Source organism: Lipophrys pholis (assembly GCF_963383615.2).
Source record: "Lipophrys pholis genome assembly, chromosome: 19".
NCBI lineage: Eukaryota > Metazoa > Chordata > Actinopteri > Blenniiformes > Blenniidae > Lipophrys > Lipophrys pholis.
The window spans coordinates 17,360,535-17,482,430 of record NC_137647.1 but is presented as its reverse complement, the minus strand read 5'-3'; the positions used below and the strand labels follow the sequence as shown (position 1 = coordinate 17,482,430).

At 41.6% G+C, this 121,896-nt stretch overlaps 5 protein-coding genes across 6 annotated transcripts; 3 read left to right on the top strand and 2 right to left on the bottom strand.

The window, feature by feature from the left end:
* Positions 1-7,235: 7,235 nt before the first annotated feature.
* On the top strand, positions 7,236-10,976 carry LOC308124328 (dynein regulatory complex subunit 4-like; the record flags this gene model as incomplete). Its single annotated transcript, XM_080487247.1, has 10 exons — positions 7,236-7,259; positions 7,802-7,891; positions 8,584-8,781; positions 8,904-9,110; positions 9,240-9,294; positions 9,793-9,983; positions 10,094-10,252; positions 10,469-10,534; positions 10,625-10,769; positions 10,939-10,976. 10 exons carry the CDS (start codon positions 7,236-7,238, stop codon positions 10,974-10,976), a joined length of 1,173 nt encoding a protein of 390 aa, XP_080343373.1.
* Positions 10,977-13,806: 2,830 nt separating this feature from the next.
* On the bottom strand, positions 13,807-36,910 carry ttyh3a (tweety family member 3a). Its single transcript, XM_080488368.1, has 15 exons — positions 36,615-36,910; positions 35,816-36,001; positions 33,117-33,286; positions 30,446-30,557; positions 30,065-30,285; positions 28,923-29,018; positions 28,299-28,371; positions 27,485-27,560; positions 24,320-24,375; positions 23,595-23,687; positions 22,068-22,160; positions 21,266-21,402; positions 19,891-20,064; positions 19,382-19,457; positions 13,807-15,608 (listed from the first exon to the last, which is right to left on the bottom strand). Exons 2-15 carry the CDS (start codon positions 35,939-35,941, stop codon positions 15,537-15,539), a joined length of 1,575 nt encoding a protein of 524 aa, XP_080344494.1. The 5' UTR covers positions 35,942-36,001; positions 36,615-36,910; the 3' UTR covers positions 13,807-15,536.
* Positions 36,911-38,046: 1,136 nt separating this feature from the next.
* On the top strand, positions 38,047-48,515 carry snx8a (sorting nexin 8a). Of its 2 annotated transcripts, none has more exons than XM_080487875.1 (13): positions 38,047-38,375; positions 39,030-39,157; positions 39,826-39,955; positions 40,659-40,849; positions 41,309-41,429; positions 42,673-42,809; positions 42,959-43,039; positions 43,123-43,283; positions 43,464-43,593; positions 43,688-43,756; positions 43,969-44,118; positions 46,388-46,537; positions 47,354-48,514. In XM_080487875.1, the coding sequence occupies exons 1-13, from the start codon at positions 38,354-38,356 to the stop codon at positions 47,432-47,434; spliced, it is 1,551 nt and encodes a 516-aa protein (XP_080344001.1). In that variant the 5' UTR covers positions 38,047-38,353; the 3' UTR covers positions 47,435-48,514. The 2 variants fall into 2 exon arrangements, with proteins under 2 accessions (XP_080344001.1, XP_080344000.1); XM_080487874.1 differs by having other exon boundaries at positions 38,255-38,375; positions 40,656-40,849; positions 47,354-48,515.
* nudt1 (nudix (nucleoside diphosphate linked moiety X)-type motif 1) lies at positions 48,345-54,658 on the bottom strand. The gene is made up of 4 exons (XM_080487877.1): positions 54,598-54,658; positions 53,605-53,765; positions 51,451-51,596; positions 48,345-48,810 (listed from the first exon to the last, which is right to left on the bottom strand). Exons 2-4 carry the CDS (start codon positions 53,754-53,756, stop codon positions 48,638-48,640), a joined length of 471 nt encoding a protein of 156 aa, XP_080344003.1. The 5' UTR covers positions 53,757-53,765; positions 54,598-54,658; the 3' UTR covers positions 48,345-48,637.
* On the top strand, positions 54,418-57,914 carry mrm2 (mitochondrial rRNA methyltransferase 2). The gene is made up of 2 exons (XM_080487876.1): positions 54,418-54,751; positions 56,700-57,914. Exons 1-2 carry the CDS (start codon positions 54,469-54,471, stop codon positions 57,128-57,130), a joined length of 714 nt encoding a protein of 237 aa, XP_080344002.1. The 5' UTR covers positions 54,418-54,468; the 3' UTR covers positions 57,131-57,914.
* The last annotated feature ends 63,982 nt before the right edge of the window (positions 57,915-121,896 follow it).

Genomic DNA, 121,896 nt, shown 5'->3' with positions numbered 1-121,896 from the left:
ATTTGTAATTTTTTTTTAACACCAGCGGGATATGAGCGGATGATTTGTGAGATTCCATGACTGTTGGAGCAGCTGCCCCCGGTAGCTTCAAGTGTATACGAGGTGTACATGTGAGGTTTGTCATTTTTATTATTTTTTTAACGCGGATCTTCAACAAGCAGGATGGATATAAATCCCCAATTATCAGAGTGAAACTGAGCTGCTAAAGTGATTAAAAAAAAAAGAAGAAAAAAACTAGGCTGCTCTCTTTCATACAAAGTAGAAATAAACTTTCCAATTCTTTTTCTTTGTAAAGCGTCTCCACAAGATTTCATTATATATATATTTTAGATATTGGATTTCACTTCCTGTTCAAAGTGTTCTCTTTTTTCCGCCCACAGATTTTATTTTCACTTTTGTGTGTACATAAAACACATAACACGTAACACTGAAATAACAATCATTCAACTGAAGGTAGGGCCTGTGGGGTAGTCAGGACAGCGTTTCGAATGAAATCGTTTTTGCGTTCTCGTTTCAGAAAGGTTTTGCGTTTACGCGGCAACATTTTGACAACTACGCCTGTTTACATGGCAACAGCAGAAACACTGAAAATGATGTAGTTTTTATGTAGGGCCACTAGTGGGTGCTGCAGTTTGTTTCTGTAATGAAACCACACCAACTATTGCCATTGACAATGGTGAGTACACGGACATTTTATGGACAGACGACAAAGTTGGATTGCTATTACGACTGACTTTCAAAACTACTAAGTCCCAGTAGAATATGGACTGGGAGTCATGACACTCTGGGGGCAAACAGTTGTTGTTATTGTCCATCTACTCGTGCATGTGCAGGAGAGCTATTAGGCCATGGTACGCATGTGCAGTAGCCGCGCTTCTGCCAGCTACAAGGAGACAGAGCATTTTCAAAAAGTTGTGTTTTCACCCGTTTACACCACAACGGAGTTGGACCGTTTTCAAAAAGTTCCACCAGGAAAATTTTTTTCTAAAAACTTTTCAGTTACTTGAGCACTGCTGTCGTAAAACGCATCTTTGTGATGGATTTCTTTACTGCTGCCAAGAGAATCTATATTGTTAATATGTGTGTGTGGTTTGGCATTTTGTTTGCACTTAATACAGGGTGTAATAAAGTATCAGATCTGATTATTGCAAATAAATTCTACCCATTTTTGTGACTGCGTTGTAGTTTGCTGGTTTTCATATTGGATTTTTATTTCAGGGGACCGTCACACAAGTTGGTTAATCTGATAACAAGAGGGGTGGGCTCTTGAACCAAGAAATACTAATTAAAAGCAGTGGAATGATCCAAGTCCTGCTGTTTTTGCATATGTAGTATGTGTCCACAGGTAGAGCGAGTATCTATCAGACGAAAACAAAACACACAAACGGACTAGGAAAGTACTAGTACAGACAATTTTATAGAAAAGTTAATCAGGAAACGATGTAAAATAGCTAAATGGCATATTATCAGCACAAACAGATGCAAAGCAAACAAAGCGAGATACAAAATAACCACAAACTATATATAATTGCTTGACTTTGTATCAGATGTCACCGCTATCTTAGAAGCAGAAAGCAAATAAGCTTATTGAGTGAAAGCAGTTAAATGAGTCGGCTCGTGCTGCTTTGCATATATATTATAGATAACAGGTGTGAGGTCTCGAAACTAAATATCTAACTGCAGACACACCGCACACTGCTGTCAGTGAAACATGACTGGAGGCTGCTCCTCAATGATAAAGGACCCTCTATGCAAAATGTCGGCCCGCCCTCTGTTTACAAAACATAAGAAGCCCGCATGACTTGCGTCTGCCTCCGTTTGAGTCATACTTTACAAGAAATGATCCTTCGTGTCTTTTTCACCCTCTGGGGGAGAAAACCAAATACAAATACATGGAGAGTCAGTCAGCCGTGCAACAAGTCGCCGCTCTGGGTTCAGTTGTTCAGTTGTTGGACTGAAAAAACCCAACACATGTTGTTGGCAAAACATGAAGTTTTGCATCTCAGGAATTTGGAAACAGCAACAACAACAACGCAAAAATTAAAACTCACAAGTTCAAGTTTATTGTTACTCGGTGTACTCCAATCTCAAATATACACAGAAGGTGATCAATATATAAAAACAACCAGAAATGAACATAAACCAAATGCAGTGAAGATGCACAACAACTTATAGGTTTACAAAATTCAATGGAAAAGGATCTTAGGAAACTACAAACAACAACAAACCAATATGTCTACAAAAATAGTTCATGTGAGTGACACAGACAGGAACATATTAATTTATGCACCTTTGATTTGGCTTCATCTACTTGAGGGTTATGGGGGCTGGAGGTGATCCCAGCTGACAAGGGGGGAAGGCAGGGTTCATACTGGACAGGTAAATTGTGTATTTGACAAATATCCGATTCCGCTGTCATGTAAACAAGGGAAGATGTGTGTCGATGGTGGAAACGCCTGTACTGCTTATGCACAGTGCGATTAGATGGACAATCGATGGTGGCCTCCAGAGTGACTTGTCCATATTGTCCTGGGACTCGGTAGTTTTAAGGCCCGGAATTACCCGTTATAACAATCCAACTTGGTCGTCTGAAACGCTGTCATGTAAATGGGGCCTGAATGAAGCAAGACAAGACACACACAAAAAATTAATACTTACATTGTATGACTCTAAACACACAAATTCAAGTCAGTGTGATAAAAAAAAAAAAATTAGAAACACGAGAGGAAGAAGTGCAAACCTGAAACAAGTATTGCAAACATCCACACAAGCAGCAGAAAAGAGACACACGTGTTGAAACGAAAACTTAACCACAACTTGACGACTTCCTCGACGTGTCTTCAGCTTAGTGTATCCATAACTTCAACAACGTGGATTTCTCTCCCTTTGACGCGACATTCACAAAGCAGATAAGAGGACCTACCAGATCTGGGCCGTGTTCACGCTGAGCGACAGGAAACCATAAACGGCCTGTTTACAGTCAGTCTATTTGAAACACAAACACCTGGGTGTGCTTTCTTTCACCTCTTATCAGCACTCAAGAGTGCAAAATGTGAAATTTCACAACTCTGAAAAGCCGAGAGCAAACAGCAGCTGTAACTGTCAGAGACGTTAAAAAAAAAAGAAGAAAAAAAAAAGAAAAGGGAAACCTCTTGGAGGAGGAGGTGTTGGAGTAGATGTGGTGAAGTGTGGCCCGCTGCCACGCGGGGGGAATTCCTCACAGCACAGGGGTTAGGATTACAGAGACGCTGGCCGATCGCACATTGTCTTCATGACTCTCCTTTGCTATATCAGTCAGTCTCCAATTAACAGGCCGCATTGTCTGCAGGATTAGGAGCGGCGGGACCAGCCCCGCTGCAGCGCCCAGAGATCTCGCAGCAACTGGTGCGGGCCTTAATCCTGCTCTGCATGTGCGCCAAAGGCCGAGCAAGTGGGAGTTTACCATAATCCAGGTATCACATATCCTGCAGCGGGAGGGACTTGAATTTTAGTGAGCTGCACTTGAGTGGAGGACTTGAGGAATGTGGAGGAAGACGAGCTTAACTCTGGGATTTCGTATTGACTCAACTGAGAGATGCATTGAGAGAAGTGTTTGTTTCTTTTCATTTCCTTATTTTATAAATTAAGAAAAAACGCCCACATGTATCTGTTATTTAAACTTTGACAAGTAATTATTAACAACAGCAATAGTTTAATTGTTTTCTTAATGTTAGAATCACTGCACAAAAATGAACAAGTTTAGTTTTTTGATTTTCTATTTTGTTTTTATTATCTTTTTACACTTTGGCTCATTCTGGAAACAACCGTATGATTAAAGAGGCCCTTTGTAAAATCTGAGTCACACTTCTGATATACCTTGGTTGACAGTTTTCAGGCACTTTAGCCATCGTCTGTTCTTGTTCTCGCCCAGACTGGACCGCATGAGTCTAGTAGCAAAGAGCTTCAGCCATTGTTGTGTTAATGATTCTTCCAGCTGTTTCTTTGGGTGACTCTATACACCACCCTGTGGCAAAAACTAGTAATGCAAGACTAAGACCCCGTTTACACAACAATGTTTTCGAGTGAAAATGGAAAACTTTCAATGCGCTTTGGGGGAACCGTTTACATGACAATGGTGCTCGGAGCCACTGAAAGCAACTTTTAGAACTTTTTCTCTGAAGAAACTGGGAAAACACAACTTTTCTGAAACGCTGCTACTGCGAATACGTGCCACGGCCGTAGGAAATAGCTTTTCTGCACATGCGCGAGTGTCATGACTACCAGTCCATAGTCTCCTGGAAATGGGTTGTTTTATATTTGAGAGTCACTCCTAATAATGATCCAACTTGGTCGTCTGTCTGTATGAATATCTGTGTACTCACCATTGTTAATGTTTGAAGTGTGTGCATGTGTGTGTGATTTCATTTCAAATCCAATGGCCTAAGTCAATTATTCCGCTCAGTTTGTTTTCATTGGATTATTAAGGATATATTTTATTTGACTGGCACTTTTTCCACATAACACAATGGTACTTTGATGATGTTAGTTGAGTAAATTTTATGATTTCAAGTATCATGAGGCAGGGCCAAGTTTCCTCCTCTGCGTGGAAGTCATATGTGATCATCAGATCGTGACGCTCAGATAATTTATGATCATCCTACATTAACAATATCTCTTATTGTGAACGCAGGAAGTCTGCAACATGTGATCTTGTGTTGAATCAGGTGGTAATCACAATCAATCTCTGAGATAGTAAGACTCTTTATTTAGATTTCATGGTGCATTTATCAGATTATGTTGTCCCATCTGCTGGTGAAGTGTCTTAATCTTTCATCACTATGATCTCCCTTCATCCCTCCAGCTTATCACACCCTGCAAATATCCTGAAAGGGAAAGATAGCATCTTGTATTGTCTAAAAAAAACCTTTAATCTAAGAGATATGGAGACAGATATTTACATCTGGACGCTGGTCTTCAGCTCATTTGTTACTGCCCCCAGTTGGTCTTTACTTGTGTTACGATAATAATAATAATAATAATAATAATAATAATAATAATAATAATAATAATAATAATAATAATAATAATAATAATAATAATAATTAAAAAAAAAACATTCAAAAGTCTCATGAGCAAATATATCTTCGACATCAAAATCTCTGCACCGGCGTTGAGGATTGAAACAGTCTGATAACCGTCAGAAATGGTTCACGGTTCCAGACAGCCTCATAAAACTCATTGGCATCAACGTACAATGACGGCGTCATGGTGGGTTTTTTTCTCAATGCAAATGAGGACACAAATAGTTTACAAGCTTCACCACTGACAGTTCGTTACAGCTCAGAGGAAAGTTGACGTTTCTGGTCGAACCACTGCGACTTATTGCACCCTAAAAGAGAAAAACTCTCCACAAGCAACTAAAAAAATGTAATTATATCCCCATAATGCTCAAAAACAAAACCGCTACAGGACATTTTGGTTTTGTCTGAATGCAATAACGTCTCCTCTTCGCTCACATAAGTGTTTTTTTTTTTTGCATGTTTGGCGTAGGGACACTTTACTGGCCTGGCTGTGAGCTGAGATGATGTGGTTGAAGCCGTCATGTGGCTCATTCTGGCGGTGAACCGCTGGATCTTGTTGAATTCCTCGCTCAGAAGATGACTTTAAAAGAACAGGAGGAAGAGGAGAAGGGGGCTCTGAGGAAGGCTGCGAAGCATGTCAAAGAGCAGGGGTTGAAAACTCCTTGTGTGAGACGCTGGTGCCTCTCTAGGAAAACAAGACGATCCAGGCAGCCTGTTGTCTGCCTGAGTTTGTAGGGTTTGTAGGGACACTGGTTTAGTGGTTTGCACACTTGTAGAAAGAAAGTCTCCAGTTTGAATCAAGTGTCAAAGAACCCAAACCGACTGTGATAAGTTCATACAGTAAAGTCAGTATTTAAAGTGGGGGCAGAGGCGGCAAATATTTTTAGTTCAATCACAAAATATTCGAAAGCCACAAAAGTTTGACGAAAAGTAGAAAATTAAAGATATGAGCTGCCATTGAATTATCATAAAATCTTTGGGAAAAGTGTAATCCTCATGTTAATCATACATCTTTCATAATCCATAGCTTAAAATGTAGATGAAGTGGAAAGCTTTCTCATCTCGTCTTATTGACACATGTCATTTAATCTGTATATCAGTGTAATGAGTCATTTGAAACAAACATCCCATAAATGTTCCTGTTATTACTTCATACACAGACTTTGAAAACCTTGCAGAAGCAAGGCTGATTTAAATTTGTAAAACAACAAATTCTTTTCACATTTCCTATAACAAACAGGGTGAAAGGAGGAATTACCACATATGGTCTGTACTTTTGTGCAATAAATGAATGAAGGAATAAATCATGTTTTATATTTCTATTGCTGCAGACCTGCATCTGACTGAGTCATTTATACTAAACTATCCTCACATGCATGTTTTTGGACTGTCAGAGGGGAACCACACACGAAGGACATGCAAACTCCACACGGAGCGGCCCAGCAAGGACTTAAACCCACAACCCTCCTGCTATGAGGCCAAAGCACTGAGCGTCACACCAACGTGCAGGAGACACAAACATACATGGAAACATATGAATATATATAAGGTGACATATCGAGTTTTAAATATGTCTGTTGAAAGTATAGAAGTACTGCGGTGTCTATATGTCCAACTAAAAAGTCAATGTGTCTACTTGTGTGTCTTGAAAGTGCTATATAAACAAATGTATTATTATTATATCATTAATATATAACGTTTTGATCTACTAATATATGTCTATCCTTATATGTCACTCTGCTCTCCCCGATACTGTATGTCGACTTATCTATAAATATATCTATCGAGATACGTTTGCTTATCTACATAAATTTGTCTATATATGTTTATACGAATAAATACCTATATCAATGTATGGCTATGTGTGTACTATATGTTTACATCTGCTAACATGCCACTCCATGTATGTCAATGTGTCTACTTCAGTATGTCCACATATCTACTAGTGTATGTCAATCTATATATGTTTGTGTCTATACTTATATATGTCTACTTATATAGTGTGTACTATACCCAGATTTCCTAATCTATTTATATCTATATAAGAAAAACTAACTAAGCGAATCATGGTTTATTAATCCCCTTGCAAAAATTCCTTTGCCTGTATTCCCCATTCCTACTTCTTGGATGCTTTGGGCAGCAACATGAGGGGCTCCTGGTAGCTGATAGGGGTCAATGGTCCAGCTCAGGGACTCAAGGGTGACCTCTCCACAGGGGGATATATGTTTTTCCATCTACTTATATATGTCCACTAATATATGTCTGTCTATCTATATATGTCAATGTTTCTACTTATATATATTTACATATCTACATATCCATGTCTGTCTGTCTATTTATATGTCAATGAATGAACATATAAGTCCACCTATCTGCTAATGTATGTCTATTCATACATGTCGATGTGTTTAGTTACGTACATACGTATCTGCAAACATATGTCTTTGTTTCTACTTAAACGTCTACATATCTACTAATATGCCTATGAGTTACTTATACAGTTATTCTCATCTACAAACATATGTCTATGTAAAAATGTCCCAGCACGTGGATCACGTGACTACATTGCTATGGCAACCTCTCTTGTTTGCGGACATTACTCCCGAGCAGGCTTGCGGCGAATATGGTGGGTAAGCTCCGAGTTTAACTGCCGGTGATTCAGCATTTTAACTTCATTGTCTCAGTGTGGCGGAGTCGTTTCTGGTCAGCGGTCTGCCGCTGAGCTTTCTCTGTGTGTCCAGCCTCCGAAGCAGAGAAGAAGCAAGGCGAGCTCCCGGTCCTCTGCTGCGGTGGTGGACGGAGTGTCCACCAAGGACATGTCCAAGGACCAGGTGAGGACTTCCCTCCATCACTGTGACACACCAGAATAATAATAATAATAATAATAATAATAATAATAATAATAATAATAATAATAATAATAATAATAATAATAATAATAATGGCTGCTCAAATGATCCATATAGAAAATGTAAAGAATGAAAAACTAATAACATGGTGTGAAAATGTGTCTCACATTTCTCTTCAAAAAGATATTTGATATTTCCATCTAACTCTGCCTCCGGCTTCATGGTCTCAGTGTGACTGAACCTCTGGTTTGCATCACATTCAGAGTCAATCAGAAGCAGGCTGGGGCGAGAAGGAGAAGCTTTTTACTTTTTAGATTCACTTTCAGTCGCGGTTTGATTCCACAGGAGAGGAAAAGAATAAAAGTTGTGTCTTTGTTTAGTTACTGAAGAGTGTTGCTGAACGAGGCGAACAAGGTGTGTTTGCAACCTTTATGTCCAAAAGAGCCCTTTTCATGATTAACAACCCAATAAAATTTGTCTGGAGCCACAAAACATGTACATTTTCTGAAACAAAGAAAAAACATCTTTAAAAAAATGTTTATACAAACAAAAATGTAGTTTGCACCCATAACGTGTCATAGGAACTATTTAGAGTTTATTCCAGTTCCAATGCAACTGCCGCTGGTGGCTCTGGCCCCTCTGGAGCTGGAGCTCATGCTGCCTGTGCTCTACAGCTGTGGGAGCAGGCCATCCTGCTGCAGGAGGAGCTGGCCCGAGTCCGCGAGGAGAAGACCAACTTCAAGCTGGAGCGCGATAAGAACCTGTCCCTCTGGGAGATCTCCCAGAAGAGTTTAAAGGAGGTGGAGGCCCAGCTGCGGAGCAGGCGATGGGAGAAGGAGGAGGCCAAGGAGCGCCACCGCGGGGAGATCTCAGTGAGCCGCCGTCGCATTTAAGAGCAAACTTGAACTGGTTGTAAACCAGAAGTCAGAACTGGTCGCGTTGTAACACGATCGGATGCTGAACGGTGACCTCAGCCCGACCGCTCTGCTTTCAGAGCTACGAGCTGAAGCTGAAGCACGTTCAGTTGGAGCAGCACGACGCCGTAACCGGGCTGAAGCTGGACGCCGTGACGGCGGCCTCTGAGGTCCAGGATGGACACACCCAGTCGGTGCTGGAGCTCCACAGGCGTATTCAAGACCTGAAGGCCGACCGCCGGGAGAAGATAGCTTACAATGAGAGGCGCCTGAAGCAGCTGAAGCTGGTGAGACGTTCACAATCGTGCGATTCACCGACATTCGACAAAACGTTTGCCGTCACCCTTAAATAAAACCTGAGAGCGTCTTTGACTGATGAAGCTTTCAGTCGCTTTGTGACTCTTCATCATTCACAGGAACAACAGATGGAAATAATGGAGCTGAACAAAGATTATAAGAGCAGGATGCAAGGTAAACAAATCACCTGTAAACTCCCTCTGAATCAGCTCCTCATGCTGCTCCTTAACCCTCCTCATGCTGCTCCTCAACCCTCCTCATGCTGCTCCTTTACCCTCCTCATGCTGCTCCTCAACCCTCCTCATGATGTTCCTTAACCCTCCTCATTATGTTCCTCAACCCTCCTCATGCTGCTCCTTTACCCTCCTCATGCTGCTCCTCAACCCTCCTCATGATGTTCCTTAACCCTCCTCATTATGTTCCTCAACCCTCCTCATGATGCTCCTCAACCCTCCTCATGATGCTCCTTAACCCTCCTCATTATGTTCCTCAACCCTCCTCATAATGCTCCTCAACCCTCCTCATGTTGCTCCTCAACCCTCCTCATAATGCTCCTCAACCCTCCTCATGTTGCTCCTCAACCCTCCTCATGTTGCTCCTCAACCCTCCTCATGTTGCTCCTCAACCCTCCTCATGATGCTCCTCAACCCTCCTCATGCTGCTCCCCTTCAGAGATGGGGAAGATAGACAACGAGAAGATGTGTTCTCTGATTGCGACGGAGGATAAGAAGACGAGGGAGGAGCTGGAGGAGGTGGATGAGCGCATGAGGCTTCATTTGTTGGAGGTGGAGAAGAAGAACGAGCAGAAGCTGCAGGACGCCTCTGAATATCAGCCCATTCTGCTGAAAGTCTCCCGGCTGCAGGTGAGACGTCGCTGAGTCAGCAGGGCGAGAGTTCCTGACGGCGTGAGCTGTGTGCAGTGTTTGGCCAGGTCTCGTTGTTCTCCGTCATGGTGGTGTGGCGTGTGGTGCAGGAAGAGGAGCAGCAGGTGCAGGAGGAGAACGAGGGATTAGACAGGAAGCTGAGTGCTGCGAAGGAGGAGCACGATCGTCTGACTCAACGTGTGAGAGACATTCAACTCAAAGGCCCCGAGCTGCAGAAACATCTGCAACGACTCCAGGATGCAGAAGCTGTGAGTGAAATGCACACACGCACACACACACACACACACACACACACACACACACACACACACACACACACACACACACACACACACACACACACACACACACACACACACACACACACACACACACACACACACACACACACACACACACACACACACACACACACACACACACACTAACGCTGTGTGTCCCAGAGGAATCGAACTTGTGGAAAGTCGATCGACAAGGAGATCAGAGATCAGACGGTGAAAGACGAACTGCTGCAGCAGGCCGTCGAAAAGGTGTGTGTGTTGGTACCTTCTGTTAATCTGTGTGTCTATTGTGTGTGTGTGTGGGTGTGTGTTCTTACCTACTGTGTGTGTGTGTTGCAGGTGCAGCTGGAGTGCGTTGAGCTGCTCAAGTCTCACCAGTCTCAGATGTTAGAGCTGCAGGAGCGTCAGAGCCCGAAGGAGACGCTGCTTCACAAGAAAATGGCCGCCCTGACACACACACTGCAGCGGCCACAGCTGGAGCTGAGTGTGTACACACACACACACACACACACACACACACACACACACACACACACACACACACACACACACACACACACACACACACACACACACACACACACACACACACACACACACACACACACTCTAAGTGTCCAGGTCAGGGTTTGATTCTTCTGTGTGACCTGCAGGAGGAGCAACGGGAGGAGCAGTTCCAGAGACTCTTTAGGCCACCAACTCGTTCTACATTCACTGCGCCTGTTGGAGTGTGGCTCATGTCGAAGTGCCCCAGTGGATGGACTCCATTGGTGTGTGAATGAAATCAACTGTAACACACACACACACACACACACACACACACACACACACACACACACACACACACACACACACACACACACACACACACACACACACACACACACACACACACACACACACACACACACACACACACACACACACACAATAAAGCATTAAACCTGTTTTAATATCCAGAGTGATTTCTAACCAACAGTAATTGAGGAGTATTTCTAAAGATCATGGGAGTGATGACAAACTGAAAGACCATCAGCTAACGACAACATTTCATTACATTCCCCTTTTCACTGAACATGTGTGTGATAAATGAAGGAAAAAAAAAATGCAAGACAGTGATTTAATATATCTCACTCTCACCCAAGAGGGGAGAACTCCACATTGTTGAGGTTGGCTTATTTAATCTGAAGGCGATCTGGAGCTCATCCCAGCAGACTACGATCACCCGTCATTCTAACAATCACACATTCATCTCTCGGGACAAGAGAGAGAAATCGCCTCAAACACAAGTGCAGAGCTCAGATTTGTTTGTTCCTTCACTGGGACGATGGGATGTTGGAGTCGCAGCTGTATGAAGACTGAAAATAGGACGGTGAGCTTTACAGTTTTGGTTTACCGCCACCGCTCCCATTGTGCCTCTGTCAGCAGCGGACGACCGTTTCCAGTGAAGCTTGAGGAAGCGTCAGAACCAAACCCTGCTCAGCATTAAACACACCAGGTTAAAGAAGGGAACGATGGACGAGGTGGTGCCGAGAGAGATGGAAAACAAAACTCGAAATAATAGATATTAGAGTGAAATTCCTAACATTGGACACAAACGTTACTCTAGATGACAGGTAGTGTTGCTTTATGGCTGCTGGCTTTTTTTTTTTAAATACGTATGAGAACAGAAACCTTAGAGTAGGAGGAAGGACGTGGGTCAGAGTTAAACCAAGCCTTTGCTTCTCTCTGAAATGAAGATGCATTTCTGGGTTCAACATCTCAACTTAATTACATCATTCTCTTCGGCGTTAAGCGATATCAGTCATTACTTCGTGTAACATTTATTTATTTTATTTTCTTACAGTAAAAATGGAAGCTGAGTCCAACACGTTGTGTTGAAATCATTTGTTTGGGTTTTCTTTACTTCCTATAACACAATGACTGGTGACAACTTCAATGCAGGCAGGGCGGTCTGCTCTGCCCCCGTGTGTCTGGAGAGCGTTGACAGTCTGTCGCCACTGGAGCCTAAAGGAAAAAGAAAAAAAAAAAGAATGAGCCAGTTTTGATGTTGAACGGCCATATGAAGTTTGGGTTTTCCAGTCATGCACTCATGAATGGAAACTACGTGCAGAGTATGATCCAAATATTTACGGCATGCTTTGGAAACTGTAACAGATACGAGTTGCTGCTGATCCATCACTTCCTTTCAGTGTTTGGGCAGCAGCATGAGCCACAGAGGTCTCCGTCAGAGGGCCCGGGGTCGCCTCCGCACTCTGATTTGAGATGATTTCCAAAAAAAAAAGAAAAAAAAAGAAAAAAGTCTTTAAATTGCATGGTGACAATGAACCATCCTCTGTGTGTGTGTGTGTGTGTGTTAGTCATGATGCAGCTGCTTGGCATTGAGAAGAAGGGGAGCCGTGGTCCCAGCAGCTGGCAGAGGGCCCGGCCACACTCAGGAAGTGTCTGAGGGGAGGAGGTGCAGCCTCTTCCTCCCTCCATCCTCCCTTCATCCTCCCTTCATCCCTCCTCCTCCATTCAGCTCCTCACCTCAAAGCATTAGTGCTGCATTCCTCCAGACCAGCAACGAGCCGGCTGATTCAATTTCCTCGACAGCGAGAGCGTGTGAACTTTCGTCTCTGGGTCTGTGTGTGAGACGGCCTGTAAAAAAAAAAGAAAAAGAAAAAAGAAACCCTGGGTGCGTCATGCTGTTTGTTTACGGCTTTGTTTACTTCAGCCCTCACAACAAACAGGACCGAGTCCAAGGAGATGATGTCATCTCCAAGAAGAGCAGTCACTCCTCCCAAAAAATATGGTTAGATTATGATTATTATTTTTTTTAATAATACCCTCAACGGATCTACACACACACACACACCTTGAAATTTAATTATAAAATGCACAATGAGTGGATGTTAAACTCAATTAAACTGAAGATTATCTAATGTTAAATCACAAAATCAGCCATTGTGCAAAACCAGAAGTATAACGGGTACAAATAATTAAAGAATTTAGTTGTTTTTTTTTATCCGTTACCACTTGGACGGTGACTGGAATGAATCGATAGGAATATGGGAGGGAAAAAAGAAAAGGGGGTTATGTGGTCCCACTTGCAGAGTCCACTCTCAGGTGAAAGGGTGGAGCAGCACTGCCCCCTGTGGCTGATCATCAGACTTCACCCAGAAAACACCGCTCCCTGTAGCGTCCGCTCACATCTAGACTCTGGCTATTTAAGTATCATTTTAACAAATGACGTGTAAAAGCATAATCTAAGCCATGAAACCAAGAAATGTGTTTTAATGAGTTTCACGCTTAACATTTGCCTGAAACGTCTCCGTTTGGTGTTTTACTGTTGCATGAAGGAGGGCGTCATTTGATGTAGACCACAGGAGTAGACGCCCCCATCGTCCCTGGGATTAACAGTTAAATTGAGCTTTTTTGTGTTGATTATATTGTTTTTGTTTGAGGCGAAAAACGTCATAAGTAAGAAGTTACCCCAAAAGCATTACAAGACTCATTGAAGCAAAAACCTCCTGCGCTTACAGTTAAGGTATTTTTTTTAATTGTAAAACAGCATTCAAGCTCGACATAATCACAATTTAACATTGTACACATTTTAGAGATTGAAAAAAAAAAAAGTAGAAAATAAAAAACAAACATGACATCTACAGTTGTTTCCATACAAAAAGAAAAATCAACACATTTTTTAATCTATTTACCATATTCACATTAACGAAGCACTATGCCGTGCTCCCTATGAATCTAAATTGAGATTTGAAAGAAATTCTACAAGCAAATCAAACAGGAAAAATGTTTAAAAAGGTGAAACAGGCTTTGAAAAGGAATAAAATGTCAAGTTTTCTTTTTTTTTCTTCTTCATTTTGAATATAACCTTTACAATAGCATTGCTTTACACGCCACCAAGAGAATATTACCACTACTGTAAAAACAAAAGACTGCGTCAGTGTGATGTCGGAATTCGTCCGGCTCATTTGAAGACATTGAATAAAAAGATACCGAGAGGGTGAGAGAGGTTGCGCCTGGCTTGTTGGCACCGTCTCAGAGGAGCCGGCCGAGGCAGCACGAGTCCAAACCTCTCACCATTCACCATTCAGCGAGGAAGAGTTGGCTTTGGACAGCTGCCGGGGCTACACACACCGTCCCCTTCAGAGTCCACTCACCCGTCTATACGTTTCCTGATAAATGCTAAAACACATTTGTGAGACAACTGCAGGACAATCCCCCGCTCTGTGGTGGGAGATGAGGCTTCACTCAACAGGAACATGGAGAGCATATCAAGAGGTTAAGTGGACACGGCTCACTGCAAAGTATCTCAAGCAAGGAAATAAAAATCCTCTTCTGTTAATTAAAAGAAAAAAAAAAAAGTTTCCTGCTTCCAGTAGTATAAAAAGTTTCTTCATCAAACCCAGTTTCATTCTTACTCCTTCCCCCTCGCTGCTCGTCTTCGTTCTAAACTCAATCGTGTGCCACAATCACAGCTTGACGGGGCGACAGTCACCGCTGCAGAGCCGGGGCTGATCGCAGTCAAAAAGAAGCCAAACTTACGGACGCAGCCCCGAAAAGAAGGAAAAAAACGTTTCTTAAGAATGGCTGTAAGACGTGCAAGACTGCAGGGAAAACTGGTCCAAGACTTCAGGTTGAAGAGATGAAAAAACAACAATGAACCCACAGTCAGAGGAGTCCGTGTGTGTGTATGTGTGTGTGTGTGTGTGATATACAGTAAGTCAACATGAAGATGCATTTCTAGATCTAAGAGTCCTGAAAACGTGAAAAATGTATCTATTCTACCAAAGTGTGTGTGTGTGTGTGTGTGTGTGTGTGTGTGTGTGTGTGTGTGTGTGTGTGTGTGTGTGTGTGTGTGTGTGTGTGTGTGTGTGTGTGTGTGTGTGTGTGTGCCTCCTGCAGTAATGGGGGAAAGTGGTACAGTACACAACAACCAGTAGTAAACAATGTTAGTGTGCGAGCAGCTCCTGAGTCCTCAGCACTGTGTGGTGGTGTGTGACAGTGTGTTTGAATATGGCGAGAAGAAGAAGAAGAAGAAGAAGAAGAAGAAAGAGGAAGCGGACCGTCAAAGTCAATGGATCCAGGCTCTGTTGTGTCCGAGCTGCTCTGGAGTCCTGGCATCAGCCATGATTGGTCCTGAAAAGTGTCCTCGGCCGTCCGGCGGAGCAGGTTTGGTTTTGGACAGCGAGGCGGTGGAAGGTGTGGTGATGATGAGCGGAGTGAACTGGGAGCGCTGCAGACTGGATTCCTAATGGGCCGGTGGGTTGGCGGGTTCCGGTCGACTGTTGGCCAGGTACTTCGCCCGCATGCTGGAGGTGTACTGGGAGGAGAGACAGAGCGTGCACAGATGAGAGTCAGACTTCACAGCTGGTAGGATCACGCTTACAAACTCCATGTAGGATTTTCTCTGCGTTACTGGACTGAAATGGAAATATCCAGGTTTAAAAAACAAAACAAAAAGGAAACATGGATCCTGTTCAATTCCTTCAGCTGAAGGAGAAAATACCGCCTGGTCGTGCTTATCACAATCCTACGAAGGAGCTCAGAGAAAACCCCACACAGGTTACCTTCACACGAGTTCGTCCGCAGAACTGGAGTCTAACAGGGAATCGAACCACTGAGACGTCACAGAAGGCTCTAGAGGACAAACGGCTTCGCTTCCTGCTGTCAAACCGCGGTGCATGTTGCCAGAGCCGGGGCGGCCGTGTACACTCAGGACATGCATCGCTTTCTTTAGAGTGAAGGTGGAACAAGCGCAAGAAGGCTGCATTTCACATTCCTGCCCGGACATCCACATCAACCGCTTCTCTTTCTGGAGTTTGATCAGAACAATTTGAACGGCCTGCCGAGGATGTGAGCAATGAAAACAACAAACGAGGAATTTTACAGCAAAAGGTGACGATGAGTTGAAAAGAAAGTCGGCTTTTCATTTTCAGCCTGATGCTGCCGACGTTTTCCCGTCCTGCACCAATGTTGCTTCAATAGCTTTTAGCAGCGTCAGATTCCGCAAAAGAAAAAAACTCCTTACAATCACATCAATGGAACAGTATTGCTTAAATATCAACACAACCATCAGTAAATACACAAACGTGACAGATAAGATCAGTCCATCCGTACAAAAACAATCACAGGTTTCATAGGATGACAGAATCCAAATGCATCCAGAGACTTTTGATATGAATCAAGTCTGTGTGGAGAACGACATCCACAGATATCAGCTTAAATATTAATAATCCATGTTGTCTAATCTACTTAAACGGATTTGACTGTGTGTTCAGGGAGAAACAAATAATATAATAATCACAAACAGACTTTATTTCTATTTGTGTGTGAAGTTCCATGTTGTCATTAACATTATGAAAACAACGCTGAATAGAATTTCACTGCTTCGTTCCAACATAAAATAACCTTCAAAACAGTAAATTTATTTGTGACAACTGCTAAGTTTCTCACTGATCTTTAAATGTACCATCATGTTTTCTTTGATTCTCTGAGAGAAGTTTGAGAACGGACAGTGTCAGAAAAGTTCTGGAGTCAACATTTCTTCACAAGACAGTGACAGTATTTGACTAAAGCAGGAAATAGATGAGAAATCTTTCGGTCATTCATTTACATGAATTGAGACTTGACTCAAACATCTCCCGCCACTGTGCTTCAGATCAAACACAAAACAACGGATGGATTTGTCAGTAAAAACATCAAGTGGCAGGAGGGAAAACGCCACAAAACAATATTGAATAAATAAAGAAATGCCCACATTAAGGAGCCACAAACTGGCTCCTACAGGCTTTCAAAATGCACCTTTCTCCACTTGTAACCTCCGTGAGTTCACCTTCAAACCCAGGAGTCAAAAGAGCCGATTGAAACATGATATCCTTTGACTCTGAGGTCACGGTGAGCTCCCGACACACCCGAGGTGCAGGGGGGGAGACAGACATGCAGCCCGGGTCCACAGGAAACAAAGATTGGGTGAGACACTGAGCAGGAGCGAGGAGTGGGAGGGGGAGGGGGAAGGGGAGTGGGGTCCATCAGCCCCGGGTGGAGCTACACAAAAGGGGAGCGGAGCCGGGAGTTCGGGAGGTGCGAGAGAGGAGGAACAGGCCAGCGGGTGGAGGAGGCGGGGCGTGTTGTGTACCTGTCAGCACAGCGGAGGAAGTTACCAAAACGATCTTGAACTCTCCGAAGGCTTTAACTGCCAGCAGTGACCGCTGTTACTGTCCGCAGCGGTCAAATACAACTGGATGGAGTGGTGGGGGAAGAAAACGACAAGAAGAGAGTATAGAGAAGATTCACAAAGCAGTGGCGAGGCACACACACACACACACACACACACACACACACACACACACACACACACACACACACACACACACACACACACACACACACACACACACACACACACACACACACACACACACACACACACACACACACACACACACACACACACACACACACACACACACACACACACACACACACACACACACACACACACACACGGGGGGGAGCAGGGTCTCTGATGGAGGTTGAGGTCAGACGGGAGCGCCGGGGAACAACATGTCGGCGTAGTTCAACAACTCTTCACTTTCAGGAAACACAAATTGAGTTTCAGTCCTACGATCTTTAAAGGGAGACGGGTGATATGTGAACAACAGATCCGGATCCGGACACACACGACATCCACACCACTGACAACTTTAAACCCGCACAGTTGACACACCGGGAAGGGGCTGAAGCCCTCTTCTGCCCCGCCGGGGTAAATCCCCTTCTTAGTTCAGAACCTCGCCATCCACAGCAGCACCAAGACTTCACACAGTAAATACTTTTTCTGCACACGAGTGAGGAGACGGACAACAACAACAATGGCATGTGCGGTTTCATTTCAGAAAACACCAACAGCGCCCACTGGTGGCCCGACAACTACATCGTTTTCTGCAGTGTAAACGTGAAACTTTTCTGAAACCAAAACGCAAAAATGAAGCGGTTTGACTTAAAATGTTGTCATGTAAACAGACACTATGGTGGGTTTAATATCATTTAAAGCTGCAATATGTAACATTCATATGGCGTCTTTTGTTTGTTGGTTAGTTTGGCTCGTTTGAATGTTGGTGCGTTTTCTTTGTTCCAATTACTATTTATCAGGAGCTGCAGCAAATCGTGAAGGTTATTAGATCGGTCAGTTTTCTTCTTGAAGTGTTTACTAGATTCAGAATATTACTCACTTTACCTTTAAATGCTCCGTCACATAACCACCTTTATTATTTCAATAACACAAGCTTTTCCTTAAACGACTTGTGTATTTATTCTTCCACAGGACAAACCACTGGAACAACTAAAAGTGATGATTTCTGTCTCGCTGTATGTGAACGTCACAGACGCTGCGTTCGCTGATGTTCCACAAAACAAGATGGAAAAATAAAGTGTGCACAACCAAACTGAGCTTTAACGGATCAGTGAGAAAAGGCTGACGAGGCGGGAGGAGAACCTGGTGAGAAATTGCTGGTAGTTTTGTGCTCGAGAAGAAATAAAACACACAGGATAAGTTATTGCGGCTAAAGCTGCTCGGGGGTTTTCTATCTTCCGGTACTACATTTTATCAGTCAATATCACAGCTCACTTTGCTTTTCCTAAACAATTAAATCTACTTTTCTGTTCATTCCAGGCTCTAGTTTGATGAAAACAATATAAAAGGGTCACAGATTGATGCTGCTTTGCATTCGCCTCCAACTCCAGGTTTTTGGCTTTTTTAATTAACTTTTCCGTGCAGCTCTGTTACTGCATTGCCTGCATTCCTTTAATCACATTGTTCTTGAGGATGAAATGCAGTAATTATTTGTTCTTTTACTAAACAAAAACAATAAAACAAGCTAAAACCCCCCACAACAACTTTAATGAACTTGGCCCATATTGTGTTGCTACAACCTTTTGTCCTTCCAAGTTAATCATTCTGAACAGAAAGCAGCACCAAGTCTGACTTAATGGACTTTTGGTTCCTTTAAAATTTAAGTTTTGGGTCAAAAAGGGCTAAAAGTCAGTCCGTCAACAAAAAGCTGCTCCTCCAGGTCTCTTTTCTTCACATTTACTTACCGAGGGCGGCGGAGACTCTCGTCCTATCAGGGGCGTATTTTCACAGCGAGAGTTTGGGAAGTTGGCGTTCTGCGCCCTGTCGAGGAAAACACACAGCGAGATCAAAAACTCAGTGCAAGTGTACAGCGTCAGAGTGTCCACGCTGTTTTGCAGATATCAAACAATATGTGGAATGCATGAAACCCTGCAAGTCCATGAACAAAGCTTTACAATGTGGAGCCAAAAACTTGAGGCGGGGGGGTGGAGGGGGGGGCACCCTACCCCAGTGTGTCTGAGCTTCAGAGCTTTGGGTTTCACAGGCGTCACAGCTGGAGAGCAACAGCTGCATCTGCTGCACAACATGACTCTCTATAGAATTGAGCTTCTCTCTGGGGACACGTAAACTCGCTCCTGACTACCTCACATATCTGAGATCAGCTCAGGCCGTGTTGTGAAAATAAATGATCTGCCACTCCGGCCTTACACTCAGTGAGTCCTTCAACTTCAACTGACGGTAAGAGAAGTCTTACATGTATTCTGTGACCGGTGCGTTGCTGACAGTGTGGGCCGCGGCGGGGATGGAGGTCTCGCTGCCATAGCTGCTGCCACAGCTGTACAGGCTGGGCATGTGGACCCGGTACAGGTTGTCGTGGTTCTGCCTTCCTCCGTGGCTCAGAGACTCGTCCTCGCTGTCCTCGTCACCCCTGCGAACAACACACAGCGCCGTTAAACCGCCACCAGAGGGACCCCCAGTCTCACATCAGGGATGACAAAGGAGCGTGAAACATGCCACGTGTTCACGTTTTTTCTTTTATTCTCAGTCACGTTTTAATTCAATTCCTTCGCTGCCTCAGGGTGAAAACACAGGACGGATTCTCTGCTGATTGAAGGAAAAGAGGATGCACTTTTCCACCGACCTTTAGGGAACAAAAACCACACAAACTGACTCATATAACTATTTCAGCTGCCACAACGGATCCCTCAATTCTCATGAGCAGTTAACATTTTACAGTTGGAGTCAAAAACCATCTGATTTCATGTGCATCACTTCAAATGAAGCTTAAGAGACAAGACAGAAATGGTCTGTAAACACATCAACAATGAAGCCGACATCATGGATCTTGTCTCCCTCTAGTGTTCATAACACTACATGTCATCGTGCATGTCTACAGAATAAGATCATACTATTACATTTAGTTCTTAATACATTTCTTAAGGTGAAAAAACTCCAGACAAAAATACATTTCAATCTAAATTAAATCTTAATAGTAACTTCAAATTGGGCAACAAAATTATCTTGTACTCATCAATACAAGATCAAAACAGAAGCGGCTTAGCAGGTAGCGCTGAGAGAAGCAGCCTGGCTTTACCAGCGGAAGCTCCAGCTGAGATCAAACTGATGAACATACCCCCCGATGATAAGAAGGGATCAGTTCATTATGTGGAGCAGCTGAGCCGACGGCTGTGCCTGGGAAACCACTTTTCTCATTGCCATCCTGCAAAAACCTTATCTGTTGTTAATAGGACAAAAGAAATGCGAGGGATTTCACTCTTCTGCCGTGGAAAGCAACACGAGCTCAGAGGGTAGTTATGATAGATTTAGGCCAGTCCTGCACGATTAAGGAGGATAACGGGAAGTAATCTATTTGAGAAAGCAGCTGGAACCTTCTGGACTTGTACCAGTGGTAAACACAGCCGGCCTTTGAACAAACAAACAAACAAAAAAAAAAGCTCAACCGCCCTTCAATCACATCAGAACAAAAGGGTTTGAAATGTTATAGTCATGACTAATTAATGGGCCTTTTCTGCTAAATTATTTCTCTCTTTGTACCCACAATCCTAAAAAGTCAGCTTGAAAGCTCTGGAGCTGCTTCCTGGGAGGCACAGGGTGTGTACAGGCCTTACCGTTTGCCCCGCCAGGTGTGAGGCACGCTGCAGACAATGGAGCTGAACATGAGAGCGGTGACGAAGGAGAACAGGACGAGGTAGATGAGGCCTTCCAGTCCATCGTAACACAGGCCGGTCATGGCCTGGACGTAGTCCTGCAACAACACCAGGTACCAGCGCTGTTGTCAACACTTTACATCAAACATTATTGGACTGAGTTGACATGAAAGGTAAAGGAAAAAGGATTAAAATTCATTCACTGTGATTTAAGTAGGTCAAACCAATGAGATCACAGCTGGAGAACAAGAGGAAGGCAGTGAAAACCACTGCATAGCGGCTCAGTGTTCGTATGACCAGGACTCTCATCTACATGCAGGAGAAAAAACGTTCAGTCTTTTGCAGTAGATACCCTAATTTTCAGGGACTAACTGTGCGGTGGCGGTTGAGAGAAGGCGAAACAAAAAGCAGCCAGTGAGTGCATGTGTGCACTTGAAATTTGGAAGCCTCTGAGGAACAATCCTCCCAAGCACAGCGATAGCCAAGTACTTGTCATTCAGCCAGCTTCATGAACGCTACACAGCCAGCATTAGCTGGACAAGCAACTTGCACACGGGAAGGCAAATGTTATTTATGCTGACAGGTGTAGTCAGCTGCACGAGCAGAAGAGACGGGCTTCTTTATACAACTGAGCTGCACTGCATAGATGTCACAACAAATCAGATTCCAGGCCTTCAATTATTTATTTATTTAGTAAACTCAGACACTAAGAAACCCTGCAGTAACATTGTCTTGGTTTGTAAGTCTTCTCCTCGCTGCTTACCATGTGCAGGCTGCGACAGTCCACCAGCGCAGTGAGCTGATGCAGGTTGATCTCTGTGGTGTTCAGGATCCCCTGGATCTCCTCCAAAGTTCCCTGGAAATTAAAAAAGAAATGAACGGTGGAAAAAAGGAACAACTGTTCTGGCATCTTTTAACGCTTAGACTTCATGACGTCCTCCATCCGCCCCGGGGGGGGGGGGGGGGGGTAAACTTATTTTAGTTCAGGGGGCACGTACAACTCCATTTCATCTTGAGTGGACCAGACCGGTAAAATAGTTTATATTTAAGCTTGAAACTTTTTCATTGCTGTGTTGCAGATTATACATGATAAAAATCTCTACATTTGTATAAAACCAAACAATTGCTACCAAAATGGCGACAATCTCAACATAAAGCCAATTTTAATGAACCTTTCTGGTGTAAAACAGTGAAATGTCCCACAAACTCACCCTGACATGAATTACACCGAGGCTAATGCTAGTTTGAGATCCAAGCTGAGATATCAGTGATGCCGCCATGATCAGTGTTATGTCTGCTATTTGTAAGAAATTTGTTTAAAAAACAAATCAACACGTTCTTTACAACTGAAGAAGCCGGATTAGAGCCTCATCTGGGCCAGTTTCGACCCGCAGGCCTCATGACACCCCTGCTATGCACTCCGCCCAAAATATCATTAGTATTTGCAAAGACCTGACTTTTTCACGTTGCACATAAAACAGTCATTCATTCTCTGACCGTTATTGTGACTCTTGATTAATGGGAAGAAATGCAGAACACATCAAATATGGTCGAAAGGGCGAAGATGGTTTAAGACAATTAAATTAGACTAGTTTTGTCCAGATTTACAACATTGAGTGCCTGGAAAGCCCCCCACATACAAAATAGGTTATCATCTCTATTACAAAGACATTGTAGAACTAAAATCATCGTAACAGCAAGGATGTTACTTTTGACTTGTGACGACTTAACACTGACGATTGACTGGAAAATAGAAATGAAAAAAAGAAACATTCTTTCCGTTAAAAAAAACAACTCAAAAAAACCCAAGGTGATTAAATCACGGCCTATTTGGGACTGTGTCTTTCATCAACAGCTGCGGCTGAAACAGCAGATTTTTATGCACGATACATTTTAATGGGGCGTCTCCTTTTTAGCTCTAGTTCCCATTTCAGCTCGAGTTGGAAAAAACGTCCGATTGCCCATGATAAAAAAAAAAAAAAAAGTTTCGCCAACCTCAGCAAATTTCTCCAGTGTGGGTATGTGAAGTGAAATATCCCTCTCTGTGTTTCCAGTGTCAGCTCTCATTTATGCTTTTGTCAACACGGAGCAAGGACCCGCGCTGGACAATACCGCTCTTGTATTGACAAGGCCCAGTGAAAGCCTCGTGCGGCTAAATGGACATAATGCGGCTCCCAGGTGGGCTGTCAGCAGAGCTTTATGCGGACAGGTGCACTTAGTTTCTTTGCGGGTCGGCCGGGTCCCATTCACCGAGAGATCTCTGCCGTCGCACCGAGGCCTGGAAACGTACCTTACTCTGTTTGTACTCTCTGGTGGCAGAGCGCAGCAGTTCAGACACGTCGTCCTGCATCTCCACTAATGCTTTGTGGCTCCCAGAAAGCTTCTGAAAAGGAAAAAAAAAGAAAAAGAGGGAGACTGTAGCAAACCTCACATGTTTTTCCATTTTTCAAGTCATTACCACAAGCCTTCAGTCGCCGTCTTCTCTTTGTAGTTGGAAGGCTTGTTGTGAAATCGTCCTGACAGTTTATAGTTAAAAACTGGGAGGGAGAGAGCTTCCTTTTCTTTACATTTGTACTAATAATAGACGCCTGGACTACAGGCACTCAAAACCTTTCATTTATTCATGTGGCTTGAAAGACAAAATGTAGATAAACCATTAAAGGAAAGTATAGATTCACTTTAAAAGTGACATTCCAGTTCAGTGCAACATCTTTTATAGCGCTTATATGCTTTGAAGCAGACACATGTTAGAGACATAATCCCAAAAAAAACTGCCTGCTTCTCTGTTCATGCTGGCAGAATGGAAAGTATTGTACTACTGCATGAGGAGGAAAAGAAAAAAAAACCTTCTCTCTGGCTGTGGAGTGACTCATTGTGCCCACTTGCATTCTTACAAATTACAAGGTCAAACATCATGTGGAGTGTGTGTTGCGTCTACGGAGACATGAGTATTATGAACATTAAATTGAATGATTAACGACTCGGACATGCAAAGATGTAAAACGTGTAACAAACCTGCTGGAAGGGGTTGGTTTGCTCCACGCTGCAACTAAGGTAGTACTTCAGGATTTCTGCGGGTCAGGAAGAGCAGAAGAGAGGCTGTTAGAGCCAATAATGTTCTGAGATGTTATTAATATTTATTTATCACAAACTATTTATTTACGATTTCCTGCCTGTAATGGATTCAAAGTCTATAGGACGACACACCCGTATAAAAGGTCAACATCCCATACAATCTGGGTAACTGAGGAAATCCCACTACGAATATAGAACCTGAGTTAGTCATGTATAAGTTGGTTGACTATTATGGTTACAAAAGAAGTGGTGACTCATTTTCTATAGAGAAAAGAAGCAAATGACTGTTTTAAATAGCCCACCAACACAACAGACAAGCTGAAAAAAGCATTTATATTTGGAAACGTTTGTTAATTTGGAAATTTGAAACATAAAAGCCTTCAAAAATTCCCCAAAATCTAACTTTAACACTCGAGTGCTGCACGGCTGCTTATGGACCACAAAAGGCTCCACCTCGTTTACCAGTGAACTTCACTTTATTATAGGAATTAGAATGATCACAGGCCCTTCTTCTAGTACCTCAATCTCCTGCCTGCCCCAAGACAGTGGTTAGCGCCACTGGTAAGTGTGATTGAGTTTTGTTGGCATCTTCTTAGTTCTCCCAATGCAACCGAGCATGAGCTTACACTTTAACACATAAACAACGACAGAGATCGTTATGAAGAACCTGTCTCGCAGCCTCCTGGAAAACACCACGAGTTTTTACATAATCCCTTCAGTTATTGTTAACACAACGTGACCAAACTTGCACGCCGCTCACAGCACACCACAAATCAGAGAAGACTGTAATCAAGGTTTTAGACTGTCACTTGTCATTATTATCCACTGCAGTTACATCAAGCCGGCGGCAGTCAGGAGTCGTCTGTGAGAAATCCTTCCTGCGCGAGCGTGCGATTTAAAAAAGAGATGCAATCCCCCACAAATACAAGCTGTGAGAACAGCGCTGCCGCCCTGACGCATGGTGCCCGTGACGTTCAAACTCGTTACTGTGTCAGGAGCTTTTTTATCCACAGACACACACATAAAGCTGAAAAGGACATCCAAAGCAAGCCAGCACAGACACATACACCCACACATTAAAGTCAGGAAGAGCAGATATCCTGAAGTATGGGGATGGGGATACTGATGCTCTGTCATGGGGCTACAATTGGCTGTGACACGACTGGCAAAAAGGAGTATTTCAAAAGAAGGGTTCAATTACAACATAAATCACAGGGTTTTGAATATTTGAGGGAGTGAAGAGCTGGGAAAGAAGCTTCCCCTCATCCGCATTTAGTACACAGCAGAATTTACTGAAACTATAAGAAGCAAGTTACATCATACTGTTCACAAATTTGCTTGAAGACAAACTTATTTTTTTGTTTAAGTTTTGTCTTCAGGTATTTTGTTGGTGTTTCACTCTAGTAACGCTGTGAAACTTCTGTAAAGTTACAGAGGCTTTTGATCTTCATTAGTTACAAGTCACTTGCATTTTTTTTTTTTTTACTTTATTAATCCCTGAGGGATTATTTCATAAAGTGTTTCTATTCATGTGCCGATATGGTTTTGAGCCTAAGCTGTATGGTTGTGTTTTAGCACTCTCGCTTCCCGGCAAAAATATCCCAGGATCGTGCTTATTGGCTTTTCTGTACCAGGTTGTGTGGCCTTTCTCCAGGTACTCCGGTTTCAGTCCAAAAACATGTGTTTGAGGTCCATTAGTGATGATAAAAAAAATTGCTTGTCGGTGCCAATTAGTCTCTCTCTGTTTGATGGATTGTTGACCTGTCCAGGGTGTATCCTTCCTTCACACAGTCAGCCGAGATCGACTACATTAACAAACACATTTTAGTTTAGAGTACACATACAGCCCAATTCCACCTTGAGTAGGCCGGACTGGTAGAATAGTGCCATACAACTTTTTCTTTGCCCACAGATGAAGAAATGCTGGTAATTTTTATCTTTGCCATGGAGCTCCTCACTGTCACTCTTGCCAACATCACAGTGATCAAGAAATACAGTACTTTCCCTCTCTGGTTGGGATTCAAGTGCAATACATAACTGCGCAGGAGGATGAAAAACAACACTGTGGGTATTTGAAATGATGCATGTCCAAGTAAATACAACGGCCATCCAGGGAAGGGAAGTAATAAATCCAATGTTGAAATAACACATTTGCTGCTATCCAGAGATTTCAGCTGCTGCAAATTTCACACAAAAGCTTTGGAAGGTTAAGTTTTGAAGTTTAAAGGCTGATGCGGTGAAAAGCATTTATGACCTAAAGGTATATGACAATATTGTCTATTGGTTCTTCACTGTGCGCTGCGTTTGAAATAATTAGCTAAATTAAACACGGTGGCGATGTATTTAAAGCATGGGTTAGAATAAATAGACTTCTTTGAACAGTTGAGCGGCTAACATGTGCTCAAGCGGGGGAAAAAACAGAGCAGAAAACCCCCACACTGCAGGAATCAGCCTTGAGGGAAGCTGCGGCACAATGCGGCTCAGTGCGTACAGTAAGTCGGCGCTCATTGTTCACATACAGCAGTATGTTCACAGCCCATGTCCTGATTTCCGCCTCAGAGCCAAAGCTCGCTGCTGTTCAGCAGATCATCAGATGTTAGAAAAGAGAAGAGAAAGGGAGGTTTTTGTAGAGTTGATCAGCAACATCGTGAAGGCCCACAGTCTTCAGTAAGGTTTTTATTTCTAATCACCATCTTCCCATTTTTGCTCCAAGGACTGATGTGATATGCAGGAAATGTACAGGCCCTCTGATCCGCCGCTTCACTGCTCTTATCTCCCTCTAACACACATACACATGGTTTCTCTCTCTCACACACCCGAGGCACTCTACACCCCCCCCCCCCCCCCCATCTGTAGTGCATCCACATCATGGGACAGATTGGACAATTACTGAAATGAGACGTGTTGGAGAAGCTCCTGTGCTGCTTTAAAAGGCAGCCGTTGCCCTGTCCACCCTGCTGCAGATGTAGCAGTCAATCCAGACCCACAACAATGTCATCTTACTGCCGCTAGGTAATCCGAACATTGAGATGAGGAGGGCAGAGGAAAGTCAGGGTTTAACATGACTAATGGTTCATCAGTTTTAAAGAATTATATGCATCATACCTTGGTTGACGACTCTGTACTGGTCCGCCACTTTGGTGACAAACGTATCAGGAGCGACACAAAAGTCACTGGAAGTCTAGAAAAGCAAAATACACAGTTGAATCACTGACAGAAATGTGACAGTAAATGCATCGTCATCCTTGATGCAACAGGCAAGTAACTGACTGAAGCTTAAAAAAAATAAACAGTTAAATGTCAGCGGAAAGGAGCGACACACAGAAAAAATTAAGCACATTTAGGTGTGAACAGTGCGATTCATCTGCAGGGGAGGAAATCCTCCACATGGATATTTAATTTGCATAAATAAAGATTAGCATTCATCTTCATTTTTCATCCTGCTGGATAACAGACTAAAAGATGCCTGTTTGAATTAACTGAAAAGGAGAACAAAATGCTGCGTGAAGAAGCCAAATTTGTCTTGTTGTGAGGAATAACAGCAATTTTACAGCTGCAGTAACTAATCCCAGCTATTTTGCTTGTGATCACAGGTCTTAATCACCATCTTTACTCTTGAAGTTACTTGGGGGAAAAAAAGAACATGAAAACAAATACACTTGTGCATATGTAACAAGAAGTCTTGAGGGTGTCTACAGAATGTGTTCATTGTATTATTCTGCGTCGCACTTTATCGTGCCTAAATCACTCAGCGCTTCACCTCAAATGACTCCTAACTTCTGAGTGAAACAGAACCTTCCTCCTCAGACAGACTCTGCAGACGGTGAGTGTGCGCAAGAACTCACAGCATCCAATTCTAAGCAGTGACCTGTGCAGCTCTACCTGCAAAACAAGATCACGTCCTGATGAAAACACTCACCGCAGAGACCGCCAGCTCCATCCCCAGGGAGACCCAGCTGATTACGAGAGCCACCACGCCAAACAAGCAGACCCTGGGGGGGAGAGAACAACGTCGTCACCAACACCGCCAGCAGGGACGTTCGTACGTGCAACTCTGGGCAAGAGTTATACTTCAGGTGATTACGTTAATCATTTAGAGCCGTGGTTTTCAAACGCCAAGATTGAAGATCTTGAGCTGTGCTACTTGATGGGTGTTTTCCAAATCACATTTCTCACCCAGGAATACTCAGATTGCATTGGTACCCAGAAGAGTGATCAATGAATGTAGTTATTTCAGCATGAGATTGACAACAGATCACACATATTGAGCCTGAGCAACAAAAGAGAAACGGCTATTTGACGTAAATCTGTCACCAAAGCATCAAACAATCACTAAAACACAGATTTGTTCAAGATGTGAAGTATGAGAGAGAGAGCTGGAATTGTATTGGCGTGAATTAATCCTGACTGAAGTACATTGACATGGTGTCTGTGATGAGTTGAGGGCTTCAGATACCGTAGCTATCACTCAGCTGATAGGATTTGAGGGCAGAATCATCCTGCATTAAGTGTTCTTGTGCTCTGAACTTGTCATCACACTCACCCGACGAGGGTTCCCTTGGAGTTGCGAATCAGGCCAAACAGGACCAGAAGGCAAATGAGGACGTCGAACAGTAGAAGGGATATGTAGCCCAGCCACCTGGGAGGATAGAAGTAATTAATAAAACAAAACAGTATCGAGTAACTGAGTGCGCAAAGTGTCTGCAAAAAAATAAAGAAATCTAGGCAGGTGTGATATAATGCTATTTATCCATCATGTAAAATGAGCTGGAAAGCAACTGATTGGCTCCAAATTTATTCTGCAGCAGAAGGAAATTATTCCCAAGCATATGGACTGTTTATTCAGAAATACCTGAAGCATTACCAACAGGATTGAATCATATTACATCCACAGAAGATCTCAATGATGTTTGAGAACAATCTTCACGTGGGCTGAAAAGACCTGAAGCTGCCTTGAAGGCAGAAGATGCTCACACCAGATACTCCAATCTTCCCTGTTACAGTTCATAACGTTTGCATACTGAAGCCATCTTTACTTCACATATCGATTCCAACCATGAATGAATCCCAGTGTGCATCCTAAATAAGTGAAGGGAGGCAAAAACCAAAACTGTGATAAAGGAAAATATCTTTGGCAGTTACTTCGACTCAGTTTTTAATGGAGCAACTTGTAAATTGTGTTCAGCACTCCAGTTGACATAATATTCCCTCAATTAACTGATGCATTCCAATACTTCCATTCTCAGCCACTTCTTCAAACACAGTGAACCATTTGATCTGTGGTCTCACTTGCATATTTATGAATGTGTTCAAAGATATATGCAAACTCAGAGGGAGCAGTCGGTTCAGCATTCTATATTTTCTAGCAAACTTGACACTCGGATCAAGTTGGTGTGCTGAAAAAGAGACAGTCCTTAATGTCTGTGCTGACCTTTACTTTCTGCTTTTTATCTACTAATACATTCTAGAGGTCAAGCGCAGCAGAAAAAGGTAAAACCATCTCACTGAGGAAGTAATCAAGTAACTTTCAATGCTTTTGTTTTTAAAGAACAGGCAGCCAAATCCTGATGAGACTGTTGGATGATATTCCAGCTCATCTGTGCTGCTGCCTCTCAGCTCATATCCGTGTTAATGCTGCGTCTCCCTTTACTGTGATTAGTTTCTAAACTCATACTCAAGTCTTACCTATACCAGTCATACAGCTCGATCTTGACGGCCAGCTCTTCCAGGGAGATGCTTGCGTTATCCCAGAAGGGAATCACCACCATCTGTCTGACCAACTCATCCAGCTGGCCCTGCAGCTTTTGGATGATGGACAGGTAGTCTGCATGCTGCGCGTACTGGCCCTCAAGCTGTTGCAGATTGTCCTCTACTGTCTGGTTCAACGAGGACGTACTGTCGTGTACCTACAGTTGAGGCCGAGAGACACAGGGCGAGGATGGAGTTCAAAGCAGGAAAAAAAAACGTTGAGGAGGGGGTTTGCTTCAGAGCTCTAATGAATCTGCTCATGGCAGAAGGACGATGAATTATTAAACACGTTGGAATAATTTGTGCTGGTGGTCTTACCAGTTTCTGCACTCCGGTTATTGTGCGGTTAGCATGGCGGAGGGAATATGTCATTCGATTCACTCCATCACAAGTCTCGCCGTTCCCATAGAAACCGACAGCAATGCCAGCACTGAGGGGAGACAAAAGCGAGGGTGGGGGGCGGTGGGGGGGATTAGCTAAAAAAGACACAGAGAGGAGACAGAGAAGCGAGCGAGCGAGGGAGCGAGGGGGACAGCGAGGCAGGGAGTGAGGCGTGTGAACTCTCTATTAACCCCGTCGGTTCAGGCCCCAGTCAACAGGCTCCTTTCAGCCGCGGCAGAAAGACTCCAAACAGAACCATGGAAACACAGAGGAATGGACCAGCTATGCCCCAAACTCCACACCACAGCTGACAAAGGCCACACTGAGGCTGGAGATCAACACTCATTCGCACAGACAGGACTCAGCTCTCAACTATGCGTGTGCAACGCTTGCTAAAAAAGAGACATCAACGCATTTGTTTACAATTAAGAGCAATTAAACCCAAATTCCCGGTGATGTGGCTTCAGACACTCTAAAGATAAACTTCCATTCTGTGCTCTAAGAAAGGCTGAGCTCTGATATCACATCCTGTCCACCACGCCAGAACAAAAGTTATCAAGTGGAATATTGACAAGAAGATGACTTTGAGCTCAGTGCTCAGACAGCAGCACTCAGTGGGTTCCCCTTCCATCCTGAAAGGCTGCTAATCTCTTCCTCTCTCACACTCCGCAGTGTGAAAAAGGTGAACGGGAAGGCGATTCACAGCGAACAAACAGACCCCCTGCTGTGCTATGAACCTCAACAAACCCTACACGACTATTTCATTTATTGGGAAAAACATCACCTTGTAAAAATAAGCCAGGACAACGTATGGAAAAATTCTAAAATCATCCTATTATCTTTAACATGGCGGAGTTCTTTATGTAGTGACGTCAAGCTCGGAAGTGAAACAAAAACAAAGAAAGGAAACATGTGATCTGCCCAGCGCTCACTAAAACAGTTGCGCGCAGCTACAGGCTCAAACAGATACTGTGATTGTAATGCAGTGCTTGTGCTCTTCAGGTCCCTGAGCTCTTTGTGCTGCTCTGAATCGACTGCGATGGCTCTCCAGTGGCCCATCAAGAGGAGGAGGAGGAAAACAGGAAACAAATGCTGCGTTCAAGGACAGAAAGCACCTCCAGATGGTACATCCTCACTCTGTTTATACGTCGGAACAGAAAACTAAAACCAATCTGTATATTGTGCACACACAGTACGCTTTACATATGCAGACATGCAAATATAAATGCCTGAATCACTGCTGTGTATTCCCAGATGAAGCTGATCTATAGACTCCATCGGAGCACCTGAGTCTGCAGAAGTTTACTTTAATTCAATGATGCACTTGAAACTTTTCCACTCATCTGTGCACTTACATTTGGAGGCTGCGAGTCTGGCTCAGAGCACTAAACTAGACGCTCAACTTGGATTTCTACTCCTTCAGGGAGGGTCAGCGTCAAAATCTCATTGAACTGTGTGTGAAATGCTCATAATTTCAACTAACTGGCAGAACTTGATCACTCACTGAGTTTGACACCTTCAGTAGATGTGCAGCGATCGTCCACTGCTTTTATACATTTTGAATCATATTTTACCGTTTGCATGCAACTCCAGTGCAACTTCCCATAAAAAAACAACTAATAAATAATAAATAACAAAAGCAGAGGAGTTGTGCTTAACACAGCAAGTACCCCAGAATTTAACCTGAAACAGAGGGATCCTTAGTGTTCATGGACTTCACCTGGACTACAACACCTCCCACCAGGTGAGGAAGGTGCAGCAGAGACTGGAATTCTTCTGGAAGCTGGAACAAGCTCACCTCATCTCCTGATGCTTCATTTCTATTTGTATTTTCTGAACTCGTGTAAACCAGGAAGAACCTGCACCGGGTGATCATGAACACAAACAGACCACTACGCTCCCTCATGGCCGCTACACACAGAGCGACTTTAACAACCTTCAACGGCCACAGCGAGCTACACTCTACGACGTTAATCTAAAACTTTGGGCACAACATGAAGTTTACTGTGTGTTGATTGGACGATGAAAATGCAAGCTGAGTAGCAGCCTCCCATGGATGTGACAGGACTTGATTGCGCAAGAATAAAACGCCATAAGTGTGTGGCATCCATTCACAAAAAAGAAACCAGCTGAACATGAAGGAGCCCTCGTGGCATTTATGTGTTTGGAAAACTTTTTGTTGACACCCCACATACTTTTTTGCCGCGTTTTGCCTTTGTGGCCGCAAAGTATCTATTTGCGCAAAAATGGCGCAGTGTGTAGCGGGCATTAAAGACCGTGAGACTGAGAAAGAGGCTGCACAGTGTTGCCGTGGTCAGCGCTCTCATGCCCAGTGGCCTTTCTGTGGCGAGTGAAACCTACTTCCTCCAGGTACATTTTACTTGACGTGGGATTTATGGTATGCTGCCATGCTTTCAGAAGATCTGGTTGCATTACCTGTTGATCAGCAGCAATACTGTAAATTTACACTCTCTCTTACATATGGATGTGTGCAATGGTCAAATGTGACTTCAGAAGATGATATCCTTATTGTGACTGTGTTACATAAAAATGCAACTGTGCTTGAGCCTCTGAGTCACCGCTGCTGCGTTCGTGTGCTCGTACTCACCTACAGACGAGCGTTGCGATGATGACGCACCAGGCTGTGCAGCAGCAGTCGGCGTTTTGCCGCTCGTCGTTTTTGTCCCGCCGGCAGCACAGCCAGATGGAGTAGAAGAGCAGGAAGAGGAGGTCCAGAGCCAGACAGGCAAGCGCCACACCTCCCAACAACAGGATGGACTGACGGGCAGAAGAACACGAGTTATGGAACTTTCTCAACTGTTGAAGCTTTTACATCAATAACAACCAGACTAATGGAACTCAAAGTGTTCCACAGAGGAAAAAACCACGCAGTCCGTCTGAACAACACAACAGTGCTGCAGTCTTATCGACATGTCGGATTACAGCTTCACAACTAATTGTGTGAATTTTGGCGGATTTGTGTACACTACATAAACAAATGCCACAATCATAATACTAAAATCAGTGCGATTGTCCGGGAGAAAGCACTACTATCATCAGAAACCATCCTTACAATGACATGCACTGAGTCCTTGCCATTCGATAACAAAAAAGATGCTCTCAGCCACTATCAAGAACAAAACAGTCAGTACATTTACATATCGATATTCCTATCTCATTGCCACTCACTCAGTATTTAGCATGAGTAGTTTTCTTAATCAAAACTCCTTGAACCAGGGGGTCAAACATATAGTTCAGAGGCCACATACAGCACAATTTCATATTGGGCTAGCCAAACTGGTTAAATAGTGTCATATTAACTTTTAAATTTACACTTTATTGTTTTGGGGGTTTTTTCGTGACCGGGAGAATACGTGATAAAAGTGTATATATTTTCACAATACAAAAAATTACTCCTAAAAATGACAAAAATTTCAACATAAAGTCAATTTTAATGAAACCTTCTTGTGCAAAATAGAGTGAAATATCCAAAAAGGTGGTTTGGCGGGCCGGATTGCAGCTTCATGTGGACCAGTTTCCAAGCCTTATGTTTGACAACCTTGTTCTAGACTGTTTATCTCTAGAAAATTACAAAAACCACGCAGCAACACTCGCATATTTAAAGTTGAGGAAAAACTGGTGCGAGCACTGACGCATTGTCCATTTTTGACAGGTCCACAACCATAAAGTCAACATAAATCCCGTGTCCCAGTCATGAATGTCGGAGACAATAAAAATCCTTGTCAATCCATGTCAGAGTTTTACGTGACAGACTGCACAGCGCCAGCATAAAGTGATACTTAAAGCTCTCCGTTAGAGACGGCACCTCATATGTAGGTCAGACACAAGGCCTGCGTCTTAACCTCGTACTCCTGAGGATTCCGGTCTGGGCCACATCTCCAGTCACTTTTGTTTTGCTGCTCCATTGGTTGGGCTTTCTCATGATGCGCCTCAGTGAACGACACGCCCTGGTGACCCTCGTGTTGCAGAGAGTGAACTCGACAAAAGAGCAGGCCCACAACACCGCTGTGACCGGCCAATCGCACGCGAGCGCAGCTGAACAACTTTGCCAAGAGTGCAAACTATCATTTTAATACAAGCTAATTCGGCATGTTGCTTCCATAACATCTGTGTGAGATGCGTGGGTGACCCGAGTCTGGGGCCCGCTGGGTTGCATCATGAAGATGTAGTCCCACAATAAGAAGCACTGACAGTACAGCCATCTGGACAAGTTAAAAAAACGTCCCTTAACTGGGAGCGCTGCATTGATATTAACTCCCAGGCTGTCATCACTGTACAAAGTATGGTTTGTGGACCACTGATTACTTGGTTTCCTTGTAATAATTATAAATCAGTGATTTTAAAGCCTTATACCTGAATTGGCTGTGTCGTTCAAGTAAATAGGCATGACTGTGTTCAGTGTTCATTAAATATCTTCACTCCATGAGAACTGCTGTTTATATTGACTTTCTAGCGGCACACACTGGGTGCCAACTTTGTACAGCTGCAAGCGTTATCACGCCAACGAGCACTTCCTGCATCTGAGCAGGAAAAGGCCATAAGAGGGCAAAGAGCTGGACTGAAACCAGCACAAATGTGCATTTTGTTTGAAAGGGAGTCCTTTCTTCACATTAAAGCAGGAACGAGGTAAAGAAACCAGGAACTTTCTCCAGTCACTGCACTGTGACTCAAAACATCCAGCCAACTTACCCAATCGTTGACTTCTGTACAGAATTATTAAATGTGGTTTTTCCCTCTGCCCACAGACAATTGCAAATTATGTCCTACACAGCCCACGGGAGACATTTGAAAACCACAACGCAACAGAAGAAAAGTCATCGTGCTCCCTTGACATATTTAATTTAACCGAGTAGGATTTAATATCAACTCTGTGAAGAAATGCTGCTCTCCCCTCCCCCAGTCTGCAGACTCCATCCTGCCCTTTGCCACCAGTCTGACCCCACTTATGTGAGTGGGCTTTAGGCCCCTCAAAAGGCACTACTCCTAACATTTATGATAAGATCTCAAACTAAATAATATGTGGGGAAACGAGAGGCAGCCAAGCTGACTTGAACAGACTGCAAAGTGCCAGCTGGCCGGAGTCTGGGGAAGGTCAGGACATGGATATAGAAGCTGCACACAGATGGTGACATGGATCACAAGGTGAGGGGGGGAGGGACAGGTGCAAAGAGGTCATCTGTTGGTAGGAACGTGGACAAAAAAAATAAATATATATACACAAGGTTTAATGAGATCCTATTGATCGTTATGCACTTTACTCAAGAGGACATCAGATCGCAATTGTACCTGTTGATACGTCCAGTCGTCGGGTCGGAAGTCACTGCTGGTTTGCTCGAACCTGAAGTTGAAATGGGGGAGTCTGTGCAGCAGCGTCACCCACCATGGGGGGGTGAAGCTAACCACCGCTGCCATGGCGAGGAGACGTCAATGAGATCCACTCAGCAGACAGGCAGCGGGCGAGGATGCTCCAAACTGTAAACAAGCAGGGGAAGTCCACCTCTTCATCCGGGATGAGACACAGAAGCGTCGGCAGCAGCTAGCTAGGCTCACACACTAACAACTAACCCGAGTTACACTCCAGTTAGCAAACACATTAACCGCTTAAATGGCAACTAACACGCAACTTTAAAGCTGCTGATTCTGCAATGTATCTTTAAAAACGAAGCACGACGAGAAAGCAGCACATAACTTGATGACAAGAGAGTACGACCGTAACTAGTCGCTCTAACACCGGTGTTTCGGATTAACTGGTTTTTCCGTTAACTGGTGACCCACTTCCTTTAGTCGTTGCTGCTCGTAAGAGCAGATGTTGAAATAAGACTCGCAAAAGGCACGGAACTTTAACGTAAATGCGGTTAAACAATGCTCTCCGCGATAGCTACGGATATTTGCCCGTTTTTTAACAACTAGCAGCGACAATGGACGTTACAGAAAGTCGGTCACCAGTTAACAGGGAAACAAGTTAATCCGAAACACCGGACCTATAAAGCTTAGCCCAGCTTGTTAACCTGTTAACTAAAACTCAACAAGAAACGTTTAAATCGAGTCAAAACGAAGCCAACTTGAAACACAAGGCTGGTTATACCCGAAATGTAGGTTAAATGGCGGTTTAGCTGCCGGTTAGTTGAGTGAGCGGAGTGTTGAAGGCGGATAACGAGTCTCTTTTGTTCCACTTGACATTCTGCTCAGCGGCTCGTCACATCCTCCCGAAGCCGCTCCTCACTTCAGCTCCAACAACCCGAAGCAGCCGCTCCGACACGCACATCCATCCAGTGGTTATCAGCGGAATGCTGGAGCCCGATACGGCGGCTCCTCACGACATTCCCCCAGCTGGCAGCCGACACTGCCCCGGCAGAACTCAGCTCAGCGCACCGGGACACTGAGGAGCTCAAGGCGACTCGGCAGCGCCACCACGAGGCCGGCGCGAGGCCGCGCAGTGCCAACCTCATGGCACGTTCAAGTGCTGTTGGAAATCATACTACTACTGAAAATTGCAGGAAGACAGTTTACTTTTCTTTTGAGGGGCTCTGGAATTCCACACTTTTTCAAATCTATGTTTCTTTTAAGCACACCCCCCTTCTTTGGTTTTACGTTTATATTTATATTATATAAATACGATATGTATTATTCTTTACTTATATTTTGTCAGCACAGTAGTTGCTTTTATCTAATTTATTATGAATATAAAATACATTTCATGTCACATTTACGCTTGTAGTACTCAAGACTGGTCTTGGTCTTGAGACCATATTTTCAAAGTCTTGACTGTTACTTGGTCTCGGCCCCTTAAAGTATCTGTTGGATGCTCTGTTCTTGGTCTTGACCCACCCTTGTGTTTTGTGGTCATAACTATAAAACTACTTTTAGGACAATATCTACAACAATAGTAATCATCATCATCATCATCATCATCATCATCATCATCATCATCATCATCATCACTTCATGTGCATAAAACATTTCAAAACCTAGAATCCAAAACAAAGAACATTTTAACTTGAAAAAAGAACCATTAAGGACAAACTCAAATATAAATATGCAAACTTTCCAACAAACTGAAAACAATGTAAGTGAAAGCTGTCATAAAGAGTCAGTGCAGCACTGGAACATAAAGTATGTTGCATGTAACAAATTATTGATATTGCATGATCATTTAAAGGTTCTCATCGAATCTCATGGGCCCTTTAATATTTTTTTCTCCCACACAAAATGTTTTCTTCTTTTAATAAGACTGTACTGTTGAAAACTGGGAGTAACTGAGTACTAGAGTTGAACTGGCCGGAATCTTCTGAGACATAATACGTTTTAAAACACAAAAACAAAAACAACAAAAAACCATGGCACATAATGTTCACGCCCTTTCGCCCCCTTATTATGTCTATGCAACACATTTTCAAAACTTAATGACCAAATATCCGAGGAGCTCCTGAACGCATCTTTATTTACGCTGGCAGATTTTTAGAATGAGGAACAGAAAATAAAACAAATGTGTTTGCTCAAGATCAACGAGGAAACACACAGCTTTAAATAATCTGTTTGATGTGTGGATGTGTGAAGTGTAGACGACATCATGTGACAGCTTTATCGAAGTCAGGAGCGACTGACATAAAACACACCCTGAAATAAATACAGATATAAAGTTTTAATCACCCTTTAAAAATGTTTTGCTCCCACAACAATCTTGATTGCCACTTTATATTGCCCTGCTCCGATGTTGGACTTTAACCAGCACTTACTACAACTTTAAGAAATAAATGACTTGTTTTTTCGCTCCTGCAGGAAATCACATGGAGGTGCTCTTGTGCTCACATGACAGGCTGAACCATGGCAGGAGAGATCAATGAAGGTACAGTGCCAAAACTTCCTATTTTCCAACTCTGTCGCCAGACCGTTTCCCGCTAGGCTACATTTGCGTGTGTTGTTAGTTTGTTTGTCTTCGTGAGGAAAGCCATGTGTGAGATGTGTTTGAGTGTGAGACGAACGCTCCTGGCCGTGGGAACCGCAGTGAGCTGACCAGAGAGAACTTTTGGGTACATTGTGATCGGAATGAAGTTGGCCCATCCTGAAAGGCTTAGTCAGCGGTTTTCATCTCACTTTCACCCACCTGTTGATGGATTTTGACTGTCTCTGTGCACAGTTAATACTGATCGCTTCTGTTAAAGCTGAAGCTGTTGTTGCCTTTTTTTTTTTTTTTTTTTTTTTTTAACCCTTTTTTTTCTTTGCATGTAGAAAACTGTCACTTGAAGGCTTGAGCAAGCCTGCAGAGATCTCACCTGTCATATCTTCTAATCTGCCGCACGCTTCTATAAAGGTTGTTGACGTCTTGAATTTCTACGATTTGTCTTACAGCTTTCAATTTTTAAATGCTCAAAAATGCTCATAGTACGATCTTTATAGGTGTAAATGATCTATCACCCGAAAAAACGGATGACGCCTCTGTAAAGTCCTGATCAGACATCGCCTATGTGTTGATGCTATGGAGGTGTTGTCCCCCTCCTAGGTTCAGTTCCTGCCTACTACAGGGAAGTATACGAGGCAATCCACTGCAGGACAGATGAGCGAGTACCACGTGAGGTTTTTCAGCGGCTGCTTCTGAGAACTGATCTCTCCAAGACGGTTTTGACCCAGGTGAGGGAGACGTGTCAGTATGCAGCAGCCAGAGACGCTAGAAAGCTCTTTTTTTTCTAACACTACAGCTTTACATACGTTTATTCTATTATGAAGTGCAATCCAGTCTCTCTGCCACACTGATCTATGAATGTGATGCTGTGTTTTCTGTCACCGATGCCTGCTTTGTACTCCCATCGTTCACATACTGTTGATTTATTACCAGAAATGTGGCTGAAATCTGAAAAATAAACTGTGTCATCAATTTCAATGATTTTTTTTTTAATCAAAAAGATGAACTCGAAAGCTGAAATAACATTGTGTGTCGTGATTGACTACTCAGAATAAAGATCTAGTGGTCAGAAAAGTAAGCAGAAGTTAGGCAGAAGATGGACTAACCAGCTGAAATAATGTGTGAAATGACTGATTAGTGGTCCGTCAGCTGTTTTCCTAACCATTCTTGCAGATATGTAGTCGCTGATTGGTACAATAGACCAACGTTATGAAATGACTCTTGAATGTGTAACATCTTCGCCCTATTCCCGAGCCAGCTCACCATTCAGTTGGATTTTCTTATTCCCTGACTTGGCATTTGTTTCCAGCAAGCTTTTTGTTTTTTATCTTTCATATGTCCGAGGAATTCAAACCGGAGTTGATGTTAGATCTCAGCTTGTCTTTGTCTCTGTCAGATTGCCGAGCAGGTCGACTCCTCGGACGGATTCCTGAGCAAGTTGTCCCTCTATAAAGCGTTGGCTCTGATTGCCCTGGCTCAGCAGGGAAAGCAGCCCAGCCCCAAACTCCTAGAGAACTGCATACAAGGTAGGTGACAGTGTTACAGAGCTGTAAAGTCTTTTCTTAATGAGTAGCTTGGTGATTCCGCGGTAGCCTCAGCAGTACTTTTAAAGTGAGGGCATTTCAATCACACAGGGGAAATGTCAATTTTTTTTTTTTTTAACTGCCTTTTAAAGATGCAAAGCTTCAGTTTCGGTCATGTGTTGTGTACTGCACTGCGTGGCTATTTGTGGAAGAGTGAAAAGAGAAGCTCGCGCTCAGCTCCTTTAGTTAAATGTTGCTTCATACGATGTGGGCAGAGAAGCCAGCTTTCGGTTGCATGTCCCACAGTCGGAAGATGACAGGGGGGGGAAGTCTTCTGGTTTTCATTGAGGTGCCCATTACGCTGGCTCGATTTATCCCCGAACTTCTGCGACTATTTAAGGCTCCCTCCTTGTTATTTCAGGTGTGGTCAGCATGGCAGCTTGTCGCCGCCCACTTCCCCGCCAGAACCAGTTTTCATTTGTCGCAGTGAAAATCACATTCAATTCATGCCCTTCTTGGAATGTTCTGGACTAACAGATCGCGTGAATGCTCAGCACAATACTGTGCCGGCAGAAGACAAACAGAGCTTTTCTGAATAGCGGTTGTTAACGTTGACTTTGCTCACAGTTGGGAAACTCGTGTCAGCCTATTGAGCCGGTCACAGAAAGCAAATATCAGATGTGGGTTCTGGTTGTGTGGCCAGCAGAGTTACCCAAACCTCAGCTCGGGGATCCGAGAGACCTGAGCACATTGAGGATGCAGCCGGCTCAGGACGACGTGCTGACCATGTCGCAGACGCTGGACAAGCTCCTGACCAGAGACACGGTGCAGGTGGAGCTCATACCCGAGAAGAAGGGATTGTTCCTCAAACATGTGGAGTACCAGGTCACCAGCCAGGTGAGGCTCGGCACAAAACCCGCCTACAGGAAACACTGCAGCTTGTGTTTGTACCAGAGTGGGCAAATAGGATCAGGTTCTCCCCCAGTTCTTGCATCTCGGGCAGAATTTTAACTGCTCTTGCACCGTCTTATTGTGCTGATGTGTTAAATCCTCTTGTGTCGAACGATTCTGGGAACTCTGGTCAAAGCAATGTTGTGAAACCGCCTACCTGTTGAGATGTGACAGGCCAGTTCTGTGGAAGTCTTTAAAGCCTTGCTGAAGATTCTTAAATTCTGTTCACATTCATGATATTTGATTTGTTTTAAATGCAAGAATATTATTATTATTATTATTATTATTATTGTTGTTACTTATACTTGTAATTTGGTAAGAACTAACGGGAGGCTAAAAACTGTATAGATGTGAGCGACAACGCCTCAGTCTATGTTAAAGTGTTTTTATTTTCTGTATTTCTAGCGTTACAAAATATCGGTTTACCGGCGATACAGTGATTTTGACGTCTTCCATGAGGTCTTGCTTCAGAGATTCGCCTACAGAGTGGTGCCCGCTTTACCGCCTAAAAGGATGCTAAAGGGAGGTGGGTGACTCTGCTGCTTGAAACGACAGCGTGCGACTGACAGCGTGCACAAAACAAAAACACCCGAGAGCGACGACCTGAGTATTTCAATCAGAAATAGTGCTTCATTTCACACTGCACCATTTTTGTTAATAAGTGTTTGGTTTTGTGAAAATGTAGACATTTTCATCACGTGTATGGTTCACCACATAAAAGGAAACCTCTGAAGTTTAAATTCATTGAATAATTATAGGTTATTATGGCACTATTTTACCGGTCTGGCCCACTCGAGTTGAAATCGGGCTGAACGTGGCCCCTGAACTAAATTGTGATCTACATCCCGACCTAAACCAACTGGAGCTCAGCCTTGTCTCATTATCAAACTGGCAATGCTTCAGTTTCTGCCGTTTCACTCACTGACTTTGCAGTTCATTAACTGTATTGTGTTGAAGCAACAAAGACGCGAGTGATGCACAGAATGAATCCACAATGACTTCCTGGAGCCTGGGAGTGATAATCACGTCAGTGCACTCACATGATGAGGCAACTGCTTCGCTGGGTTTTAATCAAGTCCGAGATTTGTCAGAACGTTGCACCACATGAGTAAATCTGCTGTATAGGGATATTTATGTTTACATTTTTCCCGATTGTTGTTTTTGTTTTTCTTCTGATTTTACATGTAACTTGCATAAACGTAAAAGGTGCCTTCAAACAGCCTGTCTGCTGATTGGTGGACACGTGCGATTAAAATCCTGCGCTCTCGCTACATGGACCACAAGTGATCTGATTAAATGATGATCCAATAAAAACGAAGATGTTGAAACATTTCTCATGAGATTGGCCTTACCCAATTGAAGATGGTGGTGTAACCCTGTTTATAATCAAAATCCACGTAAACGGCACATCGAATTGCTTCCCACTCTACACGTCTATTATGTAAAGTCACCATGTGACCCGTGAGGTTTCTAGAAAACAGCCATGGGGAAGCATAACTGGTCCAAGTAGTGGAAATGCTGCTTTAGGAAACATCAAAAACTTGATCTGTCTTGATGATAAATCCATCTTCATTCCCGGTTTGCTTCTGGCTAAAGATGAATATGATGCATATAAACCCTCCCATTCCATATTCATGTAAACGTGGACAATCTGATCTTTCAGTCGGAAATAATTCAGTCAAATGAGGATGTGATAAATCACCATGGGGATGCACTTAAGTAATTCAATAGATTTTTTTTATTTAAATTTTTTTGGTTTCTGTCCACAGTCTTGACAAATGTGTCCGAGCGGGAGTTCATCGAGGGGAGGAGACGTGCTCTGTGCAGGTTCATTAACTTGGTGGGCCGACATCCCTTCTTCTCAGAGGACGAGTTGGTCAAGACTTTCCTCACCTTCAACGGCTCTGTGAGTCCTCGCTTCACATTTCTCCACCATTCTTTGGCACGAGCTGCTGTTGCACAATGAGCACAGTCCTCATGATGACGGACTGCGTAATGCATCCTGTATTCACTGCTCTTTCTTTTTTTTTTTTTTTTTTCCCCTCTTCATAACAGGATGTTCAGGCCAAGCTGCGTGACAATTACAAGAAAACGGGTGACGAGTTTATGACCAACAGAATCGCAACCCTGGCAAAGGTCGGTCGCGCAGCATGTGTGATGTGACCGCCTACTTGTGCATTTGCCAGCCGTTTTCATTTCTCGTTGAATTTGTTTTGTAGGAATATCTCCCGGCTGACATACAGGCTCAGTTCTCCACGAGCAGAGAGATGATCAGGAACATCCACAACAGCTTCCAGAAGCTGAGGGATCGAGCCGAGAAGATGGCGGAGCGTTCCAAGGAGAATGCGACTGATCTGCTTATGTTTGGCAGAGAGCTCAGGTATCTCATAACCGCGGGGATGACGTCAGCTTTACTGTAGTCTCCCCGGGTCTCCCAGGTTTGCTTAGTAAGATTCAAATTCTCTGTGTTGTCGTGTCTCTTCATGGTTGTTACCCCGAAATGAGTTTGGCAGCTGACGCACTGCAATATTGCATCCTGTAATAATGTTGCTTTCTGCAGCACGCTGGGCTCAGATGCTTCATCTCTTCCCTCCTTGGCCTCTTCTCAAAGCTCCTGGGGGAGCCTCCGTCAGGCGCTGAAGAGCTTGTCGGTGGAGTTCGCCGTCCTATCCGACAAAGCTGCTCAGCAGGTACTGCCCTCGGCCCTTCATCTCCGCCACCTGCTCCCGTGTGCTGCTCCCAAACTGGCACAGGGTAATAAATGCCGTTTTGTTTTGTCTTTAGGGTCGACGGGAGGAAGATGATGTTGTGGAAAAACTGAATCTTTTCCTGGATTTGCTGCAGTCCTACAGAGTGAGTGATATTCTCTTCAGGTTACTGACGTGCTTATTGAACCCGGGCAGGAGACACATTGCCATTCTCCATAACTTCTATTCAGTCTATTAACACTGATACATAAGCTAATTCGATAATGCGTTTAAACAATTCCCCCATCACCTCGTCTCCTCCCGTCTTCCCATTCTGATTCAGATCACTTCTACCGTCGCAATTTGTTTTTCCTGCAGGATCTCTGCGAGCGCCACGAGAAGGGCGTGCTCCACGAGCACCAGAGAGCGCTGCACAAGTACGGCATGATGAAGAGGCAGATGATGAGCGCCACGGTGCAGCCCAAAGAGCAGGCATCTGTGGAGCAGCTGGAATCCCGCATTATTCAGGTGATTCTCCGCCTGCAGCTTTTCTCCTCCAACGTTCACAAGGCGGATTTTTGTGGCTGAAGTCTGTCTAATGGTGCTCATTTAAAGGCAGCACGCCCACATATTTGGAACCCTCTTTGAATAAAACCTCTACTTGTAGTGCATCATGTAACTCCAGGCTCCATATTTACATGACATGGAAATGTCTTGGCTCAGCTGAAGTTGCTTGTTGCTGAAGTTGCTGGTTGATAAAACCGGTAATTCTAAGTTTGCTTTAGTGCTTTCCTGCTTTCTACAGCAGCGGAAAAGAGTGTGCTCATTCGTCCTTTGTTCTCTGAGCATTTGCTTCACTGCATGAACGAGCGCTCGAGTGGCTGCGCTGGTTAAGAGTCGGCGTCTGCAGCAGTTAAAAGAGCCGTTTTTGCTTTTCTTTCTCATAAAATGTAACTCGTACGCAGCCGAAAAGCTTTAAAAAAAAAACAAAAAAAAAACTTGATCACCCTCTGAATAGTTTAATCCACGGTTATCTTCTGGAGGCTGACTTCAGGAACATGTTTACCGTACAAGTTAGTAGATTTATTATTTTAACTTTCTTTGCTGAATGTAGCTGCAGAATAAGAGTCATAATGAAGTTGACTATCCGTTGTGCAACACAACAAAAATACAAAAAAATGTTAAAGCTTACATACATTTTGTAAAAGCTACAAATACTCATTAGAAAAGGGCCAAGAAATGGAATGCACCCCCTCAGCATAAAGAAGTTTCCACATTCAGCCCAATTTCATCTTTAGTGGGCCAGACTGGTAAAATTGAGCCATAATAACATTCAAATTTAAGTTTTTCTTCGTTGTGGCGCAGAATATACGTCATGAAAATGTCCATATTTTAAAAAAACAAAAAACAATTACTACTAAAAATGACTACAATTTCAACATAAAGCAAATTTTAATGACACATTCTGGTGCAAATATACAGTGAAATGTCTCAAAAACTTTCGATAGTTGTCACCCCTGGTATAGAGAATAGTCAAGAATTGGCACAGTGTGAAGTGAAAGTGACTGTAAACGTCAACTCTCCACTGAAAATGTAATAAATGCAGCAATATCTCATCCCGGAAACCTAAAGGTCTTGTGTTTTGCTTCCTGACTGCTGAGTCAGCAGGCTGAAGAAGCTCCAACCTTGGCCTTGTACCTGAAGGAGATAAAGTCTCCCCTGTGTGGGCTACTTGAATCAGCAGTGTTGTTAATGTACAGCTGCAGTTTTCAGGAGGTGAAGGTTTCCCCCAAGTGACATTTCTGCTTAACTTCTGGAGAGAGCAAATGTGCACTGCAACTGAACCCAAAAACAATAAAATATTGAACTTTGTTCAGCATAAAATTGGAATGAAAAGCAATTCAGTTTGTTTTCTTCTTTTAAATAGTGAGTAAAAATGGATACATGAGAAAACCACTGATGAGTGGATACCATTAAATGTCATGAGAAATTGAGGGCTTAAAATGCCTGTGACATTCTCACACTCTTGACTGTTATCATTCAATATAAAGAAAGTGTCTATTGAGTTCTTTCCTATTTAAAATGTAAATAGGTAAAATAGGAATATTCTACAGAATTACAAGAAGATGAAACCGAACTGTGCAGGACAGGAAAGACACCCAAGTGGATTACAGGAAATTGTCTCCATCAATAAACATTACCTTACTGAAAATACACTATTATCAAGGAACAACAAGCAGAGAGAACTAACAAAACAGTCACCTAAACCACACAACATATCAACACAGAATGAATGGGATCCTGTTTGGGTGGCAGATAAATGAATAATTCAGCCTTAAAGAAAAAAAAATCACCTTCAGGACCTCTGAGTGATCACAACAATATCCTCCATTTACAAATCTCAGAAACTTTTTCTGTAATTGTGAGTGTTTTATAGGTAATTAAGTTGAGTTATTACCTGTTCTTTGATATTTATCTGTACTTTTACCAAAGTATTTTGCTTTGTATATCAATATCCATATTTCTAGTGAGGAATGTCTTTCACTGCTAACGTGAGTTTAATGGTCTCTCGTGTTTCTCTGCAACATTGACATAAACAATGACCTTTTTCAAAGAACTTTTTAAGTCAATAAAAATGGAATTGAATGATTTGTTGGTTGATTTTGTGGCTCTGATGCATCAGAATTTTCATGAGGAGATGATGGTGAGGTTTCCCTGCAATCCAATGCTCTCTGTGTGGCTATCTTTTCTCAAACTGGGTTTGGATGTCAACTTGTGTGTTTTGCTCTCACACCAGCAAGAAAATGCCATTCAGACCATGGAGCTGCGCAACTACTTCTCCCTGTTCTGCCTTCACCAAGAGACGCAGCTCATCTTCACCTACCTTCCCATCACCTCGCACATTCTCGGGGCTTTCGTCAACTCCCAGGTTCAAGGACACAGAGAGGTGAGACTAATAACTTATTACTTATCAGTTTGAATGTTGTATTTTTATTTTTTTCCAGCAGAATATTAAGAGATATTGGTGACTGGTATCGCTAAATGGAAAAAATTTAATATATATATATATATATTTTTTTTTTTTTTTTTTCTTTAAATCTGTTTATAAGAATTTTATCAAAATTAGTTTGAAACCCCCAAAACTGTATTTTTGATTCATTGCACAACAGCTGACTGCACGGTGGTGTAGTGTTACGCACTATTGCCTCAGATTGAGATCATCCCTGGTTCAAGTTTGTTCTTGGCGACATTATGTATCAGGGGTGTCAAACACGTTTTAATTCAGAGGCCACACACAGCCCAATCTCATTATCAGTTGGCCGGGCCAGTAAACTAGTGCCATAATAACCTTCAGACTTATGTGTATATGTGATGAGAATGTCTTTTTTTATCAAAAACTACTAACAAAAATCTCAACATGAAGCCAATTTTATTGAAACCTTCTGGTGCAAAATACAGGGAATGTCTAAAAACACAATCAAAAGTCTGAAAATCAATGTTTTCTCTGAATTTTTGACAGTTTTCATACTGGTTTGTCAGGCAAGAGGCAAGATTAGAGACTTTAGTGGGCTGGCTTTGGCCCACGGGCCCTTATGTTTGACACCTGTTCTATGTGCATGAATGAATTTACTTTGTTATATTGGGCACTCTGCTTTTCTCCAACAAAAACATGAGCTTCATTGGTGGGCTTAGCAGTAATGGAGCTAGACGATGTATTTTATCCAGTTCTTAAAAGTTTCTAAATTCTTTTCTCTGTCTCCAGATGGGAGAGGTGTGGAACGAGCTCCAGCCAAAGCTTGGGTGTCTTTTCGCTGGTAATAACGGATTGAAGCCTCCGGCCTGAACCCGACGCACATGAGATGAAGAGAAACACTGTCGCTGATTAGAATCGTAGACTGGAAAATAAAACAAAGCTCTGTGAGCTAAAGCAAAGAGAACAGAAAGCATAATGCACATTTCCTTTTTTTTTTTTTTTTTTTAACACATTCCATTCAGAAAATAGATTTTTTTTTATTACAGTGCTGTGGAGAACATGCTTAATATCAATATTATGTTCATAATTTGCTTTTGCAAGCCAACAAAGCAGAATAACTGAGGTGTTATTTTACAAGAAATACAAAGCGGACAGTATATTCACACTTGTTTCTTACTTGTAAAAGGTTTTACACACTAAGATATGAGAGATGAACTCACAGGGACGGAACATGAAGGTTCTACTCAATGAATAACTTTAGACCAATGTATTGTTGATGCAGAGTTTAGTTTATAAGGTTGTTTATCCACATATTTTTTTACTTTATGCAGCGCTACAGATTGCCTCTTTTTTTTATTTCATAAGCTATCTTAAAGGCCTCCAACTGTAAATGTTTCAAGGTGGTGAGAACTGTGGGTAAAATGATCAGTTCTGGCACCAACGACAAAGTCAGTGATAACACTATAAGCTATTGACTTATTGCCAAAGATAAAGGATCTACGTTCATCTAAGTGCACGGGAGGAGAATTCCTCTGTAGCTTCAATTGAAAGGCCATCTTTCTTCCCTTTCACTTCACTTTAGGCTGCTCTAGTTGATGACAAACCATTTAGATATTGTCGAATGCAGTCAGATTGCTCAGATATTTCAGTATATTTGTGTTGACAGACACTTTATTAGAATATTGTACATTTTGATAAAGTAATGAAAGGGATAAATTAAGCTTTTTCTTTTTAAAGATGCTCCTACAATACAATGAAATGACTTGACATTTAGATCAGAGAATGCAACATCTCATATTTAATGAACAGATTCTGTACATACAGTATGAAACACTTTTTGGCATTTACTTTAACTTGGACCCAAGAAAGTAACACATGTAGATACTGTAAATATTGCAATGGAGTCTTAATTGTTGCCTATCAATTAGAATAAAATGAACATTTCTTGTGTATTGTTGCTAGTTTTTTCTTTGATTGCTCCATTCATTTCGCGTAACAGCATCGTCCCACTTCCAAACCAAAACAGTTCATCTTGGTCGTCTACACCCGAAGGCGTTTCTTCACACGTCCCGGTCAGACCTTGTCCACCTCTTCCAGTGTGTGGCTGAGAATCACATCGTGACCCTGAAACTTGAAGTGACCCACAAATTTCTTCTTCTGCAGCATCAGAGGGAACCACATGTGATCGTCGGGCCACATCTGGCTGAAAGGGATTTGGTCACTGTCGAACCACTGAGGCCTCATTTCTAGGAAACAAAAGAAAACAACACGATTAGAAAATCCTTCAATTCTGATCGAAAAATATCTGCAGCAATGCATCGATTATTGATTTAACCCAGAGGTCGGCAACCTGAATGACCCAATGAGCCGTTTTTCCTGCAAATAACGAAGGAGCTGTCCTGTTGATCCAGGGGGAAAAACCCAAAGCACCTGTTCCAACCGCTCAGCATCAACGGTCAGCTGGTGGAGCAAGTGCAGAGTTTTAAGTATCTGGAGACAGAGATTGACCCTTGCCTGTCTTTGACACAACATGCTGACTCTGTCTACAAAAAAGGCACAACAACGTCTCCACCTGCACAACTGAGGACTTTTAACATCAGCAAAGACATTTTAACACTTGTTTACAGATCACTCATTGAATCCACTCCCACCTAGTTCATCCTGGTTCAATTTCATCATGACTACCACCAAAACAAAACTCGCCTGCATAATAAATCAGGCCAGTAAAATAACCAGAAAACTCCCTCTGACTGAACTGTACATGCACTCGGTGGTGAGGAAAGCCATCACTGAGAACCCCTCCCACCCCCTGCACCACACCTTCATGCTGCTACCATCAGGCAGACGATACGGAACTCCACTGGCCCAGAAGAGCACACAATAGGCGTCACTGTTCTTTAGCTGTTGTGTGTCAATGTGTTTCTGTCTGTCATTTAAAAAAGCATAGATAGTTTGGTGGCAAAAAAAAAGCAAAACCTTATTCCTGTGATGTATAGTCATGTATTAGACAGGAATGTCACTAGAATGAATAAATTGCAATATTTCCATGAAGACAAAAAAAAAAAAAACACAAAATGGAAATCAGACCGAATGTTTTCCCCAAAAATACAGCATGGACCAACATATTTGACAGCAGAATATTAATGTTTCAAGTCTTCTTTACAAGTTAGAGCAAAGAAATAAACTCCATCACATACACAGCAAACTATCTATCCATGAATCCATTGTCCACCTCTTATCCGGGGCCGGGTCACGGAGGCAGCAGTCTAAGCAGGGATGCCCTGACTTTCCTCACCCCAGACATTTCCTCCAGCTCTTCCGGTGGGACCCCAAGGCGTTCCCAGTCCAGCCGAGAGACACAGTCCCTCCAGCGTGTCCTAGGTCTGCCCCGTGGTCTCCTACTGGAGGGACATGCCCGGAACACCTCCCGAGGGAGGCATCCAAAACAGATGCCCACGCCACCTCAGCTGGTTCCTCTCCATGTGGAGGAGCAGCGGCTCTACTCCGAGCTCCTCCCTGGTGACTCCTCACCCCATCTCTAAGGGTGCGTCCAGCCACCATACGGAGGAAACTCATTTCGGCAGCTTGTATCCGGGATCTCGTTCTTTCGGTCATGACCCAAAGCTCATGACCATAGGTGAGGTTCCCCCCACTCGTGAACAAGACCCCGAGATAGTTGAACTCCTCCACTTGGGACAAGGGCTCTCCACCGACCTGAAAGGGGCAAGCCACCTTTTTCCGGTCGCGAACCACGGCCTCGGATTTAGAGGTGCTGTATGTCTTCATAATTGCTTCACACTCGGCTGCGAACCGCGCCAGTGCACGCTGAAGGTCCCGGTTTGATGAAGCCAACAGGCCCACATCATCTGCAAAGAGCAGAGACGAAATCCTGTGGTCCCCCAAGTGGACCCCCTTCAGTCCCTGGCTGTCCCTAGAAATTCTGTCCATAAAAATTATGAACAGAACCGGTGACAAAGGACAGCCCTGCTGGAGGCCAACGTGCACTGGGAACAGGTCCGACTTACTGCCGGGCAATGCAAACCAAACTCCTGCTCCGGGCGTACAGGGACCGGACAGCCCTTAACAAAGGGTCCCGGACTCCATGCTCCCGGAGCACCCCACACAGGAGGTCCCGAGGGACACTGGAAAATTAGTGTGGAATGCAAATAAAACAATTACATTTGGTATTTCTATTAACAATAATATACTGAAAGCCATGTGTCTCCAGAGATGCAGGTTGCAGACCTGATTTGACCTCACACTTATCTATTCCCAACATACATTTGTCCCAAAAGCCTTTGCAAACTTCTTATTTGCTTTATTTTTAAGAAAATCTTTTAAACTAGAAATAAAAACATACACACAGGTTTTTAAAAACTCCTAAAGCAACGCTCATGGACACACTTGAGGCATTATCATTAAACTTCTTTTCTTTTTTAAATGACATTCTTCAAGGAAAATGTTACATAAAAAATAAACAAAGCATAAACTGATAGAACTTATGTAGAAATGCATTTTTGTGACATTAGAAAATTGGAGCGATTAAAGGTTTAAGGAGAATAAACACAATAAAATAAAGATTAATGAATTAATGAATAATGACAGGTCTGGATGAAGATCTGAGGCAAACTAGAAGAGCTGCGACCTTTAAACTAAAGCTGAAACCATTTCGCTTGGCTTGTGGTCAGGGCAGGTTATACTTTTCTCCTCTTTTTATCAGCTTTTTTTTTTTTTATTGTTTTTAAACAATTTATATTTATTCTATTTCGTTTTTTAGTTTAAGTTAGAATACTTTTAGATTTTTTTTTCTTCATTTCTTGTCTCATATTCACTTTTTTTAAATGTTTGTATCCTACTGAGATAACCCCCCTCCCCCCGCATCCTACCGTCAGACTCCGTTGGCTCGCCGTTGTAACTGTCCGCTCTGAAGATATGCACGTCCAGTAGCTGCGTTTCCCCGACAAATTCAAACTTAATATTCCCGATCTTCTCCAACGCATCCACCGTGAGACCACTCTCCTCCTGCAGCTCTCTAAAAGGAGGAATAAAAAAAAAAAAGAACACCATCTGAATTTTTCATTGGGTGGATGGTCTAAATGCATTCACTCCACACTCACACTAAAAACACCTCAGGGCTTCCAGAACACACAGTCCAGGTCAAAGTCTGACTTTCCATCCACAGCCACACAAAAATATCTTCCTATCCAAGCTGATGGGATGTGAGTAAAAGCCTCGGATGAAAGTTAAAAGGACAAACACAGAGTGCTGGGTTTAGATGTTTTCAATCTGTGTAAATGGCTCGACATGATCACCAGCTGACTATCTGCTGACTTCTTGGAGGAGGAAATGAACAAACATTGGCACTTTCATTCATTTAGTATACCTTAATGTGAAAGCGGGAGCATAGATAAGATGCTGGTTTATTTAGAGTTTGAGAGAAAACAGGAGTCTGATTGCTTTCAGGGTTTCCTTCCTTCAGCTTTGCAGCACACTTCCTACTAATGACTGATTACAGGGGCATCCAGACTCAACATCAATCTCTTTTATCAAGCTCACAAAGCAGCCAATCAGTGCTGGCGCTGCAGTTATATAAAAATACAACTTACAACGCAGAAATCAAGTAGATTTTTTATTTTTTTTTTTCCACGTTGAAAGTGTGACAGCACGTACAGCAGCAGGAGACACTTTGATGTGGTAATGTGCTCTGTGAAGTCTGTTATATCTTGTCAAACCTGTTTTTTCCACCAAGACAAACAACAACCGGCGCATTGCTTTGAACCAAAACGTTGTATATAATTAGGTTTTTTTTTTTTTTATTATACCTGTTTCTACTTGTTTTTCTTTTACTTTGGTGAAAATGTATTAAACTGACTAACACAGGAAACCCATTTTCATTCAGGGGCCACATTCGAACGAAAAGTTAATCTCGGGTGGGCCGGACTGATAAATGAGTGCCATAATAACCTTTAAAATTTAACTTTAAAGTGTTTCTCTGATGTGGGGTCCAGCACAAGGTTTGTTTTTACAAAACGTTTCACAATTGTTACAGACGATTACACCATAAAGCCCATTTAAATGATACTTTTCTGCTGCAAAATTCAGTACAGTGATTTCACTCTCCAAAAAGCTTCGCCTGTGACTGTTGCATTTTGCGGCCTTTAGCATGCATGTTTTTAACACACTCACCCTGACAGCATGGCTTTCAGGCTCTTGCTTGTTTGTTCGCAGTAAGGAAGCTAGTTTTCATGGCATCGTCATTAATACCTCAGATCAGGTCTCACGCTCCGTTTAAACGAGAATGTTTGAAGCGAAAAACTAGTTGTTTTTTTTGTGTGTTTTCTTTTCAGAATAAGTTTTGCGTTTTGAAAACGATGTCCGTTTACACGGAAGTGGCAGAAACGCTGTTTTCATGTCGGGCCACGAGATCGGTGCCGTTGTTTGTTTTTGCAATTAAAACAAACATATGTACGCTATAACCATTAACAATGGCGAGTACACAGACATTCGAATGGACAGACAACAAAGTTAGATTGTTATCAGGGGTGAAACCACCAAGTCTCAGGAGAATATGGAATGGGAGTCATGACACTCTGGAGGCAAATATTGTCCATCTCATCACAAAGGTGCAAGTAGCGGCCATTCAGACAAGTTTTTTCCCGCTCCTCTTGCTTCCCAGATAAAAAGTTTCTATATTTAAGTGACACTGGTCAGTTTGGTGCACCGTGGTTTTTCTGGATCATAGCTGAAACACAAAAGGAAAAATTTGCAATGCATGTTGAATCATTGTGGTTGTATTTTTCCTCCCATACTTTGGGAATCAGTCCTGATCTTCTCAAGCATCAGTAGACTGAGACCTACTGAGATTGTTTTTTTGAAAGAGAACTTTAAGTTCACTTGGACCATTTTCTAGTACAGGTATTGTAGGTTAGTGAGACTGCTGGTCTACACTGAGCCTGCTTCCTTTCCCTTTCGCCCTCTTAAATGTGTCACTAATGTTTTGGCTCTGCTGTTGCCTGTTCTGTGCTCTCTCTGTGATTTACCTCCTGGCTGCTTCCTCGATGGTCTCCCCATCCTGAACTTTGCCCCCGAAGCCGTTCCACCTTCCAGCCCCGAAGCCCCTCTTCTTCATGCCGAGCAACACCCTGCCGGGCTCGACCACCAGCACCAGGGTCAGCAGCTTGGAGCTCAGCATGCCTCCTGCCTGACCCGGAAAAATCTGGAATTAAAATGTTTAGTGACAGAAAAGCAGCTGCAGAATACAAACGGGACTCTCCATTTGACGCATTCCCGCGTGTGTGGTTCGCGCGTCGGCGTCACATGACGCGCTGACACGTAAGAGCACCGATTGAGTCCATTGGAGTCTCACTCCATTCAGGAGCCCCATCCACACGTTTGTGAGATCGAGTACTTTAAAATCACGTGTGACTTTGAAAGGAGTTCGGCCGGAAACTGAAGCAATACGGAACCAAGTACACGAAATTCTGTACAAGATAAGTTCGGATTTGATTTTCACAACTTTGAATGGTGAGTCGGTGACCTAATCAACAACAGTATATATTATAGGAACTACAATCATATAGAAGCCCAATGTCACCATCTTAATGATGCAGAAGCAACATTCCAAACGACTTAGAGTAGCCAGAAGGGAAAGAATGAAAAATAAAAGATGTTTTCCAGAAGCAACATCTCAAACGACTTAGTGTTGCCAGAGGGAAAGAATTAAAAATAAAAGTGCAAAGTTGTTCTATTTTTCTATAATATCCATGGATTTTATGATCAAACATCCCAGGTAGGAACCCTTGTTGGTGAATGTTTTGTAGTGAGCGGACCCACGTTGGCGCGTTTTTACGCATGCGCATTACACCGTGCGGCAGGGCGCACACGTGTTATCCAGGTCAACAACAATGTTGAGGCAGTCTGTGCAGAGGAGCTGCTTCCACTCCTCCTTCTATCTGATGAAGAAGAGCAGGACCCCCGCGGAGCAGCGGTGGCTGCAGCGGCAGCTCAGAGATCCGTATGTCAAAGCCTCTCACCACAACAACTTCCGCTGCAGGAGCGCCTTCAAGCTGCTGGAGATCGACGAAAGGTTCCGGCTTCTGCAGCCTGGACACAGCGTGGTGGACTGCGGTGCTGCACCCGGAGCCTGGAGTCAAGTGGCGGTCCAGAGGGTCAACTCAGCCGGGACAGGTGATCCAATGACAGGGACACATTTACGAACTGTGATCCGCCAGACCATCAGTTCAACAATATGTGATGTTTACAAAGAAAATAATATCTCCAGCCTTGAAGTATAGTTGATACTAATTGCAACATTGATGTCAATTTTGTAGATTTCCTTATTGTCATTATTATTATTATTATTATTATTAATATTAACATTACTATTAATAATACAAATGATATATCTATATATAATTTTTTTTATGTAACGTTAGGTCAACCTCAACTTTGCTCATGGTGAGGGCAACACAAATACCATCCTCTCTCTACCAGAGATCCAAACCGTAGTGGTAAAATCACAGAAAAATGTACTTAATGGTATAATTCCCAGAAACTCCCTGTAACTTTGAGTATAACTTAATGGTTGTAAGCAAAACTGGCAACCAGGACAACGTACTTAATGGTCTTTTTTATATTCTTTTACATTTTTAGAAGAACTCCATTTACATTTTTATCAGTAGCTTTGTTAGTGTTGTACACACCGTTCAAATAATTGAATTAAGGAGATATGGACAGTCTGAAGATCGTCCTCGTAATTTGATATGATTTGATTGTTTGGAGTTTTATTTTTTCAAAAGTACAACTTTTAAATGATATAAATTAGGATTGTCAAGTATGAACTCAAGAAGCCACATAATGAGTCAAGTTTGAAGTTTAAATTTTTCATTTTTTTTTTTTTACTCCTGTTTCCATTTTCCAAGTGTGGATATCAGCATGCAGCCACTTCAGTCTTGTTTAAGTGCAGTATTCCTTCTGAAAATTCATCATGTCAGCATCTATTTTTGTCAAAGTTTGTTTATGGTTGCTTAATGATGCTGCTGTAAGTGAGTGCAGATTAATACGGAGAGGCTGAGCTGCATTGGAACACAACAGAGATGTAACTGTGATGAAAATCAAGGCAGATGCGATATTGATTGTGATGGATTACTAAGATTAAGAGCGTTTATTATCTATACAGGAATAATCTCGCACAGATGAATGGTACACCAGTGATTGCTTAGAGGCAGAAAATCTATGGAAAGAAAATCAGGAAAGAAAATCTGAATCGCTTTTTTTTTTTTTTTTTTTTTTTTAAACTACAATCCGTGTTCTCTCAAAAGTATGGGTTTTCAGGCACAAATCATTGGACCATGTGAAAAGCACTTTACAAAAAGATGGTTAATTTTTGATTTATGTATGAACTGAAATACGTTTTTTAACTTGGATTTCTTTTGTCTGTATATATACAAAATATACAACCAGATTATGCTATTTTAGATTCATAATAGTTTATACAAACTTAGCATGGCTGTGAGATTGGCGCCTCTTAAGAGATTTGTCAAAAACAAATATATATATTTTAACAATTTGCTTGGTGTTTTGGAGGGCCGGATTGGAGCCTCTTATGGGCCACAGGACTTATGTTTGACACCCTTGAACGAGGGACTAGATACTCATACACTCACCCTAATGCACAAAAGTGGCATTCGTTTATGCACCTTTAACCTGTAGCAGCTTGATTAGTTTTTTTAAATTATAACGCAGAATAACAGTTTTACATCTCATCCCTGTGACGAAATATATTTTCTTATTTGATAGTTTTTGTTGAATTTTGTGAGACTGCACAGGAGGTTTTATTTTAGGATTTCAAAGGATACAAGTCAGCTGACTGCGAGTGGGGCTGCCACTCGGAATAGAACCCCAACCTATCTCTGCCATTGCTTCTGTCCTCCCAGTTTAGACAGACAACAGCCACCAGAATAATATCTGTTGTTTTTCAAATCAGAGTTTCTGACTCTTCTCAGCCTCAGTGTCTGGGCGGTGCGACCGACCCACAGCGTCTCAAGGCGACACAATACTGAAGTCAAAATAGTCCATATCAGATAGCCTCTATTCAGAATTGGTTCACAGTTTTGTGTCTTTCCTCTGGCTGCAGATCCGGAGTTACCACGTGGTACAGTCGTCAGCATCGATCTGCTGAACATCCCTCCCCTGGACGGCGCCCGCCTCCTCTCCTGTCACGACGTCACGGACCCCGCCACGCAGGCCAAGCTGCCGGGGCTGCTCCCGGCCGGCCGGGCCCACGTCATCCTGAGCGACATGGCGCCCAACGCCAGCGGGTTCCGAGACATGGACCACGAGAAGCTCATCACAATGTGCCTGTCCTTGATAGACTTGGCTGAGAAGGTTTTACAGCCCAGCGGGTCCCTGCTCTGTAAATACTGGGACGGGGCCCTCGCTCAGACACTCCAGGGCCGACTCGGCGGCGCGTTTGGCAGCGTTCGGAGCTTAAAGCCACACGCCAGCAGGAAGGAGTCGGCTGAGAGATACTTCCTCGCGAGGATGTACAGGAAGCCAGTGAGGTGATGATCGCTGTGTGCAGGGTGTGCTTGGATTCCCTGGCGTGCGCATCGTCTCTGACCATCGACACTGAACCTCAGAAAGAGACTCGGGTATTAACTTCCGTCAACAGATGGCACTGTTGAGGCATCGGTGAGGCGCTTGCTGCAGGCACTGACTCATGAAACAGTACTGGGGATTTTTCATCCCTCCAAACTTAACACAGCAGCAACAGTGCATCAGTAATATGTAAACCTATGGAAGAATCAGTGGGATATTCCTCAAGAGCCCAGTGCTGTGTATTTTTTTTACCCCCCCTCTCCAGTAACTGTTTGTTCTACACACTCAGTTTGCTATTTGCTTTTGTTACAGAAAGTCATTTACTAGTGGAGCTTATGCTAATAATTTGCACTGCCAGCCATGTAGAAATGTGTAATCATTCTCTCACGGAGGGAAGAGTGGTGTACAGTCTGAGTAACAGGAAGTGGGATGATGCTGAAGCTTGGCAGGCAGGCGAGTGTTGTTGGGCTCAGCTCTCCGACAGTGGAAACACTTCTATTTACTGGGGAAATATTTCCAGGACGGGAGATTAATTTTTCGGTAAGACTCCCGCGAAAGTCACTCTGTGGATCATTTTAAAACAAATTATTTATTTGCTTGTTTTTGCGAATGTTTGTTTATGGCCTCTCCTCATAAATATCACAGAATTCTTGACACAGCCATTCTTCTCACTACATCCTGGTACCACTGTGTGCTGTATACTTGACTGTTCTTTGCAATAAAATAACTATTTACCATCTTGTGCATTTGCAATCAAAGCCTCCTTTCACATTTTAGTTCATCAACTTCCAGGCTTGTACAAACAAGTGTGACATTGTGGGAAGATGCTTGTGTGTTTTTTTTATTGCAGCATAAGGTAGACAGATGCTATCCGAGGACAGGAGTCAGAGACGAGGAATGACTTGCAGCATCAACTTCCAGCTGGACTCCAACCAGAGCTGATGCTGTTCGGGGGTTGGCACCTTCACCCTCTGGCTAATAGGGCTCCGGTATGTACAAATAACTGATTATCAAACGCAACCGCGCGTGGAGTTGTTAAGTGGGAGGAGTTCTTCCCAGACACCCCGTCGGGAAATTAAAAAGTCCCGTTTGTTTTTCCACAGACACACTTGTACAGCCGGGGGTCCTCGGGAAGTTTTAATATCTTTAGTCTGAAAGATAACGATTAAGACCATTGAGGAGGATCGTGGATGCAGTGAGGGAGAATATGCAGGCGGTTGTTGCACCGGACGGGAAAATGCCCCAAGGAGAAGAAGTATGAAAGATTGAGACATGATCTAAACTTAATGAATGGCATTTGGCTCCATGTGGCCCAGAACTATAATGTCTTTGACACCCCTGGTCTCTAAGCTTAAGCACTTCATGCTATTAGAATTTTTTGCATTCATCCAAATTTATTGTTTAAAAAAAAAAAGAAAAAAAATCCATTTATTTTTTTTCTTTTACCTTTTTCATGTGATTGTGTATTTCTCATTGCAAATGTAGTCCTTTTGAAAGCGCGTTCCTTCCAATTACTGACAAATTGTCCTAATTTTTTCCATCAGATTATTTCAAAATTGATTTTTACAGCCTGATCATTCAACAAAATGAAAATTAAAAGGCTAATCAAGCTGAAATTTGCACATATGCAGCCCTGGAAGATACAGCTCACATGCATAAATTAATAAGGCTGCTATTTGGCCTTTTGTGTCTCGGGGGTGATGAGTAAAACAGTAAGAACTGAATCATTCATGCCTCCTGACAAAAAAAAAATTAACTGTAGTAGGAGGGGGACTGACCTCTGAAGATGATTGTTTGGATTGAAAGGGAGCAGCCATGCCTGTTGATGAAGCTGATAGTGAAAGATGTGAACAGATGACCAATTTTACTTCTCATTACTTGTTGATTATTCAGCCCTTTGCTATTTGGATTTCAAATTATTCTAAAATGACTGTGGGATTTATGTAAATTCCTCTGGAGCGGGCCACTTGGTCTCAGAATGAATGATGATTCATTCACAGGTTAATTCATTCTTCTTTGGCCAGCTGCAGGTTCAGATGTAAATATTTGTAAATTAAAAGAGGGAAGCTGGCCGGAGAGCAACACATTTTAAATTCAACCGTGATGCCTCTGTTGTGACCCACCTGTTTGAGCTGCTTGTTTTTTTTTGGGGGGGGGGGGGGCTTTGCACACTGTTGTTAAGGTTATCAGATGTGACATATAGCTCTTAATAGATTTCAAGCATTTTATTAAGAGAATTATTGGCGGCATGAACAAAAATATAATGGAATGATAATAAGTTGATCATTTGAATCCTCTTTTTAGCCAAAACCCGCCCTCAAGTTAATCCAAATCAGTTGGCAGGATGACTAGATTGTGTTGTACGTTACTTAAATAGGAAAATGTACAAAAGGGGTGTCAAACATAAGGCCCGTGGGCCAAAAGCGGCCCGCAAGAGACTTCAGTCCTGCCCACAATCCACCAAGAGAATGAAAAAAAAAAAAAAATGTAAAGAAAACATTGGTGTTTTAACATATTTCGTAAGTGCAGTCGACACAACACTTGAGACCCGAGGTGAGATTTTGGTAATGTTGTCTTGAAAGGTAACTACCTCGTTGTTCTAAGCCATGCTGTCAGGGTGAGTTTGTAAAAAGACACATAAAGCAACAGCTATAGGATAAGGTTGTTTTTGGACGTATCACTGCATTTTGCACCAGAAGGTTTCCTCAAACTGGCTTTATGTTGAGATTGTTGTCATGTTCTATAGTAATTGTATGAAGCTGAGCTGTTTGTGGCCCCTGAACTAAAATGTGAACCAGTGCCTCAAAGGATGTGAGAGACTATGACCCTGTTGGTATTTATAGGTGTGCTATCGTTTTATTTGACCAACACAACAGAAATCAAACTGTTTTTGTTTCTACATTTAGCGACCAAATTTGCAAATATCTCTCCCGCAGCAGCAGATTTCAGCTCTTATGAAAATGTCTCGGCAGAAGTTGGGTTGAGATTCAATTTTGAAAATAGTTCATCCTTTGCTTTGTGAAGCCGGATGTGACCTTTGGCTTGTTGTTCCACTCAAACACGCTTCACCTCAAGCCGAACACAATCCTCACTAATATGTGTTGGAACTCTTCAGATTTCATTGAATGCAGCTCCTCACAACATGATGATGCCCCCGCCATGTTTTACAGTAGTAATGCGGTGCATTCTATAGTGCATAAATTGGTGTCGTCTGTTCATACGGCATCATCTGTTGCTGTCGTCAGTACCGTTAGGATTTCTGTGCCTCTCATTCAATAGTTCTCGCCTTCTTGGCATTGACATCTAGTCTTGGTTTAATGCTTGGCGAAGGTCGCAGCTTGAAAGCAGCATTTCACATTCTTCCAGCTCAACCTGGAACTCTATAGATAGCTCACATACTGCTTTGTTTCCACAATCCACAACCATCACACACTTCTCCTGTCGAGTCTCCTCTCAGGTCAACATTTATGAAACATCGAAACAGTTTTTGTTTGACAGCCTCCTTTTGGAAATGACAAACCTTTACAAGAGGGATTTGATGGTGTTATGAAAATCATGTTTGGGATTTCTTGGGAATGTTCATTGACCTTTAATGAAAAATCATGGAGCGAAATTTGGAAAGTTAAAGAAGGGTTCCAGTAGATCTTAATAAAGGCTGTACAAACTGTATCTTTATGGATTCCATTATATAGCTTTCTTAATGTATCATTACATTTTATTTGCACAAGTGCTTCCAGTATTTATTATTATAACATTTGAAACTGAAAAGCTTTTCAGAGGATATATTGGGTTGAATAACTTTCACTGCATGCATTCATGCCATCATTTATTGGATGACTGAAACGATTGCTGGTGGGTTGGATTGTGATTGGATTAGTTCTTATTCATCCAAAAGAAATTCTTCTTGCTTTGTTCAAGAACGTTTCACATCTAATTGATCAGCCAACCCTGCTTCATTAGCTTTTATTATTTAAATGGTCTCTTTTTAAGGGTGTCAATAGTTCCGAGAAACATTTCATTTTTGATTTATGAGGGAGATAAGAGATCAATATATTCAAATAAGTCAAAAAAACTGACGCCTTCTCTACTTAGTGCCACTTCCTGTCAGCCTAATCAAGTATTACCTTAGGGGGGGGCTCATCCTGTGAGCTCTGTTGTTGTTTGTTCTTCCGTCAAAGGCTTGCAGAAGACATGCTATTAGAGAAGCCCCTCGAATGGTTCGAATCTAAACTTATTTGTTCCACTACGTGCACGCTTTTTGTAAAAACTGCATGGGTGCTAGACATCGGGGCAACTTGGAAAATGCCATTGTATTCAGATGCAAACCAGGCTGCGGTGTTAACTCCAAACCTGAGTACTTTGGTTAAAACGCAGAACGCTTCCTCCCTGAATTCTCTTTGGTCTCGCTAATGAAAACAAACAGGGGCTCGCATATTAACACCGTGGAGCTCTCAAATTGACAGGAAATTAAAGAAATGGTAATATCGGCTCTAACCATCGTGCTTGTTCATTCCCCCGGCTGACCTGAGTTACCAAAATGAATGAATCTCCGAGTCTGTCCCTGAATGTTAGCAGACTAAGCCGAGCAGGCTGTCACTGACACAAAGTAATGACTGCCATTATGATGATAATTTCATACCATCGGAGAGAGAGAGAGAGAGAGAGAGAGAAAAAGGAGAAGTTGAAATTTCAGAAATGTTAGATGGCCACTTTATGTTTTGGGCGAGTCATTTGTCCTAATCGAAGGTTCCCTCCTGAGCAGCCACGTCCATTCGGACAGAGCTTCAAAGCAAACCGCAATGTATTAAAGTCTGCTTAACAATAATAGAGATATTTTCCTGTCTGGCGCTGCCTCACGAAGGACACGTGTCAGTGAATAATAAAACTATCTCCTCTTGATCTTTGCCTTTTCGAGGTTGCAGCACTCCCGCTGAAAAATGTCAGGAACATTACTGCAGACCGGATGAAGGTTGTTGGCGATACGCGGGGTTAAAGAGACACGCGGAAAAAAACAAAACACCGCCTTCCGAGAACAAACAGCGTGGGCTGCTTCCATAGGCTTCATATTGCATCCTCGGAGTGACATTTACAAGGCAGAGCAGGCGACGGCTACAGATGGAAACTATAAGCTAATCATCTGTTATGAATGTTAACGTTGCTGCTATGGCTCTCTGACACACTTTTCACGTTGTAAGCTATAAGCCGTTGCAAAGAAAAGGAGAAAACATCTGTGGACTGCAATCCACCCATAATGGATCTCGGTAAAAACAAAGGCGGCGATGATTCGAGAAATCCTCAGTTTTATAAGTCTTCTGGTTGAGCAGAAGAAATTCAGTGGTACTGACAAAGTATAACGGTGTGTGTTTGTAACTAGCATGAGTAGAGAACAAACTTTTACACGCACTCACATACACACCTGGTTCAGAGCTCCTATGAGCATGCCAAACCGGTAGGGGGCAATGTAGTGAGAAGCATGAAGCCACGATAGCCAATCAGAATCCTGGAAAAAAACAAAACAGGACTTCACAAATTGTGACGTAAATCTCTGCCTACCCCCCTTTAGGTGCAAAGGGAGACACCGAGTTTTTCTAAATCTCCACTGTGGCTGAAGTATTCAGGAATCATCGGTTGTGGAGAGTCGTAGCTGCGTTTATGTATAAATGCAAGTCCCAAATGTAGAGAACTATCACAGTTTTTTCAATACCCGGGTACGTGTAAACGTGGCCTGTGTTGTTCCATCCCCTTGTGTGTCTGTGTGATGGGCGGAGTCGAAGGGACTTCCACTGGAACTGAGCGTCACACCTGAGAGCCATCATCGTCACCTCCTCCATAAAGCCTTGGATCATTCTACACTCGTCGGCAGATCGTCCGTTTACCTGATGTGGTATGCTGCTCGTCCAAGCGCAGTTCAGGAAGGAATTTTGTGCTTCTCCGTTTCTCTAACCCATGTTTCCTTCCTGTGCTCAGATTCAGAGCATGCAGCCCTCCGCTCAGAGATCCCAGCATGTGTGACTGAACCCTCCCTCAGCTCCAGCTGCCTGACCCCCGCCCACCATCCCACCAGTGTGCTTCAACATCCAAAATAAAGACTTTTACTCACTTTTACTCTCTTTTACTCCGTCTTGGAGTCAGCGTTTGGGTCCTCTGTAGGCCGCAACATAACACTGCCCATCTAGCTTATAGGGCCTGTTCACACCACAACGAATTTCAAGTGAAAACTGAAAACTTTTGAAGCATTTTGGGTGTCCGTTTCCACAACAGTGCTGCACAGAGTCACTAGAAATGCACCTTTTTTGAAAGCTGCTCCCAAGGTGGAACTTTCTGAAAATGCTCAACCTCTGTCGCCATGTCTCCGCGTAAATGGGGGAAACGCAACTTATCCAAATGTTCATGTACTCTCCATTGTTATTGTTTCAAGCATATTGTTTGTGTGGTTTCATTCTTAAACCAACTAGTGGCCCAACATGAGAACTACATCCCTTTCAGCATTTTTCCCATCTCCTTGTAACTGGACATCGTTTACCGTGTAAACGTGAAACGTTTCTACAAACAAAAACGCAAAAACAATGTGTTTTTGCTCGAAACTTTGCGGTGTGGCCTTGCTCTTTGAAAGTGAAAGCATCTGACTAGCACCCCCTCTTACTTTTTCTGGGCTCATGGATTCAAATAACTCACAACAGTTTTTTCGGTGAAATTATCAGCAAGTCCAAAATCAAACCAACGTTCCCTGTAAGTCTGTTTTTGGTGGGTGTGGCTGTAGAGTTTATAAAATGAGCAGCCCTGCATCTCATGGATTTCTAAACAGGTTTACTTGAAGTGTTGAGTAAAGTTAGTAAGTGAAATACTGTTTATGAAGGATGAATATGATTAAAAACAATAAAATAAATAGGTTCTCGGTAGACCACAGGGAGCGGAGATCCCCCAATCCCTCCTCTGCAAATCGCACTCTGATTATATGTTAAACACAAATGTGCATAAACACCAAGCAATATCTGTTTCAAATCCTCAGAAAGCTTAAGTATAATCATGTAGCTGGGAGGTAAGAAAGATCCATCTTCCCAATGGGATAAATACATCTGTATGACGGTAAATCTGGAAAGCTTGCAGAAGCTAAAGTGACGTCCCTCACCGTGATCATTTTTGTGCATCTACTTGAGAGATTGGATTTCTTGAGGATAAACAAACAAAAAGGCACTTTAATTAGATTGGAGTTGCTAAATCAAAAAAACCCAGCAGTATTTTCATACATGTAGAATCAATATCATTCGATGACAGTGTGATAACACATATTTATTGCCATGTAAACACAACCAACCAGCTCAAGGGATTTTCATCACTGGAAAGTTTGCAGACAAAATGTACATTTCTGAATCCTATAGTAAAGGTACTTCCAAACATACCATGTGCTTCTGACTTGTGACATTACTGCTTCCTGTTCAGTTGTTTTCCGACTTCCCACATACATAAAACAGGGATTTATGATGTTCAACCCGCCTCCGGTCGGTCACCGCCTGACCCAGAAGGGCTGCAGGAAGTTGCAGGGGACAAGATGTCTGGGCTTCTTTGCTCTCTATACAACCATCGCAACCCCACGTGGACTGGGCGGGAAAGAGGATGGATGGACTATTAGCAAATTATTAGATTATTAGTTGTTGCAGGCTTAATTATATTTGTCTGAAATCATCATCCGTCCTGCTTGTTGTAGATGATCTTTTTGGCAATCGAACCTGTGGGCATTCCAGTGCTGCTCTCTTCTAGTGCCAGAAGATTATTTATTCAGTGAAGAAAACGCACATTTCCATTGAGATTCGGCACAACACTGATGACATTCCACGTTTCCCTTCTTCATTCATGCACATATCCGCTCAGAGCTGAAGTGGTTTACCGAGGTAAGATTTCATTTGCTTTGCTGAAGCGAGGTCAAAAACACTAATGTTGTGACATCTTTTTTGGAGAGTCCCTGCTTTTACTTTTGCAGTTCATGAGAAGCGACTATGAATGAGGGCAAAGATTGGAGCCGCCCTTTTGGTCAGACTGGAGATGAGGAGATTGTGATTATGTGGCCAGTGTGTGTGAAGGCCTCTTTTACAAGACAACGTTTCAAGAGAAAACGCATTGTTTTTGTGGTTTCACTTCAGAACTCGGTAACATTTTGAAAACGTCAGAAACACTGAAAACAATGTAGTTTTCATGTTGGGCCACCAGTGCGTGCTGTTGTTTATTTTTGTACCGATATCCCACACATGTATGCACACACTATAAACATTATGAATGGTTAAGTACATTCTTATGGACTGACAACAAAGTTGGATTGTGATCAAGGTGAGTTTTTGTCCATCTACAAGATGACCAAGTTGGAACGTTTTCAAAAAGTTCCACCTTGGGAGTCGTTTTCAAAAAGCTGCGATTCTAGTGGCTCCGACCACCACTGTCACGTAAACACCCTAAAACGCAATGGAGTTTTGCGTTTTCACTTGAAAACCTCGTGTGACCAAGGCCCAAATATGAGTTTTACTTGGCTTGACAATTCCGCAGCAACTATTCTAGTTTCGCTGTGTTCAGTAGTTTGACGACGTTTGTTCCACTTCTTCTCTTTGCTTTTTACAGTAGACAACGCGAGAAATGTTTAAGAAAGCCTCACAGTGAATCACAAGTTTTCCAGAGGAGTCCACATCGGAAGTACATGCAAACAATGTGACAAGCTTTTAATTAGTTTTCCATTTAATTGACTTACCATTTGTGGGCCACGGGGCCAATCTGCTCACTGGTGTATCAACAGTAGGACAGAGAGTACAAGGACTAACTGCTTACTCTGTGCCACTGTTTCTATGCTGGACAGAAACACTTAAATAATTTGTATTCCAAATAAGAAAATGAGTTTTGAAGAAATAGAAGCAAAATCAATTATAAAAAAAATTAATTGAATAAACCCTCCTTTATTAGGCTACTTGCACACACACACACACTTTCTCACAGCTATTGATTAAAGTGGAAAAATGCCTCTATTGTTTTGGGAGAAATCACTTGTAGTGCACATTATATAAGCCTGCTAGGCTATAATTATAGAAGCTGTGAATGTTTATCAAATTGAAGACTTTGAAGTGAAATTCACCCACTTAGCATCTCAGGTAATGACTGTAAACCCTGTGGATTACTTAGAAAGTGAGCGTGGACGCAGGGGAGTCTTTTGGAGTGGGCTTGCTCATTAATCTTTCTGAAGATGCTGAAGGCAGGACTTGACATGGTTGTACAGTGGACGCCCCTCGGGTTCACGTCAGCGCTGTACTCGGAGCCGGTTGTAGGACCGGAGGCGCTGTGCAGGTTGTTTTTTTTTTTTTTTCCTCACGTCGAATGAAAAACAGATTGGACGAGCTGTCTACGAGCTCCCGCGGTGCTCTATTGGTTGTTATGGTTGACTTGCCTCGTTCCTGGAAGGTGCAAAACTTCGCCTATTGGGGGAGTTGTCATTCTACCAGCAGGAGAGGAAGACAACACTTTTGGCAAAGCGTCTGAAATCCTCTTGGAGCGAGGAGCAGCGGGAGGTTGATGAATGTGGAGGAAAAACATGTCCTCATTGTTATGCAAGAGGACTGAATTAAAGTTGTTATAGGTGCTGAGCTCGCTTGAGTCAAGCTGCGATTTTAAATATTCATTTAATTTGCGAAGATCCGGTGTTAACGCGAAGGACTGCTCGATTACTTCATGGCCTGGAAGTTTCACTGTTGACACTGCTAAACCAAAAACATACTCATACGTTCACAACAGAAAAAATGTTGATGTTTTTCTGGACCTATTTTGGGTAAACCTTCAAATGCGACACTGCAAATTCAAAAGCCGCCCAGTGTTTGTATCCAGGGAAAAAAACCAACTGGGATTTACGCAGATTGTCTATATCTATGTGCGTGTTGCCCTGGGATGTTTCTTGCTTCGCGATATCGCCAGAGGAACCTGCAGAAACACTTTGAAGTGAACTATATGAGAATCTGTTAATGAAACACTCGGCACCATTATCCTCACTAGAAATTAGGCCTTTATAAAGGACCTTTTGCAGTTTCCTCTTAAATATTATGAGAATACACAACGGCCAACTCTCACACTTTTTTCTTTGACAGTTTATGCCTTTTATCACAATAAGCAATCGTTTTTAAGATGGAGCTTCACAAAACACAATGAAAATGTTGCCGTGTAAAAAGGGCCGACATTTGCAATATGTTTGAAAGTTGATTTTAGGTGCACAGTAAATAAAAACATCCGTGAGTTGCACTAACAGTCAGAGATGCATTGCCCCAATAAAAAAGAGGCATAACACAACTGTGCTGGTCCTATTCATAAGAAGCTTCAAACAAAATGGTCATTATTTCCACTAATACATCAAACCCTGCACAAACAATATCTCAACTATGAGTAATACAGTGTTGAGTTTTGGGGGCACAGATTTTAACTGGGTTAAAAAGCAACGGTTGTGAAATGAATTCAGAGCAACACACTTAAACATGTCAGAGATAAAAGGTGCGAAAAGAACCGGTTGGCTGAAAGGTATGGGCGGTGGGGCCGAGGCAGGCTGTTGGTCAGCAGGCGGAGAGAGGCGAGGGGCATCTTGATGAGGGGACGAGCAGCAGCTGAGTCCCATTAAGCGTCTATATCTGTCGCCGTCACAACCTATTCCCACTGCCCTCGTCATATGGCGGGCTCCAGCTTTCTGTTGCGTGGGCTCTATTTCACCAAGATAATCTTTTTGGGTTTTTGCCGTTGTCCTCCTCCTTTGTCGTTTACGTTCAGGTGCTGGAGAGCCTCGGCAGGAGACGTTTCAAAAAAACTCGTCCACTGTGACCAGACGAGTCCTGCTCCTGCAGGATGAGCCGGCCCTTTGTCTCCTATTTTATTGTCCAGGTTTTCATTCAGAATTGTTGTATCATCCGCTTTTTAAAGCCCTGTCATGAATGAATGAACATCTCCTCCTATGGTTTCTTGCTTTTGGAAAATAAAGGCGGGGGGATGGTCCAGCAAAAAGAAAACATAGAGCCTGAAAAACAGCCCGCTGGTGTTTAGTTATTGTGTCTGTGCTCCCTTGGGCTTCGCTGCAGTCTTGCCGGGCTTTACTAAGTTGCTGAATAGTGGAAGCATGGAAGGGAGAAAACACCGTGAGGGCAGTTGAATATTTTAAGCGGTATAGGATGTAGCTAAATGTTTTATTTTTGGTTGTGAGAAGGAGAATCCGTTGTTGCAGGGCCCTTCTACTGTTTTGACACGGGGAAACAAAGACTCAATCTTAGTCCTAATTCTATTGTCATACATTTATAATGCATTTTATTATGTCCTCATGGACATGTACGGTCACCCTGGCAGAATGTGTTGTGTGACATTGGCACTGAGTTTTCGTACAACTTTGGGAAACCACTGAGAATTAAACTTTGCCGCATCCAAATGCTGTCCTCAAAATTTTATACTTTTTGTTTTTCTTCAAGATTTATTTTTTTTTTTTTAGGTGTTTCACCACCACCCACAGTCTGTTTTATATTTTCTCCAGCTCTGAGTAGCTCCCTCATTTCCTTTGTGTGGGAGAGAAGTATCTATCAACTGTGCTCTGAAAAAAAATCTCCTGTACTGAGCAGGCATAATGTCTGCTCTGACTTCTTTTTATTTTATTTTTTTTTCATTTTTGTCACCATTGCAGTAGCATTTTTGTGTACAGTCATTATATATTATGGATTCAGGACACGACCCTCTGTATCATTGCCTGTTATGGTTTAGTGAACATGCTGCACACCAGGAGGCTCAAACCTGAAACCCCCACTCAGCCTGAGGAAGGCATTTCAGAGAGGGACTTTATGGCTTTTGCGTTTGTTTATGTGCTGAAATTATTTTCCTGCGCCAAGCAATTGGGAAATGTGACTTCCGTGGAGTCGTGTCATCCCTGAGGTTGCCAGGCAACCAGTGTAGAAGCTGCTCATATGGACTGATTCATTAAATTTACCGTTGGCCATCGAACAGTTAAACCTTGAGAAAATCCCTTTCAAACAATTTCCACAAAAATCCGCAAACTAGATACAGCGTGAGAAGTGATCATCTTGAGAGATGTTGGCAGGGGTGTGACAACTAATCATGGAGTAATTTGGGCTTTTTTCAATGTTATAAATCCAACAATGTAATAACTTGCCAATAGTGTAATAAGATATTCGTGCCATTATTGTAATAACATTTTGCAAGTCATCAGTCATAAATTCAGCCAATAATGTATTAATACATAAATAAAGTTGCATTTCTGAGAAATTAAGTATATTTTTTCAGGTTTTGTGTGGTTTGCTTATCTAAAAGAGATACCATGGCTAGCATAGTAATATCATGAAGTTACATTATTACTTTATCACATTAAAACTGGTCCAAATTATTACATTATTTACAGTTATTGACCTTTAATATACATTTCTAATTAATATTAATATTTATAGTGTATTTAAAAAAAAAGAAGGTCTACTTAAATGTTATCTTTATACTTTTTAATCATGTCTTTTTACACTATTGTTCAGATCAACAGTAGCAGATGTTTTGTTTCGGGCACCATGTGTCTGAATGATGACAGAGGAAAAACACTTGCTTTGCAAATGTTAACACCTCAAATGTGTTTGGTGCTTTACAAACCATAAATATTTAAAAAGACAACCAACAGCCAGTCCATAATGACTAGGAGGAGGTCCCCGAGGTCGGCCCCGGACTCACTGGAGAGACGATATGTCCGGCTCGGTCTGGGAGCGGCTTGGGGTCCCCCCAGAAGAGCTGGAGGAAGTTGTGGCTGACAGAGATGCCTGGGCCTCTCTGCTCTCTATACTGCCACCGTGACCCCATACGGATTAAGCGGTTAAAAAGATGTCTGGATACAAGGATGGATGTTGCACTTGAACAAAGAGTTTGAGCTATTTTGAGACTATAATATTGTTATTTACTGGTCTGACTCACTTGAGAGCAAATTGTGTTGCATGTGACCACAGAAGTCAAATGAGTTTGACACCCCTGCTCAAGTTTTTATTAATGTGCTAATAGTGCAAGGTTGTGACTCTAAATGAGTATGTTCGGACTGTGGGAGAACACCCGGACTACTCGCACATGCACAGGGAGAACACACAGATTCCACACCAAAAGGGCACAGGCCACAACTGGTGCAATCAGTTTGGTGCCTTATCAACCATAAATGCTTGGAAACAAGTTACATCAGCTTACATCATTACGCATGCATTACTCTGTGTAACTGAAGAGATATCAGCTAATCCATAATATGAGCTTTTTGATGATGTAAACTGGTCATTAGCATATGTTCAGTGATATGGCGTGAAAGCAACAGTAACAACACTAATAATATGTTTCCAGATCTAACCTGGTGCAGCCTCAACAAAGTCACTAAAACATAATCAAATTTATCAGGACTTCCTCTGGAAACAGACATAGCCGCTATATCTCCATTGCATTCATTACATCTTATATGGAGGCACTTCAGCATAATAGGACGACCACCTTGCTGTTCTAGTGAGAATGAATTCTATACTTATTTATGCATACGCATGCATATACATCACATGCCAATTACTGCTGCATACGACACGGAAATGAGCAGGAATGACACCTCTCCCCTGCATGTTGATGAATAGTTATTTCATTCAAAACAAAGGCATTTTGCAGGTCTTTGTCAGTCTTAAATGTTAGGATGTGTCTATTCATCAGATTCATTCCCGAGCTTATTGTGAATTTCTCTCAGGCTCTGTAGAAATTGGAATACAAAAGATTGTCCACTCTTTGTGTGACTTTCCCGGGCCTGATCTAGTTTAAAATCATGCTGTGATTGAAAATTATGCTGGATAATTTCTTTGATAAAGTCTTAAACCAAGGCTAATAAAACCTAATGGTGAAAAATCACCATTGTCAAGGCAGCCAAATGACGTGATCTGCCAGCACAGCAATGACCACACAGGTCACTCTGTCCTTGTCTTCTTCTGTCATCGTTTTGCTTTGTGATTAGGCTCTCTAACGTGCGTCGGTATACCTGCAACATAACGATCAACAGACATGTGATCATTCCTGTGTGCAGGATCTGTTAATATTAATATTTTCATTAGAAACATGCATTTAATCAGATATAAAACTTGCAGAGAATCCCATTGTTTAATGCAATCTTATAAAACTTTAGCTTGACCAAAGTTAAATAATCAGAAACATTTCGTTTTGTATGATCAAATATGTTTTCAGCATTAAATACAGCTTTTTAAAGCTTTCGACTTGCACTGTGACCACAGATGTTTCTCTCCACTTTCAGGCCGGTGGCGGGAGCTGGTGCATCCAAACATCGAATCTCCGGGAGGAAATCTTTCTCGGTTGGACTTGACACACATTGAACAACTCCGTGTCACAATTCCCTCCTCTTTTATTTAGCTAGTTTATGCAGCGGCAGTAGAAACTCCTCTCTTCGCCTGCCTGGGATGATTAGTGTACATGCTTTAATTATTTATATGGGTGGTCTGCTGTGACAGTGGCTCTATTACATGCGATGCATCAGAATACCTGCATTATATTCATAATTAATTATTTTCTTGATCCTTGGTTCGGCTGCCTTACCATACCGATACATTATGTTGAATATTAAGTGTACCTGCATAACTCAAACTCAACTGTTTCTTTCATTTTCACCGACAAACTGTCTTATTTCAGGTTTTCTATCTTGTGTAACAGGTTGTGTCTTATTGTCAACAGTATGAAAGAGTCAAGTGTTTCTGATGATCATAAAAACAATTGCTGTCATTTCAATCAACAGGACCATACATCCAATCTGAAAATCGCCGGAGTATGCACAGGGAGAACATACAAACTCCAGAAAAGAATCGAATCGAGCACAACTCAGCGGTGAGTACCTCACTGCCTGCTAAGCCCGCGGCTATCAAGTGTAAATGAATGGATGTAGAAATGAATAAATACATGAATAAAACAGCAGGAGTGAAAACAAGAGTGAATAAACTTTTTTTTTTTAATCCAAAATATTCAAAAGAGGAATCGACATCTACATTTAATTTAGCTCTCCTGCTGAGCCTTGAACTGGAATAAAAGCACTGTCCTGTTGTGGCAGAGACAAAGCCTGTATTTCCACACGTAGCGATGAGCAGTGGCCACCTGAACGAAAATAAGTTTTTATTTCACGAGGTGCATGTTAGTTAGTTGCCATATTATACCTTAAGTTTCGACCAAACGTGCTGCTGTCTCCTGATTTATGATGTACGATGAATGAATGAGCACAAAATCTCAACGGTAGCGACAGCGATCCAAATGGCAGATAAAAGTTTCCACTTATCCAATTTAATAACGCTTCAGTTGCTAAACAGATGACAGCAAAATTATGTGCAATGTTTATTTTTTGAAGGGGAACATTTGTGGATTTTTGTCAAAATAGTTTACCCAGATGGTGGGAACGATCAACACAGTTTAAATGATTTATGTTTGTATCCAAGTTTAATCTTGCCACTTTAAGTAAGTGCGCAAAGTTTGGCGCATGGTTAAATAAACTTTTAGATCGAAAGTGTATTTTGTGAGAAAAATAGACACACGCTCGGGAATTATATCGCGTTGGATTCTGTCTGTATTTTGCAGAGTAAGTAATGTTACCGATGGCATTTCAATAAATGTGATGTGCACTGCTGCATTTTAAAGGGATGCATTGTGATTCTGCTGAAGGTATTCAGTAAACCGAGGAAATCCACGAAGCAGCTCATGAAAAAATGTTCAGGCAAAACCTTTGCTTGTGTTTAGCTGGTCGTCGCTGACTGAAAACCTGTCTTAGCAGTCTTTTGCTGATAGCCCAAACCTGTCAGGGCGTCTGCCATACTTTTAGTGTTTCTCTTGGTGGTGAGCATCACTGACTCTCTTCCATCTCCTCATCAACGCACAGTATAAAGTCTCTGCCTCCTCATCCTCTCATCGCCAGATCGTCCAGTTACCTCATGTGGTTTTACCCTCACTCTCTTTTCAGCTACTTCGTCTTGGAGTAACAAAAAAAAAAAAAAAAAGCAATGCATTGCTTCTACTTTTTATACGACTTACGATATGTGCAAAACTAAAGTTTACTGCTCATGACAAAATAACTGTGATCAGCTTAAGACGAGCATAAATATCTGCATTAAGCACAGGATGAGTCCTTCTATCTCTTGTGACCTTTTAACTAAAGCAATCGTAACTTAACTGGGCTTGGAAATGCAGTGAGTCAAAAGAAAAACATGACTTGGCAACTTTCAGAATATGGAAAACTGTACATTACTTGCTTTTTGTTTCTCAAGGCTGTATGTTGGTGAGAGAAGAAGAGGTGTCTGCCGGTGTTTGGCTTTATTGTAATGATTTGGCAAATTGAAGGTTGGCGGGGGGGGGGGTCTACATAATTTCTTAAGCGCGACAATATTGCAAGTGAAAACGCATCGTCTTCGCATTTTAATTTCAGAAATCTTTTGCGTTTACATGGCAACATTTTGAAAACAAACCTGCTTGTGAAGGTACCGAGGTCCAAACGAAAGCTCAGAGTAGATAGAGCTTTTTCTAAAGCTGACTTCCCTTGACAATGTCCATTTCCATGCTAAGAGCAGAAAAACAGTGTAGTTTTTGTTATGTTGGGCCACTAGTGGGTGCTGTTGGTTGTTTTTGTAATGAAATGACATTCATATGAACTACTACCGGAGATGGATTGCTATACCGGGTGACTCAACTATAAAACTACCAAGTCCCAGCAGGCAAACAAGAGCTATTTACTATAACCATAGTGTTCATGCACAGCCGCAACGTTTCAGAAAAATTCAGATTTCCCCGTTCCCACGGAGACTGAGTCAGAGCGTTTCCATATAATTGTTTTTTCAGTGACTCTGAGCATCGCTGTCGTGTAAACAGACACCTAAAATGCAAAGAAAGTTTTCCATTTTCACTTGAAAACAGCGTCACGGAACCGGGGCCTTAAAAACAATCTGGAGGGGCTAAAGGGAAAAAAGTTGGCAACCATCATGTCCAGAAGTGCATCTCCAGAGAGACGTGAGTGTGACTCAATTCCTCTTTTAACGGCAAACTTGGACGTTTGTTCATGTTTTCACGTTGACTGAAAAGTTGGAAAATATGTCTGGCTGGTCTTGTTATGGCTGCAGCAACAAAAACAGATTATTCTCAGCTGAATACCAGCATATTGGGTTTCTTTTTTTTTTTTTTCAAACAACGCCTGTGTTCAATCGAGTGTGTCAGAAAGAAAAGTATTTGGTGCTTTTTTTATGGTGTTTTTTTCTTTTTCTTTTGCATCATTTTTTCTCCACAGAAGATGTGATTTGAATTTGAATTTGAATTAATGAAAACAAAAATGTCTAATGAAGCAAAAAATCGTGACCTCTGCTGAGAGAAGCCCTGTGTTTTGTCTGTCAGTATTAATGATCAGTGCAGGTTTATTGTTTGCACCGATAGACTTGATGGCACACTGCTGGAGACTGTAAAGTGGCTGTTTCTGCAGACAGTAGAAACATTATGTTCACTCTGACTGCTGGTAAACAACTTTATAATGTCATTTGTGATTCTAAAACAAAATCTTTAATTTTCAAACTGTATACATTTTTAAAAATATGGCTCTGGTTTTGGCCGTTTAAAAAAAAAAAAGGATGTTAATCATTGCCTGAAGAAAATGATTGTTTTAAGGTAAAAAAAAAAAAAATAGAGCTTTTCTATAGGCCTCTCAGGCTGGATTCATCTATCACATTAACTGTTGCTGACAATCACTGTCAATGCAGCAGCTTAACAGTCCTCGTGAGATTTGTGGCTGTGTTGTTTCAGCCATAAGAGAGAAGAGTGAGGCACATTCGCACAGAAGAACTGGATCATTACGGAGCGAGGTCAGACTGAATGTCAGAGAAATAACATGTCTCAATTCTGAATGAGGGCGGACTTTCTTTTTTTAATGAAGAGAACTTGTCAAAGTCATTGTTCGGCTTTATTTCCTCTCTTTTGTTGCAATGACATGTGGCTCATCAAGCCATCCCCAAAAAACAGTTGTCAGATATTCAGACTGAATGGACCTGACACTTTGAATTAATATAAATAATATTAACACTTTTAAAGTTGATTTGGTTGTGAAAAAAAAACAACCCCTAAGCTAAATAATACCGTGTCACTGTCATATCCTCAACACGCCTGTTTAACGTTTTATTGCAAACTCAAGGAATTTACCACATAATGTAGATTCAGCCCATGCTGAAACGGTGCAATAAACGGTGACGTTGACGCTGCTAAAAATAAGACTGCGGCTCACGTGACTGTTTAACAGACAGAAAGTACATTGATTGGAGTTTGGTCAGAAACAAACCCATGAGAGTAGATCTGAATGGAGTGAGTTAATCAAAGGGGCAAGTTGTCGACATAACATCCATAGTATTGATGTTCCATAAATAAGATGCATGCGCTTTACTCTTTTGACAGGTTTCCTGGTTACTGAGCCGTTTCAGATCAGAACATTATTACACGAGGGTAATGCTGTGGATACTTCATGACATGACGTTTAATACTGCTGGGTGTGTTTCGAAGAACGCCCACGGCTCAACTGATGGCAGTTGGTGAAATCAGCATTGGAGGTGGATTGTTAAGACAATGGAATACGGAAAAAGCTTGATCTGTCTTCGTTCTAATGCAGCAAAACCTTTACTTTCGTAGTCATTTTTGCTTTTTCTTTATGATTGTTTTGTTTCCCTTTTGTAGATAATTCATGTGATTGTTTCATATTTGCTTGCATGGTTCCAATTGAGTTTGAGCTTTAATTGACTTCTTTATGAATAAAAAGTTTCTAAAAGTTCACCTAATTAGGCTTCGACACCTCGACTCATGAGTCTGATCGATCACATATCAACATAATATTCAAAAGCATCAACTTGATATAAAGTTGCTGGATGAGAATATAAAACTAGCAAAAGTGAAGTCAGCATACTGATATCAACACTACATAATCAAGATGCTTCAAGTTCTTCACAGATCCATGAATTCATGCAGAAAAATGAACAACAGAGAAGAAATTATAACAGTGCAAAACATATTAAAAATGAACTAACTTAAACCTGGGTAAGGCTGACCCCGCCACTGGCTCCTGGTTTTAAAATTTTCATGAATATAGAAGCTGTCTATTGTATTTCGGTTCTCTGCTGTGCACCTTGGGGCCATTTTTCTGTTTCAGGAATATATTCAGCTCTTGTTTTCATCAGATGGGACCAATTGAGGCCGGGATGAGGAAGCCAGAATCCTCCGGATCCCCGAGCCTCAATTTATGTCACATTGTTGAAAACTCTGCTAAAGCCTCATTCAATCTCCCCCTCATACAGGATGTGAAGGAACTGTTTCCAAACAGTCGCTGTTCATTCCTGAAAAGCAGCAAATATTGGCTGGCTGGGCGTGTTGATGAAACGCCGCAGCCTGGGCCACTGATAGCGAACACAACAACACGATTTGCCTGATTAATTTGAAGCTTTATTACTCAAGAGTGAAAGTTTATATAGCTTGCAGTCATGGTGATAACGCAATTCCTCCACCGCCGCCTGGTGAAATGGGGACTGCTCAGTCAATAACGCCGCATTTGCCTCACATTTAATTCGAGGGAAACACGGCTAATAGCAGCAGGAGAAAGAAAAGAAGAAGAAGAAGAAAAAAAAAAGCATACGCAGTGGAGAAACAAAAGCTATAACAGTGAAAACACAATGCTCACCTTCTCATCAACTTTTCCCACATATTTGGTTGTTATAAAGTTGCACACAGGGATTATATCACTGCCCTTGCTGAACCAGCCGCACACTCATATAGGCTGCACAGTGGTCCTGTTCCTACAGGGCAGCTGCCAGCGTGAGTCACGGCTCAGTAGGACGAAACAACAAACAGCTACAGATTGTTTTACATTGTTGCTCTGGAAAAGGCTTTTTGCAGCACCGCAGTAAACAGTTGTGCTCCATGTGAGAGAGTGTGTGTCGGTTTAGCAACGAGCTTGACGGATTTAATTAAAAGAGAGCGTTAAAGACAAATGAAATGTTTGTTGTAAGATGGTTGAATATTAAAGACAATGCTGACCAGTAAAGGAGAAGCGTGGTTCTGTCCCACATCGAGTTGCATCAAAAAGAAGGTAATGAAAGCCGAATTCACGTGTGCTGAAGATTTGATGAAAAGAATTGACAAGAGTAAGCGGACATTCAAAGGGAAGACAGTGTTGTGTGTGTGTGTGTGTGTGGTTTGGACCGGTTGCTTAAAGTAACAGCGAGGCAATGAAATCCATATACAAAGTTCAGTTAGAGTAACAGATATTGCTTCTGAATCATACAAAAGTTTTTTTTTTAATACTTACAGAGAGGGACTGCAAAGAAAGTTATTGCTGTTTATATTTGTTTTATCTTTCCTCACAATTATCTCGAGGACAACAAACATTGCTCTGCAGAAAAAGTTGGGAATTTTTCAGGATTTCATTCTGTGACTTTTCATAAAACTTTCCTACTATTCATCCCACAGAGGTTGAGAGAGCTTTTGAGTTCTGGACTGGACGACAGACAACCTCATTAATGTTATGTTGGGAGCTCCTTCTTGCCAGGGATGGCTGAACTCGACATGTATTCTGTATTTCTCCACTTGATGTATTTCTTATGTATTTTTGATTGCGGTTTCATGCGGTGGCTGGGTAGGTTTTGTGATCGACTCTCCTCTTGTTTCCGGTGACGGTCTGACCCCGTCGTCATGTCCTGCTCTGCTGCATGCATGCAGCTTTTCTGATTGTTGTCAGATGTGATACGTCGTCTCTCCTCCACCTGCTGAGTGTTGGCGTGCTGTCCTCAGTCTGTCTGTTGCCAGTTCATTTCACTGCGTCCTGCGTGTTTTGTTTTAGGAAGTTTGCAACTCAGTTACCTGCTCTTGTATTTTGGATTCGAGTTTTGACCCTTGCCTGTCCTCTGACCACAGATTCTACATTCGGCTCTTGTGCCTTTACCTCCTGGACTTCCTTTGTGTTTCTGTTTCTGAACCTCGCTTGCTATCTGGACTTCTGATAACCTCCCTCAGCCTCTATCTGTGTCCTGACTTGTGTGCTTGGATTTTGGTAACACCATGTCAGTTCTGGCCAAATTAGGTTCCAGGGGAATATACACTTGGAGTCATGACACTCTGAAGGCCGCCATTGTTGTTATTGTCCATCGACTCGCTCACGTGGAAAAAAATTATTTACGAGGACTGTGGTGTGCATGTGCAGTAGCAGTGCTGCCGCCGTCTACGTGGAGACAAAGCCCAAGCGTCTTCAGAAAGTTGCATTTTCCATGTTAAAAAAGGAGACAGAGTCGGGGTGTTGTGAATAAGTTCCACCTCGGGAACCGTTTTCATAAAGTACAATTTTCATTGACTCAAGTGCACCATTGTCATGTAAGCGGACACTGAAAACGGAATGCAAGTTTTATGTTTTCATTCGAAAACATTGTTTGTGAACAGGCCTGACAGCCAGAACGTTTTATTCATCTTCTCCGTTTTCACTCAATATGTATGTGATGTAATTACAAAATCAAAAAACGTCCATCCACTGTCCTGTTTATTCAAAATGGGGGTGTAGATTGCTAAATAGAGAAGCATCAGGCAGGAAGCCCAGCTGCTTCAGTGGGACCTAAGGCAGACCAATCAAAAGATCAACTCTGTCCAGCCTGACCTGAACTTCAGGGTCTGGTCCCAGTAGGATGCAGCTGGTGGATCTCTAACTGGAGGCAATTTGGGGCGATAAGGATGCAGAGAGCTCAGCGAGTTCCAGCTTCACCAACAACAGTCTGTTACGGCATCTCCTTCACTGCGGTCGACCTCATGATCTCTCCTTCGATCACATGTGAAGATCCTGAGATACTAAACATGTACATTTCTGTACATAAGTTAATGTCAGTTTACATTTGGCAGACATAGGTGCTAAGAGGTAAGCTTGGGTTCATCGGGTGATGTGAGGGAATGCTACTAGACATAATCAAATTGTTTTTATAAAGAAATAAATCAGTGAAATGGACACAAAGAAGTAGGATATGTGGCTTTGGTTTTGAATAAAGACCTTGTGATTTGGATGTGGTCATTTCTTCCACCGCAGAGCAATGAGTGACCGGGGTCTTTGTACACGATGCTACACCGCGCGGCGCTCTTCTGCGGAGCGTTGTGGGCAGGGGAGAGTGTCCAACAGAACGAATGAGTTCAGGTAGGTCGGAGCTGTTTTTGTTGCTGCTTTGACATTGAAGTGTTGCTGTGACACATTAGCCGAGCCGTCGGCGCTGTGCGGGTTAGTCCAACGACTGAGTCACCCATTAAGTTCAGCCGAACTTACATCAGTTAGTTCAGAGGTGGACACTCCTGGTCCCGAAAGACCACAGCCGTGCGTGTTTTCTGTTTTCCTGCGTCGACGCCTCTGCACTTAATGAATGAGTTATCATGAAGCTCTGCTGAAAGCTCGCTAACAAGATAACAAGCCACTCATCAAAATCAGGTGCCTTAAAGCAGAGGCACGTGGATGTCATGCACTCTTGATACTAGCTGCACCCACCTCTATGGTTGTATACACACATTGTTTTAGTCTGTTTGAGTTAATCCGTCATCATTCAAGTCCAGTATTTTCAAGGTGGATGGCATTTTTTCTGCAGCCACGCTGAACTCTGCGCAACACTGATTCGTGAGAAGAGAAAGGTTTTGTGAACCACTGACAATGAGGCTCCTGACAAAATTGACCATCATTGTAATAGAGAATAATTAGTAAAAGAGGTTGGTTTTGAGATTGAGAAAGTAACTTCGACCACGAGAGTGAAATGAGAGGCTTGGGTCCTTGTTCAGGTGGCTTGACCATCACCGGAATTTCTACTTCTGTTTTTGAGGTGAACATGAGCGATTAGAACTTGGTACGTGCAGAACCTGGGAGCCAGAGGAGGACAATGAATAATGGAGTGTCAGGATCACTCTTTGGACCGGTTGAAGACCCGGCTTGGGGTTCAGGATTATTCAGGCTAGAGTGAGAAGATGTTTTATGTGCGGCTGAATAATGCATGCTCACTTTAAAGTGGATATTTTAACATGGAAATATTTCCTGGTGTCCATCTCTCCGCCTGCACAGATGTCTGTCTCTGACCGTGTAGTTGGTGAGTGTCAATCTTCAATGCAGCACAATGATAAAAACCTTTCACTTTTCACATTCTTTTCTTGACTTGACCGTGTGTCTGTGTGTGTGTGTGTGTGCGTGTGTGTGCGTGTGTGTGCGTGTGTGTCTTGCAGGCAACAGAGGCATGGGGAAAACTGCCCGTCCATTGGACACAGCGGCACGCAGCGCTTCACTGTAAGTGCACATAAAACCAGCCTCCAGCACGACGTGAGGCAATATTCACTCCACGTGGTAACAGCTCTTTCCATCTCCCAAAAACAATTATTAGTTTGCGAGACACGTAGCAAGAACCATTAAATCCAATACCTGTTTGCCCATTTGCTCACCCAAATCTCCACACCTCTCATTTCCACCACACTACATAAAGCTTAATACTTTTCAGCTGGACTCTGAACGTCCCCAGTGGAGGTAATTTAGGTGATTCTCATCACAGAAAAGGGTCCGTTGAGCGTCATCACTGTCGAGTCAACTGATGGGCTGAATGAGAAAATTGCCTGCATCTTCTCAACAGGTAGCCATTAGCGTTATCCAGTGGAAACTGTAAAAAAAAAAAATATATATATAAAAAAAAAATGAAGTGGAAATACCGTCAGTATTGCAACTTGTGCTGCAGGATGGCAGCACTCCTCCAAGTCACTCAACTTGATTCACGTTAGAAAAGGCAGCGCAGACTCATTGATTCTCCTTGGCAAAAGTCCTGAGTCTTTTTCACGAAGCAGGAACTCTTGTCTGCGTGCCAGTGGTGCATTAGTGTTCAATGATATCCGGATATTCTGTGTGCTCATCCAAAGAGGTGAGTCACGGAGCTGTAAGTTGTTTCTCATCGCGGCGTCTCCCGTGGATCGCCCAGGACACACGGCTGCTGTCTCTTCTTTTGCGCTCCGCCGTTGATTGTTGACATTGTCGCACATGGAGCAATCGCAAGATTGCAAGTTGTGGAGAATAAAAAAAAAAAAAAAAAAAAAGATAGAATGGGATGTCACTTTTAATCAGTGTAATTGTGGACACTGACAGAAATAGAGGACAGAGATATGACTGATGATCTGGTGCCAAACGTGGGTCCATCAGAGCCAAGCCGGAGTCGCTGCACAAGGCAAGGCACGGTGTGACTCTGTGTTTAAGATTTTCTTAATGTCTATTTGTTTTTAACCGCGCTGTCAGGGATGATTTATGTGGACACTTTGATGGATGCTTTGTTGAGATCCAGCAGCATAAAATCAGGTGGCATTATCCATGACAAAATTGAAATTAGCTCATTCTCCATCATCACACTGGATGTGCAATTGCAGTGACGATGAACAAGTAACCTATCATCAGGAGACCGGTCTTAAATGAGGGAAGACAAAAACAAATCTACTCTGGTTGAGCAATTTCGTGCATCACTTTAATTGCATTTCTAAATCTCATGAGAAGGCTGAAGTGTTCCCTCAAGATATTTCTGCTAATCTTTTATTGAAGATGTTTACTGGTATTCAAATGGAATCAGATTTTTTATTTTTTTTTTTTAATGTGTGAGAAGATGGCAATAGAAACAAGGATGTTCATTGCATGTGTTAATGCAATTTTTGTACAGCTGAAGTATGCTGTGCAATGTTATTTCCCATTTAGAGAACGCTAAATCGTGTACGTGACCTTTTGGAAGCTCAAGCAATAATGAGACAAACCATCCATCATAAATGCTGCTTCACCCTTCTGATGGTCACCCGGTGCTGACAGCCGCGCACACTCACATTTAAAGCTACAGACAAGTTTTAATATCAGGTGAACAGGAACATTCATGATAACGTCTTTCACCTTTGAAATGTGTTCGACCAAATAACTGTGCGCTTTTTCTTGTGCCTAATTTGCATTTGGATAACAAGAAATTTGGAGAAACCACGGAAAGGCAGAATATGATTGTTCAAATTGAACGTATATACTGAATACGTATAATAGTCATGATAATAATTACAGTTATAATGAAAACAGTCGGTTCAGATTGTAGACGTGCCTTTGGCCAACATCACCCAATACTTTTTATTGTCTTTCCCAAGTAGTTCCCTTAGTAATTGTGAATGTAGCTGTGCCATTGAAGTGTTGCTGTGAGACATGAGCTGAGCTGTCAGCGCTGTGTGGGTCAGTCTCGTGACTGATTCACTCATTCCATTCATCTGAAGTTACATCGGGTTTAGTTCAGAAGTGGGAACTCCCGGTCCTGAAAGGCCACAGTCCTGCACGTGTTCTGTGTTTCCTTGCGCAAGCGTCACGACATTTAACGGATGTTTCACCATTAAGCGCAGCAGAAATCCTGATAACAAGATAACAAGTCACTCGTTCCAGTCAGATTTGTTGAAGGAGGAAGAATGAGGCAAGTTGTGCCAACAGCGGTTCTTGAAGGATAAAGCTTTATGGAGTAATGACAATAAGAGGAGGTCGCAACAAAACAGCTGAGATAAGCAGCAGGCATTCAGACAGCAGAAGACAGCTCCTGGGCCCCGTGTACGCAACCACTTTTCAAGTTTACACGGAAACAGAAACGTTGAAAACAATGTTGTCAGCATGTTGAGACAAATGATCAGTTTTGGGCCAAGAGACACGACAACTCCGCAACCTTTTTAATCTAAAAAACGGATTGTAACTGCCTCAAGAATTTCTTTTAGTAATAAGTTACAAGTGTGATCGGGCCAAATTTTATGTAACTCAGTTTTTGGATGAGAGAATCAGTAACGGATAAAGAAATTTTAATATTATCGAGTTACACACTTTTAGATGATTAAAAAATAAGTAATCTCAGAAACATTTGGTTCAAAACGAAGAACTAATGGTAGAAAATGCTTGGTAACGCTGGTGTGTAACGCTGGCCTGACTTAATCCCATGATTTACGATCAGTCGGATCAGTGGGAAAATCACACGGCACGGGGTCAAGCTCAACTTCTTTATTTTCTCCTTCGTTTCTGCACTCCTGATCGCAGCTCAGCTCCTCAACGTAACTCACAAACATTTATGAATACATCATATTACTCTGCCGATGGAAATAGTGCCCAAAATACGGCTGCCACACAAAGAATTCATCTCATCTTACGGGTCTCACCAAACAAAATGCCCCCATTTCTACCAAACAACTAAATTTCATCTTCCACTAGTTTGTTTCCTCAACATCAGTATCTGCTGAACATTGCTTTGAATATTTTAAATTGGTGCAATAAGGAAGTTTAATTTTTATTGAGAGCCACGTTGATGGATCTTTAATGATTTGGAATTTTTTTTCAAAACATTGCAATTTTATGTTCATTTAAATTTGCCTGGCTCATTAATAACACCCTATGGTGTGACAATAGGAGATGATAGACGCGTTCATAACAAGCAAAAAGTCTGAAGAGTGTGACCCAACTTTAACTCTCAAGCAGTAAAAAATAATGTGATTCTGGTTTAAATGATGTCAGGAGGCATATTCAACCTGAACACTAAAATCCCCTGCGGTTCATCAATATAATCATATTTCACATTGCTTTCCCAGCATGCATCACCATCGTACAGCAATAATCTCAAAATGTCTGTGTTATTACAGTGGTTGTCTTGGCTTGATTGTAAATTTTGAGCCATGGGGAGTTTAGAAAGTGAATACAAACCTGCAACAAGTTCAAAAGAAGCAACGTGTAACTTCATTATCTGCCTTTTTTTTTTTTCTTTTTTTTTTCACATCAGCAGCTTGTTTGCCAAAGTTATGAAACCTGTAACTCATCTTCTTGGGACCAGGCTCATTATGTTACACTTAGCAAAACAGTAATTCTTCTCCTTTTTCATATCATTCCTGCCGAGGGTTTATGGTCAGAGGAGCTGCTGATTGTCGTATTACAGTGATAGATTTGAATAGCTGCCATGTAAAGTCATTAAACTGGAAGTAATAGGCATGTTATCTCTGATTATAAAGCACTGGAGGAGTCTTCTATTTCGGTTGCTGCAGTGTGAAGCGGCTCAAAGTTGCTTCGATCGTGGCACATTATAACCTTTACATTTTACACCAAATCCAATAATGCCTTGGATTTATTCTTGCAATATCAAGAAGTTTGCAGGACACAACACCCTCACACGTATCTGGGCCGCCATTGTAAAACATGTATTTATTGGCTAATTTGTGCTGTAATTAAAGAGGTATGAAATAAAACTCAGTCACTCAATATGCCGTCAATAATAGTTCATTATGATGATTAAACGGGGGCATAATTTAGTGGAAGATCAGTATCACGCCTCAAACTTTACAAAAGAAGAGAAGTATTTTAAACTTTAAAATGATTGATTGATAAGAGTAAACAACATTATGACGTACAGGTAATTCTCTTTATGTCTTTATGCTGTGTTGTAGATATAGCTGCTGAAGTTATCAAACTGACTGATATGGTCCAGGAGAGTCAAACTTATTTTAGTTTTACAGGCCGTATTCTAAACTAATCCACTGTGAAATGAGCCAAAACAGTCTTAAGTGCAAACATGGAAATTTTTTTTATCTAATATGATTTTTCCAAACCTGACCAAGTTTAATAAAGAAAAACAAGTTCTATTAAAACATTAAGTCCTTTATAAAGATGCCTCTCGGTGCAAAATAAAGTGAAATGTTTAAAACCCATTTCCTTTATTGACCGTGCAGATTTTCACTGGCGACTATGGCCTCCTCCATACAGAGATGGCATTAGGCGCCATTCACACGACAACATTTTAGGTGAAAATGCATCATTTTGGCATTTTCATTTTAGAAAAGTTCTGTGTTGCATTTTAAAAATTGTGTTGGTTTTGCACGGAAATGGCAGACATGTTGGAAACAATGTTTTTTCCATGTAGTGCCACTAGTGAGTGCTGTTTTAAAAAAAAAAAATATATATATATATATATAAAATTATGTATTTATAATGTTGCTGTGTAAAGGCAAACCTTTTCTGAAATGAAAATGATGAATTTCCAATTGAAATCTCATGAAAAACGAGACTTTAATACATGTTTCTTACAAATTCAACCTCACAAGGTGGTTTGTTTACTTCTCAACCTCACAAGATGACTGCTACTCGGACTGAAACTGTGTTGTCCCCAGTAAAAAAAAAAACACACACACACACACACACAAATTATTGTTACTCCTAATAACAAAACTGAGATCAACTTGTCTTTGAGAGGTTATCTCGAGGGCCGGATTAGAACTCCTGGAACACCACAAACCAAATCTTTAAATCACCTGCTTCTGGTCTGTGGTCTGTTTCTCTTGGTCACTAACTGCTAGAAACTGAGAAAAATACTCCTACACTACTCCCACTTAGCACACAAAAGTACTTCCAAATCGATATAATAAAAATTCCGTTAAATTTGCACAAAATAAAGCACCTTGCATGTCATCTGAAGGAAGGAAAATGTGTCTTCAGGGGTCCTGAAATGAAAAAATAAAATAAAATCCTGAAATGCAACTGGTGTGAGCCACACATGAATGAATTCAAGCGGCAGTTAAAACATTTACCTCCACCGGGTTTCAACCACATTACACCGCTTTTTAACCAGCATTACAATCTGCCGCTCATTAAAAACAACAAGCTCAGCAGGGTGTTTGCGCTTCTTTGTTTATAATTTAAATATTTTTTTCCCCTCCAAGAACCGCTGCAAGCATCTCACGACAAGCCACAGATGAACTATTAGGTGGATAAAAGGTAATTAAAGAGACGCCATGTCAAGGTTCTGCTTCCACTACAGGCCTATTAAGTGTGTTTATTGTTCAGAGGCTGGATGGAAGAAATAAAGTTCATCATCAGCGCATTGGTTTTTTTTTATTCCAGCGCTTGATTCTGTGCTTTTCCTGCAACAGTTCGGACTTGAGTATTGATTTAAGCCTGCAAATTAGTTTAGATGGATAACTGGAAGTGATCACATGTGGGATATTCTACACCAGTGCTTCCTGATCCTGATGCAGGAAAGCCTCTTTCCTGCATGCTTTAAACATCTCCCTGCATTTGTTATCGCACTCCTGCAGAGCCTTATATATCTTTTATTGACCCAGTCAGCTTGAATCAGGTGTGTTGGAACTACAAAACATGTGAACCTCGCACGGCATTGAGTGTCCTGCAGGACCAGGAATTGGAAACGCCGCTGTTCAGGGAGCTTACTGTAGCCAAGATTCTTTTTCTAAAAGCCTTTTTCTGCATCTTTATGTTGATTCTGAATGTTTCATCACATGTTGCATGTAAAATGATCCTTCTTCAGGGAGTAACTGTTGAGCTTGTGGCCACTTCCCTTGCGCTCCTACAAAGCTGGACTCAAATCCAACGTTTGTTGACTGAACTGCTTTTGTTTACTCCACTTTCAGCCCATTGAATCCATGTGAGAATTTGAAAAGGACACTCAGAGTTGTTGATTTGAAACAATGGCATTTCAGTCTCACAGAGAGTCACACAAGAGGTTACCATGGCTGCTGTTGGCCTCTGCAGTGTGTTGAAGGGGTTTTACATAGTGTTGATCGGATCGCTGCTGCTCTAGTGTCAGTTGTGAGTGACCTACCCTGTTGTTTAAGTCCAGCCGATTTTCCTTCTGGTTGCTGGCCGTTATGTGCACTAAAATGCTTCGATGAAGCTCCTGTAGCGGTAAAGCATTCCTCCGATGTGTTGGTGCCTTTGTTTTTAATCGAGCTTCATCTGCAAACTTGGCTGCGTGTCTCTAGGAGGTCCATTCATCTTCTTGTCATGCACACAATGTGGACAAATGTGGTGTTATGAAGACAAAAGGGACAAGATTTGGATTCCAGAAGCATCCTTGTTTCAGTCGTTTGACTAATCACAGTTGGGTGGCTTTAGGACATATGCAGGCGAACCTCTAAAACTGAGGGCTAAAGAGGATCAGCATCCAAAATGTAATCTTGGAACCCACTGGTTGTTCTCTAATGAGGATTCTGAACTACAGTGGCTTTCTTTTTGGCATTGATCAGCACAGACTTGGATATATGTAAATCCCTGGTAATTTGATAGCTTGAGGGTTCTAACATTGATAAAAGTGTAAACATAGATCGATGTGAAGACCAGAAGGTCTCACTTGACGACGCGTGAACTCATGAGAAAAGAGCTGGTGTCCGCTGAGGCTGCAATATTTTCCTTTTTAATGCTTTAGGAGTTTTTCCTCCTTAAAAAACAAAACAATTGGAGACTTTTACCACACCATGGTGCAGTGGGGGACACTCTTACCACAATGTGAAAAATTCCGAGATTTGATAGTGGGATTAACCTCCTGTGACTGTAAATGAGATAACAGATATTGAAAACCCTTGATTGTAAAGTGCTTTTTGCCCCCTTCTTGATTTCTTTTGTGTGTTTGCATATTTGCCATACAAAGCTGTCCAAATCTACCTGTCCCTATGGGGGCCAACACCCCCAATGAAGAATTTGTGATAAATTCTAAAGACTCTTTCAGATTTTGACGCAGCAAAGCAGCCCCAGACCATCATGCTATTGCGACGACCTTCATGTCTGACTGTAGGTCAAATGTTGTCTTTATGAAATGCTGTTAGTCTTGTGCCAGTTGTAACAGGACACACCTTTCAAAAAGTTACAATTTTGTCTCATCAGTCGACATTATATTTTCCCAAAAGTCTTGGGGAGCATCTCGATGAGCCTTTGTGTTCTTTGTGGTTTTTGGTTCTTAAAACTCGTTTTTGCCCAGTCCTTCTCATTGCTGAATCATGAACACTGAGGCAAATGGGGCCTGCAGTTCTTTAGATGTTGTTCTAGGGTCTTCTGTGACCTCCTGGGAACTCTTGAAGCCATTTTGGTCGGTCAGCCACTCTTGTGAAGGTCCACCACTGTTCCAAGCATATGCAGGGTTTTGCGATTGATGCACCACTGAATAGCATTTATAATATAGAAGTTCTTTGTGCACCCTCACATGACATATCCGTCACACTACTCTCTAACAAAGTGCACTTAGAATATAAACACCGATTTTTTTTTCACCTTTTTGCGACGTTTCCAAACCAATTGATTACACAGTATCACCGTACCGCTCCGTATCACTGTGACGCATGGAAATATGCAGTTGAAATGACTGAATACATTTCTTAGCGTTCACCCCAGTCTAATTAACATGTGATAAGATGTCACAAAATTGTTCCATTAGTTGCTTTGACAACGTGTATTAAATTGTGACCTAAACAACTTGAGATCCTCCTCACCATTATCTGTCCCTTTTCCACACAGTGAAAATAACCCATGGAGCGTACCAGAGATTATAGTGGTGCTGAAGTGGCAAACAGTATTTGCCTTTCATCTCTAAGTTGGTTGAGGGCCACATTTTGAAAAGATGTTTTTCAATTAGTCTATTGAAATGGAAAAGGAAAAACAACCTATAAATGTATATATATATATATATATATATATAATGGCAATGCGGGTTTTGCACACGTGTGGGCAAAGAGCATCCAAGACAGAAGGAGAGACTCAATGATCACATTTGCACCAATCAACCTGAACATTATGACCACCGGCAGGTGAAGTGAATAACAGTGTTTATCATGTCACCAGTTGGAATATATAAGGCAGCAACACCTGGACGTGTTTATGAGTCCAGGTGTTGCGGTGAAAAATGAGCAGACTCGGAGTGAGCGAGTTTGACAGTGACTGGGTCGGAGCACGTCTAAAACTGCTGTTCCTGCGAGGTGTGTCAGCCTGCAGTAGTCCCTGTCTGTCAAAAGTAGTACAAGGAATGAAAAGCGATGAACTGGCCGGACACTGAAAACCTTTTCATCACTGTACCCTGACGTATGATTGGTTAAATTTGTGTCTGTAATGATCGGCCTTTGCCTTCTCTTTGGCCTTGCTCAGAACCACTGAAATCACAAGTTTTTGAGAACAGCTCCCAGGGCGAAACCTGCAGACGTTAATGTGTCAGAATAGACGTTGTATAACAGGTGAAGAGCAAAGGGATGGTTCTAATGTTTTTGGCTGATCGGTGCATGCATAAACTGAATGCGACACAGCTGCTCCCGACAGCCTGAAGGATTTGTCTCGATAATTGACACCCAGTTAATGAGTTAAGTTAAACTATGTCCTGCAGCAGTTGTCTGTCTATCTTTCCTTAAATTCGAGCCTTATTAGTTGAATGAATTCAAATAGCAAATGTCCTTTGAAAGATAAACATTGGTTTTATTAGCTCACGCTGCTGGTCCAGTAGCTGCTGCTTGCCGAGGTGTGAAACAGTCCTCGGTGTATTACTCCCTTATATCAGACACAAACCATTTCATTTTTGCAAATTGAAAATATGCAAAAGTCTTTTCTTCTAATGAAGTATTTGTCGGTTTAAAATTTCCTCCTACATATTCATTGGAACTTCAGGGAAGAGAATTACTTTTTAGGAAGACTTACTGGTTTGGATCCAGAGTCAAGGCGAGGGAATGAATGCAGTTTTATATCATTTGTACCCACAAAGCTTTGGGAATAGGACTCCATGATGTAATGTTTAAAAGTGAAAGAAAGTTTTTGCACAAAACTGCTCTGAATTATTAATTTGTTTTTGTTTTATGATGAATATTGTCATAATATTTGATGCGTGATGGCGATGAATTTTATTTGAATTAGTCTCCTTTTCAATAGCCTCTGAGAATACTTTTAATATTCCTATGATTTGTTCCACAGTCAAATATTTCCAGATGTTGCAACAGAGAAAGGGAATAACACAACGGAGTAAAGATAAATCAAAATATACTCAATTTTTAGATATCACGTTAAGAAAATAAAATGAGTACACAGCACAGAATCTATACGCAATGGAATATAATGTAAGACAGATGTCAGAAAATATGTATACAAAATAGAATGTCATAATATTAAACAATATGAAATAATGCACATGATATAGTATTAGATAATAAAAGGACAAAATATAATCTCACAACAAGGGATGATGAGTAGCCTACAGGATATATCCAATATATTATAGAAATACTGTATAAGCAATACAGACATATAGTCATACCTGTGGATGGCTGCATCATTTTCCATGCTGTTACTGTTATACTGTATGTGCAACATTTGTGTTTCAAAAAATTATTATTTCGGTTAAAAAAACAAACATATTCTTATTGTTGTTTGTTGGTCTGTTTGTTTGTTTGTTGTTACTGGTTGCTACACGGTATCTCACACCTTAGCGAGCAGAACAAACAAGTGTTAATTTACAAATTTGGTGGTTCACAGCAAATAAAATACATTTCTTATTTAGGTTTTTTGCCAAATTTTATTCAACATTTTGAAAAAACTTACTCAAGATAATAAGACAAGGGAAAGATTCTGAGAAAAGGTGCGGAAGAGCAACAGTATCTCATAAAAATGGTGACACAAGCTGCTTTTTTTATCAAGAAATACTCCTTATTAAGCAAAATGGAAGGATCTAATGTCTCGGCCCTTCATGGCAGTGCTAATTCTTCATGTGGCTCCCTGGGAAAATGTGTTGCTCACTTTAGAAAGAGAGACAAAGAGGCACATCTGGCTCAATCAGGGGCTGGACCAATCAACTGAGGTGAGGGAGGAGCACAGGACCACATACACACATTTAGGACGAGGAAAGGAAAGGAGACACAGGAATTAGACTGAAATCAGAAGACTCGAAGTCCACAGAAAGCTACAGAGAGACATGAAGACGGGAGACAATACCTTTGGGACGTCTGCACATGAGGCACATAAACTCAGAGGTACAGAAAAACAAAGCAGAAACACGAGACTAAACAACCAGTCCTTCTCCTTTGTGTTTTAGCTTCAAAACAAGGACTTCATTTGTTGAGAAGTGATTTTTGCAGCTTCCTTAACCAGATCCTTTGGGTGCAGAGACACACAAAAGCTAAATTTTCCAGAAACGTGACATCATTTCAGTTCTGAGATTAATCAAAGTTGTGTGATACGTGTAAGTTATTTGTCACTTTCCGAACTGAGGCGAGCTGGAAGGACAGTGGCCGGCCAGTTTTCTGTGTGTAATAGTTCTTTTATCTCAGCAATAATGTCTTGAGCAATGCGGTGATATTTCACTCGTCACTGCATGTGCCATGATTACCCTTCAGCAGTAATGATAATGCTGAAAGTCATATTCATTTAGAAACATCAATTGGGAAGATTTTGAAGTTTAGTGGAGTATCTTTAGATTGGCTTGAGTCGTGTTGATTTGTCTGATCAGAGGTCAGATGTGCTCATGGTCACCGAAGGTTTTTCCAACTTGCTGCGATATTGTGGTTGGTACATTTTGTACTTTGATTACTGAGTTTAGTTGCAGGCTTTTCTTTTGTTGTTGTGCCGCTCCCGACTTAACAAAGCCGACATTTACACATGACTGCTCTGAGTGGCCGTTTCCAGCATCTTCATGGTGAAAGTCACAGTTGTGGAAAGTGATTAGTGAGCGCATGAAAACGACCGATTGCAGGAGTTCGGCTCAAATTCCTCTTGAGTGGGTTGGACTGGTAAAATAACTTCAATTTAAATGTTTTCTTCGTTGTGGCACAGCGTATATGTGAGAACAATTTTCATATAATCAAACAGTTTATACCGAAAATGACAACGATCTCAACATAAAGCCAATTTTGATGGAACCCTCTGGAGCAAAATACAGTGAAGTTTTCAACTTCTCCTATAGCTGTGGCATTTTTACGGATTCAACCTGACAAACTTCACAAATTGTACCGTCAAGCAGAAACGACAGGACTAAGAATTTAGTAGAATTGTCTTTTCTTTTTCCTGTGTAATGTTTTTGGAGTGTTGCAAACAGAAAAGGAGGACCCCAAGTGCTTTCAAAACCCAGAATCTTTCATTAAAATGCCGTAATTATGCAAAATTGTTGTTCCCAACTGGATCAACGGTAAACACGGGTGGAGTTGGAAGAAGCGGGGGGCACCTGTTGTTTGACATTTCACTGTCGCTCCCCATTTTGCTTTGTGTTGTAATTTTTCTTTTAATTCAGGATGATGCTGAATAATTTACACTCCTGAAACGGTATCAAATCATTTGAGTGTTATGTGTGGTTTGGCCTTCTTCCATTAACTTTACATAAATAACCTCAATAAACAGAACCGTTTTCATTACATCACAATATACTACAGAGAAGATACTCATCAATTTCATTACCGCATGTCTTTCAATAAGAAATATTACTCCATATCTGCATGATGAATCACTTTTTCAATGACCTATTGAATAATATTCAAAGTGTGCATTGAACATTATAAGAGAAATGTCAATATGTAGATACAATTTTTTTTCCATGATTACACTGGAATAAAAATATTTATTTTGCTTAAATAGAAAGTTAAACATGCCTGTGGTTACACAGAGATATTACATTTCTATCTAAATATAGGTAGCTAGGGATTATAAAGAAATCACTTGACTAATTCAACCTTTCTTTTTCTGTAAATCAAAACATAGACTGATTTCCCTGCCGACCAAATGTTAGAAATCCTGGGTACAAGCCAGCGGTGGCTTTGAGCATAATGTAGAAGTTAAAGGGGGGAAATCTCGTGTTCTGACCTGAGGCTGGCAGTCTGCAGAACAAACTCAAGTTTCATATCAGAGTCTCGGACTTCCTGCTCATCGACTCATTTGAAAAAGAATTGCAAACTTAATCTGAACGGTCAGTGAATATGGCAGATTCCAGCAATTCCAATGAATGTCTTTATTCATTATATAAATTGTGAATGTATTTATATATTTTTTTCTCAGAAATACAATTTATGATTTGTACTTGCTTTCTTAGGCCCCCCCGTTTGCATGTTTCAAGTAAAAACGTTTTAGTTTGGCATTTACATGACAACTTTTTGAAAACACTGTCCGTTTCCATGGAAATTTGGGAAACGCCAAAAAAACGGTGTGGTATTCCTCTTGGGCCACGAGTGAGTTTGTTTTTTGTAGCACAATTAAACATGGGTGCAGAGAACAATCTAAACTTTAACAATGGAAGTACACAGACATTCGTACTGACAGACGGGAGACTCTCAAGTATAAAACTGCAAAGTCCCAGGAGAACACGGACTGAGAGTCGTGACACTCTGGAGGCAAACGTTAATATTGTCCATCTACTTGTGCATGTGTAGAAGAACGATCTCCTGCGCTGGCGGTGTGCATTAAAGAAAGAAAAGTTCCACTTTAAGAGCCGTTTTCATGTTGCGTCATGTAAACTGACCCCACAAAACATACGTTTTCCATTTTCACTTGAAACCGTCATATAAATGAGGCATGATTTACCGTCACTCCTGATGAGATTCATACAAAAGCTGCTTCAAAGATAAATTTGTTGCTTCTTCAGCCTGATTATAACAGAAGTAATCGGTCTCTTTTATCTATTGTTCTTTAGAAAATCGCCTTTCTCGGAGAGCTTAACGGCACCAAGTGAAGTTGGATCTTTAACAGGAGAAATTATGCCTTAGTGCATATCCACACTTAATGTGACACCTTGAAGCGCTACTTAAAAGTACAAAAGTGACGAGATGAGAAAAGCCTTGGTCTGATACAGAGTCCTGGGATGTAAATGACTTTGACTAATTGCAGCGTTTAGACACCCAGCGCGGCTGAAAAGAGGAGAGCAACGGCGGGAAAAGCATCAGCTGCAGGTGCAGGGAAAAGTCTGACGTCTGTTTTGTCCGATGAGCCAAATGCAGCGCCGAGCAACTCCTGCGCGGTGTCGCAGGCCCGACATGCCATTAAACCTTCATGGCGTCCGACTCCAGTGATGCGGGAGAAGAAGAAAACAAATGTGTCGTCTTGTTGTTAAAATGGTATTGGGTTTGTCAGAAGTGATGCAGGCTCTTTTGATGGACTTGTAAATGTGTCTCATCAAAGAATGATGCAAACATCAGAGGAAATCCTCTCAGCGACTTTCTCTCTTTGAAACAGTTTTATACGGCAACATGCACAGATGTTTGGGGGAAAAAAAAACAACCTACTAAAACACCCATTTATATTCATGCTGTCAACAGGATTACAATGAGAAAAACACAGAGAGGAGACATTTGTTCTCCTTAAAAAAACAAACAAAAACAACAACCATAATTGCAGCCTTTCACTTCCAGCTTCTGATATTTTCAGCTCGCTGCAGCAGTTCGCAAAATTAGAGCAGGTATCAGTGAGCTGTTTAACCATTTCGATAAATGATTGAGTCATACTGACAGACCCCCGGAGGTTCAATTACGTATATCCATCTGTCGTCCGGAATGGAAAGTATTGATTGAACTGAATTCAGAGATGTTAGGATGTCCTCCAGAAGACAGAGACTACTGCTGAGACATGCGTACAGGTCACCGCACGGATTTGAAAAGTTTTGTTCTGTGTTCAGCTTTCTGTCTTTTTGTGTTTTCACTTGAAAACGTTGTCGTATAAACGATTGCTGGGTCGTGCTGTTATTACACTTCAGCGTTCTGAGGAACAGATTCATCGTACAACTGTCCAGTATTAAGGTATTTCGGAGCTATCTCAATTCACTGCAACTATAAACACTTTCAGTCTATATTGTGTATTTACTTTTAATCTATTTGGTCACAGTGTGGTTTTAAGATGTTGGATTTTTATTGTTGTTATATTGCTAAATGTCATTTTAATTTCTTACTTAGTTGATTCTGTTTTGTATTGAGACGCCATTGGAAATGAGATTAAACATCTCAGCTGGTAAATGAATGTCGATTTATGAATGTGGTTGAAATTAATACAATTTTGAGAAGAATACTTTTACTTCCATATTTAATTTAAATGTATTTGAGTAAAAACGACTCTTCTTCTGTCTGCAGGTGAAGTAACACTGATGGTTTAGTTATACTGACACATTTCGAAGGGCAGACTATATAAGGCAGCAGGTGAACATGATATTTGTAGTTGACGTGTTTGAGGTTGGAAAAATGGGCCAGTGTAAAGGTTCTGAGTGACTTTGATAGAGCAGACGGTGGTGTCAGAGCGTGTCTGAAATGGCAGGTTCTTTTGGGGGCGTTCTCAGTAGTTCATGTCGATAATAAGTGGTCAAAGGAAGGACAACCAGTGAAACATTGACAGGGTCATGGGTCACCAAGACTCATGGATGTCTGTGGGGAGGGAAGTCACACAAAAGAGCTACTGTAGCAGAAAGTGCAGAAAACCTCACTTCTGCCCTGGAAAGATGTGAGAGCGCAGTACACACACACACACACACACACACACACACACACACACACACACACACACACACACACACACACACACACACACACACACACACACACACACACACACACACACACACACACACACACACACACACAGGTCAGGGTCTTGAGTGCAACACCATAATATACAATCTACTGTACGTGTGCAGTATATGTAACCGCAAATAGAAAGAAAAACCCATTAAAGTAGAATACTACGTCACTGTAAATGGAGCTATAGTGGTAAATATGCTCATTAAACAATGAAAAAAAACTAACAGGGATTTTTTTGAGATCAAGTAGAGGTAACTCCATCAAAAACATGAGTACGTTGTTTCTATTTTCGTTTACTCTCGCATTCATAGGTCCGGTGGGCCAAACCCTGCCTGCAATACGCTGCAATCATGGCCACAAACCCACCATGCAAATCGTAAAAATTGTGAAGAAAGCAATGAATTTTTAACGCAGCTTTTTTAAGACAAGCGAACAAATCGCAACACTGAGAAACAGGCTGAACCGTCGTCGATGCTGCCATGAAAGCAAACTACCTTATTACTACCCAACTAGCAGTAAACCCCAAAGCCATAATGCAATGGTGAGTTTTAAGAACATGCATGCAAAAGGCTGCAAAATACAACTGTCATAGATTTTTTTGTTGTTGTTTTTTTTGGACATTTCACTGTTTTCAGCATCATTAAAATTAGCTTTATGTTGATATTACAGTCATTTTTTTTTTCTGGCTAATTGTTTAGATTTGTAAATATTGAGACTTTTTCAAAACACAAAGAAAAGCTTAAATTTAAAGGTTATTATGCCACCATTTCCTCAGTCCGGCCGATTCAAGATGAAATTGGACAGCATGTACCCCCTGAACTAACATGCGTTTGACACTCCTGCCTGAGTTATTCCAATCAGTAACCAAGGAAATGCACAGATAATGTGTAACACTGAGCTTAGTTACTACTTTTATTTGACTAAAAGGAAATAGTGTTTTTCCCATATAGGTTTCATTTCAGCAATATTAAGGCCTTTTTAAACTTTTCAATGTTTGGATTCATCTTTGATTTCTGTAATGCACTAACCTATGGTTTCGCCAGCATTGTCAATTTTCTGGTCCGTCAGCCAGTCAGAGGTACTGACTGCCTCGCTGCAGTTTGACATTGGATCAGACTAAATATTTTCTAAAGGTACATGAAATAAGTGACTTTCTTTAGGAAATGAGGACTCATAAAGTTTCTGATTCTTAGAGGCTAAAACAGGTTTTATATGGGATTGTATTCCCTCCCTTGTGAGTGTCCTCGCCTTTTGAGCAGGATGTATGCAAATAAGCTAATTTGAACTATAAAAATGAATGTAATCATTCAGCAATCTGTTGCATAGACATGCCAGAATACAGAATCATGAATTATTTAATTTTTGTGTCTCACCTGGCTCCCTGACCACACATCCCCAGAATGAGTGCCCGATGTCTTATTATTGCAGAGACAGATGCTTTGAAAAAGACCTAAATTCTGATCATTTATCCAGTTTTGATCATGTGCAATACAAGCCTGTCCTGTTTTATCTCCCTCTTTCTCCAAATGTTAAAGTACGACTACATTTACATAGCATTGAATATGAAGCAATGTAAATGTAAATATATATACGACTGCCTGATAAGCTATAGTAGTCACTGTGAACAAATACATAGTCCCTCACTAGCATGCCACTGCTAGTGAGTTGTCTTTTACACTGCAGGTAAATACCAATGTCTGAAATATCACATGTAAACCATGTCGCTGGATGCATAATGATGTCCTGACATTTACATGAGTGCTCCTCTGTGACATGCCACCTACATAGACGGCCTCACAGACGAGCTGCAGCCCTTCATTCAAGTGTTTCATGACGGCAGTGGCCTCTTTCAGCACCATATCGCGCTCTGCCACACTGCACAACGTGTTCAGGTGGACTTTGAAGAACAGAAACCAGGAGTTTATGGTAGATCCTTGGCCTCTGAATCCCCCCCCCCCCCCCCCCCCCCCCCCCCCCCCAATCCCTGCCTGAAAGGGTATCTGTTGGATGGGAAGGAAGATCAAGGCAAATCCATGAAGGCGCCAGCTCTTAACTGAGCCTGACTCAAAAGATGTGCTGCTACAGTCTGGGCGCACAACTTCAGAGGCTTTCTGGGGTCTACGCCTCGGCAGGTTAGAGCCTCTTTGGTGGCATAAAAAGACCTAGGTGACGTTAGATGGGTAGCTTAAATATTGTTCAGACTAAATACTGTTTGGTTTTGTCCTCCCGCACACTTTGTCACTTGAAACAAGCTGCAGGTTGCAGGAATACAGACGTCTTTTAAGATTCAGGTTGTATTCAAAGAACGTTATCTTCTTATTGTTCGGCAGTAGCGTCCTTGGGCAGGGAAAGAAAAAGAAGCCGTTTGTTATGTCTGCAAAACTGGGCTGTCTCATGAGAGCATATCATCCTGGGAAAGTGTGGGCCTAATGAACAGAAGGTCTCGCTGAAGAAAATGAAGATGCTCCCATTGTGAGATGGAAAAGAAAAGAAAAAAAAACCCCATCTTATCCACCTCAGAAAACTATCTGATTACTAAGATTTTTCTTAAAAGTAATGGGGTAAACAGTGGAATAGAATAGAAGGCTGTCAAGGGCTGAGGACTCCTTTTATTCCGAACAAAGCCTGGTGCTTTGTTAGTTTCTTCTGATGTCGACATAATTGGAATGAACTCGGCTGATTCAAGACATACGCAGCTGCTTTAAGATTAATGGCAAAGTGACAATGAGCTTGTTAAATCAAATGTTGAATGTTTCAGGGTTAAAATAAAACGGCTGTCATGAGTTTCAATGGGGAGAAATATTGAATGTGAAACACAGACTTACTTTCAGAATACCTATCGAACCATTGTATTGTAGTTTATAGTAAACATCAACATGAAAGACTTTCACTTGTGTGTAGATCTACGCCATTGATATTGTCATTTCAAAAACTTCAGGCCCGAGTGTGCTTCTTTTATACACGGAAATTGGTTTATACTTTTCAAACGTTGTCATCCGTCCCTTACGTTGGCGTGTTTCTTAATCAATGGGAGGCATGTTTCGAAACATGATCAAACCGGTTCAAAACTGCTAAAATATGCATTTGTGTCACTAGTAGTATTAACAATTTGGTCTGAGAGATAATTTCCTTCCATCAGTTTTCATTTTCTTTTAAAAAAAAAAAACATATATAAACTTGATAATAGTAATCTGAAGTCTCTTTGTCTAAATGTCCACACAAGGTAATGTTGTAGATTTGCTTGTATAATTTCTGTTGTCTTCTTTGTTCCTGTCGCGAGTCTCACATGAGCTTTACAGCACAACACTGCCCCTACAGGTCATCAGTGGTTATTACTCTGTATGCGACACATCCATAAACTCGTCGAGAGTACGCCTGGAGCAGTGCATAACATCTACACAGTGCCTGGACGCTCTGTGCATTGGTAGTGTTTGGCAGCGACACTGTGAATTTTAACTCGTAGCTACAAGCTAGTTTCCTGGACGTTGTTGTCCATATTATTGGTCGGTGTGCAAAGCGTTGTGTGCACCACAATGACTACAAAGGCTGTGTGGAAGTAATTCGTGAGTCGTGACAATGCATAGCCTTTACGTATCTTTTGCTCATGGAGTTTAAATAATAATAAACATGATGCTTTAAAAAACAAAATTACTTTAAACCTTTAAAAAGTACAGCCCATGTGAACTTTTGGGTTTAAAACTTGTATATGCAGTTGTGCTCAGATGAAACGCATCAACGCCGTTTTTTCTTATTGACGCTGACACTGAATTTATTTTTTAAATGGCATTTTAATGGGTTCAAAGTGTGCTTAATAGGCCACAAATCATTTTTAAATCGGCTGAGACTTTGCAGGACCGATGCTGACATGGTGTCAGTTTGTTAGGGACTAATCAACATCATCCAAATTAAAACGGATTTCTACCACCCAGCTCCTTGAGAGTAACATTCAGCTTTTGTACAATAAAAAAAAAGATATCATGATTGGATGCTTCGGTTCATCAATATCTATCATCGGTTTATAACTCGCCTGTCTAAATCTTACTCTGTTCATTAGGATATTTGCGATGAGAGGAGAAAATATAGTAAATGTGCCGGGTATATTCCCACTTGTTTAGTTTTTTTGTACCCTTTTGTGGCAATATAAGCATGTTACATTGGGTCACTTCATGGATATCTGAACTGGAAGGTAAATTTTCAGGCAGCCAAATAGTGTTCTTTTCAAAGTCTGTACAGCCTTTGTACAGCGAATCACAAGTGTATCATTAACTGGCAGGCCCCTCCAACATATTATCACACCGGTGGAGTGCTCTGAATAGATTATTCATAGAGCCTGATAACTGTGTGGGATGTATGCGGAGGAGTACGGACAGAAGCAGGATCCGCTCGACTGATGGCTAACAGCAGCTAATGTCTCTGTCACATTTGCAGCGGGCCTTTATATGAACAGTCATTTTGTATCTTCAGCGTTAGTTTGACAGGAGAAAATGATATCATGACGGACGCTCCCGAGTTTCTCTCAAGGTAAAGTGCCTAATTGACAAGCTGTTGAAGTTAGAAGTGCTGAGAATCAGAGTTAGACCTGCAACTTAACGTCTATGTCGATATCGTTTTCGTTGTTTGAAATAAACTCTCCGTCTGTCCATCGACCCTTTCAGAGTCACCTATTATTGTCATATGAATGGTCGTCGTCGTGGGAGGAAAACCCACACGTACACAGGGAGAACATGCAAACTATTAATGTGATTCTAATGTGTTTCTGCAGTTTCCATGTAAACGGACGTCATATTTAAAGTATTGCTGTGCAAAGGCAAAACATTTCTGAAACAAAAACGCCAATACTATGTTCTCACTTGAAATGTACCGTAAACGGGGCCTGAAAAAACAAACCGTGTACGAAAACAGGTAGTACAGCGCTCACTATCTCCAGCTAACTATAACTATGGCCCTGTTTACACGACAATGTTTCACGTGACAACACCTAGTCCGCTAAGAAAAAGGGGTGCGTTTACACTGCAGCAGCGGACACAGAGACAACGATGTAGTTAGTATGCCGGGCCACAGGAGGGCGCTGTTGCTTGATTTTGTAATGAAACTACACAGACGTGTGTGCAGAGAGCAATACAGTATAAACGTGAAGAAGATGGAGAGAACCCGACATCCGCATGGACCGATGGTGCATCGGATGCTATCAGCGGTGAGTCTCAACTATTAAACTACGGATCTGGATGATAAAACTAGACTATAGACTGCGAGTCGTACCACTATGCGGCCGTCATGTTTGTTTACAACTGGATGAGCAGGAGGGAGGGGGAGAGATGCACATGCGCAGTAACAGGCTCTGTAGCCTCCGGGCAGTCTCCGCAGGAGGGATTTGCCCCGTGAAAGAATCTTTCCAACTTGGGAGCCGGATTAAAAACTTACTTACAGTGCATCCGCAAACTGGTGCCGTGCAAACGGAAAGTTTTGCGGATACACTCAAATTCGTTGTCGTGTAAACGGGGCCTAAGCTTTACATGCTTTACATTTGGATTACCATAAACACAAAGGACTTCAATTTGTAATGGTATCAAACAGGAAAATGTTTTGTTTGTTTTCAGTTCTGTTGTTTTAAAAATCTTAAATAGTCCCCAAATGGACACTCGACAAAATTATAATACGTTAATTATAATTTGTTGGTGCTCATTTAGTCGAAACCATATATCATCAATTATTGTTTATGTTGCACTTTTCTATTGATTTAATATTTTTCAAACGCAAATCAAGACAAGGTTCCCTTCATTTCTGATCCAGCTTACTACAGGTTTGAAAAATAGACTTTGCTTGTTTTTGACACTTTTGCCACTTCAGCAGTCTAAAGTTCAGTACCTTGCCTGAGGACACTTTGGCACGCGGACAGACAGAAATAGGGAGCCGCCAAGAATTGGAAGGCCAATTATTCTACCGCCATTATTCAAATGGTGCCATGGTAACTGATGCAGCCTGACAACATTCTACCATACACTCTACAAGGGAAGCGCTTGTGTGGTATGGTGATACATGACAAACGTTTTCTAGCCTAGAAAGTAAAAAAATAAAAAACACACATATATATATATATATATATATATATTGTATGTGCACACAGAAAAAAGGTCACTCCACAAATAAGTAGAAAAATACCAATAAAGTGGACATTTTCCTGATGAGATAAGACGAAATAAAATATTTTGAAATTAGCTGGGGAAACTAATTCTTAGCTTTATTTTTTAGATGTTTTTTTCCCCCACCTTCCATGCCATCGTTTTCGATTCAAGTGTGTATTTAACTCATTTTCTGTTCTATAATGTGACACTACTAAGTCCAACACCCACTTGAAAAAGATAGAGAATTGGCATTTTCAGACAAAACTTCTTGAAGTTAGCATTCATATAGTTTCAGGCGATGGTTTTTATCGGTAACAGCTCAGAATTTGCCAACTCTCACCATTTCAAGTGCATTTACCTTTTGGCCCCGTTTGCACGACAACGCTTCATGCGACAAAACGAATCCATTAAAACAACAAAAAAAGTGTTGCCGGGTCATAGTAGGGTACTGTTGCTTGTTTTTGTAATGAAGCCACACACACATGTGTGCAAAGAACAATTTGCGATAAACATTAACAAAATCATGAGGGACTCGACAATCGGATGGGCTGATGACGAATCGGATGCCATCGGGGGAGAATCTCAACTATTAAACTACAGATATGGACGATAAAAGTCGAATACAAGTTTTGCGGCTTCACTTGTTTTTACTGCCGCGTAAACGGGGCCTTAGATTCAAGACATTCACCTCGTGTTTATAAGAGAAAAAAGAAAACTCGTCTTGCATTTAACCACCAACAACGAAAATCCCATGAACAGACAGGACTGCATACCAGCGGCTTATTTTTTTTTCAATGGTGCAAATACGTACCACGTGTGTTTGTGCCAACATTTAATATATATAGTTAGGACTGCTATCAAGATTTGCTAAAGCTTTTCCTGAGCAGATACTCATGCTGAAGTTTGTAAGAAATAACGCCTTTCACTGAATCCAAATACAAAGTTTATCGATCTGTTTTTCAGTTTCTTTTACTCATAACAATTTTTGATGCTTGATAATCTAATTGGCCACATTTAAAGTTAAAAGTGGCCAATATGTATGCACAAACACCTCGCTATTTTTTTTTTTTTAAACCTGTTGATCCGCATGTTTTTAACCCGTAGATTTAGTATTTTAATAGAGATAGTTGCTGCTTTACGTCGACATTTTTGAACAAAACAGGGTAATTTAATAGCGTACTTCGTGGGTTGTATGAGAAATGTGCTGTGGATGTAGAAAAATATTAAAAAGTTACAAATGTTAGTTTTGAGAAGAGTAATTTGTCCTTCTGCTGAACTGTATTTCTACTCCATGCTTTATGCACATTGTTCCTGGAAAGCTAATGACCTCACATCTTTCGTTTTTTGTAAGGATTCCGTCATATTTGTTTTATTGTGGGTCAAAACCACGAGACATAAAAATTTTCAAGTCCCGATTGAAGCTTGTAATTTATAAACTTAATCTCTCAAAGGACGCTATTGTGCTGTGTTGCTGTGCATTTCTAATATTTAGGAACGTCGTCTCCTTCAACCTCTTGCACTTGTTGTACGGCTTATTAAGATTCCGGACACATTCGGAGAGGCTGAGGTCTTTGAGATGTAATCATGTCTCAAATTACCACAACAAAAGGTTTAAATATGATGCTCATCCGAGGTCAAACCCCTTGAAGATGAAACAACCTGGTGAAAGGAAGTGGGTGACACCAAGAAGACCATGTAGGTGCATTAAGGTGTATATCATGAATGCTAATGTTGAGCAGCGCCCGAAATTCTAATTGTGCTCGTGTTAATCAACGAGACTGACAACAGGCAGGGCGAGCTCCAGAGGGCTGCGAGGAAATCTATTACCATACAATATGTTGTTTGCTTGTTAAAATAATGGAAAGGCTGTGGGGCGGGGGTGGCTGGGGTAAGGTGCATTGTTCTCCTCGCTGTTGCTTTAGTTAATTGCAAATCCGAAGGCTTTAAAGCCGTATGGAAGTTTGTGGAGTCTGACAAGCTTCATGAAGACTTGAACTCCACATTTCCGATGAATCTCTGCGTCTCTGGGTAATCCTAATTGAACATACTGGCCGTGCGGCTTACGTTGTTTTTGGAACTTATTAATAGCAACACTGAAAAATAATTCTAATGCGGTTTCCACAATTGAAATAAAAGATAAACAAGAGTGGAGATCTCTTTGGCCTGCTGAGGCCAGTAATGCTTGACTTGTCACTGGAACTCGTCTAATTGGGCCCTAGGTGAAGACTGGATTGGGCTTCAGGGACTGACTGGCTTTATTTTTCACTTTTATTCTTACGAAGCAGTCGTGGGGCAGATCTGGATTTCCCTCCCCGATAATAAAGTGTGCAACCTGTTGGAAGATATTGAAAATGGTTCAATTAATGTCTTTAATGATGATCGAAAAAATTTGCCTAGAAGCTACATCCCAGTTTGAAAGATTATTCATTAAAAAAAATCATTTAATAAAAATACATAAAGACAATTCTAGCAAAAAAATAGTCTTGCATTTAAATTTGTTATGATCAATTTCTTTGGACAGTCTATATCAGGGGTGTCAAACATAAGGTCCATGGACCAAAACCAGTTTTTGTTCTAGTGCAACAAAGTATTAATATATCATTAAGAAGTTCACATTTAATGAACTATACTCTTATAACACATGACAAACCTGAAATTTGATTTTTTTTTAAATAAATGCAATTTTACCATTGCTTCATTATTATGCTGCCTAAGTTCAGCATTTTGCAAAAAATAAATATTTATGTATATTTCTTGTTTGTGCCTATGATGTGTATGTATGTATGGCAAAAAAAGTTTTATCCATAGATCTAAATCTATCTATCTTCACTTTACCATGCGCTTTACAATGTACCAGTCGTTGCTGTACGTTTGACATCCCTGTTGTATATTGAGCTTCCTGCTTCCCAAAAAGTATCAAACGTCCAGCAACGGTCTGTGTTATAGCCCAAAAAATAAAATGAAATAAAATGGCGAAAATGAATCTCGGCTTGTCAAAATGATTTAAAAACACAGAGTTGTGATTTTAGTCGAAACATGGGAGATTTCGAAGACAAAAGCAACGATTTCATTTATGGCCTCGGCTGAAACGTATGTAGCGGGGCTAACAAAGCTCTGACTGCTTGTGACACGATGTTGACGAGCCCGGCTCCCAGGGGTGCCGCGCGGCGAGGCTTCAACACTGTGCCTCATCCTCTCAGCAGCCAGCGGAGAATGGCAGCCCCGAGGGAGGGCCGCGCAGTCCTGTCTGCTCGCCGGCCAGGCCGCAGACATGCACTGTCAGATATGTCCTTCCGCTGGGTGGCCAAACTTTTGTGGCTACATGAAACTACATGACCTTTTTTGCCCCCCCACCCCCTGATCTCTGTGGAGTTTTGGCAGGTTTGGAAATTTTTCGCCATTTCCGCACCCTCGGGTTCAAGCGCAGACAGAGGGAGTGTGAAATCGTCACAAAGGTTGATTTAAGGACGAGGCAAAAAGGTGCGACTGTGTCCTCTCCTGGCAAACGCGGAAACCTTCTTTCGTGGGCATTCAAAGCTAAAAAAAAAAAAAAAAGAGAGAGAGAGAGCGAGAAAGGTAGTAGGTGTAGGCGTGTTGCTACAGGTACTGTTGGAAGGATGAATATCAATCCAGAGAGAGCGGCTTTAGCTAGATACAGGGATCAAGACTGTAGAATAAATATTCAGATAGAATCACATTTATTCCTTTGGCAGTTTATTTCTATTTGATATTGACAATTTGCTGGAGATAAAAAAAGACACTAGTATCAGGAAAAGTAAATGTAAAAAACATTGACGAGCTTCACAATCTAAGGTTCGGAATCAGGATTTCACTTTTTCAGATAAACTACATAAATCATTCAGATGCAAGTCAGAATGTTCATGTCTGTTGATGCATCTATAGTTTTAAAGGGAAAGTTAAAAATGTATTTTACTTCAGGCCGCAATAAAAGAAACCTACTGTGAAAAATTGTTTATTTTTCATAAACAGTGACGATCCTAATTTGTTTTCATTGGTCATCGACCTCTGAAAGACCAAAACCACCCTTTAATTAAAATAAATGAATCTTGCTGTATTGTCCTTCTGCTGTTTTTTTATTGTAGACAAGATCAACTGATTACAAACCGAAACCAGCACCACCATTTCTACGCTGAGCGTGACGGCGAGCTTCCTCGACTGATGGCCCCGTTCAGACAGACGCTTCAGTTGAAGTGTTAAAGACCCGTGATGGACAGGTGAATGTCATACATTTAGTATGTTGAACATCAGTCTGTTCTGACAACTCAGCTGATTGCTGTGTGCATAAGATGCCTTCTGTTTTTCAGATTCTATAGTGAGACTCAGGCCTCTTCTGTAAACATAATCAATAGCTAACTCTGCTCGCTTAAAATAAATTACATACAGTCTGCGAACAACACGACTCAAAAACATTGTTCTTGCTAAAACACTAAGAAAGGAATTATCAGTCATCAAATCGTCATCGATTTGGTGACGTCTTGGTAGAGTTTGTACTCTACACCTCTGGTATCCCGAAACACTGACCAGCACTTTTTGTTCTTCTTCTGATAATGGCGCTGTGCAGCAGACTCGGAGACATGTGTGTTGCTGCCACCTACAGGGCAGATGTATAACTCTTCTGACCGCTGCCCCATGTGGCCTGTGGGCTGATCTGGGGCTAGTGCTTATTTCCCACCCCGATCTTTGGATTGATATTACCAGTACTGGATATGATGTTGCTCGGTTTCGTCTTGATTGATTTTGTAGTCTGAGATAACAAACTATCTCAATACACAGTTCTGGAAAATGATATAAATTCAGCACTACAAAAATACAAATTGCAAAACTTACACCTTCATTAATCTGATATTGCACCAACTCTAATCGAACACTTCCCAGTTTTGACAAAGTGTCGACAGTGTCTCCCCCAGGCCTTGGATTTTGGGCCACTGCCCTGGACAGTTCAAGTTTCAGCCATGCCATGCATTTCATTAATGTTACTCCCGCTGATTGAACCACTTCACTGTAAGGTAAAAATAGTCCACAGAAGTTAATGTGTCTGTCTTAAGTGCTGTGAAAGTAGGGCAGAGGCCCAAGCAGGCTGAGCGTTTCATCAGAGTTGTAAAGTTGGATCCTTCATTCGGAGCTACATTATTGACGTGGGTCCACAAGCCTGTAGGAGGGTCAGCATTTCATTTTGACACTTTGAATTTGACTCAAGTAAAGACACGGTTCACCGCAACATGCATCCATGTAGTTTCAGTAACGCAGTTTTGACCGATTATTCTCAAACGTGATATTTTCTTCAACATGAGTTGGGGAGGGGATTTTCCAGTTGGGATGAGGGTGGATTGTGATCCGATTGTCACTTTCTGACAAATCACTCGGTGTGTTTTGGGAGACAAGAGCGAGCTGATATAACCTCAATTCGTGATATAATTCAAAGAAAAGTTAAAAATAAAATATAAGCGACGCTGTCATGGATTTATCTCAACAGATATTCATAAATGTGTTTCTTCCAAAAACTTTAGACTTAGAATATAGAACATCTTGTTCCCACTGCCTGTTGGAACTTCAGCTGAACTTCTTGAGTGAGTCAGGCCCAGTTTACACAACAACAGCGTTTAAAGTGAAAATCTATTGTTAGAGCATCTTCATTTCAGAAATGTTTGCTTGGCAAATTTCTGAAAAGTTGCGATTTTTCCATTCACATGGAGACGGAGCCGCTTTCAAAAACTGGTGTCTTCAGTGGCTCCGAGCACTATTGTTGTGCAAACGGACACCCAAAACACAGCAAATCTTTTCCGGTGTCGCTTGAAAACATCGTCGTCTAAACGGGGCCCTCATGTAGTCATAATCCTGACAGCTCTGCTAACGTTTCAAAGGCACAATAATACAGAATATGAACATATGCTTGCTGATCTAAGCTCTCGTCCCAACAAATTTCAATTAAAGCTTTAGTTGATGGGAGCCATAGATAACAAGCCTCTTCAGAAGTGGAAATCTCTTATACCCGCTGCTTATTTTAGACACTAATTTGTTCATTCATTTCTACAAATGGCCCCTGGCCAAGAAAAAAAAAAAAAAAAAAGCATAAGATGGCTGCATGTCAATAACCGACCCCTTTTAACCACTACAAAAGGTTGCAGTAGAACTTGATTACTACCCGCTTTTGCAAGCGCAAAAGCGCCGTAAAGCAGGCGGATTGAAGCATCTATTATTAATTGTAACCTGCAGCGTAGTGCTTAGAAATGCTTGTTAAGTTGTAGATACACATCCTGTGAAGTTACAGCTCATACGCTAGTGAACCGCGCCACATGAGTGGCAGGCTCATAACCCAGGCATCAGCCGCAGAACCGCACACTGTGCAGTTTCAGCATTTTTTATTATTTTTTTTATTTTTGCCTTTAAAAATTTTGCTCCTCCATATCAGTTAAAAAATCTCCGCTATGTCGTCTTGCCAAAACCAATTAGGCTGCAGTAAGTCTGCATCAAGAATTCCCACATCAAAATGGAAACGCTCCTCTGAGACACATGCCAGGACTGCAGAGTTAATTAATCCCTGCAATCAGAAGTCTGATGAAATAAGAGCTGAATGTTGCCCCTCCCAAGACAACTGTTAACAAAGCTGCTCTGTTCTTATTAGTTCTGCAAACTGCTTATCACACAGCTCCCAACACGAAGCCCGGCGCACCATTTTCGGCATTTCCCCGAGGAACTGAGCTGGAAGTATGATTGTGACCCAAAGTATTCATCTCAATAGCAGCCCAGTGGGGTCATGCACTGGCTGTGAAGCATTGCATCGGTCATGTTATAGCAGCGACGGACTTATAGGCGGACCTGCAGGGTTTTTGTACAATTTTAAAAGCTACATTTATTCTCAGAAAGTTAATTGTGTACATCAGCCGCCTTATCGTAGTAATTTCCACTATTGTGAGGTAATATTTGTGTTCAAACGGCAATTCATCCAGAACATGGCAAAAATACTTTGGAATTTGAAAAAAACCCCGATATATATATATATATATATATATATATATATATATATATATATATAAGAACCCATTTTAGCCAGGTAGGATGGGTGTTCATCTGCAGTTGAGATCAATTATCCAACAGTAGATTAATGTAAACCAATCTGAACGAAACAGAATAACTTGGCAGTAACAATAATAGTATAGTAGTAATGGTAATAAATCCTGCCACAACAAACCAGAAACCATGGTTAAAAAATGTATTTATTTACATTAGCAATTAACATGAAGAAATAAATGAAGCTACAATGTTGTTGTTATGCCTGTTGGGGACTGAAAAGCTTCATGACAAATCTCATTTAAAAAAAAAAAAAACAAAAAAAAAACACCTTCCATATGTGCAGGCATATAAGGTAATATGACATTAACACTTGAACTTAATTGACTTTCTCATTTACGTACAACAGCTTCAACATGCATGAGCCTTAGTTAGAATTGATTAACAGCATTTACTGCTTTAAAATGTGATATTATCACTTTGACACGACTCTTGTGAACATGATGAGCCGGCTAACCACATTTCAGGAGATTAAATCCTTTGAGTCAATTACAGGTGAAAAACAAACAAAGAAAAAGAAAGAAAAACCTCTCAATCAGACTATGTTGAAGCATGTCGCGTTCGTAAAAAGGAACCAACCCTTGTCCAACATGTGAAGGACGTCTGTCAGAGAAGTGGGTTCTGATTTTGTGTTGATGCTGTTTGGGCAGGTTGAGCAAAGTGGGAATAGATCCTGTGACTCAGTGCCTTTCGGTTTAAAGCTCTGCATGTCGTTGCGTGATGTTATTTGGATTCACTCGGTGACTCAGATGTTCGAAGCCGGCAGAGGTGGGAGCTATCACCTGTATCCATGGTGACAAGGGCGTGGGTTTAGTTTCAGGGGTGTAATGTGTTCGGAGGTATATGAATGACAGTCGCAGCGAAATCATTTACCTTCATTTTCAAATGGAAATCAATGTATTTTCATTGTATAACTTAACCCAGGACCCGGAGGCTGCACGCCAGTGGGTCGCGGACATGCAGCTGATATCACACAGTGATGAAACACACTGAATCCTTACCGAAACTTGTTTATCAGTTCAAGCACTAATTTTCCATTACGTTTCCAACATCTCATATGAGTCAACATCATTATCAAACGGAAACTAAATGTGTGTAAAGGAGACATCAGGTTCGTCCTTTATTGCTACACATGCAGCCACGTCGGCGAATCCTAATTTCCCATAATCCAAATACCTCAAATATGACTGCTCGCCGCAGCAGTACTTGCACGGGTGATTACCCTCGAGTTCATGTTAATTTGGCTACACTCATGTAGCGGCACAGTCACGGTTCTCACCTTCGAGCCTCGGAGCAGCTTGAGATTCGCGTGTGTTTCGTGTGTGATGATGGGAGCCTACATATTGGAAGAGCTGGGGAAATGTGTTTGTTTCACTTTCACCTTGCATATTTTCACATAATGGGATTTGGTACCAAAACACAAAGCCAATATAAATATCACAACGGCAAATGACCGCCTGCGGTGCATGTTTTAAAAAAAAAAAAAGAAAAAGGAAAAAGACAATTCTTTGTAAATGACCATGAACTTCTATCTCCTTGAACAGCCACACAAAATTTTGGGGGTAAATTATAAGCCCCCGAAAGACCATAATGAAAACTCTGGACTATGTTTAGTCGCCTGCTCCCTTAAGGCCGTGCGATTCATCTGTCAGCAAGCTATTACTGTTGGCGTAATTAGGATCAAGGTAGGAAGAGGGATCAATATTGGGCGTGCACACAGAGAGATGACAATAAAGCTCAATGAGCGACATGACAGTGATAATTGCTTATTTTGTCACTCTGCCTCTGCAGCTCGCGTTAATGCATGAAAACCAGGTTCCTCCTTCTTTTGTTGGTCTCTGTTGTTGTCAGGAACGACAGTGCGGTTCTCAAAACAATGTCCCAGCTAAATCTTCCCCATTATTGTAACATAGAGAACTCCAGCAAATAAAATGAAACGACAGAGTCACAGAGAGTCTTTAATTTATGGCCAGAATGTCTCTGGTGTGTTGTAGCTGTCAGGGTTTTTTCTTTTGTTTTCCGAAAAGACTTTTCATTGCCGGTGACATGAGGCACCCGGGGCTACAGACAGATATTTGGATTCTCTGGTTCAACAAGGGAATCGTTTCCAAGCTGTGTTTCACTTTCTAGAACACCTTGAACACCCGAGAAAAAGGCTTTTTTTCTTCTTTTTTTTGGAGTGATAATAAAAGGGAAAAACTGCGTATTGCTTTGATTCGTTTGTACTGCTGTGGATGGATTTATCACACAATCCTGATATTTAAAGAAAAAAATAGCTGACCAACAACCCGTCGATCTGAAACCTTTGAAAACAGCCCGGTTTGGAAAATGTTGGACAGTAATATAAAACTAAAAACAGGATGCATTGATTAACAAATCTCACACACAGGTTATAGTATTTACATTTGAACACATGCAACATGACACATGCTATAAGTTTCACCATTTTTGAGTAATACTTCAGCGCATATAGGTCCCTTCAAGTAGAAATGCCTTGTTTTTACATTTTTGTTTCAGAAAAGTTTCACGTTGTGCCTGTTTACACAAAAACATCAGGAAGGCTGAAAATGATGTAGTTGGCATCATGAGCCACTAGTGGGTGCTGTTGTTTTTTAAAAAACATTTTGTAATGAAACATCACACACGTGCACGGAGAGAACAATATGCTATAAACATTAATAATGACAAGTAGATTGCTATTACTGGTGACTCTCAACTACTAGAATATGGACTGGAAGTCATGACACTCTCATTTCTCGCCGTCTACACAGAGGCAGAGGCGGAGCGTTTTCAAAAAGTTCCACCTTGGGAGCTGTGTTCAAAATAATTGTGTATTCAGCGGCTCCGTGCACCGTTGTCGTGCATACTGCATAAAGTTGTGCATTAAAAAAAGTCTCCCAGATGTAAAGATGTGCGCAGATTCACCAGTATGATCACAGTTACAGCCTAGAAAGTGTTCCCAAATGCGTTTGTCATCGTATCATCAAATGAGGCTAATAATTAAAACTGGCTGCTGGTGATCTTCCGGCCTTCAGGAGGAAGTGTCGTATTGTATTGATGTGGTACTGGAAACCACTGCATGAGTGCTGGATCACTTCCAGAAGTCACTGTTTGCTCTGTTAAAGCTGAAGTCCTATGAAGACTCGGTCATATGTGAACCCAGACATGCTGCTGTATGATAATGCTCTTGGGCCAAAACTCATTAGAAATAGACTGAAGCAAAATGCTTGGTCACCTATGATCGTAGTGAAGTGTTCTTTGCTGTGCTGTGGTGCCTGTTGGAGCCAATTTTAAAGTGTAAAAGTAAGCGAAACAAATCAAGTAACAATAATTATTACTTATTTGAAGTTGTCATTTTCCACGCTGAATCATGATTGCTCGCTCTTACTTCAGTCTTGGTTTGTTTTGTGTTTAAGGAGGAAAGACATTTTTACTAAGATTAAGATTCATATTTACACTATTTAGTAACACATTTCTTCTTTGAAGGGCTCTTAGGAAGCATATTTTGATTTATGTGAATAAATCCTTAACTCTTTTTTTTTTTTTTTTTTTGCACTCCAAACAATCAATGCCGAAAGTTTAAAGACATCTACTCGTCTCTGGACGTCTCTGTCAGGGAAAGCCTTTCATGTTTCAGCAAACACCGTGTTCGACAACATGTTGCATCGTCACAAAAGCAGTTGAAGTAAAGGTGCTGAACTGGCCTGCCTGCTATCTATTCTAAAAAAGAAAGCTTCAGTAAGGAAGATCCAGAATGCTTGAGAAGCTAGAAAATAAATGAACGTCAGTCTTTGCCCACAACTCAAACAACCGGTCTCCTCACTTCAGATGTAACTATAACAATGTTCTTATGAAGCCACCTCATAGTCAATAGCCTGTCCCCAAGTTTATTGAGACTGGAACTGGGATTTTACCACATACAGCAACATGTTTTCTTTTTGTTTTCTTTATTTTGCCCTTTTCCATGCATGTTGCACGACCCTTAAAATTTTTTTGCAATTACTGAATACAAACAAAGATTGCTAACAGCAAATTGGTGATGTCAAAACAGCATAATTGCAATTGATTTTCTTGTAAGTCACTTTATTTGTCTGTGTAGAACTCCGAGCTGGTTTGAAATGTGTTAAGGTCATTAGGCTCTCCTCAACAAACCTAACATTCAATCATTTCTCACAAGCAGTGCCCGTCACATCCACCCCTCTTGCACGTGATTGAGTTGTTTCCTCGCCTCGTCTTTTGCCCTGTCACACATCCATTTGTTCTGTTTGTTAGTTTTCACCATTGACTCGGCTCCTCCATCATTTTGGCCGTGCGTTGTCACTCATGAGGCGTCTGGATCCTCGTCCGTCCAAGTACGGTACATGTATTAAATTACCTCCAGGCCGAAGGAGCTAATTTGTCATCATTGTTTACTTTTGACATGGGATGACAACCGTAGCAAAGCTGTGTTTGTTCTGTAAATTAGCAGCCGATTCCTTTGCAAACGGTGGCGGTTTAATGGCAAGAGTTACACGATCCGTGATCACGCACTTCTTTGTCCACAGTGAGATCAGGCTGTGTGGAGTTCTGGGTGGGAAATTAGGATACGCTTAAATTGTTGTCGCTGCCAACTGCAGTCTTATAAAGGATTTTGAGTTTTATGCTGATATCCCTCTCACTATGGACTTTTCCCCTTAATTATCTTTGTCAAATATTTATGCAGATACTGAAAGTTAAAGCCGACCACATTGCTTCTCAGTCTGTCTTGTCAGTCCTTTCGCTGCTGGCAGTGTGTGGCCCCAGCAGGGGACAGGAATTGAATCCAGGAGACCCAACTATGCTTCAAGAAGGATGAAAATCAAGCACTAAAGGCTGCCGCACAGGCTCATCCTCACTGAATAATCACACTGCCGTCTTTTAAGTCTATTCTCGGCTCGATTCGAGCTCGCTGTGTGTCGGATATATAATGTACTATCACAAAAGTATTGCAGCCCTTCACATGCATATGAACTATAATGCAGGGGTCCGGAATCATTGAGTCTGAAGGACATTGCTGGTCTTCATCCTCTCTGAAACGGATCCTTTGGTAAGGACGCATATAAATAAAGAGATGTTCATATTTTAATTTAGTTGCCAGGCACATCCTCCAAGGCAACTCTTATCTCACAGTTCAAGGCGACAAATGTGATGCTTAAATGAGATAATTTATTAATATTGTGTTCATTAAAATGTGCATCACATTCATTCACTGCAAATGATTATTGACTTTCAGTTAATTATGAATAGAATAAGATAAAAAAAAAAAGTGAGGAGTAACATTCTTTTTCAGTGACGGTTGATGTTTTCTCTGGTAGTTATGCAGTTTTAATGTTTGATAGCGGCAGCAAAATTGACTACAAACAAAAAAAGCAATGCAATACACCCTGCAGCCCTCAAATATTTTGGATGTTTTAAAATGTATTCTTCACTGCGAGCTAAAGCTTCATTTGATTGACTCTGACAGCACAAACAATACATACTAATCTATTATTCAAAGCATATAACATGCCAGCATCTCCTAATTGCTGATCTTTAAAGATACAAATATTCGACATACCAAGTTATTCTTTTAAATAAGGGATTTCCTTCATGAGAGGAATTTAAATACATGCTTTCCTATAGCCGGCTTGGACTCGAAAGTTAATATTGTGTGTTCTCTAAGGAAACACAAATTAATTCAGTTAAACCTTTATTGCACTCCTGGACAAATGCAAATGAAGTACAGCGTGTTTCCCCGCTACTGTACCGGCTCCGTTGTATAATCGGGCTTCTACATGTGCAGAGGCGTTTCACACATGCTCACATCAGTCCCCTTGAACTTGTGTGGACTGTTGCAGGTGACATTATTTACGTCACGCAGACCTTTGGCATATTTTTATATTTTAGTATTCAGGCTTTGTGGCTGGCATTTGTTCCTTGCCAGGGGTAACATCAGCAGGTCGCAGTTTTTTGCAGTCACCCTCACCAGGTCTGCACACAGTTGTTTGCGGAGGGTTTTGCCCCGAAAACACAACTCGTAAACAAGAGGTGAAAATTTTCCCAGTTTTCAAGGAAATGTCAAAAGAGGAAAAATCGCATCTGAAATGACCGTTTTAACTCCGAGCTGTTAATAAACACGACATTACATGTTTTCTTCAGATCGCTCCCACATGCGTTCATACTTTATTGAATTAAAATGGATGAAGTCAGAGGTCAACGCATTCATTGACTCTGAGAGCCTTTTGAGTCACGATTTCTGGTCTGACATGATAACCAGTGGAGCTGATTGAGGGGGATGACCTTCACAAATGCTTATCCACGACTGGAGCCCAGGGCAACCTAATATTGGCATTGGATTATTACTACTTTCCTAATTAGTGCACTTGCGCTTTAGATGATGCAGCCTCCATCAAGGAACATCCACGGAATTATATTTATCACAAATCTGAGTCTTAACAGGCTGGTGGACACCGAAAAAAAAGGAAAAAAAAAAGGTTGTTTGATAAGAGAGGATTTGAAAATGGTATTGATTGGCTTCTTGTTGAAAATCTTGCCGGCGGGGCATGTGGTCCGTATTGAAATATAATGCAGGTTCTGACATTGACCCTGGATTTAACGTCATTCACGTCGGCTCTGACCAGAATTCTGACTACCGCTTCAGTCTGAAGCAACTGCCATCTCCAATTTCAATGAGACCCTTTGCAGCTCTGAGTGCCCTTCTGAAAGGCCTGCTAGCAGGCGACTTGGCGCTTAACTCCACGAGGAGTGATGGGGACACTTCAGCCCGAACTGCTCGATGTTTGAGTGCAGGCCACAACTGGAGCGTTTAACCTCGACTTCTTTTGTTGCCTCTCCACATGAATCTACGTGGTACATGCTTCAATAATCAGGGCCGCGGGTTGGAATATATCTAAGAGTTGCAAAGCAATGCCTCTTGATGGATGAGGATGCATTGTTCTTGAAATGCCTATTAAAGTCTCTGATAAGTGAAGTCTCTGATATTGATTATCTGATTATCTACAATAGCACCTGTCAAGAGGTGAGATGGATCGGGGAGCGAGCGGACCGTTGGCTTTTGAAGAGGATGTATTGAAAGTGAGAAGAATGGGAGTGAGCAGCAGGGTCTGATTTAGACAGGCTGCTGATTCAGAGCGGTGCTGTGCATGTCACCGTGACATGTGCCACATACAACTCGGTTCAGAATGGTAATGCGAGTTTGCAATGGTGCAGAGATTGTTCAGGAACGGTTTGAGGAACAGAACAGTGTGTTTATGGCGCCAACATGTGTTTCGCCCAGCTATTCCTGAGGGACCCCCTATAGCAGGGTGTCAGACACATTTCAGATCAGAGGCCACATACAGCCCAATAGCATCTTGAGTGGGTTAGACCAATAAAAATAGTGCCATAGTAACCTAGGAATAAAAACTTTAAAGTTTTTCTTTGTTGTGGCGCAGAGAATATGAAATGAAAATGTCAATATTTTCACAAAATTACTACCAAACCTCCTACAATCTCAACATGTAGCCAATTTTAGTAAAACCTTCTGATGTAAAATACAGTTACAACTTTTTGAGAACGGCTCCTAAGGTGGAACTTCTTAATAATACTCCCACTCCCTCGTCGTGCAGATGGATGAAAACTAAATCTTTTTACCGAGACCAAGCCTATATATGTCGCCAAACACCATGAAATGGAGATTCATCCTTTCAAAGCAATGCACAGTTGGATTAAAACTAACAACTGTAATTCATTGCGGGCCGCCATAAATGTTACTGTGGGACGCACTTTGAGAACCTATGTCCTATAGGTTATCAGCCATTTGAATTGAGTGATTATTGCTTGATTGATAAGCTGAAAATTATATACGTATTCAGAAATCTTGATGAGTCTGTGCATCAACAGGCTGAAGCTGGGTAGTGACATGGGGAAAAACATGCTAATGGAAAGAGATTGGATGCATTACGACTGTGGTTGATTGATTGATGCACAAGCAGTTATCATTGTGTAATTCCAGGAAGTTGAAATGCTAACTCATCCCTGTGGATAGCAAGTCTAATGAGAAAGGCCTAACTCATATATGAACCACATACACTCGACCTCGTAAGGCTATTCTAATGAGGAGAGCCTCTGAAGGACTAGACCAGCACTCCAGTTTTTCATTAAAGTTAATGATTTCCTTTAATTGTGCTTAAAGGTTGAGACTTAACCTGTTTAATCAATGGGATATCTTACTTCACAGCAAGCCCGAGTCAAACCTGTTGAATTTAAAAAGAAAAAGACAAATGTACGGCTGACTATGGTAATGGTGAACAAACCGTAATTTATTCTGGAGTAACATTAGATGATAAGCATTGAAAATTAAACTTAAAACTCTTTAAAACTTTTCTCCTACATGTCTGATAAAAGCAACAGAGCAAGGATGTCAGAAATTCTGATCAGAATTGCAATATATTTATTTGGCCACCAGGAGCGCACTTTAGTTTGTATGATGCGATGAATCATTTCAGTTCAGCTGATCAGGATTACTGCACAGATGTAGAAATGTGACAACAATAAAGACAATTTCCAAGATTTGCTATTCTGATCATAATACGAACTAGCCTACGACATGTTTGAGTTCCAGCTAATGTGACAAATGATTTATACCTTCGAAGGTATAAGTCGCAGAATAGAAATCCACTGTGATCTGTAAGTTGTAAAGCACATGGGGAACTGAGGCAGAATGTTGTTAAAAGTTGCAGTTGTTTTATTCGAAATAAAGATTTAGATTTAAATCATTACAATTTTTGTTATTTATGTAATATAATACTAAAATCTACTAGCCCAGCCCACTTGAGATCAACTTGCGCTGTATGTAGCCACTGACGTAGAACGGGTTTGACACCTCCGTTCCAAAGTGTGTTTAGAAATGTACTTTACCCGTTTGTCTTTGATCAATGTTTGTCAGATTGACTGAGTTGACAGTAGCCTGGAGTGTGCACCTGCGACCTGGCTGCAGAGATTATTCTGTGTTGCTGTTCATTAAGCCGGAACCGTTTAAACCAGCTGGACTTGTCTTTCGCAAATCTGCCTGCTTAGCGAACAGCATCCTGACTTATCGCTCGGTTTGCGGTCGTGTGCCACGGTTCGTAAAACCAGCGAGAACATCGCTCTGAAATTCTATTGTTGGGCACTCTCTGTGAAAGCTTTGGATGAGAAGTGTGAATCACACAGGAAGCCTCTTTAGTCCTTTTTTTTTCTTCTTTTTTTTTTTATTGTGAGTGCTCTGGATCTTCTTTCCTTCCCCTCTTGGGTTTTCTGCCGGATCCTGCCATGGCTGCTGATGGAGGCTATGCTAACAGAGATGCTGGAGGGTGCTCAGACTGTTTGCTGCTTCTAAATATTTTTCTGTGGGTCAAGTGCAGAGCGCTTCATTTCTGAGAAACCAGTCAATTGCTTTCATTGCTGCTCTTTAGTTTTGTTTTTTTCCTGTGTAGGAAATTTGCTCACTGTATGAAAAACGTTTTCAGTTTTCCTAAACCTTCACTTGACACTTACAACATCTGTAAGTCCATTTACACTCATATACTTACAATGTGTTGTGTAATTGATAAATTCTTGTGAACTACACAACAGCCTCACTGCACCAGTCCTGCTGTGATTAGTGAATATGAATGAGTTACTGGAGGTGATATTGTTTCATGTCATTAGCTTGATGAGCAGTAATCACAGACCTGGATCCAGACGTAATCCTTCTGTGCTCACTGCCAAAACAGCAACTTATTCATAAAAGGGCAGCTGTTCATGGAGTTACATCAACTTAATGATTCTGCTGCTACTGGGAACATTCGGCAGTACACTTGAGCTGCATATTTGTTATGTGCCATTGCTGCCACACGGCCATCAGGGTTTTCTGTGTGAGGTTTAGGTGGCCCAAGTTTAGATGTGATCAACCAGGCAATTGCACTTATTGCTCCTAGGTGGAGCTCCAGATTCTTCCACTTTAGCCTCCGCCAAGCCCTCTGTGTTAAGCGCACTTCAACACAGACGCATCATGTGGCTGTTATTCTATGCCGGAACTGGTAAACATGCGGCCCACTGCCATACCATTAAGGAGAGTTTGTGAAAATAATGCAGAAATCCGGTATTTATAGTAACATGCTTTTGTACACACGAGGGCCCATTTACTCGACAACATTTTCAAGTGAAAGCAGAAAACTTTCTTTTTTAATCTGACATCCAGAAGGTGTCCGTTTGCATGGTAACAATGGTCGGAAGCCACAGAAAACACAACTCCCATGGTGGAACTTTTCAAAAACCGGGGAAAATGCTACTTTACTGAAACGCTGCTACTATGCAAAATAAATTAATCTTTTGCATGTGTGATTAGATGGTCGATAACAACAGCACCCATTATTGGTCCTACAAGAAAAGTACATAGTTTTCAGTGTTTGCACAGCTTCTTTTTAACAGTCTGTATTTATATGTAATTCTACTGTTCTTCATCTACTGTACAGTCAGTTTGAGCTGTGTGTCACTTGATCTTCTGTGTTTGTTTTAATCTTCATTTTGTATATAATGGAATCATTGCCAGAACTCGTTTCTAGAGGGGTTGCATTTAGTTGCCAGTTTACTGATACTTTGATTTGTAATACTTTGTTTTTAGGAGATTATAAACATATTTTTAAACTTCTTACTGTCATGGGGTTTCAGTGGTTACACTCTGGCTCAGGTAATCAGAGTAAATTGTGATAACAAGTTTGGCACACTGGTCCAGTTGCACATATTAGCATTTGTTTGTCACACCCAACACAGAGAGACCCTCACATTACTGCTGACGGAGGTTTTAGACAACATCCGCTCTGATATTTTAATGATGCGACAACTTTGAAAATAAATGGGCTGCTATTGAAAGTAGGTGAAAGAACATTTACATATCTGAGTGAAGCAGCGGCGCTCATGGTTTGAAGGGCAGGCATCTGTAATGATGTTCCTGGTTTTGGGGGTTGCACTTCACAGTGCTTTGGTTGAGTTTATGCAGGTTTGTGTGAACATTTTTTTATTTTTTTTTTTAAAGTAGAATATGAATGAGAGTTGTTTTTTAGGGGAAGGTGAAAAATATCAGTTGGGGGGGGGGGGACATCAACATAGAGAAGAGACTGAAGACGGTCACCACGGAGTGAAATGTGATATCACTTAACTGTGCAGTTACCGAGATAAACAGATATGCAGAAGGACAAACAAATTAATTGACTATGAAAAGTGTGCCGCTAGACCACTTTTAAAATGACATACTCATCGAAAATTCTCTGCACGGCCATGTAGCTGTTTACATTTTGGAATCATGGATATGTTAAACCTACTCATCTATCTTCCATGTTGTCGTCTTGAGTTGGTAGGACTCTGAGGCCGCATTTAAACAATTTATTATCTCTTCAGAAAATGTTTTATGCTCACACGGCAACATTTTGAAAACGATGTCTGTTTACATGCTGACGGCAGAAACACTGAAAAAAAAAAGTCGATTTCATGTTTGGCCACAAGTTGGGACGGTTTGCGTTTCAGAAAAGCTGCATTTTCCCCAATTTCCACGGAGCTGGAGCGCTTTTCAAAAAAGTTCCACCTTGGGAGAGATTTCATTGAGAATATGTGCATTTTTCCTGGTATTATCACACTATGAAACCAAACTGTATAATATTGATTGTCAAGTTATCATGTTATGTCAATTTCACAATGAAATTGAATCAGAATATTCAGAGTTCAGTTCTGATCGATTCTTCTGAAAAGGTTTGAAAATGGGTTCAAATCCGTACGATACATTTGTAAAACACTAATCTGAGCTGAATGTGTCACTATGCGACTCCTCAAGTGTGTTTGTTGAGGATTTTCTGTGACTTTGTTCAGAGCAGCGCCTTTTCATCCATCTCCCTCCATCAGACATGTTATTTCACTTGAGAACCACCGGCTCCCTTTAATTTGTAGAACTCCAGCAAACTGTCAAACACATCCTGGTGTTATCTCTTTCCACTTCACAGAGCTCTCTCCTTCCTATTTTGCCTGTTGCGGGAGGCATCCCAGAGCTGTAACTTGGGGAATCCGCTCTGGTAATGTGCAACAGGGGAACAACTCCACATTTCACAGCACACCATTGTTTCTGCTGTTTTAATGTGATTTTGAGACATTCTTCACCAAGGATAAACACCTCCAATAAAAGCAATGTCAGCAAGAGTGATAGCGTTATTAAATGCTTATAAATATCTAAAGAGATGTTTGCTTTTGATTTATACAATTAATTCTCTGGAGCAGATCCACTCAACTTTAGATTACATTTCAGGAAGTAAAAGTTAAGTTTCAGATATGTGGCCCTCCGAATGGATTTTGGTGTTTTGACTTTGGTGTAGAGATTCAATGCACCACAGAGGGTTTGCTTAATATTGGTGCTCTTGGAGCACAAAAAAAAAAAAAAAAAAAACTCAATACGTGCCTGTGCTGCTAGAAGAGGCATATGCCATATATTGCATGACCATAAACCTGTTGAAGCAGTGAAAGCTGTATAATGAAGAGATGATGACTTGCTGCTGAGCATATGTTAGCGCGCGCGCTCTGGATGATGATGTCCGGAGGCCTGGTTCCAAAAGATTCCAAGTACCAGACAGCCGTAGCCCCCCGGGCTATGTTTTCTCTCAGATCCAACTCATGTGAAATTGATGCGCGGCAGACACTGATCCATGCTGAAATGGGACAACACCCGAAACAAACGTCAGAATAATTCTCATCCATCCCTTCCTTTGAGGGCCACCGATTTTCTTTCCCCACATCTGCGGTTCGCTACAAGAGTTCAGACATTCAAATGCAAGGGGCGCATAAAGAGTGAAGGGCCCTGTTGTGAGCGACTTCACATGCTCCATGAATCACGGTGCGAGCCAAACTCATAGATGAAAAGGGTGAGCTTCCTCCCTTCAGGGACATCTGGCAGGGAGGAGAACGTACGTACAGCCATATCATCCTTCCCCGAGGACCCTTTCAGCTCCTACACAAGTATTACAGTGCAGCTCAACAACAACATGACATGTTATTTCTTCATCTAGCAAATCATATCTGTCCTCACTCGGCCTCTTATTTCAAAACACTCACAGCCTGCAGCCTTTCCATCTACGCATACAGTATTTTTTTGGCAGACTTCTT

What these genes read in the sequence shown, in the direction of transcription:
- ttyh3a (XM_080488368.1), bottom strand. Translation starts at nt 35,941, where the DNA reads ATGGCAGCGGTGGTTAGCTTCACCCCCCCATGGTGGGTGACGCTGCTG. An exon ending in TAACCGGAGTGCAGAAACTG is followed by an intron (nt 30,286 to 30,445) that starts GTAAGACCACCA and finishes CCTCAACTGTAG; the next exon opens with GTACACGACAGTACGTCCTC. An exon ending in ACTGTCGCAGCCTGCACATG is followed by an intron (nt 21,403 to 22,067) that starts GTAAGCAGCGAG and finishes GTGTTGTTGCAG; the next exon opens with GACTACGTCCAGGCCATGAC.
- snx8a (XM_080487874.1), top strand. Translation starts at nt 38,354, where the DNA reads ATGGCAGGAGAGATCAATGAAG. An exon ending in AGTACCAGGTCACCAGCCAG is followed by an intron (nt 40,850 to 41,308) that starts GTGAGGCTCGGC and finishes CTGTATTTCTAG; the next exon opens with CGTTACAAAATATCGGTTTA. An exon ending in ATTTGCTGCAGTCCTACAGA is followed by an intron (nt 43,757 to 43,968) that starts GTGAGTGATATT and finishes TTTTTCCTGCAG; the next exon opens with GATCTCTGCGAGCGCCACGA.
- nudt1 (XM_080487877.1), bottom strand. Translation starts at nt 53,756, where the DNA reads ATGCTGAGCTCCAAGCTGCTGACCCTGGTGCTGGTGGTCGAGCCCGGC. An exon ending in ATCGAGGAAGCAGCCAGGAG is followed by an intron (nt 51,597 to 53,604) that starts GTAAATCACAGA and finishes TCCTCCTTTTAG; the next exon opens with AGAGCTGCAGGAGGAGAGTG. An exon ending in CGAGCCAACGGAGTCTGACG is followed by an intron (nt 48,811 to 51,450) that starts GTAGGATGCGGG and finishes TTTGTTTCCTAG; the next exon opens with AAATGAGGCCTCAGTGGTTC.
- mrm2 (XM_080487876.1), top strand. Translation starts at nt 54,469, where the DNA reads ATGTTGAGGCAGTCTGTGCAGAGGAGCTGCTTCCACTCCTCCTTCTAT. An exon ending in GGTCAACTCAGCCGGGACAG is followed by an intron (nt 54,752 to 56,699) that starts GTGATCCAATGA and finishes CTCTGGCTGCAG; the next exon opens with ATCCGGAGTTACCACGTGGT.